Source organism: Populus trichocarpa, chromosome 7, assembly GCF_000002775.5.
Source record: "Populus trichocarpa isolate Nisqually-1 chromosome 7, P.trichocarpa_v4.1, whole genome shotgun sequence".
NCBI classification, from domain to species: Eukaryota; Viridiplantae; Streptophyta; class Magnoliopsida; order Malpighiales; family Salicaceae; genus Populus; species Populus trichocarpa.
The window spans coordinates 15,071,772-15,214,642 of record NC_037291.2 but is presented as its reverse complement, the minus strand read 5'-3'; the positions used below and the strand labels follow the sequence as shown (position 1 = coordinate 15,214,642).

At 33.4% G+C, this 142,871-nt stretch overlaps 12 protein-coding genes, 1 long non-coding RNA gene and 3 pseudogenes across 23 annotated transcripts; 9 read left to right on the top strand and 7 right to left on the bottom strand.

The window, feature by feature from the left end:
• Positions 1-21,300: 21,300 nt before the first annotated feature.
• LOC7469544 (disease resistance protein RPV1) lies at positions 21,301-29,867 on the bottom strand. The gene is made up of 7 exons (XM_052454404.1): positions 29,360-29,867; positions 28,724-29,205; positions 23,902-24,527; positions 23,520-23,795; positions 22,603-23,433; positions 21,930-22,517; positions 21,301-21,766 (listed from the first exon to the last, which is right to left on the bottom strand). Exons 1-6 carry the CDS (start codon positions 29,842-29,844, stop codon positions 22,413-22,415), a joined length of 2,805 nt encoding a protein of 934 aa, XP_052310364.1. The 5' UTR covers positions 29,845-29,867; the 3' UTR covers positions 21,301-21,766; positions 21,930-22,412.
• Positions 29,868-37,235: 7,368 nt separating this feature from the next.
• Positions 37,236-39,606, top strand: LOC7469546 (2-alkenal reductase (NADP(+)-dependent)). The gene is made up of 5 exons (XM_002309689.4): positions 37,236-37,590; positions 37,936-38,113; positions 38,400-38,566; positions 38,826-38,908; positions 39,103-39,606. Exons 1-5 carry the CDS (start codon positions 37,360-37,362, stop codon positions 39,479-39,481), a joined length of 1,038 nt encoding a protein of 345 aa, XP_002309725.1. The 5' UTR covers positions 37,236-37,359; the 3' UTR covers positions 39,482-39,606.
• A 416-nt stretch (positions 39,607-40,022) lies between these two features.
• LOC7459934 (acetolactate synthase small subunit 2, chloroplastic) lies at positions 40,023-45,110 on the bottom strand. Its single transcript, XM_024605604.2, has 12 exons — positions 44,780-45,110; positions 44,402-44,615; positions 43,927-44,010; positions 43,734-43,802; positions 42,963-43,046; positions 42,714-42,866; positions 41,975-42,061; positions 41,561-41,665; positions 41,347-41,469; positions 40,850-41,002; positions 40,605-40,670; positions 40,023-40,390 (listed from the first exon to the last, which is right to left on the bottom strand). The coding sequence occupies exons 1-12, from the start codon at positions 45,019-45,021 to the stop codon at positions 40,307-40,309; spliced, it is 1,464 nt and encodes a 487-aa protein (XP_024461372.1). The 5' UTR covers positions 45,022-45,110; the 3' UTR covers positions 40,023-40,306.
• A 3,100-nt stretch (positions 45,111-48,210) lies between these two features.
• LOC18100829 (60S ribosomal protein L2, mitochondrial) lies at positions 48,211-50,202 on the top strand. The gene is made up of 2 exons (XM_006380203.3): positions 48,211-48,414; positions 49,392-50,202. Exons 1-2 carry the CDS (start codon positions 48,282-48,284, stop codon positions 49,904-49,906), a joined length of 648 nt encoding a protein of 215 aa, XP_006380265.1. The 5' UTR covers positions 48,211-48,281; the 3' UTR covers positions 49,907-50,202.
• Positions 50,203-52,448: 2,246 nt separating this feature from the next.
• LOC18100830 (integrin-linked protein kinase 1) lies at positions 52,449-56,368 on the top strand. The gene is made up of 12 exons (XM_006380204.3): positions 52,449-53,042; positions 53,237-53,311; positions 53,399-53,506; positions 53,820-53,905; positions 54,327-54,447; positions 54,555-54,634; positions 54,846-54,908; positions 55,015-55,133; positions 55,354-55,439; positions 55,590-55,714; positions 55,847-55,978; positions 56,098-56,368. The coding sequence occupies exons 1-12, from the start codon at positions 52,620-52,622 to the stop codon at positions 56,102-56,104; spliced, it is 1,425 nt and encodes a 474-aa protein (XP_006380266.1). The 5' UTR covers positions 52,449-52,619; the 3' UTR covers positions 56,105-56,368.
• A 132-nt stretch (positions 56,369-56,500) lies between these two features.
• On the top strand, positions 56,501-70,636 carry LOC7459936 (uncharacterized). 4 transcript variants are annotated; one of them, XR_008059673.1, is made up of 15 exons: positions 56,501-57,431; positions 57,527-57,839; positions 58,635-58,781; positions 58,908-58,996; positions 59,116-59,208; positions 59,555-59,681; positions 60,022-60,086; positions 60,216-60,390; positions 60,517-60,711; positions 60,831-60,878; positions 61,088-61,234; positions 61,330-61,412; positions 61,918-62,033; positions 62,519-62,876; positions 70,543-70,636. XR_008059673.1 is itself a non-coding variant. In XM_052454401.1 (14 exons), exons 1-14 carry the CDS (start codon positions 56,860-56,862, stop codon positions 70,264-70,266), a joined length of 2,253 nt encoding a protein of 750 aa, XP_052310361.1. In that variant the 5' UTR covers positions 56,501-56,859; the 3' UTR covers positions 70,267-70,636. The 4 variants fall into 4 exon arrangements, 3 of the variants coding, with proteins under 3 accessions (XP_052310361.1, XP_002309727.1, XP_024461560.1); XM_052454401.1 differs by lacking the exon at positions 62,519-62,876 and having other exon boundaries at positions 70,184-70,636; XM_002309691.4 differs by lacking the exon at positions 70,543-70,636 and having other exon boundaries at positions 62,519-62,898.
• On the bottom strand, positions 62,958-71,312 carry LOC18100832 (UDP-glycosyltransferase 74E2). Its single transcript, XM_006380207.3, has 2 exons — positions 70,963-71,312; positions 62,958-63,267 (listed from the first exon to the last, which is right to left on the bottom strand). The coding sequence occupies exons 1-2, from the start codon at positions 71,308-71,310 to the stop codon at positions 63,082-63,084; spliced, it is 534 nt and encodes a 177-aa protein (XP_006380269.2). The 5' UTR covers positions 71,311-71,312; the 3' UTR covers positions 62,958-63,081.
• On the bottom strand, positions 63,172-64,782 carry LOC18100831 (UDP-glycosyltransferase 74E1-like; annotated as a pseudogene).
• Positions 71,313-86,344: 15,032 nt separating the features above from the next.
• Positions 86,345-107,464, top strand: LOC112328250 (LEAF RUST 10 DISEASE-RESISTANCE LOCUS RECEPTOR-LIKE PROTEIN KINASE-like 2.8). 4 transcript variants are annotated; one of them, XM_052454402.1, is made up of 9 exons: positions 86,345-87,198; positions 87,395-87,433; positions 87,965-87,994; positions 89,674-89,703; positions 89,866-89,895; positions 90,068-90,106; positions 90,667-90,756; positions 92,030-92,551; positions 106,681-107,464. In XM_052454402.1, exons 1-9 carry the CDS (start codon positions 86,382-86,384, stop codon positions 107,301-107,303), a joined length of 2,220 nt encoding a protein of 739 aa, XP_052310362.1. In that variant the 5' UTR covers positions 86,345-86,381; the 3' UTR covers positions 107,304-107,464. The 4 variants fall into 4 exon arrangements, with proteins under 4 accessions (XP_052310362.1, XP_024461561.2, XP_024461562.1 ...); XM_024605793.2 differs by having other exon boundaries at positions 92,030-92,874; positions 107,004-107,464; XM_002309697.4 differs by lacking the exons at positions 86,345-87,198; positions 87,395-87,433; positions 87,965-87,994; ... (3 more) ...; positions 90,667-90,756; positions 92,030-92,551 and adding exons at positions 100,713-101,567; positions 101,772-101,807; positions 102,311-102,343; ... (2 more) ...; positions 104,175-104,210; positions 104,804-104,896 and having other exon boundaries at positions 106,159-107,464.
• Positions 94,454-109,390, bottom strand: LOC127905530 (uncharacterized). The gene is made up of 2 exons (XR_008059674.1): positions 108,588-109,390; positions 94,454-94,653 (listed from the first exon to the last, which is right to left on the bottom strand). It is a non-coding gene; the product is annotated as an uncharacterized LOC127905530 (long non-coding RNA).
• A 2,518-nt stretch (positions 109,391-111,908) lies between these two features.
• Positions 111,909-112,703, top strand: LOC127905529 (LEAF RUST 10 DISEASE-RESISTANCE LOCUS RECEPTOR-LIKE PROTEIN KINASE-like 1.2). Its single transcript, XM_052454403.1, has one exon. The coding sequence runs from the start codon at positions 111,909-111,911 to the stop codon at positions 112,671-112,673; it is 765 nt and encodes a 254-aa protein (XP_052310363.1). The 3' UTR covers positions 112,674-112,703.
• Positions 112,592-115,892, top strand: LOC7459945 (rust resistance kinase Lr10). 2 transcript variants are annotated; one of them, XM_024605795.2, is made up of 7 exons: positions 112,592-112,707; positions 113,386-113,487; positions 113,576-113,608; positions 113,743-113,805; positions 114,002-114,034; positions 114,152-114,241; positions 114,737-115,892. In XM_024605795.2, exons 2-7 carry the CDS (start codon positions 113,445-113,447, stop codon positions 115,864-115,866), a joined length of 1,392 nt encoding a protein of 463 aa, XP_024461563.1. In that variant the 5' UTR covers positions 112,592-112,707; positions 113,386-113,444; the 3' UTR covers positions 115,867-115,892. The 2 variants fall into 2 exon arrangements, with proteins under 2 accessions (XP_024461563.1, XP_024461566.1); XM_024605798.2 differs by lacking the exon at positions 112,592-112,707 and having other exon boundaries at positions 113,412-113,487; positions 114,893-115,892.
• A 3,909-nt stretch (positions 115,893-119,801) lies between these two features.
• LOC7486059 (UDP-glycosyltransferase 74E2-like) lies at positions 119,802-122,142 on the bottom strand (annotated as a pseudogene).
• On the bottom strand, positions 121,916-129,031 carry LOC7469549 (flavonol 7-O-beta-glucosyltransferase UGT74F1-like; annotated as a pseudogene).
• Positions 129,032-129,683: 652 nt separating this feature from the next.
• Positions 129,684-132,154, top strand: LOC7469550 (UDP-glycosyltransferase 74F2). The gene is made up of 2 exons (XM_002309701.4): positions 129,684-130,514; positions 131,134-132,154. The coding sequence occupies exons 1-2, from the start codon at positions 129,870-129,872 to the stop codon at positions 131,860-131,862; spliced, it is 1,374 nt and encodes a 457-aa protein (XP_002309737.1). The 5' UTR covers positions 129,684-129,869; the 3' UTR covers positions 131,863-132,154.
• A 5,237-nt stretch (positions 132,155-137,391) lies between these two features.
• LOC7459947 (BTB/POZ and TAZ domain-containing protein 3) lies at positions 137,392-141,955 on the top strand. 4 transcript variants are annotated; one of them, XM_024604908.2, is made up of 8 exons: positions 137,393-137,670; positions 137,799-137,885; positions 138,365-138,492; positions 138,628-139,018; positions 139,379-139,509; positions 139,712-140,018; positions 140,789-141,102; positions 141,665-141,955. In XM_024604908.2, exons 4-8 carry the CDS (start codon positions 138,677-138,679, stop codon positions 141,792-141,794), a joined length of 1,224 nt encoding a protein of 407 aa, XP_024460676.1. In that variant the 5' UTR covers positions 137,393-137,670; positions 137,799-137,885; positions 138,365-138,492; positions 138,628-138,676; the 3' UTR covers positions 141,795-141,955. The 4 variants fall into 4 exon arrangements, with proteins under 4 accessions (XP_024460677.1, XP_024460676.1, XP_006380271.1 ...); XM_024604909.2 differs by lacking the exon at positions 138,365-138,492 and having other exon boundaries at positions 137,392-137,670; positions 137,799-138,185; XM_006380209.3 differs by lacking the exon at positions 138,365-138,492 and having other exon boundaries at positions 137,396-137,670.
• Positions 141,956-142,871: the final 916 nt, after the last annotated feature.

Sequence of the window (142,871 nt, the reverse complement as noted above, 5' to 3'; positions counted from 1 at the left end):
AAACTTATTATCGGTAATTAAAACAAAAACAATAATCCATAATATTTACTACATTGTTAAAATCCAAACTTAATTAAAATAGAATAATAGTGAAGCGTCTAAAACATCGAATCAAAACTTAAGGAAAGCCTCGTAAAACAAGTAAGGTATACCGACTAAAACTGACGAAGTAGAAATACTCAACAAAGTCCACCTGCTAACAAAAATTAAGAACCTAAAATAATATTAACAATGAGGGGTGAGTTCAACTAACTCCGTGAGGGAATAACACTTAATATATATTTTAGATATTAATAGTTTGTAAGTTGATTTATCTTGATATATATATATACACATACTAAGCATGTTATCATAAAGTGATGGAATACATGTCAGAGACTAGATGACACCCGAAGGTGGCCACTTTGGAAGGATCAATCGCCGCAGGCTGATGCCTCTCTCACAAGTTAGGTATACAGAATATTATATGCACATATGCTAACTACTCTTCGTTAACATGGAGTGACTGACAAGTCCTGTATCAAGGCATAATAGATATTCACATAATCACCAAATAAATATATATCATATCCAATAGAATTTAGTTCGACAGAATACGAGTGCAAATTCAAGAATAAATGAATACTTGAAACATAAAGCAACATATATAAATATTCAAGAAATTAACTAGTCGTATTCATTATATAATCAACATACATATTTATTTATATTATATGCATTAGGGGTGAGCAAATTCGGTTCGGTTCGGTTTTTACCCAAAAAACTAACCAAAATCAAATTTTGAAAAACTTAAAAATTCAAACCGGACCCGAACCGGAACCGGTTCAAACCGACCGGTTTCGGTTCGGTTCGGTTTGGTTTTTTATCAGAAAAACCGGAAAACCTGTATTATTGTTTTTTTAGGCCTTTTTGGGCTTTTTTGGGCTTTTCGGGCTTTTTAATGGGTTTTCTGATGGGCTTGTAATTAATGTAAATATCATCTAATTTTGTTACAAAATTCTATAATATATTTAATATTTTTTTTCACTAAATATTCATTTATATTAAATTATTAGTGCTAATATTATGTTTAATATGTTGCACATCTTTCTAATATTTATATTTTGGAGTTTGGACTCCTCATGCATCAAAATTTAAATAACACACACACCAAATTAAAATTAAAATTACAAAGCATTGCCTTCAAAATGGGCTTAAAAAAACAACAAATAACATTGCCATAAAAAATAAAATACTTCATGCAAAAAATATAAATCTTCATTGTGCACATCATCTTAATCAAAAAGCACAACAAGATAACAAGAACATTGCACTTTGATTCCGTAATACCATTGACATCAAAACCTGAAAATCAAGATCTAAAATTATAACATGATAAAATAAATTAGAATATGTAAAAATAAATAGTAGTATTTTACCATCAAAGTAACTTTTGAACTAATTATCATCCGTTACTAAATGTAACTTTCCACCAAATTCTACAAAATAAAAAATTAGACATGTTAGATGATTGCAAACAATTTAATTAATAAATAACAAAATAAAAGGTGCAAATTTCTAAAAAAAATTACCTGACTCAAGGTTTTCGTAGGTTTCAAGATCATTTATCAAGCTTCTAATATCAGTTGGAATTGATCCATGATGCAACCAATTTTGACAACAAATGAGTGCTTGAACAGTTGCTGGAGAGAGAGAACTTCGAAATTGATCAAGCACACGACCACCTGTGCTAAATGCTGATTCAGAAGCCACTGTGGATATAGGAATAGCCAGAACATGTTGTGCAACCTTTGAAAGTGTCTTATATTTCAAAGCATTACTTTTCCACCAACCCAAAATATCTAACTTATCATCATCAGGATCCTCACAACCTTCAATCAAATACCTCTCAACCTCATTTTTATTTTCCACACTATCCACCTCTAGCAAATGTCTTTTGAATCGAGCCAAAGTGTTAACATCTACCTCCACATTATCAATAGCATTAACATCCTGTTTATGCCTATTATTATCCACCACTTCATCAATTTTCAAATAAAACTCATACAAGTTCACCAAAGTATCTTTCACCTTAGTTGTTAGCAATTGTGCTTTGTCATAATCATACAAATCACTAAAACAAAATTTCACATATTTCAACTTCAAACGTGGATCTAAGACAGTAGCCACATATAACAAAAAATTCTGATTTACTTCACAACCCCAATACTTCTCAAACTTTAACATCATATTCATCGCCATTCCACTTAAAATACTATCTTTATTTTTACACAATTGCAACAAGTTTGTATGCATGTAAATCAATTCATTGAAGAAAGAATTTGATGTGACATGCAATGAGCCAGAAAATCTCAATGTAACCATATAAAAGATCTTTAAGAACTTAACCAAAGTTCTTGCATTTTCCCAATCCTCCAAACCAGGTGGCCCTATGTTTTTTTTTTTCCCCTTTGAATCAACCTCCAAAAAGTAACTTATATACCTAAGTTCTTTTTCACCTAACCTCACAAACACCTTTTCAAACTTTTCAGCAGCTTCTAGCATAAGATAAGTTGAATTCCATCGAGTTGCAACATCTAAACACAATGATTTCTTACACTCTATATGCAACTTTTCAGCACACTTCTTAAATGCAAGATGCCTCGATGGTGAAGATCTCACAAATCTAATGGCATTTCGAATCTTAACAACTGAATCATTAATCTCTTTCAAGCCATCACATACAATGAGGTTTACAATGTGTGCACAACATCTAACATGCAAGTGCTCATTTGACAATATATTAGTTGGCAAATCTTTCATCACATTCTTTAAATATGAAATGGTCACATTATTAGAGCTTGCATTGTCTAATGTAATAGTCAACAGTTTATCAATCCCCCACTCCAACAAACAATTCTCAATAACTTGGCCAATTGTCTCACCCATATGATTGGAAACTTGACAAAAATTAAGAATTCTTTTATGCAAATTCCAGTCATTATCAATCCAATGAGCTGTTAAACACATATAGTTAATATTTTGGATTGATGTCCATGTATCTGTTGTCAAGCACAATCGTTGACCCCTAAGAGCTGTCCTCAATCTATCCTTCTCTTCAACATAAAGTTTCAAACAATCTCTCATAATTGTAAAACGAGAAGGAATGTCAAATCTAGGTTGCATAGTCCTAGCAAACAATTTAAATCCCCGACCCTCCACAAAATTAAAAGGCAACTCATCAATTATAACCATCTTTGCTAGTGCTTGTCTACATTCATCATAATTATAACCTATTGCCTTGAGACTTCCCACATTTTGTTCTCCCAATTCACCCTTCTCTATCTTAGGTTCTAATACCAAAACCTTTTGTTTCTTATCAACCACAAAAGGGAACTTCTTGCACACTTTTAAATGACTCCACATATTACTTGTGCCATTAACAATAGTATGACATGCATAATGTTTTCCACAATAATTACATTCAGCTCTAGGGGCTTTAGGATCAACATCAAGTTTTGTAAAGTGATCCTAAATTTGTGACTTCTTTTTATCATCAGCATTTCTTTTCCTAGATGTAAGGACTTGAGGTTGTTTACCTTTTGTATCTGTGGTGGACCCTGCATTGGTTGATTCTGCGTTAGGTTTTGAAGTTGGAGAAGTAGTTGATGTTGGAGTAGTGCCCATGGATGAAGCATTTTGAATTTGAGTAGTTTCCATCTGTTATTACATAATGAAAACATGTTAAAAACCAATAATTTATAATAGATTAACAATAGTATGACATGCATAAGTTCAACTGTACTTTTAAAGATTATTTTCACAAGTTAAGTTCTTTTATTTTGGTTGATATGTTGAAAAAAAATTATGCTACTGGGTGCTGAGATTGCATTTTGTAATTTCAATAGACAATAATACAATACAAAATATATATATATATACAGCAGCATATATATATATATATATATATATATATATATATATATATATATATATATATATGCTGCTGGGTTGAAATACAATCTCAGCACCCAGCAGCATATATATATATGGGACAACCAGTTCTATTTTCTCTTATCCTGACACATTCGAATGGTAAATCTAGTAGTTCAGAAACATGGGTGAGAAGGGAGTATGAAGCAAAAGGTGTTATTTAATTAAGCTACTCTTTTTTAAATTCGTGAGTGTTGCCAACCAAAGGAAAACTCAAGCATATATCATGAACTTTTCATTATTTTTGGAATTGATCAACAATCCAAAGTAAGGGTGCTGAGTACAATCAATGGCAAATTAATACAAAAACTTCTCCCTTCAATCCAAGCTACTCTTTTTTCATATATATATATATATATATATATATATATATATATATATATATATGCTGCTGGGTTGAAATACAATCTCAGCACCCAGTAGCATATATATATATATATATAGAACACAGCAGCATATATTGTATTTTGTAATTTCAACCCAGCAGCATATATATATATACACATTATTCTCTTTTCATAAAATAAAAAAAACTTAGTTTTCAGAATTGATAAATTACAATCCACCGAACCCCCCCTCTTTTTTTAACACAGATAATAAACATAATTCTTTGTTTTTTTAGCACACAGCAACAGCATACCATAATAATGGATTAGCAATGATATTTAAAACAAATGCCTCTCGGGGAAACTGTTTTTTCCTATTTTTCTCCCTGATGTAATAACATCAAGCTCATAATAAACAGAATCACAGAGCATATGTTAAAAAAAAAACAGAGATTGACAGAAAAAAGAAACCATACCTGTTGTGACATGATTCAAGGTCGGATGTGAGAGAGGGAGGTGACTGCCTGACTGGATCAAAAGTTGGACTCAACGAGTTTAAAAATAAAACTGCCCAATAAGACAGCCGCGAAGATCTTCATCTGTCTATAAGCAAATTCCTTCCCAAGACATATCCGTGGCCCTGCCTGTTAACCAGCAGAAAGCCTGATTTTAGTCATTTGGTCAACGAGATGGGAGTCCATAAAGTTAAGCTGAGCAAGCACTGAAAATAGATCTTAATGATTTGCACAGCAAAGGCAGCAGAAAATTTATTTGAATGTTAATCAAGTGAATTAGACAGATCTTTATTTTCACTAACCTGGAAAGCTGTAAACTTGAAAGGGCTTTCTTGCTGAAGCACGCCATCCTCATTGAGCCATCTTTCAGGCTTGTAGCCGGTGTGGTGTGTGTCCTGCGATTCAAGATCGGGTGTGACCGTGTGAGAGAGGGATGTGACTTACTGGGGTTTGAAGATGAAGATGGTGGCCGGTGGGAGAGGGATGTGGCTGACTGGCGTTTGAACTTTGAAGATGAATATGCTGGGAAAGAGATGTGGTTGGCTGTGGTCCAGTAGATGAAGATCAGAAGATGGATTGATTTTGTCACAGATGTGAAATTGTGAATTGTGAGTTGAGGGAGCGGCTCAGGAGTCAGGAGCAAGGAGAAGGACGGCTGGAGCAGGAGTATGGATGCTAGGGTTAAGAAAAATAACGCGATTTTTTTTTGTATTTATAGTACCCCTTAAACCGAACCGGTTCGGTTCGGTTGGGGTTTTTTCGGTTTCAGGTTTCTGGAACCGGAACCGAACCGAACCGAAACTTTTTGCAAAAAAATTAATCGGTTTTTTTTTTCGGTTCGGTTTTTTCGGTTATTTTTTTCTCGGTTTTCTCCGTTTATTCGGTTTCTTGGTTTTTTTGCTCACCCCTAATATGCATATTAAAGATTATCATACTCACCCGAAAAAAAATAGATTAAAAGGAAAATAATATGAAAGATCCGAAAATCTTATTGAGAATAGTTAGGAGAACCTACAACAAATATACAAAATAAACTAAAAAACCAACACAAATAAAAGATCCCAATGCATAAAATAAAACCAGATTTAGTCGCTTAAGTTTAGGGACTAAAACGACAATTTTCCAAAATAGGGACCAAAATGTGATTTTACAAAAATTGGAGGACCAAACTGTAAATACATAACCATACTGAAATTCCATCCATAAACCATCCTCAATTCTGCCCAGAACGAAACATGGACCAAATTGTAATTCTTTTAAAGTTCAGGGACTAAAATGTAAATTCCCAAAATTGAGGGACGAAACTGAAAATATTCCAAATCAATTATCAAACTGAGATTCATCATCCTTGACCTCATAATAATACTGCCCAGAATTCCAAAAGACATATCAGGGGTTAAATTATAATTTTCCAAAGTTCAAGGACTAACTATAATTTTCATAAATCAAAGACAAAAATAAAATTTTATCATTTTCAACCTCAAGACCATTCTGTCCAGATTTTCCAAAATAAACTTCTTAACCCATAAAAATCTATTTAAACAAATTAATTCACAAATCTTTATTTCTAACAACATACTCAAAATCAATCACTTAATATTAAATTCCTAATAATTATAAATCAATCTTAATAACATAAATTTCAAATTCTTATAAACCCTAATATCTTTTTTAATCCTTCCATAAACAAACCATAATTGAAAATAACATGAGAGAGAACCATTTACTTGTTATTTCCATCTTTTTTGAACTTAAAAACTCAAGATCAAAAATTAAAATCTTTAGTTTGATGGGAGATCACGACAGCCACAAGAAATAAAAGTGAGAAACAATTCTCTTACAATTATTTTTTTATGTATCTAGATTAATTTAGGTTAGATTTAGACTAACTTGGACTTAGATTTTAGCTAAAAATTTAGGGCTCGCAATACCTCTGTATAACATGCATGCATGCAATCAGTAGCAACCATCGCAAAGCTTACCTCAATATGGTGTTTGAGTTGATCGGATTCCACCAACCTGGCGACTTTAAAGATCAAATTTCAGCACTCAGAAACGTTAGCTGAAGAGTAAAGTAATGATCAGGACTGAAGGATAGTAGAGGCAATATTAATGTTCCGGAGAAAGAATGCAAATGCTTTCTTGCAAATTATTAGAGCAATATATGCAATAATTATCAAAGATGAAGCGTAACATATATAGGAAATTAATTTCTTTAGCAGCGTGTGATCAAAGGTAATTTCCTGGTTGTTGCTGATTGATTATAGTTGTTGCAATAATTTTGTGATTTAGAGTTGGTGGATGATGATGGTACATACAAAGACTAGCATGCAAGTGTTTTGTGTCAACATCACAGTCAAAGTCCAAACAAAAACCGAATAATCGAGTAATTTGTGATTTATAATAATATAACTTTGAAAAATTTATCAAATCTTTAAAAAAATCTAATTTTCACTACAAGATTTAACAGTTTTACCGACGGAATTTTTCCGTCGGCGTAAGACACATATTCTGTCGGTAATTAATTTACCGACGGAATCACAGACGGAAATGCTCCGTCGGTGAATCTTTCGTCGGTAATTTTTTTTCCGTCGGTAAATTCATTGGTAATAAAAAAATATTCATTTCGTCGGTATATCCCTCGGTAATAATATTTTTTTATTACCAACGGATTTACCGACGGAATTACCGATGGAATTTCCGTCGTTAATTCCGTCAGTAATTATTTAAAAACATTTAAAAAAAATCATTTTATAAAATTATAAAATAATTAAATTAACATAAATTAAGACCGTATAATATATACTCAAAATGCTTGGAAAAAAAAATAAGAAAATCAACTCAAACAAATTTGCAACAAATAAATAAAACAAAAAAATAAATTCAACTAAAAAAATTCATATGAAAAAAATGAAGTTGAAATTGCTAAAAATTTAAAAATCCTATAAATAAATCAACTAAAAATTGATCTCATATGAAAAAAAAATCTCACAACAACATTTATACAATTATTAAGAACAAAAAAAAATAAAAATAAAATAAAAAACAAATATAGTGAAAAAAATCATGAAAAAAGAAGAAAAAAGAAAAATCTTATCTTAATGTAGTTGCAAGTGAAGCTAAGGAGAGAAAAAAAATTTCGTTAAGCATATTAATTAAAAAAAAACTGAGAGGATAAAAGAAGAAAGAAGAAAGAAGAAGAAGACATACCTAAGCATGGAGGAAAAGAGAAGGAGATGAGGAGAGAAAAGAAGAGAAAGAAATAGATATTGATGTTTTTTTACGTATAGTAAAGAAGAAGAAGAAGTAGAAGAACAAGAAGAAGAAGAAGAAGAATAAGAAATGAGTATGTCTCTTGTGAAATAAGGGGATTCAGGCTTTTTATTGCGGCGCTTTACCGACGGATAATTGAATATTAATATTTTTTAATTATTCCGTCGGTAATTCCATTAGTAATATTTAATTTAAATTTTCAATTTCGTAAAAAGTTTTCAGAAACCGCCAACAATTACCGATGATTTTTCAATCCGTCGGTGATTCCGTCTGTAATATTTAAATGAAAATTTTAAATTAATTGAATTTTTTCAGAAAACCGCCAAATAACACCGACGACTTTTCAATCCGTCGGTGATTTTGTCCGTAAAAAACAACAATTAACAGTGCAATTGGAAAGTGAACAGTTTTGGAGCTCTCTGGAAAATACTGATGGAAAATTTCGTCGGTGATTCCCTTTGTAATTGACGTGATGAACAGTGTTCACAGTTTACCAATGGAATGACCGACGGATTTTACCGACTTTCTACTCACTTTAATAAATACATTTTCAATCAATAAAGACTTTCTACTCACTTTAAAAATTAAAAATTAAATCAAATAAAATTGTTTTTGCAAACCTCAATTTATTTTTTCAAGTATGAGGAAAAAAACCTCCATTAAACACTTTTTCAAGAAGAGTTTATTGATGCTAGGATCAATTATTTTTGTAGTCAGCTGAAACTTTTCTCTCTTTTCTCCTTTGCTGGCTACTATTCTCTCTCAACTCCTAACGACTAAAATGCAAGAGAAAAGAATTTTATGACAAAAACGTACCGTTTAGGGTATAGGTAATTATTATGATAATGATTTTCCTGGTCTAGACCATGGGAATCATTTTTAAATTTTCGTTTAACCCTTTCCAAGTTTGAGCTAGAGGACGAATAATGAGTGGTAAAAGCCTCTTTTGTGAGTTATTAAAGACTTCTTCCTGTCAATCAATGCGGGTATGAACACTAACTCTTCTCTTTTTTCCACACACAATTGTTTTGTTTGGAATTTATGGGTTTTTGTTCTTGTAAAATAAGAGTGTTTCTCACACTGCGCTTGTATTCAAGTTCTTGATTGGTGTTCGTGTTTTAAAAAAAAAAAATTGTTAAAAATAAAATTTTTATATTTTTAAATTATTTTGATTTATAATATTAAAATAAATTTTTTAAAAATAAAAAATATTATTTTAATATATTTCTAAACTAAAAATATTTTAAATCATAATCACTAATATAATTCCAAGCAGATATTAAGCGCAACCGCTGGTCATGATTGGCAGTTTACTTGGGAACAGACGAAAGGGCTAAAGACTTCGAGACGATGGCTGTATTTATCATTGAACCTTCGCTCAAGAAGCTCAACCACTTTGCTTCCCATATCTACTAATCATGAGCCTCCTTGACTCTTCAGTATAAATCTTTTTCCCAGGTCGGCAGCATTGATTACAAAACCGCGTTGTTGGGTATGTAGCATCAACAATCAAATGGCATAATTTTCCACACGGGAAACTCAGAAGGCCCTCGCCCTCACACTCCCGTCTTCATGTATTTGGCTGCTGACTTCCACCTCTCAGCCCTGCTTTTTGGTTCGTAGGTGTCATCTGATATTTATTATTAATTTTATTCATATAAAATATTTTTATTATTTAAAAAAATATTTTTTTATCTTTAACATTATTTAAAACTTGTTATTAATTTTATTCGTATAAAATATATTTATTATTTAAAAAATTAAGATTATTCGTTCTACCGTGTTTGTAAGAAACCCAACAATAACATCATAATAAAAAATGTATAAATTTCCACGGACAACTTGCATATATGGGACAGCTCTAACCATGTATTGGCGTGACCTTCATGGAAATTCTAGAGCGTGCCAGTGATATTGAAGCCGGGTCTTTTTATCCAAAGAAGACTTTGACCAGGCGTTAGTCTATTAAATCTTCGCTTAAAGAATGTTTTTTTTAAAAAAAAAAAAAAAAAAATTATAGAAATAACTAAAAATTATATATATTTGAATTGATTTCTAATGCATATCTATATAATATAGTATTTATTAATAATTTATTCTTTTATTAAAAAAATTCTGACTCCGTCTATTGCAAATATCTAGTGTCCTGCACTTGTAAACTCTCTTCGGTTCCTGAAATTGTGGTGACAGATAGCATTGAAGGATAATTCCGTGTGTAATCATAAGACAAAGACCTGACAGATATATCCTGCCGCTGATAGGATATCTATCCTAGAAGGATTGTAACAATAACTGGCTAAAGATTTCTCTATATATACATGTGTGTAACTTTGCTTTGTAAATAATAAGAACAGTGAAACCTTTTTTCACTCATAATTTCTTCAACTGATTTTAGCCCAGTTTAATTCAATATTGTGCCAGACACATTACACTATGTATTATACTGTTCACAGCCATGGTGTTTTTTTTTTAATTTAATTATTAAACATTTATTCTTTTTAATTTCATATTTTTTTGTTGTATTAGCATGGTTTTTTTTTTCCTTACAATCCTTTCAATTTGCATTATGAATATTTCAGCATGAATTAAAAGTCTATTTGGTGGATTCGATCTCAAATTATAATTAAAAATAGAAATTAAAATAAGAGGTGCCAACTTTAACAAAGAAAACAAAATAAACACGGTTTAGATTTTGACATGGAAAACTTCAACTTGATCCCTTAAGTTCTAGTTTTTCTATCATTTGATACCTTTGTTTTCCAATGATGTATAACTTAATTTTTAGTTCCTATTGAAAATAAAAATATTTTAATATAAGTAGAGTTCCCATCCCAAGCAAATACAACACCCAATGGATATTTAGGCGAGTATTGTTTGAAAAGTCCCATATTTGATGGTGCGGGGCTTTTCTTAAAATTAATTTTTATTTAATTTTATAGAGATTAAAAAATATCTTAAAGAATTTCAATGATTTAAATTCTAGAGTAAAATATATATTTATTCAGTCAAAAATCTCCCTTCTTGTTTATGCATTTATTTTCTTATTTGACAAAGCCATGAAAGTTTTCTTTTTTAATCAACACCACATGTTTTTTGAATAAAAATTAAAACAACTAAAATAAAAATTCATAAGAATTCAAATAATTTAAATTTAAGAGGAAAAATATATTTCTTTTGCCAATATTCCCTTTTTGTTATTCATATATTTATTTTTATTTTGATGAAAATGTATTTTCTATTAAAAGGTTGATTTTTTTATATAAGAACTTATCATGATTTCGAGCTAATTTTCAAAAACAAAATAAAAAAATAATAACATCCCCATTATTTTTATGAGACTTTATGAAAATAATAAAGAATAATTAATTTGATAAAAAATATAAAATTTGGCAATACAAAGATAAAAAAATATATATGTTTTATTCTCATTAAATATTAATGTTCATTTTATAAAATATTTTGCATGCGAGTTTTGTACATAATTATAAAAATAATGCAAATATAACCATAAAAATTTATAATTTTATTTAAAAATAATAATATAATTGAATGATTTATGAAACATCGTTGCAATTATTTATTTAAAGAGGTTTTCAATTTAAGATATAAAAATTATAAGAAAAGAAAAAAAAATAGGATGGACAAGAAACATCAAGTGCAGATAGACCTAAGCTACGAGGCTTGCACGCTTAGCCCATAAGAAAACTAGGCACAAATAAGACTTTTGATAATTGATATTACTAACCCAATCAATGTCAAAATTTTTAATTTTTTTAATTTTTATAAAATAAAAAGAAAATAAAATGAAAAAAATTAAATAAATGAAGAAAAATTGAGATTTGAATCAAGACAATACAAATGAAAAGTTTTTGAGGATTAACCAGGAAGGAATTATAAATTGAGGTTTAATTTTGCTATAAATTGAAAGAATTGATAAGTTTGGGGACTTCATTAAACTTTGAATTTATTTAATTAATGATATCAAGGGTTTAATTAATGAATTGATAAATTTGAAGACTTAATTGAGTTTAAAATTAGTTTAATTAATGATTAGAGGCTTAATTAAAGAAACACCAAAGTGTGGAACCAATTAAAGACTAAATTCATTAAACTGGAAGACAATGACTGTTTTGTAAAAGGTGCAAAAATCTAGGGGTCTGATTATAATGTTCCCAGGGGCCTGATTAGAAGATGTCAAAACGTAAAATGACTAAATTGCAAAAGGGCCGCCCCAGTCAGAAACGGCGCCGTTTGTTCTATTCTTCGTCTTCTTCCTCTGGAAACAGAGGACAACCTGCGAAGGAAATACAGAATGCCACCCAGACAGACAACTCACACCACCAGACACATTGCAATGCCCACGAATTCCATCACCAGCTTCTCAGTTCGTTTTCGTGTCCTTCGCCGCCATAACAAGCCATTGAGGCGTGGAGGAAACCACCACCAACAGTCCAGCGATGGCAGCACTCTTGGTGTCCCAATCCGGCCAAAACACAAAAACCCAGGCCTTATCACTATCATGGAAGATAGGAAGCAGGACAGAATGCCTATAAAAGGCAGAGGCATAGATGACGGAAAAAAAAAAGAGGGAGGAGAAAGAAGAAAAAGAAAAAAGGGGGAGGAGAAAACAGGGGAACGAATAACAGGGGAGAGAAAATGAGAGCAAATCAACTTGACCAAAAATAAACACAAACCAAAAGAGCAGAAAAGAAAAGAGGAGGAGGAGAAGGCAGAAGAAGAGTAGTGGAAATTCCAGAATCCCAGCCAAAAGCCAGCAACATCTCTCGCCAGCACGCACACTTGCAGAACCAACCAGTTATTGGTCTGAACCAGTAGCCGGGCGGGTTGGGTCTAGCCCAACCCATATAGAATGGGTCAGATCTGAGCTTCAAGCCCAGCCAGCCAGACTGTGTTTGCTAAGAGTGTTACTAAACACATACTTATGTTTTGATCATATTTTTTTTATGCCCTTTTTATTTTGATATTTGACCAAACAAGTTCTTTTTTATATCAAAAAATTCTCAGAATATTTGGGGACCTCCGTGGATTTATTTTTGGACCCCTCGCGCATTGTTTTATTTTATTTTTTACTTTTTTATTTTTTCATTGCATTTTTTTTCCTACTATATGCTCAATCTGTGGACCGTGATTGTTAAATGCAAATCTGTCATGCAATATAGATTTTTTAGGCTTGTCTAAAAAGAGTAAATAATAAAAAGGGATAAACAAAAAAGGGCATAGAAAATTTATTTCTCCTTCATACAAAAATTCAAAATTTTACAAACTTATTCATTGATGGAAGAGTCAGGAATATCGTATTTTTTTGGGTTTGATTAATATTTACTAACGCCAGAGTTGAAAATATTCGCATGTATTGTTTACTGACATTAGAGTCAAGAGCATGATAGGAAGAATAAAAAAAAAAGAGGAAGAACAAACTCTTAATGATTTTAGACAAAACCAGCAATGCAGTCTGCTTTAAGCAGGACGCGTAAATGGTGATAGCATCTTCCTTTTCATGTAATCAGTCTCGTACCATAAGAATCTCTGTTGATCAGTTAAGATTCTAGTGATTATAATATTAAATGGCAATTAATTGAATTAGGCATTTTTCTCTAAACAACAAGATGTTAGATATTTGTTTTTTTTTTTCATAAAAACTTTGAATTAATCGTTGTGATATCCGGGTGTGACAACATGCATGAACTTAAAAACCTTATTAATAATAAAAGAAATATCTAGCCATATAAAAAAAACTCCAACCACAATTAATGGTATAAAGTAAGGTAAGAATAAGTAGAGCCACTTAGTAGAGGTGGTAAAAAGACGAGAATCAACAGTTTTCGGTGTAGAAATTGGTTGATATTGAGACATACCATCAATTCTTATGAGATTGAGACATACCATCAATTCTTATGAGATGTTATATCTCAATACCAAGAAAATAAATCAGACGAGTAATTGTTTGAGTCTTAAAAAAAAAAGATCATTATTTGTGATAAGAATATCATCAATAAAAGCTAAAATATAGATGCAAATAGTTGATTATTAGTATATTAAAAGGGAAGTGTCAATTTGACACGCGCAAAAAGCAAGACCTAAAAAAAATAGCAAAGCTTATCAAACTCAGCAAGTGGTGCCTATTTAAGTCCATAGAGAGACTTGTGAAGTTTACATGCATGAGAAGGAAGGTGAGGATCAACAAAACTCAGAGGGTAGTAAACTTCCAACTGACAAATAAACCAGTCTTGGAAAATAGTAATAGATAAAACTATCTAAATTGTAACCGATTTGATAATTAGACTAACGGTCATGTCAAATTCAATATTCTCTTTTATGATATTTCATAGCTACCAACCAGGTTTTATAATATTAAATGGACGGATTAGTTTTCTATTTAATCTAGTACACCCACTTGCAGCTAGCAACATTCATAAAGATATAAAAAAGAACTATAGGCTAAGTGTCCTTGTGGACTAATGCATTGATTTTCGCAGCCATCATTGAATTTGACTTAGGATGTTGTTTAGCCTCGGTGTAACAAATAGGTTTAGATAAAGAGTGTGTTTGGTATTGCGGTAGCTGTTGTGGTTGTGGTTTAAAAAAAGTTGTTTTATAAAAAGTACTTTTAGTTGTGGTTGGTTTGAAAAAAATAGGTGTTTGGTTAAAACTGTGGTTAAAATTGAGGTTGAAGAAAAAGTAGTTTAATGTGTTTGGTTAAGAATGTTTTTGAAATTGAGGTTATAAAATAATTTAAAAAAATATAAATTAATATTGATGGTTTTTAATTTAAATATTGTAGATTTAACTATTGCGGTAACATTATGAAATAAATCATACTTTATATATAAAAAAAATTATTGTTCTATTAAACTATCTACAATTCCATTACGTATAAAATTTATCTGACAAGAACTACAGTTTCCATAATTTTTTAGCGTGTAATAAAATTAAATAAAATATTATCATGTATAAAATTCACTCTAAATTAGTTTTTTTTAAAAAAATTAACAAAAAAAAAATTAACACACTAAAAAAAAAATCCACGCAGTGCAAGAAAAGTGCACTGTTCACTATTTTTAACATGAACAGTGCACTTTTCGTGCACTGTTCATGAACAGTGCATCATTTTGCACTGTTCAATGAACAGTGCAATTACGTGAACAGTGCAAAAAAAGCATGTAATTCTTGCTTTGCAAATACTGCGTTTCCAACGCAGAAAACAGGTGGGACCCAATGAACAGTAAACTGTTTTTTTTTGTAACCAAACGGCTGCAACTGCGTTTTAAAAAAAACACAACCGCAGCCGCAGAGCCAAACAGGCTCAAAGATGGTGAAGCAACCTTGGATAAACAAAAGATGCTGGACAAGATAATGTTTGGGTTGATATGGACAAAGTGTCATAGAGTACTCACAAATAAAAGGATATGGTTAGAGATTCAAAGGAAAAGATGAATAGTAAGAGATATTATCCTTGACAATATTGAGACTAGAAGTAGGTAGAGTCTTAGAATGGAAATTAGATTCACATTACCAACAAATTGACAAATACAAGTGGAAACATTAACAAAATGTTTTTGTCGGGTAATTATAGTGAATTTTACCGACAGAAATATATTTCCTCTATATATATCCACAGAATTACAGTGGAAAAAGAATGAATTAAAACAAAGCCAAAAAATACGATGACATGTCATTTATACCAACAGAATTACCGACGGTATTAATACCTTCAGTAAAATCCATTCGTAAACTCATTGGTAAACTGTTCATTTCTCCTTAGCATTGTTCATCTTACCAATTACAAAGATATCATCGATGGATTAATTTTATTGGTATTTTCAGAGAGCTCTAGAACTATTCACTTCTTTAACAGCAAGGACCAGTCCTCTTCCATGTTTGAAGGTCCTGATATTTTTCTAGTTTTGTTCATATATCCAGTGGAACAACAGCCAGGCTTTTATCACCTTCTTTATAGAACTAACATTGAAATTAGAAAATCTGATGTGCAAAGTAATGAATCGTTTATTTAGCTGTGATGATTTATACGAATTTTGACTCACAATACATCACTGAAAAATAAAGGAAATAAATTTGGCACAAGGCATAGCAGAGAAACAAGATATGTAGTTTAATCCAAAATGAACCTGCATTTCTAAAATTAGAAATGCAAAATTCAAACGAAAAGACTTGCCAACTAACATCCAACTACAGCAACTATTATCATATTCTAAACAATTTTGGCTCTGATCTATTATCATATTCTTTAGCATAAATTAAATGCAACTATTCAAAAGAAACCATCAACTTAAATTCCAGCAGCGGCAGCAGCAACAATCATAGACCCAAACTCTGATTTGATAAATTTTAAATTTGATAATAACAATTAATCTACTCTGAAAATAAGCTACAAACGGTTTAAACAGTACTTTAAACCGACCTCAGGTTTAAAGGAAAAGGAACAAAATAAAAAAAGAAATCCAAAAATACTAGATAAATACAAAAATTTCCAAAACGAGACCAAATTTGGGCATGTTCCCATCCTTGTAGGTAAGGAAGCATCCAACAATCAAATTAAAAGTTCTGCCATGCGCACTTGAGGGTCTAGCTGCTGTGGTCAACAGTATGACTTGTTCCGCCCCCGTCCCGGGTTCGACCCTCTATGTGCACGCCTGTCACCCCCGCGGTGCCTTACCTGCTCCTGGGCTTGCAGGATGTCCAGTGGGCCGTGGGGAATAGTCGTGGTGCGCGTAAGCTGGCCCGGACACCCCACGTAAATCAAAAAAAAAAAAAAAAAAATTTCTGCCATGCTATACCCTGTATTCAGACTTCTTCTTAGACTTCGACTTGTCACTCGTTGATGCATGAGGATTGCTGCGGAATGCAGTACTACGGAGGTAGAATGTTTATTTGTCATGCATTCAGCCATGAGAGGTAGAATGTTAATACTTGAAGGATCTTATGCTGAGTCCTTCAAGCCTGGTTCGTCAGTCACTCTGCTTATCTTGCATTTCATTGAATACTTTTCAAGAAAACAATCAATACAATTTAGAATAGGGCTGTTGATATATGTAATTCTAGTCAAGAATTTTTTTTGTTTTCTTTTTATCCTTTTTGTTCAATTTTATCTTTTTTAAGTTAGGTAGCTTTGGTGCTACTAAAATACATGGCTGGTAATTGTGAGCTCCACTTAGTTTTCGGCATCCTTAGCAGATATGATATTTCATGCTAGGAAGCTTTCAAGATATAATCTTCATTTTCTGACGTATGAAGCATGCAGCAATAACAATTAAGATGAAGAGTGACAAAAGAAAGAGATTCTTTCCTTGTCCATCTAATTCAAACGTCCATTGTAAATGAAATTGAAAATTATATCTAATAATTCCTCACCCGTATAATTATCATTCTTTCCTAGATGGTCAAAAGTTTATCTAATTGTAGTACATTTATACGTTGCAGGAATGCCAGGTATGACTGCATATTGTGGTTTTTATGAGCTTTGCTCTCCAAAGAAAGGGGAGTATGTCTTTGTTTCAGCAGCTTCTGGTGCAGTAGGTCAGCTTGTTGGCCAATTTGCCAAGTTATTGGGTTGCTATGTTGTTGGAAGTGCTGGAAGCCAAGAAAAGGTTGGTCAGCCGATCATGAGTATTAACCGTGTGAAACAACTGTCTTGTCCTGTTATTGCTGTTCAGCAAGTAAACCTGCAAGCTTTCAATTTATTGCTACATATTTAAGTAGATGACATGAAAGCAAAGAAACATCTGTAACCAGATTCTGTATGGTGTTTGCTTTTAATTTCTCTTATCAATCTTAAGGTTGACTTGTTGAAGAACAAGTTTGGATTTGATGAGGCTTTCAACTATACAGAGGAGCAAATGACTCCTTCCAGTGCATTGATAGAAATGTGAGGAATTACCTATTTATTCAAAGCTAGGCTCATCACCATCAACTAGTACAACTTTTTAATTTTGCATTTATGGCTTGACACAAACCTTTCATCGCACCAAAAACACAATTCCTTAGCTCTCCTTCCATCCAACTTCTTATTCTTTACAAATTTGGTGGGCTTCAAATTAGGTTTGTACGGAGGGTATGGGTTAGGGTTTGGTAGTAAGCTATTTTGTGGCTATTTAAGGTTAATGGCAGCTAATGGTTGTGGAATTTTATAAGATCTTTGGTTTTGGATGGGTTTGGATTAAGCAACACAGCTGGTGTTTGTTGGTACAAGTTTGCTGGAATTATGGTAGGATCTCCTGTAGGCTATGATGTTATCTTGCAAACGTGCTAGGTTATAGTCTTGATTTAAAGTTTTTGGTTCCAACATCTTAACTAAATTCTTAATCTCCACCTAAAAACCCTCATAAAAAGAATATTAAAGCTTATTTCTCATTGATTTCAGCCATGTTCCAAAGTATATCAAAGTCCTTATTGTAACCCTCTAATTCTTTATTCTGTCTGAGGTCATTAAACTCTTCTAATAGATCCTTTTGACCTCCAAACCTAGAGCATATTGCCTCTACATATTCATTCTAAGACATGCATTGATCATTCTTGCCCTTCACGAAATTATAGTGTCAATACAAAGTTATGTCATCTAAGTAATAGGAGACTATCTTAAGTTTTCCAACCTCAACAATCTCCTTGATATCAAAATATTAATTTTATTTATATAACCATTTATGCATATTATCACTATCAAAATTAGAAAAAAAAAATCTCTTTTAGGTTTGTGTACCTTGTAAGGATAGTAGCCACCATTATATACCCCGAATGATTGTGTAGCAGAATCTTCTATGTTGAATGTCAGGTAATCATTTTTGGTACTAGTCTCACTAGGAGTGTGTTGCCGCTTCTATAGGAGGTATTAAAATCATGAGTGAACTTGTATAATTTTACGAGTAAATATATATTTATTGTTTAAAATTGAGTTAAAATCAAAAAATAATAAAACTAGTCTAAAATCAGGTAAAATCATGATTTTACTATTAATTTTACAATATTGATTTTACAATATTGTAAAGTTGTATAATTTTACAATGTTTACTTACTCAGTCCACTAGCAAATTTGGATTATTTAATAACAACTCATAATTTCTTAGAGTTGTTTTGTATAATATGTGTTTAGTTATATAACTTAATTTTAAGTTGGACCTATAATAATGATGTTTTTTAAGATGATTTCTTAACTGCTTGTGTGGAATCAATTTTCCACCGTAATTAAATTAAATTATAATATTAAATTTGAATTCAATTTATAAATAAATTAAATTTACATATTTGAAATAAATAGAATTCAATTCATTTTATATTTTATATTACCCTCATCACCTTCATCTAATTTCTTTAAAGTTCCATAAAAAACAAGATAGGTATTTTAAAATAAAATAGTTTTAACATTAAATTTTTTCTATTTGGAATTATAAATCGGAAGGGTTAATATCTAATTTATTTTGATATAAATTAGATATTAACCCCTCCGATGTTAACATTAATTTCAAAAACATGCATGAGTTTTTGAAATTGGTACTTTTCAACCGGTTGGATTGGCAGAGGGAAAAAAGAAACTTCTGCCGTGAAGAAAGCCCAATTTCATTCCAATCATTTTTGCGTGCAATGATCCTTCCTTCAGGTTTTACGGGCTCTTCGTTTCTTTCTTTTACAACATGAAAGTGATTTCTCTTTTTGGTGTAGTTTTTAGCACTTAAAGAACATGTTAGTTGGACCAAAAAGTTCACCTTTTTTTAAAAAAAAAAAATTGTTCTTGTTCGTTGATATGCTAATTTGTGTAAGGGGATGCTTTAAAATATGATTGTGATTGTTTTTTAAAGTGTTTTTGTTCAGAAATGCATTAAAATAATATATTTTTTATTTTTTAAAAACTTATTTTTGACATCAACACATCAAAATAATTTAAAAACACCAAAAAATATTAATTTCAAGTAAATAAATAAATATTTTCAATCAATGTTTATTCATTCATAGGTTATAAGGGATTTTGGGCTAGTGACTAGTATATTCTGTTTGATAATGTAACAGGAGGCTTTCTTTTTTTTTCTTTTTGTTAAAAAAATCTTTTGACTTTTTTGAATCTTGACAAGGCAGTGCAAGGGCTCTGAAAAGTGTAGGAAAATGCATGAATATTAAAATCATGAGTTAACTTATCATTCAAAATTGAGTTAAAATAATAAAATAATAAAACCAAACTAAAATCAAGTAAAATCTATCCATTTTACAATAATTCCAAAATTTTAATTATTATCTTCCTCAATGCATATCCTTGTGTTTACTCACTAATGCATGAGCCTACAAGTGCTTATATCTATGGATTCTTTCTTTAATCAATATTACATATATGAAGAAAACATAGTCATGCTTGAACACTTCCTAACAAATAAAAAATTATCTATTACGAAACAAAACTTTGAAAATTTTTATTTCATAAAGATATTTTTACGGACAAGAGTGACAAACAATATTCTAAAGTCTGATCCACCATGTGTCTATACCAAAATATCATAGTCTTTTAAACAAGTTTACAACATTATGATTTATCTATAGAAAATCTTATAACTTGTCTAAGATATGATCTAACAACAAACAAGACTTTAAAATTAAAAAGAAGGTTCAACTTTGAATTGTTTGATTTATTATTTGTTTTAGTTGATACAAAGTCTACAATTCTTTAATGATTCTCTTGTTGAGGTTAATGGTGTATAACAAACAATATCTAAAACTTATGAAAGTATAACAATATTTAAAAAAAAAAACATAAAAATATCTAAAATTAAGTGATGAATTATTCAATTTAGTTTGTTTCCACCAAATCTGGTACTAGTTTGATTTTGTTGAAATGGAAGGATAACCAATGCTCAGGAGGGTCGTTGAGGTATAATCCTTTGACACCCTTTTCATTTTAAAGTTCCTATTTCTTTTGGATTTCTTAGTTAGAGTACTCTATGCAATTTAGACTTTTTATGTAAGTTGATAAAAAGATCCGTGTATGGTCTTTTATGAGGAAACCAAGTTGATATAAATATTCATTTTTTCGCAGCTCGATCTTTTCCTGTAGTCTCTTAAAATATATATAGATAATTACTCAATTGCTTAAAATAGTCAAGAAAAAAATATATTAGAAACAATTGGCATTTAACACCCATGAAGATTTTGTTGGATAAGATTTTTTAAACAACCACAGCCCATTAGTCCAATAATTTTGCTAGCTTAAAAAAATACTACATTTATTTAATTAGTGATTTAACACAACAAGATGATAATATCATTGCTAAGTGGGCATAAAGTGGGGAGTTTTCTTAAACCAATCCCTCGACTAATTGAGATCATCAGGTAAGAATTTTTGCATGACTATGGTTTTCCATAGGCTGAACGCCCGAATCAAAAAAGCTTTCCACTGCTGCCTTGTAGAAAATCTCATTGAACCATGACGGGGATGGTGAAGCAGATGATATGGTGGCGAAGGTATCGTTCTATCGCTTTCAACTTCGGACTGTTGCTTTTATTTTTTATAATAGCCTTGAATTCTTGATGCCCACCACCTGAACAGACAGCCCAAATGACCAAGCCTTCGAAATCTGGAGGTATATCAAATGATAATGAACATCCTTCTGCACCGTAGCTGAACCATTTTGGAATGATAGAATAATCGTAGGGAACGAAATAAGCCTTGAAGGGAATAAAATACTCGAGAAAATGATAATTGAAGATTCTCTGCATAAATATTGAATTCAAGAAATGCTGAGATTTTAGACACCGAATAATATATATATCTGTGTGCGCGCGCGCCAATTGTGTGTTTATTTGTGTGCAAGAGAGACAGAACTAGTACCTCAAGAAGCCGATCCTTGGTATTTTTTGATAAATTACTGAGACCTTGCTTGCCGTAAATCTCAAAGAAATTGTAACGCGCATATTGAGACAGATATGGTGGTGCAGGTATTACTCTATCTCTTCCACCTTCAGACTCATGATCCCACTCTGACCCTTCAAATGAATCTGTCTTTTCAACTATCACATGGATCCCACATTCAAACACTTCAGCGTCTTCTCCCGTATAAAGTCCCACGCACAGTTCCAATTCCTCATCTTCACAATATTCTTTCATTGCCATCTCGCTTAGACTTATGTATCTCAACCAATTTCTACCGACACATTGAATTACAGTTGCTTCAAACAATTGAATACCGTTGCTTTTATTTTTTATACACAATTTGGGGGTTCCAATAAGACCTATCAAGCGTTTACAGACAACCCCAACGACCAAGCCTTGGAAAACTGGAGGTATATGAAATGATAATGAACTTCCTTTTCCTCAGTAGCTGAACCAATTTGGAATCATAGTGAACTTATCTCTGTGGCTGAATGTATGCCAACGATTGAAGAACATATGATACGCGTAACCACCGTAGCACAGTGCCTGTATATATTAGACATTAATTAATGTATATATTGTACGTGCCAATTGTGTGCTTATTTGTGTGCAAGAAAGACAGAAATAGTACCTCAGCAAGACTTTTCTTATAATTATTTGATAACTTGTTCTTGGTAATATAGGAAATAAACCAGCCATGATTACTTAGACCTTCCATGCCTTCAATCTCCATTAAATCCGGACAACCAATCAGAAACAGACTTAGATATTTTTTTGCTTGGATTGGTAGTCTTACCCATTGCATTGATTTGCAACCAAATGTATCCAAATTTTCTAAATTTGAGGGAAGCTCTGGGATTGATACAAGATTTCCGCATTCCTGAACGGTCAAAAGCCGCAGCTTAGAAAGGATGCCGATGCCAGAAGGCAGACTGAAGAACTCGTTTCTAGATAGATCCAACTCTTCAAGAGCGGACAAACCTCCAAAATCAACACAATTAGTTGCGCGTTCAGACAAACCATAACCATCAAGTTTTAGCTTTCCCAAAACTCTCCAAATAATGGAAGTTGGAGTTATCCGAAAAGCTGAAATCCAAGAAGAATTTGGTGAAGGCCGATATGGTAAGTTCCAGTCCCCCTTCCAGTGTCCGCGCAATGACAACTTCCTCACACACTTTAAATGTCCAACTGAAGAGAGAAATTGCTCGTTGTTAATTCCATCTGCTAGAAGCTCAGTGAAGGACTCAATATCACCCATGCACTCCGGCAGCTCCTTAAGTTGTGAACACCCCCAAATGTTCAAACATACAAGAGACTTTGAATGTCCAATAGATTGATGTACCTCAACTAAACTTGAGCAACCTTCAAGCAGTAATTTCTCTAGACTTGAACTGTACAAGTTTGGTGTTTTAACAAGGTTCTTTGAATAACTGAGATCAAGAATTTTTAGATTGTTGAACATCTGTCAGAGCAGAGAGAAAAATCATTGAAAAGTAATCATCAAAAGTTCTCTAGACAAATTTTTGGGCATTTTGATATGTTTCGCACCTTTTTTTTCTTCCATAATTCTCTGATGTTACTGTACTGCATATCAATAACAACTACGTAGTCCAGTGAAAAGTCGGATGGTAAAAATTCCAAAGGACATTCAAGCCAACAAATCCACGTCAACACTTTAGAAAGCCGTTCGAAAGATCCGGTGAGTTCTGCTCCATCGATTTGGAGTAATTTTAAATTTTTCATTTTTGTAAATGATCCAGTGCTTAGTGATTTGTCTTCTGATCTTCTCACATCCAGTGTAAGGCCCTTTACAACTTCTGTTCCCTAAAAAAGAAAACAAAATCCATAGAACTTTCATATGATTGTTTGTAATAAGTTCGACAATAAAGATACAAATGAATGTGCTTTTCTGTATGCATTGAGTGCTTACCATCTGCATCTTGAGTACTATCCACGCATCCTCTTGACTCCAAATTCTGCTCCTTTGCGCAGGATTTTCAGGTGACTCTTCCTTAACGATCTCCCTTCCCATCCCTCGTAATAGATCATGCATGTCTATCGTTCCAGAATCATCAACTTTAATCAGAGACCGTTCAATGAGAGTTCCGAAATCATCTTCTGGATTGTAACCATAACGTCCTTCTAGCACTTTTGCTACGTATTCTTTCTTTCTACCAATAAAGAAGCATGCAATATCAAGAAATGTATTCTTTAGTGTAGATTCATCCAGTGTGTCAAAACTTATTCTAAGTTTTTTCTGAATTTCACTGTTTGGAAATTTTCTCAATCTGTCAATTACAGATTCCCATCTAGCTTGGTTTTTCCCATACAAACAAGAACCTAAAACCTTAAGAGCTAAAGGAAGTCCTCCACAGTATTCAACTACATCATTCGAAAGCTCAACATAATCTTTTGCTGGCTTGGTGTCCCTAAACGCATGCCTACAGAAAAGCTGAAGGGAGTCACCCCGGTTCAATTCTTGAACCTGGTATCTTTGATCAGCTTCAAGAAGTAAGCTTTCATCTGTAGTTGTAATTATCACCCTACTTTCAGGGCCTTGTTGTATTAAACTCAATCAATCTAGAAGGTCAAGGAAGGCAACCACCGGCCAGCCAGCCACCAGCTGTGACCGACCAGCCACCAGCCGCAGCCGCCAGCCGCCTTCACACCATTGGCCGCCAGCCGCCTTCACACTTGAAGGTTGAATTATCTTGTTTTGAATTCGTGTATAAATAGCAAGCTAAGTTTATGTTATTCTGTGTGGAGAGAATAGAGAGAAACACTAGAGAGAAAGAGAGAGGGCGTGTATTGTATTAAGCTTTTGTGTTTGTAAGCTTTTGTTCTTGTAATAAAACAGTGTGTTTTATCCCCTCCGAGTGTTTCAAAGCCACCACCAGTGGTTTCTACCACCAACAATTGGTATCAGAGCCCCGTTCGTCAGAAAACAAAAGTGTTTTGGGAGATATCCGAATTTTCAAAGTTGTCAAAAACAAGTTTTGATCATTCCACAGCGTAGAGCTCATCCATACAAACTCACTGCCGCAAAAATCAGCTCCATCGGACTCCGGGGTGAGCAACACGCGCCACCTGAAGATTCTGAACTGTTGGACCACGCGCACCCACGCGCTACAGAGGTAGACGACGAGTGACGTCCACGCGCGCCATATTTGAGCCGTTAACCGCGCCGCGCTGAGCCGCAATCCAAGCGTCCAACCGAGCCGCATAATATTCCCGAGAATATTCCCTTTTCAAGCCTAGCCGCTAAGCCGAGCCGCTATTAGCCTAAGCCGAGCCGATAGAATATTCCACAGAATATTCCCGGTTCAACCCAGCGAACCGCCCGTCGCCCAGAATTGGTGTTTTGACCGGTTCACCCATTGTCTGACCTGATTTCAACAAAGTCAGACCGGTTCCCGACTATTTCGACCATTCCGGATCGATCTACAGTGTCTGTTTTTCCAAATTCAACTCCCAGAAGGAGATATAATCATTAAAAGAGCAAAATGACTACAGAAGGTACACAAACACTCATCCCGAAGCTGACCAAAGACAACTATGATAGTTGGTGCATCAAATTAAAGGCATTCCTTGGTTCACAAGAGTGTTTGGAGATTGTACACTATGGTTATGATGAACCAGAGTCCAAAGAAGAAGAAGATGCTTTACAAGAGGCACATAAGCAAGCCCTGAAAGTCAACAGAAAGAAGGACAACAAAGCAAAGACGATCATCTATCAAGGTCTTGATGAAGATACGTTCGAGATCATTGCTTCCGCTGAAACATCAAAAGACATATGGGAGGCTCTCCAACAAAAATACAAAGGTGCTGACAGAATCAAGAAGATTCGTCTTCAATCTTTGCGAGGTGAATTTGAGTTATTGCAAATGAAGTCCTCGGAATCTATTTCTGATTATCACACAAGGATTATGGTGATAGTCAATCAGATGAGGAGAAATGGAGAAGCCATCATAGATTCTCGAATTACTGAGAAAATTTTGCGATCCCTAGATCCAAAATTTGATTTTGTTGTTGTCGCTATTGAAGAGTCCAAAGAAGTGGACAAGTTGACAGTGGATGAACTTATGAGTTCTTTGCAAGCTCATGAGCAGAAGATTGTAAAGCGAAATGAAGATAAGGCAATTGAGCATGCCTTACAAGCAAAGTTGTCGCTCAAAGAGAGATATGAGCAAGGGGAGACTTCAACAAGTGGATATACCACTCAAGCAGGAAGTCAACAATCCAGAGGAGGATTCCAGAGATTCCAAGGAAGAGGTTCTTGGAATACAAGCTTTAGAGGAAGAGGTGGTAGAAACACCACCAGAGGAGGTCGAGGACAACAAGCATTCACTCCTAGAGGAAGAGGAGGCGGTTACAATAACCGTGACAAGAGGAATATCCAATGTTATAGTTGCAATCAATTTGGGCACTATAGCACTGAATGCAGAAGGAAAGCTCCGTTGGAGATACGTGAGCAAGCCAACTATGCAGAGAAGGATGACAGAGAAGAAGCTGCATTTCTTGTCCAACAAGAACTTGGCGAGAAACAGGAAAATATATGGTATCTAGATACTGGAGCCAGCAATCACATGTGCGGCTACCGAGAGTTATTTAGTGATCTAGATGAGACCAAGCAAGGTCTAGTTACTTTTGGAGATACCACAAAGGTTCCATTCAAAGGTAAAGGCAGCATCCCAATCAAGTTGAAGAACGGCGATTCCAGCTACATCGCCAATGTTTATTATGTCCCAGCCATAAAGCAGAACCTGATCAGCTTAGGTCAACTTTTGGAGAGAGGATATACTTTTTACTCGAAGAATTGTCATCTGACAATTAGAGACAACAATTGGAGATTAATGGCCTATGTGAAAATGTCCAAGAATAGGATGTTTCCTTTGAACATCCAGTATGATGCAGCAAGGTGTTTGAGTGCCATCACCAACAGTGAAGAATGGCTTTGGCACCTGAGGCTTGGACATCTGAATTTCACAAGTCTGAAGATGCTAGCAAGCAAGAAGATGGTCAGAGGTTTGCCTCACATTGATCATCCAGATGAAGTCTGTGAAAGTTGTGTCCTCAGCAAACATCACAGATCCAGTTTTGCCAAAGAAGTCAACTGGAAAGCAAAGAGGCCACTGGAGTTAGTACACACAGATGTGTGTGGCCCAATTACGCCTATGTCGACTGGACAGAATAGGTACTTCCTCACTTTTATTGATGATTTTAGTAGAAAGACGTGGATATACTTTCTGAAGAGGAAGTCAGAAGTATTCAATTGTTTTAAAGATTTTAAAGCAATTGTGGAGAAGCAAAGTGGCTACATGATCAGAACCGTGAGATCTGATCAAGGTGGAGAATATACAGCAAATGACTTTGAAGCCTATTGTACACAACAAGGCATCAGACATCAGACAACACCAGCTTATACACCACAGCTGAATGGTGTAGCTGAAAGGAAGAATCGCACGATTCTTGACATGGCAAGAAGTCTGCTCAAAGCAAAGAAGTTGCCCAAGCAATACTGGGCTGAAGCTGTATCATGTGCAGTGTATCTACTGAATCGCTGCCCAACCAGAAGTTTGCAAGGAGTCATTCCAGAAGAAGCATGGAGTGGTCACAAACCAAGTGTTACTCATCTACGAGTCTTTGGTTGTGTGGCATATGCAAAGATCCCAGATGCAAGAAGGAGAAAACTCGATGATAAAAGCGAGAGATGCATCTTTGTCGGATATGGTGAAAGAAGGATGGGATACAAGCTGTATAATCCCATCACGAAGAAGGTAATCATGAGTAGAGATGTTATCTTTGAAGAAGATAAATCTTGGGAATGGACTGATAATAAAGAAGCAGTCAGATGGATCAACATTGATTTGATCCTTGAAGGTGAAGAAGTACCAACAGTACTTGTCGAAGAACCGATTGTGCCAGCAGCTGAACCACAAAGTCCGATACACAGATTCCCTGTATTCAACAGGAGGAACACACCAGGAGCATCATCATCAACACCAGCAGCAACATCCTCATCGTCAGAAGGACCAAGAAGGATGAGAAATCTTGACGAGTTGTACGATGCCACGCAAGTCATCGAAGATACAACTCTATTTTGTTTCTTTGCAGATAATGACCCACTTAGCTTCAACAAAGCTATCACAGAAGAGAAGATAGAAGCAATGGATGAAGAAATGCATGCCATTGAGAAGAATGATACCTGGAAGCTGACTTATCCACCAGAAAGCAAGAAAGCAATAGGTGTCAAATGGGTCTATAAGACAAAGAAGAATGCAAAAGAAAAAGTGCAAAAATACAAAGCCATTGAAGAGGGAAACATTTATCAGAATGAAGTTCATGTTTGGCATGACATCCCTCGATTGAGTTTAAAGGGGAGATTTGTTGTATTAAACTCAATCAATCTAGAAGGTCAAGGAAGGCAACCACCGGCCAGCCAGCCACCAGCTGTGACCGACCAGCCGCCAGCCACCAGCCGCAGCCGCCAGCCGCCTTCACACCATTGGCCGCCAGCCGCCTTCACACTTGAAGGTTGAATTATCTTGTTTTGAATTCGTGTATAAATAGCAAGCTAAGCTTATGTTATTCTGTGTGGAGAGAATAGAGAGAAACACTAGAGAGAAAGAGAGAGGGCGTGTATTGTATTAAGCTTTTGTGTTTGTAAGCTTTTGTTCTTGTAATAAAACAGTGTGTTTTATCCCCTCCGAGTGTTTCAAAGCCACCACCAGTGGTTTCTCCCACCAACAGGCCTAACCACCTTGGCTCTCCCATCAAATCAAGTAGTCGGTCTGGACGATCCACATCATCAAAAACAACAAGAACTCTTTTGTGCCGCAGTCGTTCTTTAATCAGAACCTTTCCTCTATCAACATTATTGATCTTCTCAGTATTTTGTCTTAAAATATCATGAAGTAGTTGTTGTTGTAGAAGAACCAAATCATTAGGTTCTGATTTTTCTTTGACATTCAAAAGAAAAGAGATTCCCTCGAATCCATATCCACAGTCATAGCAGAGTTGATTAAATACAACTTTTGCTATAGTCGTCTTTCCTATTCCTGGCATCCCATGTAAGCCCACAATGCGTACATCATCTGTTGCAGTACTTAGGAAGTGAAAAATATTGTGAGCAAGCGGATCAATACCTACTAGGTGCTTAGGAACATGCAAGTACTTGGGGTCCAATTTAGTCAGCACATCCTTGATAATCTCTTGGATAAATTTTGCTTCATGCCTGTTCATGGACAAAAGCAAGTCATTAGTCACTAATAGCGAGACAATATAGTATGTTCCAAAAGTATTTTATTGTTTCACATTGTAAAATATATAATGTATAATGACTCCATATATAAATGTGTGGAAGTGAATCTTATAGAGAAAAGGCATACCCATTTGCCATATCTTTGAGATTCCAACCAGATAGATTTCCTGCCTCTTCAAGAGCTTCTCTCCACTCCTTCACCTTCTCTTTAGAACGTTCTTCATGCTTAACAAATGCTTCTGCAAAACTGCCAGTCTGTTTTCTCACATCTGAAGGATCAATGTCATAGAATATAGGAAGAGCAATGTGACCAGTTTTCCTATATTTACACTTTATAATCTCCACAAGTTCATCAAGACACCATCTAGAAGCATATCCTTTTGAGAAGACCACTATAGATATCTTTGATTCTTGAATTGCCTCGAGGAGATGTTGGGAGATTTCTTTTCCTCTAGGAAGTTCATCATCATCTCGAAAAGTTTGGATTCCTGCTTGGACTAAGGCAGTATATAGATGATCTGTAAATGTCTTGCGAGTATCTTCTCCTCTAAAACTCAAAAAGACATCATAGGCCCCTTGTGGTCTAGATCGAGAAGAATCTGGCTCTGTCATGGCAGCTGCAGAAATTAAGGGACGATTAATTAATTAGCAATGAAGCGATTGCAGGAGGTATCTGCTATCTTGCAATTATAACTAGTAAGGGATACATGTGAAGTGATCATCAAAGGCAATACATATGAAAGTGCTGAGTAGGAATTTCAACGCAATTACTATTAGAGAGTAAGGTAAGAAAATCATTCATTCAATGAGTTTCAAATAATTCTTTAAGCTTAATAAACAGAGAAAGCTTAAAACAATAGCATTTAAAAACAATAATTTAAGTTTACTTCTCTTTCGCGAGGACGAGTAATTTTCTTAACTGCATGGATCTAAAAAAACAAATTGTTGCTGAACACAATGATATTTTTTGAGCTAAATAGAAACTCATCAATGATGTCTATCGGAACATAGAGCTTTCAAATTATTGTTACGAGTAAAGACATGAAATTAAAACAAGAAAGAAGCAAAGAAGAGGTAGCTATACCTCTATATAACAAAGGGTTGGTTGGATTCCACACAAGCTATGAAATTGCAGCAATCGATCGGGGAGAGAGGTTAGCTGATTAGTACTGCTTCCAGCTAGCTGCCTTTGTTTGACGTCTCAGAACTGAAAGGCTATTCCTGGGACGATACTTTATTTCAACCACCCAAACACGGTTATTAATTTTTTTTATTAACTCCCAAGTCAGTCTCTCGATTTACATATAGTTTCCAAGAAGCAAAGAAGAGTTACCAGCAAGAACATGACGACATAAAATCCAATGCAACAATTATTAATTTCTAAATTGTTTTGTTTGGGATTTATGGGTTTTTTTGTGTGTAAAATAACACTGTTTCTCTCACTGCGCTTGTATTCAAGTTCTTGATTGGTGTTTTCTATTGTTAGTCATGGTGGGTACGCAGTTTACTTGGGAACAGACGAAGGGCTAAAGACTTAAGACTTCGGTGGATGTAGGGTACATACAAAGACTAGCATGCAATTATAGGAGATGCTTGACGCGTTACTGCTGGGAAAAGGCTTCTTCTTAGAAATTTAAGATGGACGATGGCTGTATTATCATTGAACCTTCGCTCAAGAAGCTCAACCACTTTGCTTCCCATCTCTAATCACGAGCCTCCTTGAAACTTCAGTATGAATTTTTTTTCCAGGTCTAGCCTCGGGATGATATTCTCAAACCCCCCAAACTCATAAATCATAAGGTGCAATAATTGTTAAAGATATTTGTTAAAAGATAGAAGGAAACATGTACAGGAAAGAGAGGAAGGAGATTTCTCTAGCATTTTTTCCAAAGAAGACTTTACTTTTTAAAAGGAGATGGCATAATCACATTGTGTCTAGCACCACTGATTAGAAAACCGCGTTGTTGGGTATTCTAGTCTGACTGAAATTATAATATAATGGTGGTTTAAAATATTTTTTATTTAAAAATATGTTAATATAAAATATTTTTATTATTTAAAAATTGTTTTTTATATTAGACTATATCAAAATGATCTGAAAATATTTAAAAAATTATTTTAAATAAAAAAATTAAAAATTTTAAAAATATAATTTATCACATTTCCAAATAATTTGGCTGCTTCCATCTCTCAGCCCTGCTTTTTGGTTTGTGGGTCTAATCTCATGCTTGTCATTAATTATTCGTATAAAATATATTTATTATTTAAAAAATTATGATTATTCGTTCTACCGTGTTTTTAAGAAACCCAACAAAAACATCATAATAAAAAAGAAAAAATTTCCACGGACACCTTGCATATTTCAAGGCATTTGTGAAAGATACTTTGGCATATCAAACTTGAACTTGAACATGTAAATTTTGATAGTTTAAAAATAATAATACAAAAAAAGATACTGAAGAATTTATCGTTCATTATATATTCAAATCAATTATGTAAAAGATGCTCAGTGGAGAAACAATTCCACATAAACTTTCCAAGAAAATCTATAGCAAGTCAACCTCTACAAGAAACAGAAGTATGTGATCCTATTCAACTGCGAAGCAAGGGTGGAGCTAGGAATTTTTTTTGTCCTGGGCTATTAAATAAATATATAAATATTTTTTAAGATTGATTATTAACTCATGTACATGAATTTTTGAAGTTAATAGTAAAGTTTTAATTCAAATACACTACCCAAAATATTAAAAAATAAATTTAAAAGTACATAAAATTAAAGCGAAAGTAAAAATAAACTCACTATTAAAGTTACATTCTTTGATATTTTGTGGAATATAATTCATCTATAATCGAATCTGAATCGATATTGTAACAACCCCTCAACCGGGATAAAATAACAATTTCATGTCAACTAGAAAACAAAGTAATTAAATTTTTTTCCTTTCATTTCCTCCTTTCTTCACTTGATTCTTCCCTAGATTAGTGTTTTATAAGTTGGACTTTGTAAGTTTACAAGGTTATTCTTTCACTTTTCTTATTATTTTCCTTGGATTTTTTTTTATGTTTTTCCCTTACTTTTTTCTATTTCTCTCTCGCCTTTTCTTTTCTTTCTTTTTCTATTCTGCTTCTGCCCAGTCGGCAACATATAAAAGGAAGGAGGAGCTGATTTGTTTTATTTTTTAATGGCAAATAACCATTTTACTCTTAATGAGTCATTTTGCTTTTATTTGACGGTCCTTTTTTTTTTGTTAGCACTACCAAGTTCCGTTCATCCTAAAATTTTAACCAGATTTTATTCAATATATTTTAAGATCCCTCGTAAAATTTTAGCTCAATCTGATGGTCGGATTGAAAATTACGTCCAATAACTTAAAACTGGTCAAATTGTGATTTTTCATCAAATTTTTAAATTTCTCCAAAAATTCTGAAATTTTAACCCAAGTTAAAAAATCATATTAGAAGGCTCCACGTAAATTTTCAGAATTTTTTGATAATTTAATTGAAAATTACAAATTTATTTTATATAAAACTAATCAAAAAATATTGATAAAATCTTGACCTAGGCTAAAGCCCACCCCAGCCTTTGCCATACCTCCGCCTATGCTGCGAAGGAAATACAGAATGCCACCCAGACAGGCAACTCACTCCACCAGTCACATTGCAATGCCCACGACTTCCATCACCAGCTTCTCAGTTCGTTCTCGTGTCCTTCGCCGCCATAACAAGCCATTGAGGCGTCGAGGAAACCACCACCAACAGTCCAGCGATTGCAGGACTGTTGGTGTTCCAATCCGGCCAAAACACAAAATCCCAGGCCTTATCACTATCATGGAAGATAGGCAGCAGGACAGAATGCCTATAAAAGGCAGAGGCATAGATGACGAAAAAATAAAAGAGGGAGGAGAAAGAAAAAAAGGAAAAAAGGGGGAGGAGAAAACAGGGGAACGAATAACAGGGGAGAGAAAAAGAGAGCAAATCAACTTGACTAAAAAAAACACAAACCAAAAGAGCAGAAAAGAAAAGAAGAGGAGAAGGCAGAGGAAGAGTAATGGAAATTCCAGAATCCCAGCCAAAAGTCAGCAACATCTCTTGCCAGCACCGAACGCAGGCAAGTCTCCAGTTTTTCCCACATTTGGTAATTTAATTACGCAGACACTGTAGCAAGCGAACCCACGCACGATTGCAGAACCAACCGGTTACTGGTCTGAACCAGTAACCGGGCCGGGCCGGGTCTAGCCCAGCCCATATGGCTGGGCTGGAACCAGCCCAGTGTAAAAAATAAGAATGGGCCGGGTCTGGGCTCCAGACCCATCCGTCCCAGACTTTGTTTGCTAAGGGTGTGTTTGGCAAAACACACCCTTATGCCATTATCATATTTTTTTATGTCCCTTTTATTTTGATATTTGACTAAATAAGTCTCTTTTGATATCAGAAAATTTCTAAAATATTTGGAGACCTTCATGGATTTATTTTTGGACCCTTATATTGTTTTTCATTGTGTTTTGTTTTTTCCTGTTATATGCTCAATCTATGGACCGTGACTGTTAAATGCAAATATATCATACAATGTATTTTTTTAGGCTTTTCTAAAAAAAAAGTAAATAATAAAAAGGGATAAACAAAAAGAAAGCATAGAAAGTTTATTTCTCCTTCGTAAAAAAAATTAAAATTTTGCGAACTTATTTATTGACACAAGAGTTAGGAATATCGCATTTTTTTTTGTTTGAGCAATATTTACCAACATCAGAGTTGAAAATATTAATGGGTACTGTTTACTGATGCTAGAGTCAGAAGCATAATAGGAAGAATAAAAAAAAAAGAGGAAGAACAAACTCTTAGTGATTTTAGACAAAACCAACAATACAGATGTTTTAGGCAGGATGCGTAAAGGGTGATAACATTTTCTCTTTCATGTAATTAGTCCCGTACCATGAGAATCTCTGTTGACCGGTTAGAGTTCTAATGATTCTAGTGACTATAATATTAGGTGGCGATTCCTTAAACTAGACATTTTTTTTTAAAGAACAAGATGTTATATATATATATATATATATATATAAACTTTTAATTGATAATCGTGATGTCCTTGTGGCAACCTGTATAAACTTAAAAACCTTATTAATAATAAAAGAAATATATAGCCATGTAAAAAAAACTCCAACCACTTAATTTGATTTAAGCATATTTTTCTACTTTTGTTCATATATCCAGTGGAACAACAGCCAGGCTTAAATAGTAATAATCCAAACTCCAAACTCTGATTTGATAAATTTTAAATTTGATAATAATAATCTACTCTGAAAATAAGCTACAAACGGTTTAAACAGTACTTTAAACCGACCTCAGGTTTAAAGGAAAAGGAACAAAATAAAAAAAGAAATCCAAAAATACTAGGTAAGCATATATACGGCAGCCATTCATACTGAACCTCTTGAATGTAGCTACATCCCTTCTCATCTTCAATGGTGACTGAATTAGGGATCTCTAACGCACGATCAAAGGGTATTTCAACACAAATTCTTGCATAGTCTACTCTTTCTTCTCTTGATGCTGTTATCTTATCAGTAAACAAAGGTGTGCCCATCACACTCGCAATCTTACTTAGCACTTGAACAGACCACAGATGCAGCTTCAGATTGGGAAACTTAATCCAAATAGGAAACGATTTCAACCCTTTCTCTCCCCAATCGAAATAGGTATATCGTACTCTGTGGATGGAATAGGACCCCAAACATAACCAACCAAAGCGTTTTCCCAAGTTTTAACCCCAGAAGCAATATCCTCATCACTCACCTGAACCACCTTCTCTCCAATCTTCACTGCTGGAGCCACGAAATTTAATTCCATCCCTAAAAAAAAGTTAAAATTCCTCTCAAGAATTTCTATCAAAGAGTCCCTAGGCCAGAAATGAAAAAAAAAAAAAGCTCCCAAATAGACTGTAACATATACTATACATATAGGCTTTTAGGTTGGTTATTAGCTGTAGACTTCTAGCCGGACACAACTTGACCGAGAGTTGGCAGATAATACGAAACCCAGGTCCAGCGCAGTTAAGTCTATACCAATATTATACTGTCAGTAGGCGAGCTATATTGCCACATAATTCTCTAATTCAAGCCACTGCAACAACATGAATAATTTTGTTCACATGATCAAAATCTAGGATCTGTCAATGTCATCTAAATGCTTAAGCAAGCACATTAACTGGGGGTCTGATATCAAATCAGTAGTCTGATATACAAGTTTGGGACGCTCAGTAAGGTGTTCGACTTATTCGACAGATCGATGGTGCCATGCCTTGGAGATTTCTTCTAGGATTTATGCAACTGCAAAGGTGATTCAAGTGTAGGGTGTTTCCATTAATTGATTTTATATTCCCATTGTTTTGTTCAACTACTCGACCAACCTCTATTAGGTTCATCTTATAAGAGACTGGACTCTGAAAAGGGGTAGAAATTTTATAGGAAAAAGAAGAGTGTTGCGGAAATAACTTTAAAATTTCAAAGTAATTATTAAGTTGAGAAATATATATAATAAAATAATTATAATTAATCATACAAGAGCATGTATGAAATTTGCATGGTTCACTAACTTATAAAGACGTACATCACAGGCAAAACAATTAGGGAAATTTACTATGAAAAAATAAGTGATTGAAAGGTATCACACAAAATTATTTTCTCATATAAATTTTCAAAATAATCTAAAACTCACATTTTTTTTTTCTCATTAGCCACCAAAGTATAGAGAAATAAGACACTAACAAATATGTTTTCTAACTCTAAAATATGATAACTTTAAGCTTTTATACGTGGATTAAGTACGTGAAAATTGTTTTTTCACTTAGCCTATAATTTAAGACAAATTCAACAAATCCCTACCTCGGCATAAAATGATTTAATTTACAAAACTTGAACTCTTATTTGTCCGCCTCTATCAAACATCTCTCAAGTACTACACAAATTAATCAAGTCTAATGAATGCTTGAACTTGACTACTAAAATAATGCTTGAGCATGTTTGAGAGTGTGGTAGTGGTTGCTTTTCAAAGTGTTTTTTATTCCCAAACACATTAAAATAATATTTTTTTATTTTTTAAAAATTATTTTTGATATCAGCACATCAAAATGATCTGAAAACATCAAAAACATATTAATTTGAAGCAAAAAAATAAAATAAAATTCAAATTTTTTCAAAGCGCTTTCGAAATGCAATACCAAACATATTCTAAGACAAACTTCATCAATATATCCGTGAGATTCTTGGTTCTAGCAATCTTATTTACTGATACAACTACTTATAACAAGATAACTAGAATGAAGTGATGTATAACATCAGTATGTTATGTTATTTCATGGTGCATCTAATTCTTAGATAGATGAAATATCATTTTAATTATCACAATATATAACAGTCAACTCAAATGACAAACCAAGCATAAAGTTTTTTTCATTACCTCTGTTACTGTCATATACCCATTTTCACTAATTGTTCAGGAAATTATTTAAAAAGATGTCATTTTATTGCATAAAATAGGCACATTAGAGGCAAAATATTAACAAACTTTAGCAATAAGGACCCAACTGAGAAATGTTTGAAACATTTTGAAACTAATTGATAGAATGTATAGTCTAGGGACTCAATTGAAGCTAGGCATACAGGTTATGAGCTACTGAACAAGTCACCTTTCCATATTCGTTAAAGAGAACCATAGCACACCTAAGAACTCAAAGAGGAGAAACGCCGACAAAAAGGGAAGCAAATATACACATGAATTGCTTAATATTTTCTTAGATTTAATTTTCATTGACTCTATTGATAAATTTTGTAGAAAAATTATAAAAAAGAAATAATAATCCACTAGAAATTTGCCATTAAATCGCCGTGATGGCAACTGTTGAATATTATGCTCCAATGTGACTAGGCATAGATCAAGGAGATATTTCTGTACAATTTGACTAGCAAGTGGTTCTGGTCCAGACACATCACCTTCCAAACGTAACATGCAGTACTCTCCCCTGCAATATGCCCTGTGGGGCTGTGCTCATTTACTTTTAAGACAATAGAGAAACAAGAACAAAAAATTAAGTGGGATTTCATATCTTATAACAACATAGAATAATCAAGGATGTCTGATCAGGAAGTGAGCAACAAGCAAGTGGCTTTGAAAAACTATGTCACAGGGTTTCCAAAGGAGTCTGACATGCAAATTATTACAACTAATACTATAAAACTTAGAGTACCAGAAGGGACTAAAGATGCAGTTCTTGTCAAGAATCTTTACCTGTCTTGTGATCCATATATGCGTGAACGCATGTCTGCTGGTGATGGCGGTTTTTCCTCCTTCGAACTTGGAAAGGTTAGCCCTGTCTCATTTCATTTCTTGGTCTTTGAATAATGAAATAGAGTTTTTTAAATTAATTTTGAGATTTCTTGTTGAAATTGTCATTGCCCATTTGAGGTTTTGTACCAAAGGAGAACGTAGATGTTGAACAGTCTAAAATTGGGTTTGAGATAGGAATTGAAGGACAATTTTGAATTTTTTGAGAACTTTCTTTTTTCTTTTTTTGTCACAAACATGATGATGATACAGTATTCTTCTAGTGATCATGAAGGAGCTTTGTTTTGGATATGTAAAAATGTGTTTCTGTGTATTCCAATTCTATGATTGATATGGTGATGTGATGTTCAAATATATATACAGCCTCTAACTGGATATGGAGTGGCTAAAATCTTGGATTCTACTCATCCTAACTACAAGAAAGGAGACTTAGCTTGGGGTTTTACTGGCTGGGAAGAGTACAGTCTCATTGTATCACCACGAATTTTGATCAAAATCGAGCACGCTGACGTGCCCCTATCATACTATACAGGAATTCTAGGTCTGTTTGTTTTGAATTTTTCAAACTCAGTTTCACCTTTGTTTCTCAAAAAGCTAAAGATGCTAAAGAGATGAAATCGTGACTTGTGTTTGTGTTAAACAAAAACTTGGTCTAAAAGCTTGAGGTAGGCTGCAGCGAAAGAATCAGTTCTGAACAGAATGTGCAGTGTTGATAGATTACAGAACAATAACAGCATGTTTATTGAAACTAGGCATAGAGAGATTAGTATGTTTTGATTCATATGGTTAAAGCTCACATAAAATTGTTGTTGATTTGTTCTTATTAGGTATGCCTGGTATGACTGCTTATGCTGGTTTTTATGAAATTTGCACTCCAAAGAAAGGAGAGTATGTTTACATATCTGCAGCATCTGGAGCTGTTGGCCAGATTGTTGGCCAATTTGCAAAATTGTCAGGTTGCTATGTTGTGGGTAGTGCCGGATCTAAAGAGAAGGTGAGCCTAACTGGAAACCTTTGCCCTACTATAAATGAAAACAAAACAAAATGAATTGGATTGAATTTTTAATTTACGAAAACAATGGATTCGAAGGCGACGTATATCTGTCGTGTCTGCATCTCCTAGCACAGCAGAGATTCCTAAGAGCTATTCAGTCTTATAAAATGTTAGGTGGCTTGTGCTTATGGCCAGAGTCACTACTGATGTGCTTGCTGATGTTTTTCTTCTTTTACATGGTCTTTTTTTTTTACACAAGGTTGATCTGCTTAAGAACAAGTTTGGATTTGATGAGGCTTTCAACTACAAGGAAGAGCCAGACTTGACCGCAGCTCTTAAAAGGTCAGTAGTAATAAATATCAAGCACCATAATGAAGCTTGGGAATCGTACTTTATGCAAGATTACTACAAAGTATGCAGTTAAGGTCTCTAATTCTACCTACAGTGCTGGCTCGAGGATATCCCTTAGCTGTTGAGTCCAGACTACTTTGGTATGATAGGGTAGAGGAGTACTTATTTTGCTTTGATTTTGGCAGGTATTTCCCTGAAGGCATTGATATTTACTTTGAGAATGTTGGGGGTAAAATGCTCGATGCGGTGTTAGCAAACATGAGGACCCTTGGTCGCATTGCTGCGTGTGGAATGATTTCTCAGTACAATCTCGAAAAGCATGAAGGTGTCCATAACTTGACGCTTATCGTGTGGAAACAAATTCGCATGCAGGGATTCCTAGCTGCTAGCTATTATCACCTCTATCCCAAGTTTCTGGAAATGGCTTTACCTTACATCAAGCAAGGGAAGATAGTATATGTGGAAGATAAAGCAGAAGGCCTTGAAAGTGGTCCAACATCTCTACTAAGCTTATTCACCGGCCAAAATGTAGGAAAGAAGTTGCTAGTTGTTGCTCGTGAGTGATGTCATTAAGCACTGTTTTTAAGCTTCCTAGGTCCTTAATGCATATATATCCTTTGAGCTTTCCAGGCTTCCCATGGACAAGAACTTAAATAATGATGAAGGCTTTTCTGGCTTTCCATGGACAAGCTTTGGCTATTATATAATGCACGGTAATATGATACATTTGTTTTTTTTTTTTTAATATAATAGAATAATGTTTTTTATATTTTGATTTCAAACGTCAAAATTATTAAAAAAAAAACACCTAAAAACATTAATTTGATTTCTTAGACATACTTTGAGAATTAATTCACCCAAAAGATGCACTTTTTTGACACATATAAGATATCGAAATCAGATTTCAGTTGGTGGAGATTTTGACTTGAAAAAAATTGCTCCATATTCAACATTTTAAACCAATCTTCTCCTTCCTCTTAAGAAATCAAAATCTCGAATTCGAGTTTCTTAGTAAAAAAAAGAAAAGAAAGAAAAGCATATCAAATGGGCTAGCATTGTATCAAACATTAACAGGCTTGCAGGTCATTCCCTGCTATAACTGGGAGAACTAGAACCAGGATAAGTTTCATTGCCATGCCAAACCTTTGGCAGCTTTGTTCATTGTAACATGTAATAAAGAACTTGCATTCTAATGGAACTCAAAAAACTAACAAGATTGACAAGCTGCATACTGGTACTTTATGGCTAGTCTTCCTAGAAAAACCTTTTATTCAATTTGCCTTTACTTTCACTATAAATATCTCCAAAATTTATATGCCAGCACTGCACGAATATGAAACTAACTGGAATATCTTTATCACTGCAAGAAGCATCCCCCAAGTTGTCAATTTACACAGGAAAAGAATATCCACGGAGGTATTTAGAATCAACGCCTGATTCACGTGTCAATGCTATTCGCCCAGTTCTTGCTACCTACAGAAGAGCAAGAAACATCATGGAAAGTATTTCGAAGTCATTTCAACACATGAAGATATAAATTAAAGTCGAGAGAAAATGAAAAGGTTGTTTTGGTGGTCACGATGGCAGCTTGTTTTGGGATACTATAATGTTGAACTCAGATTAAATAAATCACATCATGCAACCAAAATCCAAATCCATTGTAAGACTTAAAGTTTGTCAAACAAACCTCGCAAATGCCATAGGGTTCCAACAACCTTTGCAGTGCAACCATTTTGTCCAAATCACCTGTGAGCTGGAGCAAGTATTAAAAGTAAATCCATCAGCATCAATAGTTCAAGAATTGAGCCAAACTGAAAAAAGCAGTATGATGAGTACTTAAACAACAGCCAGACCCATAGAATCATGGCAGTTAAAGGTGAGACTCAGACATGTGGTCTATCATTATCATTCAACTGCAGGAAGGTTACTCACCTCAAGAGTTACTGTATGGTCAGATACATCAACAGCGTTGGCCCTAAAAATACTGGCAATGTCGAGAACATCTCGTCGAGCAGCAGCATTCACAGCAATCTTTATTAACATCAATTCCCTTTCAGCAAATGGCACATGGGTAAGATCCCTTACCTGAAAGAGTCACCAACTATCAATTTCCTATGGAACTAAACATGCAAGTTACCAAACCCAGAAACTTTAATCTGAACTCCTGAAGTAGAGTGTTCCTAAAATACAGAGGAAATGGCTTACAAATGATTTGATTGACCATAATGCAATTCAGGAACAAAATATATGAGCACAAAGTTCAAAGAAGTGCTTCTTTCAGGTTTTTCTGAAGTCTAGGCTATTAATTCATGAGTCATATATAATTGCATTCTTTCAAACATAAGAATGTCAAGCAAAAGAAATGGAACTCTGTAACCATCATGTACTTGTCTAACAAGATTCATCACTCTTAATCATGGAGTTCTCACCTCATGAATCTCTACTAGCTTATAAAGCTGCTGCACCAACTTGGTAATTGATTCATCTGTACCAGGCACAACGGTTGTAATACGAGAGAGACCCTCAGTTTCTGCATGCCCAACAGCCAAACTCTAACAAGAACAAATTAAAATGATTAGAGCATATGATGAGACTTTTTGAAACAATTAAGACAAGATACAGCAATAACAGTACCATATATACCTGAATGTTATAGCCCCTTCGAGCAAAGACCCCTGTAACAATGTTAAGAACTCCAGGATGATCATTTACAAGCAAGGACAAAGTGTGAGATTGAAGTCCAGCTGTCTGAAAATTATCAACCACGTATTAAATGTGTATCCTTTGTTAAATGGATGGGAGTGGTAAGAGCCAATTCAAGAAAGACAATCAGCCAGATGTTAGAGAGTTGCATTTCACAGAAAGGGAAAATTGTGAATTTCAACCCTTTGGCACTGGCACCAATAACAACAAATAGATTAGCCTACTCCAGTTAAATTTGGCATTGAACCCATGGTTATCTGCTATCCACTGACCCTTTCATTTATCAAAAAAAAAAAATGCTACCTAAAATGGAGAAAGTAGAAATAAGTTGCAAGCAGGAACAAGATTTCTTACATCTTCATCAGTGAGAACACCCCAATGAGCATCAAGAATTTGATTAAGAGTAAAATCATCAGAAGCCTCCACTGGATAAACGTCTCCCTTAATTAGCAAAAGAAAAAAAGAGAGAAAAAAAATTATATTAAATTCACAATCCATGGTAAAAATTATGAACAATATTTAAACTATGATTGGAAGTGAGGAATCCACAAAATTATAAAATGGGATCAGAGATTACTTCGGAAAGTTGATATTGCTATCCAATTGATAGTTCTTAAACAGACAAGTTTGGGAACATAAAAGGCGGATGAATTAATAACATCTTTGGGATGAGCAATAGCAATGGAACAAAATATCTAGTGTAAAAAGGCACATCAGAGACAAGCCAAGTATTGGAAAATTAAATTCATAACAACAGTATCCGTTGTGCATAAGTGAACAAATGCCCATCAGAATTCTAAATCATATAGAATATTCATCTTAAATAGCTCACACGAGGGAGAAAACAAGTGTTTGTAATGGTTGAGAGGGGGTAAAAAGCAAGAGAGGAGGGAAAGAGGGTTCCTTGCTCAACATCTTGTTTATGAAGTCAATTTACAAAGCCTTTATTACAGTACTTTCATTCCTGACTCATACTTCGCATTCACCATTGCTTGTATAGAACAGCTGAGCACCAACTTAACACAAATTTATTGAAATACAAGAAATTAACATAGAAAGGAGAAAATTATGATGAAAAGCTTGAAGTGTGTACCCCAGCAGACATATCATCTTCTCTGGCAACTGCTCCTTTTTTAGCCCTCAAACCAGTATCAGCAAGCCTTTTCTCTCCAAGATCAGGATAAGAAGCAGCTGAAAATCTCCAAAATGGAGCAGATGCGCCCATTTTTTCTCTTCTCAATGCAATCTTTTAGGAGCAACAGGTTTAGTTATTAGCACTCAGCACACATGTAGACAGAGACCAATATAAAGCACAAATAATCACAAGAAAAACCAAGACAACCTTTCCTGTTCTTGCAATTTCCCTGATTCCAAACTTGCTTAGGTTTCTTTGGACAGCAGCAATCTTCCCCGGATCTCCAGTTACCTAAATCCACAAAATAAATGAGTGGTTTCACTATGAATTTTAAAAGGTACACGTAATTGAATGCAAATATGCAATTTTAAAAGTTTCCAGGATGATAATATATATGGTTTTAAATGTAATCTATATATCATGAATAGCCATTTGATTATGTTCTACATGTTATGATGCCATAAACGGTGTCAATACCAAGTTTATTTAAACCAAGGACAACACCATTCTGGTATTGAGAATCTTCATATTAACTATGCTTTTTAAATAACTTGAAAGAATGTCTTTTAATCAAGCAGAACAAGTCCAGATAATCAACATGTGGATCACTTCATCCTGGAAACTTAAAAAATAATCTAACAGACTCAAAATTCTGAATTGTTAATGAAAGCAAATTGAGTCATCCATAGCTTGCAAGTAAGAAAAACCCAGTAAGTTCAAAAGTACCATCACCCCAAATCACCAGCAATTATGCTAATCTACTTGGTTTGCATAATAAATACATGTCTTCATTCATGTATAATATGCACATTGTTTACCAATCCTTATAAAATATGCATGCAGTTTCTTCCCAAAAAAAAATATGTATTTTCAATCAAGTTACTTGTGTCAATAACATAAAGAATAAGTTCCCTGATAATTTAAGCTCCTCTGCTTAATGTCCTAATATGAGCAGGATTAGAGTTTGTGAATCATTACCTCAATTGTCACTGTATGTTCTGAGATATCCACGATTTTTGCTCTGAAGATGCCCACCAACCACATGATCTGAAGATCAAATCAAAAGATTAAATGTGAATAAGCAGATGCAATAACAAAAATTCATGTACTTATTTTTCCAAACTCAATAGTATCCTTGATATTCAGCATATATAGAATTATTAAGCATCACCTCAGCCCGGTCCTTTGGATCTGTATTCACTTTTACAAGCATTAGTTCACGCTCAACCTGCGGCTCATTAGAGAGATCTTCAACCTGAGATAAAATTAAATTTTTGAATGTAAGAATTCCAGGAATTAGTCTCTTATTAAGAGACAGAAAATGAGGTAAGGTAAATGAAAAGAGCAATTAAGAAATCTAAGTACAAAATATCAAATATCCTGAAACAGGATATGATTCTCGAAAAAAGCAGACACTTGAGAATTGGAAAAAAGAGCTCCAATTCCATTATCAATCCACCAGCAAACCAGACATGACCTATAGAGCCAAAAAACAATAAAAAAACTGCGTATTCATAACTATGCACCCCACTATACTATTTGGTGATTACATGAGAATCTTTAGTAGCTGAAACATGGTAAATTAGTTAAGAAAAAAAATCATCAATCAATGTAAAATAGATGAGAGTCTAGGATTGTATCATGACCTTCAAAACATTGACAAGCTTTTGAAGCTGCTCAACAACTTGTTGCAACACCCTTTCAGTACCAGATACAACAATAGTAAACATTGCCTTGTCCTTGTTTAAACCAACAGCAAGTGACTCTATGTTATACCCTCTCCTTGCAAATACCCCAGCAATCCTATTAATCATCCCACTTTCATCTCCAACAAACACTGAAATTGTATGCCTCCTCGCCCTGAATCATCAATTCACAACACAAAAAAACAAGCAATAATTATCAAAAACCAGCCTTGACCAAGCTAAAGAATAATCCTTTTAATGTAATTAATGAACAAAAAATCAAAAATTGGCATTGGCCCAGATGAAGAATTATAATAAAGGTTTGATCTTTATACATACTTTGATCTGGCTGTTGAAGGAGCAGAACCATTAGTGGATAAAGTAGTGTCAGCAATGTCATTATCATTTGTTGCAGAGACTCTGAGTTTGTTTTGATAGGATTTTGAGATTGTCAGAGGTGTAGTAGCTAAGGCTTTTGAGAAACCTAGACTAACAGTAGTAGAATTTGAAGGGAAAGAAGAAGAAGACGAGGGTTTTAGGGAGTGGAATGGTGTGGAGGTTATCGATGAGATGGCCGCCATTACAGAAAGCTTAGGTTTCAGAATCTGACAAAAACACAGAACTGCCTACTTGCTTCTGTTGAAGAGTCCACTTGTGTTTCCAATCATAATCATGTCAAGTAACTGTAATCGTGTTGTGTAATTTTTTGAAATTATTTTTTATTTTGAAATTGTTTTGAAATACTGATTTTAAAAATAAATTTTTTAAAAAATATATTATTTTTATATATTTATTTAACTCAAATATATTAAAATAAATATTTTTTATATTTTTTATTTTTAACATTAACATATCTAAATCATTTTAAAATATTAATTTTATATTTTTTTAAATAAAAAATACTTTAAAAAATAGGTTGAATTGTAAAGACAAACCCATCTGGGGTATTTGGAGTGTGGTAGTGATTACTTTTTAAAATATTTTTTATTTAAAAATATATTAAAATAATATTTTTTATTTTTAAAAAATTATTTCTAATATCAATACATTAAAATAATATGAAAACATCAAAAAAAAATAATTTAAAGTTAAAAAAAATAAACAAAATATATATTTGCAAGTATATGAAAGGAAAAACAAGAAAACAAATATTAAAAATAGATTAAGATTATTAACAACAGTGAGCTTGTTGTTAGTCATTTGATAGCAAAGGATAAAAAGTTAAAAAAAATTAAAAAAATTAAAAGGATAAAATTGAGAAATTAAAAGGATAAACTTTTTTAAAAAAAATTAAAAGGATAAAGCTTTGGCCTAGCTTTACATTGAACATGTCCTCAGGACATGATCCTGCTTTATAGGTGAGACATTCATATTCATATAGAGAGTGAAAGGAGAAATGATCAGCGCAGGACTAAGTTTCAGAAATGGACAAGAAGAAGCCTTGCAAGAAAACCAGGGGAGACACAACAGGAGACAGACACCATAGGAATACCATGTACTCGATTAGCAACTTGTTCTGATTTGTGCCCTGATTTTCTAAAATTAAAATTACTAAATCTGACAACATTTTTATTCCAAACCAGTAAAACTAAAATTACTAAGTCTGATTTGTGCCCTAATTTTCTAGATAATAATGAATAAAAAAGATTAATAATTTACTAAAGCCAAAATGAGATTTTTCACTGCAATCAAAACACATCTGACAACAAACATACCAAATCATAAATTCTAGATGCAATAATATAGTATAAATTTCAGATCTTAATAATTGGATCTGTAACGAAATTAAAATAAAACACAAAACATTAATCGAGAGGAGTTTTGTAAGCTTGTTGAGATTTTGAGGCAAGTACCTTTCAAAACCATAAGGAGTAAAGAGTGGGATGTGGAGAGTAGAGAGAAGTTTCATAACATTTTTATACTTGGTTTAGTTGAGTAATTTGGTCCATTTTTATTCTTAAAACAGATCTAAATATTTTTGGGGTTTTATAATTGGTTTTTTTAGATTTTTTTATTTCTTTAGTTTTTTTGTTATGCGGTTCTTTCATTTGCTCACCCTAAAATTATTTTCTTAAAAAAATAATTTCTCTAGAGTTAATTCTACAAAAATCAACGAATGGATCATTTAGATTTAGCTAGTCAACACCCAAAATGATTTGGAATGAAATAATGCCTAAGATAGGCTTGGAGTCACCAGTACTTGACTCACTAATTAGATTAATAATTACTAGTTTATTAGTCTGTACTATGCTGCTGGCTAGATAAATTTTTTAAAATATAAAAATATAAAGAAATTTTTAAGAAATCTCGCAACCTGACTATTTATTTAACTTGAGTTTTAAAATAAATCGCGTGGAAGTTTGTCTAAATTAAATTGATCGATTTCATAAATCTAAATGCAATCTTGATGGCTGATAAAAATATAACTTAACTTTTGATAAAATTTCAAGATGATAACTTTTTTAACAAAAACTATTGAGACAATAAAATATTAGATCGATCTCAATCCCCTAGCAAACCATGTCACGGACTCCATTGAGTTTACTAATTTGTTTTTTATAAAATATTTTTTTAATTATATAATAAAAATATATAGTAACAAAATTGAGAATGAACCTAAGAATAAAAACTTATTTGAGACGGTGATAACCTTATAAAAAACAAAAAACAAATAAAATCAATTCATGCAGTTTATTCCTTAACCAATCTAATATTAAAAACACTAACCTAATACCATAGTTATCAAACCTAACCCGTTGACCATATAAACCTAGGAAAATTTAAAAAAAAATGAGGTTTTAATTTTCCACATTAAAAACATAAGAAACAATTTATGTGGATATAGATTATACATGTTATAAATAACAAACTTTAAAAAGATTATTTCAAAAGATTTTTTATTTTACATTGAAAAGATATTATATTTTCCTTTTAAATTGAGGTGTTTAAACTAAAATGAATTTTTATTCTATATTGAAAAAATATAACTTTTTTCTTGTGAACATAAAATACATATATTAATAAGCTTTCAATCTCTTATTGAAAAATTTAAAACTTCTTCTAGTTTTTATATAATGAACTTTAATAAGGATTAATAACCAATAAAAAAAGATAATAGGCTCGGGCATATAAATTTAAGCCGAGCTAGTGAAAAACCATTAATTCTTTCTCCATGCACACGAGGCAACGACTATGCTATATATACATTACCTTTTTATCTTCTCACATGCATGCCATATAAAAAATATATCCTCTAGCAATTTAGGGATTTTTTCACCTATTAATTGATTTATTCAATCTTTAAAAAAAAGTTATAACCTTAAAAAAATCATCACAAATTAAAAATATAAACCCATAATTTATTTTTAAAAAAAATAACAGGTCAAACAATGCATTATTATTAAAAAAATAAAATAAGAGCTAAAAAAAAAAAAAGAATAAGGCTAGCTAGTCACCTTTATTGCCTAAAAAAAATCAAAATATACTTCACAAATAAATTTAAACGAGCCATCCAAATTACTTTTATTTTGCATTTCAGTCCCCTGTCTTTCAATTCAACCCTCACCCATAAAAAAATATTCAATTGGGCTCTAATTTGAGTTCAATTGCACTAAAATAACATTCAAGGACCAAATGAAATTTTTTTCAAAAATCTTACTATTACAATAAAACAGCCACGCCTTTTATATTATATGCAATATTACAAACTAGCCCTAATAATTCTATAAAAAACCCGAGACCTGACATAAGAAACAACGGTGTCGTTTCATTAACTTCCTAAAACACTCTAAAACCTCTGTGGACCGCTAGACTCTGAGATCTCTCCAAAGAACAGGAAAAAATGGCTCTATGGAGCAGAGCTCGCACAGCTTCTTCTTCACTCTTCAACAGGGTCCTTCAACATCCCAACAACATCAACAACAGCAGCAGCAACATCACCAATACCACTGCTTTTCTCCGCCTTTTCTCCGCCAGTACTACTTTTTTTCTTTCTTTCACTCTCAGTTATTAAATCCCAGGTTTTCTTATATCAGATTCATCTTCTTTCTTTACTTTTTTTTTGTTTAAAATTCCATTTTTTTTGGCTTGATTGATGAGAATGAAAAGTGGGTTTTGTTATTTGTGGAGGGGGATGGGAAAAGGAGTAAACTTTGTGGTGTGAAAATGGTTGACATGTTGAGTTAAGGGCATAGAGAAAGATGAGGTTTTTGAGGTTTTGTATGCTGAGAAATTAATGAATCAAAATGGGAGCTGAATTGATTTGCATCTAATTGGTGCTTTGGTAAATGCCAAAGGGGAAAATAGACAACACCCGTTCTGGTTAAGTCTTTATTAAGCTTATTGAAGAGAGGAGTTTGTTTTCTTTTCGTTTTTAGTAGGTAGTTTTCGGAGAAGGGAAATGGATGAGGGGTTGAAAAAGAAGCAAACTTCGTGGTGTTATTATGGTGACTTAGCGAATTGAGGCATGGAAAAAGATGGGATTTTTTTAGGATATTTGCTGTCTGGTTTATGAGAAATGGAAGAAGGGAAATGGGAATTGAAAGAGTGTATAATTTTATTAAGCTTATTGAAGAGAGGGCTTTCTTTTTAATAGGTAGCTTTTGGATTTACAAGTATCTTAACATTAGTGCCAATTATACGCCTTCTTGCTAATGTGCCGTTCAAGTTGAACTCAAAATATGTAACTAACATTATTTCAGTCAAAAGAGCAGATGGATGGAAAATTGTAAAAATTGAGATGACGTTGTTAATTAAAAAAAGGTCTTTTTAAGAACGTATCAAGGAATAAAGGGAACTGGAAAGTTTGTTGTTATTGATTTTGCAGTCTTGCTTCTTTTCAAAAAGAGGAAAAATATAATAAGGCTGTCATGATGGATCGATATCTTTGTTTCTTATGATGTGTTATTATTAGCATAAATGAGATCATTTTTTTTTTTTCTTCTTACGATAGATGTAGCTGGAAATGCTAATTCACTGCGTGGGGACATGATGAAACAACTTCTGCATCTCGATATCAATTCGCAAATTGGAAGTTGCATGCCTCTTGGTGCTATGCGTATTGGAACGATAATACATAACATTGAGTTGAACCCCGGTCAAGGTGGCAAGATGGTTCGAGCTGCAGGTACTAGTGCAAAGATTCTGAAAGAGCCATCACCAACCATCACTGTGGTGCAGCTGCCTTCAGGTGTTGTGAAAAAGATCGATTCAAGGTGTCGGGCTACAATTGGCATTGTTTCGAACCCCAGCCACAAGGATCGAAAGCTTAGGAAGGCTGGACAGAGCCGGTGGTTGGGTCGAAGACCAACAGTTAGAGGAGTGGCAATGAATCCAGTAGATCATCCTCATGGTGGCGGTGAGGGTCGGAGCAAAAGTAGTGGGTCCTTGGGAAGGGTGTCCCAAACACCATGGGGCAAGCCAACTAAAGGTGGGTACAAGACTGGTCCACTCAAGCGCAGAAAGTAGTTTTGCAGCCATCTTCTTTGTTTGGTTCGTTTATTTGGCATGCAGCTTTGAACATTCAAATGCTGGTAGTTCTTGTGATTTATCATCAAGAAAGTGTTTTAAGGCAAGAATTTCTATGTCCATCAAATTATTTACTGCCATAAATCTAGATTATTTTGTTCAGTATAGAACACGGATGATAGAGAGTGCTTCATGCATGCAGCTGCAAATTTGTCCCTATTGTTTGCTGTTTGAACCTATCAATCTTGTGAACTGTTTTCTATGGATACTAGATTCACTGTTCAAATTATGTCTCAGTCTTTGGGCAGTCCTTTAATTTGAGAAGTTTGAATTGTTCAGTAAGCGACGATAAGCATTGTTTGTTCCGTGTAAATAAAATGATTGCAGAAGATCTTTTGTCAGCTATGATAATTCAATCCTTTTTTTTTTAAGTTTGAAACTTTTCCTGTTTTGAGACATTTGACAAACTTCCTTGTTTTGATTTAATTTTGTTTTGAGATTTTTTTGATGCATGATTTGGATTATACATCAAATGATATTTTGGAAGTTGATCTTTTGTTAGAGACACTTGACTGTAAGATGGTAGTCTAAAAATTGTATGGAAGTTGGATTGTCATGGTGCGTGATGCCCAAGAGACTCCGTCCGGTCTCCATATCGGTTCATGATCCTGATCTTCAACCATTAAGATTGAAATGCGAAAATAAAATTGAGGTAAGTGCCTAGATTCGAAACTCTGAGATGCAGCTAACAGCATGGGAGCTTTAGAAAACAGGAAAGCATTGCTCTCTGTTCCACTATCCATCCACTACCATACCATGCTGGCCATCGTGTGCTTGTCTGAAACAAAAGTCTCTCAAGAGTTGAGCTCTAATGCCATTAGTCGATGAGTCATTAATCTCTTCAAATGTTTTAACAGGTCTTCATTATTGAGACTGATTGAAATCTCTTTCTTCAGCTGAACTGACATAATGTTTGTCGTATATTTCTGTCAATATAAACAAAACCAAACATGCACTTGGATATGATTCTGCTTTTCTCACTGGTATCTTCATAAAAATCAAATGGAGAGGTTTGCATGGCGTGAATCATTCTTTACCATTCATTGTATACAACCAGGCTTCATTCCTGTACGGATTCTTCAGCAATGGATTCCTACATTCATGTCTTACTCCTTCCATGAATAATGCCAAGTAAGATGGCATTAAAGCCTCCTATCTTTCAACTATAGTTATAAAATTCAACCGACAAATTAATCTAGTGACTGGTTGACCTGGAGCTTTGCTTGAGTTGGATTTTACTTCAAATTATTATTTTTTATTATCTTTTTTGAAAAATCCATGAGTGAAGAACCACTTGGCTTTGTGACTTGAGGATTCCAAATCAGCCATGAGCGACTCGATAACTCTAACTCAGTGAACAACATGCGTGTTATTTGGTTTTGCAATATATTATATATGAGGCTAGTAGTATTATTTTACATGCTTTAAGATTTTAGTTTAATTGGGGATTTAAAGTATCGTTTTTTAAATCGAAAAAAAATCAAAATATCAGATATTTCATGTAATTTTTTTTATCAAAATGTTTTTTTAAAGTTTATTTTAAAGAGACCAGATCCAAAATAACGTGTCATCTCGAATGTTAACTTGCACAAATCCCAAACTTAAATAGACCAGATCCAAATTAGGTTTTCAGCTGAACACGGGAGTTGTACAACTAGCATGTCGGCAAGCATCAACCAATGCTCAAATTGCAAATTTATTAAATCTCTAATTGATTTGATGGAAGAACACTCAGGAAAAGGATTTCCAATTATATTATAAATCACAAATCATGAGACGTAAGGCACTATAATGTTTTACCGAGTCCTGGCATTATAGAGAGATGGATAATCTTGTCTCGCGGACGAAAGGGACAAGCATTGAATATAATGTTTGAGGAGGTGCGTGCATGTTGCCTCCTCCACATACGAGGCTTCTCCATGGTGTCGTGGCATGTCCATGAAGACTTTGCTAGTCTCTGAGCTTTCACCACTGCCTTGTCAAGCGGTCTGTCTCACTGTATCTGTCTTATCAGCCACTTGCTAGCTCGAATCTTCTCCCGCTTTAGCATCCATGGAGTTGTGAAACAAGACAACGTGAGAATTGGCCTTTACCCAAGATTCAAGGTGCCACTTATCATTAGTTTTCTGCTACTTTCTTACCGCTTATCACATTTTATTCTTATTTAATTATATTAAATCTTATATCACACCACCTATAATAGATTTTCTTGGAATTATTGTCTTGGTTTCAAAGATGTTAGACTCGGTCCAAGAACCGATTAAAAAAACATTTAACAACTATGATTTTTTTTTTTATAAAAAAATAAACTAATGATGACCAAGTCATTTTAGTAACTCATGATGATAAATTGAAAGATATCACTTCACTCTTTTGCCGCGTCCAACACGCCCAACTCATATACAGCCCACAGACAGGCGGTACCCCTAACCACAATTCAGAAACATATATATATATATATATATATATATATATAGACACACACACACAGAGTATAAGTAACAGGTTTATCGTCCACAAAATCCTCTCCCCCTCTCTTTCCCCTTCCATCTATCTCGGATCTCATTCTCTTTTCATCTTCCTCCAACCCATCCTCCTTTCTCAGCAAGGTATCGAGAGTGTTTCCTCATCGCTCTCGATCCCTCAAGCAAGCATGGAAGGACTTGCGAACCAACTAAAGCGAGGAATCTCACGTCAGTTTTCGACAGGATCATTGAAGTCACTTAGCAGGCAATTCTCACGACAATCTTCCCTCGATCCTAGGAGGAATAACTTGAGGTTTAGCTTTGGAAGACAGTCTTCTTTGGATCCAATACGGAGAAGTCCACTTCATGATCATGCACAGTTGAGTGTACCGGAGAATCTGGATTCCACAATGCATTTGTTATTCATGGCGAGTAGAGGAGACGTTAAAGGAGTTGAAGATTTGTTGGATGAAGGTGTTGATGTTAATAGTATCGATTTGGATGGAAGAACTGCTCTGCATATTGCAGCTTGTGAAGGTCATGTTGAAGTTGTTAAGCTTCTTTTGAGTCGCAGGGCTAATATCGATGCTCGTGATCGATGGGGCAGCACGGTAATATATTAGTATTCTCTAATCAGTTTGCGCAAAAAATAGCAGGCCACCGTGCCGAATTGGCTTGGTATCCAAGCTAAAACAAACGGAATAATGAGAAGTTACATTTTCATAGCCTCGCTCCAAGTGTTATATTACTTGATTTTGTTATGTTTTAGTTTGTGAAATTTGGGTTTTTTTGTGTGTGCTGATAGGTGTGTGCCGATGCCAAGTATTATGGGAATGTTGAAGTTTATAACATTTTGAAGGCAAGAGGAGCTAAAGCCCCGGTAAAAATGTCCAGATATTTCTTTGATTTTCCTAAATCTTCTGTTTATGTTTGAGATTTGGTGTTTACGTATATGGGATTATTTCAGAAAACCACCAGGAAGACACCTATGGCTGTGGCAAATCCTCGAGAAATTCCAGAGTATGAGCTTAACCCATTGGAACTTCAAGTCCGAAAAGCTGATGGCATTGCAAAGGCATGGTCCTACTCCCCTTCAATTTCAGTAATTTGTGCTTGTAATGACAACTTTTTTTCGTCATCTGTTAGCTCTTAATGATGCTTGAAAAGAAATCTTGTTTGGTTTATTGTAGTTTAGTTGGTAGTTGGTAGATGATCTTGTGGAATCAAAGCTAGGTAAACCAACATAGAGTTTGATTGGCAGATCCTCTGTTCCTTAACAAAAGCAAATAAAGAGGTGTAACCTCAATAACATCAAGTTCTTAACTTATGTTGTTTACTATTTCCTGTGATGTTCTGCCATGATTACAAGTCTGTAACTTCTATAACAGGGAATGTATCAAGTTGCTAAATGGAATGGTACTAAGGTTGCCGTGAAGATACTTGAAAAGGAACGATGTGCAGACCCTGAGAGCATGTAGGTGATCCCTTTCCTCTTTTTTTTTTTTTTTTTTCTGGTTTCGGAATCAAGTCTTGAATTTTGATTCATCTTGAATAACCATTCTTCCATGCTCACTCGTGCTCTTAGTATGATATCAACCATGGCGGCTGGTATTTCGAGTTGGTTTTTAAAGAAATAGAGGTTCATGCATGTTTACTTGTGACTGTTCTGATTAAACTGCCTGGTTAGATTGCCTTTGACTGACAAATGAATGCATATGCTTGAGATAGAGCACGGGCAGTTCAGAATTTCATGTCATTTCACATAATTAAACTTGTTTTACGCTGCTTGAATTGCTTTGCACTCTGCTGATTGTGGCTAAGTAATTTGGGTTCTAAGACATGGAGGGTTTTTTACCCCTAATGTTTCTTTATCCCTTTTTGGCATTGAATGACAGAAATTCTTTCAAACATGAGCTAACCTTATTAGAAAAAGTTCGACATCCGAATTTGATTCAGTTTGTTGGAGCTGTGACCCAAAATTTTCCCTTGATGATTGTAGCAGAATATCATTCAAAAGTAAGCATACTTCTCCTCCTCCTCCCTCCTGTGTTCACAGATATATGTACAACTAAGACTCAGTGCTTTCTTTCTGTAGTTTTAACTGTATTGATTCTATATTTCAGGGTGACCTAGCAAGTTATCTTCAGAAGAAAGGGCGGTTTCCCCCATCTAAAGCTTTGAGACTTGCTCTTGATATTGCTAGGCAAGTTTGAATTCTTGAATAAAAAAACTTTGCTTGTTCAATTACCGAATTCTGTATTTGTCCCTGAAATACACAGCACAGATCATGTCCACAAGTGCAGAGAGATTAGTTAAGAATGCTTCCAATAGATGATAGTCCTATTTTACATTCCTCTAAAGAAGTCTCTATCTTTTCCATTTTTAAGATGTGTTGGTTGGTGTTCTGTTATCAGGGGCATAAACTACCTACACGAATGCAAGCCATATCCGATCATCCATTGCGATTTAAAGCCAAGGTAAGACAACAAATGCAGAAGTTAAAGTGATGTGTAAATTGCAAGCTGGTTTGTGGTTCCTAAGATGTACTGTTCTGTAATATTGGAAATTTTGGTAAGGTGCCAGAAATATTTTGCTGGATGATGGTGGTCTATTGAAGGTAGCTGGATTTGGTTTGATACGGTTGTCAAACATTTCACCTGACAAAGCCAAAGTAGCTCCAGGGACTATTATTGACCATTCAAGTAAGTCTTTTTTACAATATTCAATGTTGTCTAGGGTGTTCTTGTAAGGATGAAACATAAAACATACAGAATATGCTCACAGCAGTAGTGATTCCTTGCTGTTTTTTCAGCATTCTTTCAAGAGTAGAACTCTCTTCCATCTCATTATGCGTTGCGAACAGCGAGCAACTTTGAAGTTATTACTCTTGACTTGAATTTAAGTTATGGTGTTGCTTTGCAGATGTATACATGGCACCTGAGATTTATAAAGATGAAATATTTGATAGAAGCGTCGATGCATACTCTTTTGGAGTCGTTTTGTATGAGGTACTTTGCCGTCTAATTTGGCAAGCTGGCTTAGTTTCCTGTTTCCTTCACATGTATTACTGCTATTCCTTGCACAGTGGATGGTTTTAACTTGAGGATTTGAGCGCTGAGCAGGTCTTCTCCTGTATTTGTTTTTTTGTTTGAGCTTAGATGCTTGAGGGAGTGCAGCCTTTCTATCCCAAGTCTCCTGGAGAGGCTGTGAAATTGATGTGCTTAGAAAACCAGAGACCACCATTTAAGATCAAATCAAGAAGCTACCCTCCAGATTTAAGAGAGTAAGTTTGAATCCTGTCCTCAATTTTATTTTTGCAGATTGAATAGAAAGTTGTCCCACAACTAAGAATGAGTGGAAGAACCTCAAGGGAGTAGCCTAAAATTTTGTGGGAACCATCTTGATCTTCATGTAGGTTGATTGATGAATGTTGGCTTTCAGAACCTGGTGGTAGACCAACCTTTTCTGAGATCATCACAAGACTGGACAGAATCTGTTCCAACTGTTCAAAACAAGGATGGTTGAAAGATACCTTTAAGCTTCCATGGTATGCATCTCTTGCCCTGCATCTCCGAAGCAGCAATTTATAGTCTCTCCATAGACCACTGTGTCTTACCTCATCGTTCCCATTCAATGTTTAATATGATTATTGCTTACTGTGTGCAGGAAATGACACAAGGCCTTCAGATGCGTTCTGAAGAAGGAAAAACATGGAAGAAGACCGGAGATTTTCGTCGAAGAAATCAAGAGTTTCGGAGCTTCATATCACACATTGATAATCTAGGAGACAAAGGCTTGGGGATTGAAATGAAAATGAGTTGCTGCCCCTTGTTCTCATGCTTCTTTGGATGTATAATATGCGCTCCTTGCATGGATTGACATAGAAATTTTACTTCATATTTTTGGTCCACATAATTCAATGCTGTAATTTCTTTCAGCTGCTGCCAACAAATAATATGGATAGGATTAGAGAAAATAGAAAAAAAAAATCTTAAATATATCCAGTAAGGTTCGACAGTTCATGCTAGGTCCCTGATCAATAAATTATAGAATTAATCCACCAGCAATAACAATTTAGAAAGAAAAAGAAAAAAGAAACTGCCCGTCTTGTTGCTCAAGAATACACTTCTACTGAAAAATAAAAACCGGAAAAAACAAAGAATACAAAAAAGAAATATAATAAAAAATAAAAAATCCTGTCTTTTTGTTCAAGATTACGTCTTTGACTGACAACTGTCACATCTTGACACCGAACAACCAATCCTCGTACAAAATCCAACGGCATAACCTGCCACCTCACTACACAACCATGCACCCTTACCTCACACTATAACTACACCCTCCCCTGTATCCCCCTCTAAAACCCTCCTCCTCCTTGCTCCTCTCTTATTATTATTTTCTCAAAAAATTCTCTCTAGAAATGAGAAAATGGCTGCCAGAGCAATTTTCATAAGGAATAAATTGGCTTCTTACTACTTCAATCCTTCGTCAACTCGTTCTCTTCAGAGTTTCCAGTCCATCGCCGATGCACTCCACTCTTCCGATTCCCGATGTTTTAGCTGTCCGGCGAGTTACCATTTTAATTCCGACGATCGGTTGAGAGAAACAGTGAAAAAAGCCGAATGTTTTGGATTTTCTGGTGTAAGAAATGTTGGGTATTGCTTTAATGGGAGTTTGGTCGGTCCGCGTTTTGTGGATGGGAGGTTTAGGTTGGGAGATGGAATTTTAGTTCGGTATGCGTCAACGGTGGCGGTCAAGAGGTTGCCGCCGGAGTATGACAGTGATGATGAGGAGGGTAAGGAAATGGTTGGTAAGAAGAGGAAAGAGGCGTCAGCGGATGAGTGTGATCAAGCGGTGGAGGGATTGAGTTCGGCGAAGGCGAAGGCGAAGGCGAAGAGGTTGAATGAATCTATGAAAGCTGAGAAGTCGGTTTTGCAGAGAACTTGGGCTGCTCTTCTTGGTCTTGGCCCGGCTTTACGAGCTGTAGCGTCGATGAGCAGGTTGAAAACTTGATGAAAAAGGTTTCCTTTTTGTGTTGTGTTAAGTGGTGTGTTTTGTTATGTGGACTGACATCTGTGTTTTTGTGGGTTTTTAGGGAGGATTGGGCGAAGAAACTTGTGCACTGGAAGCATGAAATTGTGTCGACATTGCAGCATTATTGGTTAGGGTTTAAGCTATTGTGGGCTGATGTGAGGATTTGTTCGAGATTGTTGTTAAAACTTGCTGGTGGGAAGAGTTTGTCGAGGAGGGAGAGGCAACAGTTGACGAGAACTACTGCAGATATTTTCAGATTAGTTCCATTTGCTGTTTTTATCATTGTTCCGTTCATGGAGTTTCTGTTACCGGTGTTTTTGAAGTTGTTCCCTAACATGTTGCCATCTACATTTCAAGACAAGATGAAAGAGCAGGTATGGATTTTGGTGGGCATTGCAATTCTCTATAATTTATTTGTTGGTCAATGTTATGCTTGAGATCTTTACTGTGTCTCTAGTTTTATTGAAATGAGTACAGTGATGAAATTAGTTTATGTTAGAACAGACATGTTATGCTAATATGTATCCACAAATATTCACTTATAATAGGGATGCAAATAAATTTTGTTCACTATGAGCAATGCTGAATTTAGCTTGTTATAGATATATAAAAACATATCGAAGCTTGATTTGAGACTTGTTTAGCGAATATCCAAGTTCAAACCAGCTTTGGTCAGTTGTTTTGGCCCTCAAACATTTTTGAGGATGGGCTTGGATTAAACTTGGTACCTGGCTTGTTTATAGTTGTTAACTACTGATTGATATTGGTTGCATTCATTTGAAATTTCAAATGAAAAATAAAATAAGGATGCATGTTACTTTACCAAAGGATGCATGTTTTCTTTGCATTTTGTAAGCTTTCATGTATCCTAGTCGGATATTGAAAAAGTTTACTATAGTTCTTTCTTCATATAATTACTTAGTTTAATAACAAGGGCAACCTCAAGCTCCTTCCCTTAACAAGCTGAAGCTAGGTTTGAGAGCTAGATTTTAGGTCTGTTTGAGTTTGAAATCAACAAGCTTTAACCAACCAGGATGAACACATCAATGCTTGGCTTGGTTGGACTGGTTTTCACCCCAATTCCATATGCATATGCAACTTTGCTTGTGTTCAGGGTTTTTCTTCTTTTGCCCCCTTTAACCACACATGTTGCTCTCTTGTCAACTTAGGAAGCATTGAAAAGGAGGCTAAATGCAAGAATAGAATATGCCAAGTTTCTTCAGGATACAGTGAAAGAAATGGCTAAGGAAGTTCAGAACTCACGAAGTGGAGAAATTAAGAAAACTGCTGAAGATCTTGATGATTTTTTGAACAACGTAAGAAAATTAGCTTTAGCTTCCACTCCACAGGATAATTTGTTTACTTTTCAATTCTTTTTTTTTTTTGTTTTTAATTTATGTTCATGTTAATATTCACCACTACACGCCGCAATAATTTTGCAGGTTAGGAGAGGCTCCATTGTTTCTAATGATGAAATTTTGGGCTTTGCTAAGCTTTTCAATGATGAATTAACTTTGGACAATATCAGCAGGTTGGTGTTTTTCTTAATGTCCCTTTTATTTTAATGCATCTTATTGATTTGCTTAATACATATATTATCTGCTTGCTGAGGAACGTGCTTCTCCCTTTCCTGTATTTTCCTTCTTCCAGGCCTCGATTGGTCAATATGTGCAAATACATGGGAATCAGTCCTTTCGGAACAGATGCGTATTTGCGTTACATGCTCCGCAAAAGACTCCAGAGGTTAGCTGTTTGTTTTTTGCTCTGAACGAATGGGATGAGTGCCTGTTACCTCACTTAGGACCAAATAGATTGGGTTGACCTGAGGGGAGACAGAATGAGGGTACTCTGGCTGTGCTAAAGTGGATTCTTATTTTAGCATGGATCATGGCATAGTAAAGTTTCTAGATACTGGTGGTTAACTCAATAGTTTATTGAGCGTTCTGTATCTGGAATTTGATATTAAGAAAAATATTTGGTTGTTTTAAGTGATATGAAGAACTTAGTTGTGTTTGATTAACCTCTCTGCTTCTGTTGATTTTCACTAAAGAGATTATCCTGTTGGTTCATCAAACTATTCTGTTTCCAGGATTAAGAATGATGACAGGTTAATTCAAGCAGAGGGTGTGGAGTCTCTTTCAGAGGCTGAACTCCGTGAAGATTGTAGGGAGCGAGGCATGCTTGGATTGCTCTCAGTTGAAGAAATGCGGCAACAGGTTTTTGTGTTTAACACCTTGTTTTTTCCATTTCATTATACAGTTTTTCAGGTTTTAAACGGATGTTGATGATTTCAAGAATATGTTTGTTTGCATATCTAAAATGGCATATATAAACTTTGGGTTGGTGTATGCTTATGTTGAATTATTAACAAACCTTTTCAGTTCTATAACTCCATTGTTTCAACAATTTTTTTCCTAAAAGGGGGCGGGGGTTTGAGTTCAAGGAAACTGTTTGCTCTTAGTTTTCATTGTAAATCATCCTTACTGGTATGTGATTGAATATTACAAATTGAATATCCATGTACTGGTATGTTAACTTCTTGACTTTTCCTTTCAGCTTCATGATTGGTTGGATCTGTCTCTCAATCACTCTGTGCCATCTTCCCTTTTGATCCTTTCAAGGTGAATCCTCTCCTCTTACATTAATCCTGTTGTTTCCTCATCATTTTGTTCCACAGGAAACCTTTTCTTGTCATGTATATTTTAGCCTGTTACTCCCTCTGAGTTTTATGGCCTGTGTAACACGTGCAGGGCCTTCACTGTATCTGGAAAATTGAAACCTGAGGAAGCTGTTCGGGCAACACTATCTTCCTTACCTGATGAGGTTGTGGATACTGTTGGTGTTACTGCTTTACCATCTGAAGATTCTGTTTCAGAAAGAAGAAGGAAACTGGAATACCTTGAGATGCAGGAAGAAATGATCAAGGTTGAAAATTGGCTGCAGTTTACTTCATATAGTTAGCAGCATAAGAGCTTTTATTTCTTCATAAATTTGTGGCCATTGATATTTCTTTTGAAGTGCCTAAGCTTTTTCTCAATTGATAACTTATAGGAGGAAGAAGAGGACGAGGAAGAAGAGCGTGCCAGAATGAAAGAGTCTAAAGTTAGTGAAGAGGATGTAGCTTTGAAAGAGATGACCCTGTCAACAGCAAGAGAAGCGCAAGAAATGGCTAGAGCAAGTACATTGGAGAAACAAGAGCATCTCTGTGAACTTAGTCGTGCGTTGGCTGTTTTAGCTTCAGCATCTGTAAGTATTGTCATGCTACTAAGTTTTAGTGGTCAAGGTTTTGCTATTTGTTTCTTTCCATCATAGTTTTGGTGATCTTCAATGTAGTTTTTCAATTCTATATTCTACTATTCTTGCAGTCAGTAAGCAGAGAGCGTGAGGAGTTCCTGGGCCTTGTCAACAAGGAGGTACTATAAACCTTGAGTATCTAATGTCTTATGGTTTTATTGATTTGCAATTTCTGGTATGTGTGTCTATTATTTTTCATCTATTTGCTTGAGAAATCAAGTGAACTGTGTGGTCCATAGTCTTTCTTACCTATAGGTCATGGAAATGTGAGCTGGATTTGTAACAGCATGATCACTCAGCTCTTCTTTTGATCATTTTATGTTTTCAGATAGAACTTTATAATAGCATGGTAGAAAAAGAGGGAAATGATGGTGAAAAGGAGGCTGTTAAGGCATATAGAGCTGCCCGAGAGGAAACTGATCGAGCTTCTGAAGCGGATGAACGAGATGAGGTTTCTTCTGCACTAATAGAAAGGGTAATGCTCTCAGATTACTTTACTAGTTGAGCTCAAATCTACATTTTGTAAAATCTTTCTAGCTATTAACTGTTATGCTGCCTTTTGTTTTTAAGGTTGATGGCATGCTCCAAAATCTTGAGAAAGAAATTGATGACGTGGATGCCAAAATTGGTGATCATTGGCGAATACTCGACAGGTGCAGCAATGTTTTGTTTTTAGTTATAATGCTCTCTTTTTTTCCCTGTAGGTGCTTTGAATGCTTGCATTTTATTTTATGATAAAGTCTAAAAAACTTAATTATGTGTAATGGGCACAGTCTATAGAGGCCCCATCAATTCAAGGTCATTGAATGTAGTTCTAAATGAACTTAGCATTCACCATTCATGACTTAGTGAACCTGAAGTAGCCAAGAGGTAGTCTGTTGAACTAGTATTAGGTGATAGACTGGGGTGGGCAGGTCATTGAATGTAGTTCAAAATGAACTTAGCATTCACAATTCATGACTTCTTGCACCTGAAGTAGCCAAGAGGTAGTCTGTTGAACTAGCATTAGGTGATAGACTGGAGTGGGCCTAAGGAATGTCTCAGAAATGAGTGTTGTTGACTAGTATGCAGCAGAGGGATGCAAATACAGGGAATAAGATGGTTTATGAACTCCATCCGGTGATTGCACTCACATCCAGTAATCTTACTTGTATGCAGGGATTATGATGGGAAAGTTACTCCTGAGGAGGTGGCAGCTGCTGCGATGTACTTGAAGGATACATTAGGCAAGGAAGGCATCCAAGAACTCATCAGCAATCTTTCCAAAGATAGAGGTCGGCTAGTCATTCTATTTTTTGTTTATGCTTTTATCATTTTGAATGTGGCTGCATGTTTCAACATTCATCTCTTTCTTCTTATGAGAGGATTAATGCATTCGTTCTCTTGTGCTCAGCTCCTACATGCAAACTGGTTTTGGTTCTAAGAAGCCACATCTTATTTTGTGTAATTATAAAAGACATCTTATCATTTTTCCTCTTTTTACCACGCCACAAGAAAAAATATTTCTTCGCCGCTAAAGCAAACAAGTTATACCTCTTATTTACCAAGAACCTAGTCAACAGATAATTTTCTCAATCCAATTGGGTGTTTTGAGTTGCTTGTGGAAATCTATCAAGGGTCAGAAAATTAACATGATGCTTTTCTTCTACCTTGTAGTTTTTCTCTGCTTCTTGTCATTTTGTTGCGCATTTGCTAAATTTAGTATTGTTTTCTTTTTTACCTCGTATAACTGATACCGAGATCATTTTCAATCGAACAGATGGAAAGATTCTTGTGGAAGACATTGTCAAATTAGGCAGTTGGACGGAAGATGCCAAAGCAACTGAAGAGAGGGAGATGTAAAAAAAATTTCCTTCAAATTCTTTCCTGCTGTTGTCTGGATAGTACCCTACCTGACGAATAGTTTATTTAACGATAAAATGGCATGCCATCTAATGTGATTAGGACCCGTAGAAGAGTTTTTGAGCAATTTTTTTGACGTGGGGCTATTTTCCTGACCCATATCTGTTAGGGTCATATATATACAAGTAACCTTGGTTTTCCCAGCTCATTGATAAAGCTGGACATGCTTGCTAGTGCTGTAAAAGTGAATTCTGATGAATATATAAAAGATATAGGTACACAGTACAGAACAAGAAATCGATATATTGGGTGTGACAGTTATATCTCGTGCCTTTGGAAATAAAATGCTCTGTGCAATTCAGATTGAGAAATCATGCTTTTGCATATGGTGGATGTGTAATCAAGTTTATGATTGAGGCAAACTACATCAGCTAAATAAGATGCATTTTCAAAGTTTTAAGGCCATGCATATGTATGCTTTCACACTTTTGAATCTTTGGTTTCATGCAACTTCCTTGCAAGTTCTGCTGCAAATTCTGTAATATTCTTATCAGAGCTTCCGCCTTCATCTACTGCTGTTTTAGCTAGTTTCATCCATTTCTCAGAGTTCCTTCTTATCTTATTCCCTCTTTCACCTTCCATGACTTCCCTTATACACCCTTCTACCTCTTCTTTAGTGACAATCCCCTATTCATTTGCCTTCACTCTAACGCCTACATGCCAAACATCGGCAATGCACTTTGCATTTGTTGGTTGATCAGTCCAGTGTGGCATTGCCACCATTGGCACTCCTAAGCTCAACGCCTCGAGTGTTAAGTTCCACCCACAATGAGTCATGAAGCAACCAACAGACTTGTGAGCCAGAACCTCTAGCTGCGGGCTCCAGGTCACAAGCAGAGATTTCTTTGATGACTTCTCCACAAAGTTGCTTGGAAGTTTTTTCCTTTCCGATTCTCTGACTACCCACAAGAAGCAGCAGTCACTCCTCTTTAGCCCCCAAGCAATTTCTGCCATTTGCTCGTCTCCCAGTGCAGCCATGCTTCCAAATGACACATAAACCACTGAGCCAGTTTCCTTTGAATCTAGCCACTCATTGCAACCGTCCGGATTGGGTTTGAAGAGGCTGGGACCGTACTCTTTATCGTCCTCCAGCTGCTTGTCCAAGTAAAATGATGGGATCAATGGTCCTATTGGCTTTATTGACCTTTGGCTTGCCAGCCAGTTTACCGCCTGATGGAAATCAACAAAATTTTGAGTGCCACAGAAGTAAAAGGAGCATACTTTGAAAATATGGTATCATCTTATGAACAAAGAATTTAAATAGGAATTTGAAGCATTGCTGCTCTCGTATATGTTGCTTTGCTTGTCAATCAATTGTTGACTAGTTGCTTGTTTGATTGCACATTTGTTTGCTTTGTTAAATTTATATATGTACTAAGATCAAGACATGCATTTCATATATAGAGGAGATCTTTAGTGGTACCTCTTCCTCCAGGGTGCTGGAAGTGTTGACAAAGATCCAATCAGCTTCCCTGAAATTCGAAAACTGACCGACCACATGGTTCAGTAGAAATGAATATTCTGATTCTGAATCCATACCTTGCACGAATGATGGTAGATCGGTAATCTCTAGTGGTGAAAGTGCTGGCAAACGTGAAACTGTTACCAGCAACTTCTCTGGTGGAATCTTTAGCTGCATCTCATGAACGTTGTAGTAGACATTGTCAACAGCACATGACTGTGAAGAGCGAAGCCCCAGTGAGGCCAAGCTGTCTAGCTGTGTCTAGAAGCCAAGGCAAGTGGGAGTCATACAGAAGGCAACTTATTGGATGCCCAGAAGAATTGTTTAGTTCTGCAACGAGTTCTGGCAATTTTCGTGTCACCGTAGCTCGGAATTGTTTTGAGTAGTCATCTGAGGAAAGCTTGCCTTCATAACTAACAAAATCTACGGTCACAACTTCGACGGAGCAAAGTCGGCGGGTATGCTTGGTCACCATGCTCGAGAAGATCACTATTGTGACGTGGAGTCCTTTGGAGGCAAGGCGCTTGGAGAATTGCATCATAGGGTTAATGTGACCTTGAGCAGGAATGGGTAGGGCCAGTACATGACTCTTACTCTTTCTTTCTTGCTTCTCCATTAATTTCTCTAACCAAACCCTGTCTATTTGCCCTTCACTCTCCTGAGTAGAACTACTACTTCATATATATATATATATATATATATATATATATATATATATATATATATATATATATATATATATGTGAAACAGTTGTGTGTGGTTTGAAGAAACAATCAAATGGAACTGTGATTAGATAAGGCAGGCTACGTATTGGCATACGAATGCATATGGTGACTTTTGACTTGTCTCCATATGTAGGCCGCCTCGAAAAGTGGTTTGTTTATCATTAAAAATGGTTAGAAAATTTAGCTTTTTTTGAAAAGTGTTTTTTATTTTTATTTTAGGTGAATATATTTTTTAGAAGGTGTAAAAATTCAAAAATATTTTATTATTTGTTGATTATATTAAATTTAGTTTTTTATATATATTTTTTTTATTTTTTTTTAATTTCAATACCTAGAATTTGATTTTATTAAATTGTTTTTATGTCTCATTCTTTTGATTATTATTTATTTATTTATTATTATTATTTTTAATTATTATTTATCTATTAGATTTAGTTGCTATTCTTTTTATTATTATTTATTTTATTTGAAATATTTTATAAAATTAATTTTTTTTCTAACTCATCTCCTTTAAATTTTTTATTTTTATTTGTTAGTTTTGATCTTTATTCTTTTAAAAAGTTATTTTCCAGTTTTTTTTGTAAGGTATAAAAATACTAAAAAATATTTTTTAATTTATTTTTTATAATAATATCAAACATGAAAAAATAATTTAAAAACCCAATCTCTAGGGTTAAATATCTAAGATTATTTATCATACTAAAATATTAAAGCATCCCAATCCTTCTCTGAATCTTATCACAATAAAACATCACAGCTTTGCTCTGACATGCAACTGGATCGGTATTGATAGACTTTAATTAATTGATGTTATTAGACCTTTGATTTTGCTGGCTGGCTACTCTTTGGAGTTTTTGGTGTTACTTGGAACTGTGTTTTAAATAGTTTTGAATAATATTTGATGAAAATAATTTTTTTTGTTTAATGTTTTTAAATGATTTTAATATAATAATATCAAAAATAATTTTTTAAAAATAAAAAAAATATTATTTTAATTTATTTTTTAGAAAAACATATTTTAAAAAATAACCATTATCATTTCTAAACACCGTCTAAGAATGCTCATTTCTCCTGGCATTGTTCAATAATGCGGTTTAACAAGTATTTCAAACTACTTTTTATTTTAATAATATTTTTCAATTTACACTACATTATCAAACAAATAAATTAAATTATCTTCTACTTACTGTCGGGACCCTGAAGTTTGCATGCTAGAGACTTTACAGGGAAGAATTATAGCTTGAATTGTACCTGTTCGACCCCCATTTTTCTCTCTTATTGGCCCGCTTCTTTCTTTCTTTTTTAATCGTCTTGGAAAGTTCAAAATGAAGATTCCCTTTCTTTCTCTTTTCGTTGGGCTTATCTGCAAGCATTTAGAAAATGGCTTTAATTAATTATATCTTAATGAATAAAATCTTCGCTATCGATATAAGAAAGTAAAAGGAGCATACTTTGAAAGAATGGTATCATCTTATGAACACCGAAAACGGAATTTAAATAGGAATTTGAAGCATTTTTGCTCTCGTATATGTTTCTTTGCTTGTCAATCAGCTGTTGACTGCTTGCTTGCTTGCTTGATCGCACACTCGTTTGCTTTGTTGTCTCCGGCTTCCTTGGACGAAGAACTTATCGGATGCTGTCGGGGAAACTGAGTAGGAAGCGGTGAATCAATGCATGAGACTTGCTTAAGATAAAAGTTAGAGAGGCTAATTAATAACCAAATTCATGCAAGAGGTGAAACCTGTTGGAAGTCAAACACGAGTGGTATATATCAACACAGCAATGTAAAGAATAAAAATAAATTACGAGGAAAGTATATTTTTATTAAATGTTTTTTTAAAAGCCTTTTTGTACTTATTTTTTTTTATTTTTACCTTCTATATATTACTTATGGACTTTTATTATTCCACGCAAAATTTTAATGAGTGTTTACTTGAACACTTTCTGTACAATTCTTTTTTAAATTTTATTTTTCATTTTCATTTTAATTTCTCGGAATTATTTTCTCATTCTAGAGATATTTATTTTAAATTCTTCTTATTCTTTTATCCATATAAATCCGTTATCAATTTTATTGTCGTTATAAATTTTAAATTAAAATTCACAATTAATCTCATTTTAACTTCAATAATATCTTTAAATTCTTTTGTGGAGGTAATCTCTTCTATTACATGCCTTATATTTTATTATTTTTATTATTTTTATCCCAAACTTTCATTACTCTTCAAAACTTTACTACTTTTGGTTCTATTTTTTACACGCGGGGGTTCACAATTTGTTTTTAATTAACAAGTTATTAGGGAAGTCAGTTTAAGTTTGCTTTGTTCATATTCAGATTATAAGTTATCTGACGTTATCTTCGTTTCTTTTCTTTTCAATGTTTAGCCGTGTTCTTAATTACTAAATCAATTGCTTAATAAAATTCTAGTTGTGCATATTCTCCGATCATTTGTGTGCTCTCCTAGGCAATCACGCACGTTTGTACAGCAAACCCGGACCTTTGCTGAAGCTCTCTCTGTTACAAAGCATCCAAAGAAGACGGTGGTGTATGAGTCTTTCCCCCATGACAAGGAATGGCTTCTGAGAAGTTTAGTGGGATATATAGCCACATACGTGGAATATGCTCACCTGAGCATATGGTTCTAAAAAATGTCAAGCAGGCAGCTGGCTTTCGTTTTCAGGGAGCAAGTCAAGCAATCATCACCTTTACAAATAGAGAATCTATGGAGAAAGAGCAGACAAATGGATCTTTTGTATGGGAAACATCATTCTCTCATCTGAAACCATGGAAAAAGGGAGCAAAAGCTATAGACAGATTTGTGTGGGTGTCTATACTAGGACTACCTCTAATAGGTTGAAACCGCAGATGTATTGAATCCATTGTTGAGTACGCAGGGAAGATGGTTGGATACAATATTACCAGCATGAGCCAAGGCTCTCTCACGGGAGTAAAAGTGTTGATGTGCACAACATCTTTTGTGACTTTAAATGAACGTGTTTTGCTGGTTCTAGATGGCGATAAATTTGAAATCTCAATCATGGAAATGAAGCCAGATTTTAGACCCCTGCTTACCACAATCAAACATTCAATAGATGCAACATGCACTCAAACATTAGATGAAGAGTCATGCAGCGAATTTGCAGTTTCAGACGAGGCTACGGCAGCGGGCACAAAGTTTCCTGACCCTGGCGGTGACTGTTGTGCAACGGATATTACTTTAACAGAGCAACAAAAGGCGAATACGAAGAGCGATTTCTTTCTCATACTCTGTCAAGGGCACACTGGATCAACAAACAGCCTGGACAACACTGACACAATTTTCAAAACCGCCAGACTTTTTCCTGAAACTGAGGTAACACATAACCTCCAGACGAAAGATCAGCAATTGCATGTTGCTACATATCAGCCGCCTTCTGCAGTGCCACACTATGACAAGTAAGGAAAAACACGCAAGAGGTAGCTGATAGTGATAGTAACACAGATGCCTCAGCAGATTCAATTACAGGAGTGGGCCTCGACAAAAAAGGCATCACAGGCCATTCAAATTCTCAGGTGAAAGGAACAAGGCTATTGATCCAAGTGTATTAGGGCTTAACACTTCTTCAGCCCAGGTTTCAAGCCCCTCCTCCAAAATAGCGAGAACCTTGAATTTAGACCAAAACCAATTGCAGAACTTCTTTTCTGCTTTCATACGTGACCTGGCAGAACCCCAAGAAGTGGTAGAAATGGAACTAAAGGAAAGAAAAAAGAAGAAGCTCAGACGAATCAGAAGACTTGGCCCAAAATCTTCATACAGAAAAGGGAAGAAAGTGATGAAAGATAAACCTGCTTTGGCGCACGATGACATATCAGAGGTTGTACCTGAGTTAATTGCCACTTTTGTAACTGACTCTTACAGAAACACATCTCTGAAAGACACCGGCTCATCCCCTGTTACTAAATCAACTGCTGATAAAAATGAAGATATAACCTCTAACCATGCATCCATTGATGAAGAGGCCAGTGATCCACAGGTCTGTTTACCAGCCCCTTTGAGCTTTCAATGCAGTCAGCAGGCCTCCTCAGAAGCGGTCAAGGAAAACACCAGGGATGTTAGAAGCAAAACAAGGAAAAAGAAATTGTTGCAAGCTAGTGGTAGTGTAGCTAACACTACTAAGAAAGGTGGTTCTTCTGATTCCCTCAATTCAGGAATTAAACAAGGAAATGTTCGGTTCCAGACAGCCTGCAAGAATAATCAAGCTAATGGTTTTGACAGAGAAAAAGAGACTCGGGAAATGTTATATGATGCAGCGACTCTAGGCTTGGGAAACATCCCTGGTGTTTTAATGCAAGCTTCCTCATTATTTTAATGCAAGCTTTTTACACAGAGAATTTTGATTTTAGTGAAGCTGGTTTCATCAGGATCAATCAAATTGGAACTTTTTCTAAACATCTTTTCAAAAAGAAATCAATTCCATTCTGTCGTCATTCTTCTTTTTATACAAACAAAAACACCCATACATTGAATGAATTCATGGAAGCAAGCTGACGTGTTAATAACAAAAAAAAAAAAAGGAACATACCTGGAAAGATGATGGTACTGCTCTTGAAGAAAAGGAAAAATATTTGTTTCACCAATAAAATCCACAAGAGACCAGCAATAGCTGTTAATTTCAGCTTGGCATTTTTTTTTTGTTCAACTCCAACCCCTCTATACTCCTCCCTCTTTTCAAATTTTCTCTCTTTTTTTTTCCCCTTCCTTCTCCCCCCTTACAATTTTGGGGACGAAGAACTAGCTGCCTACTGATTACTCATTTCAATGTTGACAACTATCTATCATCCAACGATAGATATTTAATATACAGGTGGCTTATTTTATAGCATATTGCATGTGGCAAAGGCCAAAAAAGCAACGACTTCTGCTCGTAGAAATGGATATATATGAAACACCCGATGCAATGGGCTGCGTTCAATTTTATTTTCTCCCATTTAGGATTTTTGTCTAATAAACACACTCAAAATGCAAACATTTACTGTTTGTTTGGTAATATAGTAATTTTTATAGTTATAATTTAAAAAGAATTTATAAATTATAATTTAAAAACTATCCAATTGAACACAGTTATACCTCTTATTTACCAAGCACCTAGTCAACAGATAATTTTCTCAATCCAATTGGGTGTTTTGAGTTTCTTATGGAAATCTATCAAGGGTCAGAAATTTAACATGATTCTTTTCTTCTACCTTTTATTTTTTCTCTGCTTCTTGTCATTTTGTTGAGCATTTGATAAATTTAGTATTGTTTTCTTTTTTACCATGTATAACTGATACTTAGATCATTTTCCATCGAACAGATGGAAAGAATCTTGTGGAAGACATTGTCAAATTAGGCAGGTGGACGGAAGATGCCAAAGCAACTGAAGAGAGGGAGATGTAAAAAAATCTTCCTTCAAATTCTTTCCTGCTGTTGTCTGGATAGTACTCTACCTGACGAATAGTTTATTTAACGATAAAATGGCATGCCATCTAATGTGATTAGGATCCGTAGATGAGTTTTTGAGCAATTTTGTTTGACGTGGGGCTATATACCTGACCCCTATCTGTTAGGGTCATATATATAAGAGTAACCTTGGTTTTCCCAGCTCGTTGATAAAGCTGGACATGCTTGCTAGTGCTGTAAAAGTGAATTCTGATAAATATATAAATGATATAGGTACACAGTACAGAACAAGAAATCGATATATTGGGTGTGACAGTTATATCTCGTGCCTCTGGAAATAAAATACTCTGTGCAAGTTTATTCTTCAGATTGAGAAATCATGCCTTTCATATGGTGTTGATCTAGTTGAATTAGGTGGGGATGTGTAATCAAGTTTATGATTGAGGCAAACTACATCAGCTAAATAACATGCATTTTCAAGTTTTAAGGCCGTGCATATGTAGGCTTTCACACTTTTGAATCTTTGGTTTCATGGAACTTCCTTGCAAGTTCTGCTGCAAATTCCGTAATATTCTTATCAGAGCTTCCGCCTTCATCTACTGCTGTTTTGGCTAGTTTCATCCATTTCTCAGAGTTCCTTCTCATCTCATTCCCTCTTTCACCTTCCATCACTTCCCTTATACACCCTTCTACCTCTTCTTTTGTGACAATCCCCTTTTCATTTTCCTTCACTCTAACCCCTACATGCCAAACATCGGCAATGCACTTTGCATTTGTTGGTTGATCAGTCCAGTGTGGCATTGCCACCATTGGCACTCCTAAGCTCAATGCCTCGAGTGTTGAGTTCCACCCACAATGAGTCATGAAGCAACCGACAGACTTGTGAGCCAGAACCTCTAGCTGCGGGCTCCAGGTCACAATCAGACCCTTCTCTGATGACTCCTCCACAAAGTTGGTTGGAAGTTTTTTCCTTTCCGATTCTCTGACTACCCACAAGAAGCAGCAGTCACTCCTCTTTAGGCCCCAAGCAATTTCTGCCATTTGCTCCTTTGGAGGAGTGGACCGTAGTCATGGTCAAACCACTTTGCAGACAAGGAAGGAACAAACGTGGTAACCAAGTTTACAAAGCTTGGAGGCTACTCAATTTATTTTTCTTTATTTTTTAACGCTACACTACATTTTTTTTATATAAGTCTAGGCGTCATCGTTGATAATTGGATGGGATTATTAGAAGGCATTAGATTTAATGAGTCAAGGAACTCCTGTAGTAATCAAGAACGGAACAAAGATTACAAACATGTATATTAAGCATTTATTAATATAAAATTAAAGTCCTAGTATATATATTAACAATAAAAATAAATAAGTTTAAATTAAAACAAAAAATTACTTGTTGAAACACTTTAAAGCAATGAAATTTTTGATGTTATTAAGGATGAATCTTTTGTCATCAAAATTTTATTGCTATGCACTTGTACTGTCATAACCCAATTTTTGACCATTTTTATTTTTATTATTATTATTTTATTTACTGAAAAGGATAAAAATGATGATAAAAAAAATAATAATAATGATGAAAAACAAGTAAAAATGAAATAAATGAAGAATGAATTAAAATTTGGGTTAAGGGCAACATGATTGGAAGTTTTAGGGTTTAATTAAACTTTGGAATTAATCTAATTAAGCTTGGAATTAATTTAATTAATTAAGTCAAGGGTTTAATTGAAGAATGGATAAGTTTTGAGACTTAATTAAGCTTGGAATTAATTTGATTAATCCAATTAAGGTTTTAATTGGAGAATTGATAAGTTTTGAGACTTAATTAAGCTTGGAATTAATTTAATTAATCCAATCAGGGGCTTAATTGAAGAAATAGCAAAGTTTGGGGTTAATTGGGGGCACGATTGCAACAGATTAAAGTCCAAGGATTAGTTTGTAAAAAACGCCGAAATACAGAGGTCCAATTACAATTTATCCAGGGGCTTGATTACACGATTTCAGAACTTCAGTGACTGGATTGCAAATGGCCATTCCCATCACACAAACGGCGCCGTTTCTAGAAATCAGCCGTCGCCTTCTTCGTCTCCTTCCACAGGAACGGTTTCTGCAGTAATGGCGTTGAAGCCGTTTCAATTGTAGAGGTGCTTGGCATTCTCTGGCTATAAAGCCAGAGAAGATGAGAGAGCGCGGGAGGAGCAAAAAAGGGAAAAACTGTGAGCGACCGAAGAGGAGAAAAAAAGGGCAGAACCGAGGGGCCAATGGGGAGCATGAACGAAAACAGAGAGGGGACCTAAAAACAGAGAAATAGGGAGATAGCAAAAGGACAGCAGGCCTGCTTTGCCTTTGTTCTCAAAACGCAAGTGAAGTGCAGGGAAACTGCAAGCGTTGGTCAGCCTAATTATTCGTCTCCAGCTGCACACTCCAAACCATCGGAAGAGAGAACTGAGAAAAACAAGAGAAAAGGCGGAAAAAAACCTAGGGGAGAAGAAAAAGCCACGAAGGGCAGGGGAGACTAAAAAACGGGGAAAACAGAAACAGAGGAAGAACTGAAAAAATGGAGGAACAGACCAAGAACCACAGAAAAATGGAGGACGAACAGTGACCAGAAAAAGAAGAACCACCCGAGAGAACCGGCTTCGTCTTCATCTTCAGGAGCAGCAGACCAGGTAAGTAAACTTCTCTTTCCCCGCTTTTCATTTTAATTCACCGGCTACTGTTTACTTTGAATTTTAATTCACACATTCTAACTCATTTCCTCTATTCTGCTCATGCACGCGTGCTTTCTTTGATTTTTGCCCAGCCGGGTCACTGGCTTGGGCCAGTGACCGGGCCGGGCTGGCTGGGTCTAGCCCAGCCCATGTGGGCTGAGTTGGACCCAGCCCAAAAAATAAAAAAAATAAAAAAATAAAAAACAGAAAAGTAAAAAAAAAGTAGAAAAATAAAAAATGTGTATGCATAAATAAAAATAATATAAATTTATTGGTTTATTCACTGACGCCAGAGTCAGGAATAAAAATACCGGTTTAAATTTATATTATTTTTATTCATTGTATTTTATTTTATTTAGCTAGAAAATAAAAAAAATATGTGCATGTGTAAAAAAATAATTTTTTCTTTTATATGAATATTCACTGACGCCAGAGTCAGGAATGTTATAAGCAAATTATCATAGCATAAACTAATAAACATTTAGCAATTTAAGACAAAACCAGCAATGCAGTCTGTCTCAGGCAGAACGTTTAAGGGGTGATAATATCTTCCCTTTTACGTAACCAATCCCGAGCCATAGAATCTCTGTTGACCAGTTAGGGTTCCTAGTGACCATAATAGTAGGTGGCGACTCCTTAAACAAGACATTTTCCCCTAAAAGAACAAGATGTCAGATATCTGTTCTTTCCATGTACATATTTGTGGGCCGCCGTGATGTCGGCTGCGACATGTACAATTAGGATTTTTGTAATATACCTCCTTAGATTCTATCACTGCTACTTTGATTTAGATGCATTTTTAAACAAAGTCTTTGAACCAAAAATTATGTAACTTAAATATCTCTCAACAAGATGAATCTAAACTCTAGATTTGAAAGGAAAATCAAAGCATACAAAAAAAAAACAGTAAAATATGAGATGAAAAAAAGTGCATTAAAATATGAAAAACATTGTTGAAAACTCTTCATTCACCTTCTTTTTATAGTTGATTTTGAAAGCTCAAAAATATTAAAGAATTAATCTTGATAATAATCAAAATTAATTCCTATATTATCAACATTTGATTAACTACATACTACAAATCAAGAATTAAATCTGAACATAGTGACCATAGATCTATGTTTTTTAGAATGAAAAAATTGTTTAGATTTGGAACAAAAGTTTATGGAAGAGATTAAAACATTTATAAGTTGAACTAGACAAATAATGGGTTGGAATAAATAGTTCTTTAGGGACTGGACCCAAGTCCAAGTCCTAGTTTACAAAAAAAAATAATGTTTTCTTGACCCAAAATATTATTTTATAATAAACTTAAACCTATGCCCGAATACGAGTTGGGCCAGGATAGCACATGTATTTAACCCTAAAACTCATTTTCCTAAGACCTCTCCCTTCTAAAACTTTGGAATTTCTTTGAGCTCAATTTTAATTTTTCAATTAATCATTTTATAAACATTGTGAAAACTTTGTTTCTTTCCTATGTAAAATAAAACTCTTTAAAGAATTTTGGATTTCATCAAAACATGTAAATTAATAAATTATAGATTATGTTGATGTTCTATGTTAAGAAACATATATTGAAGATATTAATGATGTAATTATCCTATTAAATTGTTATAAAAAATACTTAATTGATGTTATCCTATTATAAAGTGACATTAAATTGTTTTTCTAGCTAATATGCTTTAATTAATGTTATTAGGACTTTGAACTTGTTGGTTAATATTCTTTGGAGTTTTATAAGTTCATTCTTTTATATATTGAAGTCGTTTGGGAACGTGATATAAATTATATTTTCAAAAAATTTAATTTTTTTAATAAAAATAAATATTTTTTGAATGTTTTGGATTGTTTTGATAAGATAATTTTAAAAATAATTTTTTAAAATTAAAAAAAATCAATTTAATATATTTTAATATAAAAAATATTTTAAAAAATAACCACGAGTATATTTCAAATAAATATATTATCTTTTAGTGTTTGCCGGGGCTGTGAAGTTTGTGTGATGGGACCTTGACAATGAAGGATTGTAAGTGTCCACCTTTTCTACCCCCATGTTTTCTCCTATTGGCCATGTGGTCTTCTATTGACTTGGAAAATTCAAAATAAAGAGTCCCTATCTACCGTCTTCTATTGACTTGAGGTTTTTTGATTTGACAGCTTTTGGATTTCCCTTTTTTTCTTTATATTGGCTATAATATTCTTTGGAGTTTTAGGCCGCTCATTCCTTTAGATATTGTCTTCTACTAGTTGCCGGGGCTGTGAAGTTCGTGTGATGGGACCTTGACAATGAAGAATTGTAGCTTCAAGAGTCCAACTTTTCTTCCCCATGTTTTCCCCTATTGGCCATGTAGTCTTCTGTTGACTTGGAGAATTCAGAATGAAGACTCCCTAGCTACCGTCTTCTATTGACTTGGTAATGAAGTTGACAGTGGTCCTCGCATCTTTAATTATTTTTGGAAGTGATTTGATGGTAATTAAGTACCGTCTTCTAGGCATCTTTAATTCTTCGTATACAAAAATATCAAGTGAATCGAAGAGTACGGAATGCAAAATTCTTCTTAATTAGCAGGAAGCACTAATTTCTTCTTAAATAACCATGCAATAATCCCTACATGTTTAGGCAACAATTACCTTAGCTTCACAATCCGACTTTTTTTTCGTGGATACCGAATCCAATACCGAGTCCTCTATTTTCTTTCGTGGATACTTCGCTAAAATGGCAGTATTTCTTCTCCCAGCTCCCTGGATATGGAAGGTTATTCGTATCTTATGCCTGAAAAATATTTATTTTGTTTTATTATATATAAATATCAGTTTTTTTTATTTATAACTATATTTTTCACTTGTTGTGAAAAAAAAATTAATACAACCTACATATTTAATTTTTTGTGTTAGAAAAAAAATTAATTCATAACAAGGCGAGTTGAATAAACGAATTAATAATTTTTTTATATGTATTTATTGACACAAATTAATGATTTTCAATTTATATAATTAAATACATACTTAGATGAGCTGATTTGAGAGATTATAAGTGTTTATAAGGATATATATGTGAGTTCTCAAGTTATTTTTTAACATGGTAGAAAAAATAATAATATTGTAATTACTGCAATAAAATATTATTTCTTTTTAATTTTTGTATAATATTTTTTTTTAAAAAAAGTGTTTACAAAAAATCAGAAAAATTAAGAATATGTGTTGGGATCTTTTAGTATTAATAAAAATAAATAGCCAGGACGGTTAAAAAAATTTATTTATAATTTAATCTCAAATACATCTATTAATCATGTTTTTAAAACAAAGTTAAAATATTATTATCCCCGCTTTTCACTTCCTATTTTCTTTTTTATTATTTTTAATGAAGTGCTCACATAATATACGTAGTTTTTTACCAGGTACTAACATCTAGGCTCAATCTTGACACCCAGCCTCTTACATATCTTGCGTCTGGCTCTCGAGCTCGCTTTATCAAATCACCAACTTCACCCAATCTATCTTATTCAACAAGATTGATAATTTAAGCAGCTCATCTCATATGGAAATATTCTTCTTTGCTGGATTTCCAAGCAACACATTTATCTTTCACATGATCAACATGAATATGTTGGAATTTTTTTAGTTTGTCTAGGAGTAAGCATGCAAGATATTAGTGATGTAATTATCCTATTAAAATGTGATAAAAATACTTAATTGATGCTATCCTATTATAAAGGACATTAAATTGTTTTTCTAGCTAATATGCTTTAATTGATGTTATTAGGACTTTTATTTTGTTGGTTAATATTCTTTGGAGTTTTAGGCCGCTCATTCCTCTAAATTGTCTTCTACTTATTGCCGGGGCTGTGAAGTTAGCGTTATGGGGCCTTGACAATGAAGAATTGTAGCTTGAAGCGTCCAACTTTTCTACCTCCATGTTTTGTCCTATGTATTGACTTGGAAAATTCAAAATAAAGACTCTCTAGCTACCGTCTTCTATTGACTTGAGGGTTTCTGATTTCGCGGCTTTTGGATTTCCCTTTTCTTCTTTATATATATATATATATATATATATATATATATATATATATATATATATATATATATATTCTTCTTTTCTTTTCTACCCGATTAATTAAGTTTATTACATGGGGGCTTTCTGTAATTTTTCAAACTTTCCTCCCTTTTCCCACGTCGCCGATTTATTCTTTCAGTTAGTTATATCTAATATTAATTTTTTTCATATAAATATATTTATTTTTAATATTCATTAAATATTTAATTAATGAATCTAGAGTAGAGATAAAGTTTTTGGAATAAAAATATTTTGCAAAGAAAATTATAAAGTTATTATAATTATGAGATTCATATTATATCAAATCATTGTTCCTAAATGTTCATAATCAATGCTATATTAAAATCGGACATTAATTAGACTTATTGAGACTAATACATATTATGTTATTTCTTTTATGAAATGAAACAGTTGTTCTTATAAACTGGGGTATGAGGGTAACAGATGGGTAGATATTGAGTATAACATGAATTATATGAATATATTTTAGTAATCAAGAAATGATTCATCAACATAGGTGACTTAGAGAAAATGTTTCACATGTTCACAAATAAAATTGATTGTAAATTCTTGCAAAATGTATAATGAGATTTGAAAAAAGTTTTAAATCTTATTTTGTGATATAGTATAAAAATAAGACAACATTGCAATTACTACAGTGAAATATCATTTTTTTTTATTAATATTTTTTAAAAAAAATGTAAAGGAAAAACTAAAAGAAATTACAAAATAATAAAGATAAAAACAAAAAAAAATGTTTATAAATTAAATAGGCCAAGTTTAATGCCAAGTATAAAGAGCGAAAAAATCTAAGAAAAATATATGTCTAAAAAACCCAAAAAAATATATATTTGTTATCAGTACAATACCTACTGCAACTAAAAAAAAAAAAAAAGGAACAAGGAACAAAAATTATAGTTGTATCATTTCTACTAGAATTTACCATTTTCTTTTACATTTTAGTACATGTATACTTTTTCTTGGATAATAAAAAGATTAAAATAATAAAAAATATTAATTTATTTTCCACTTAAAAACACTACAAATTAACACTTCCCCAGATCATATAATAATCTAAAAAAATCTTAAAATCATCTGAATAACTAAAAATTAACAAAATTAAAATTCTTTAAACAAAGCCGGCAAATCGGAGTGAATAGGTTTGAATACATTTCTAGAAAAAATTAAAAATCAAGGCAAACGAATAGATATAGAAAGCAAAAGAGTAGAGAAGACCTCATTATGATTCTAAGAAATATTGTTTGATTCTCAAATCCATCCCTATGAAATCAATTTTATTCATTTCATCCCAGACCTATTAGAAATTAGACGACGTATATTTGCCTCCTCCAGTAGCCAAAAGACACAGAAGAAAAGAGCACATTACAGTTCTTGAATGGAGGGACAAATTGTCTAAGATAGCTTTGGAACGGGGTGTTCCTCCAACTTGTAGTTTAAGCTACTATGTTTTTTTCTGCATAGACTTGGGAAGTCATTTGTTCGAACAATTGATTTTCCGACAAGTCTCTTAATCTCATCATCCACTAGCACTTGTTTTCTTCTTCGTAGATTCCCAATTATCCACTTCATCAATCTCTATCCCGTCAAAATGAATTTGGGGCAAGAAAACCCAATTATCATTCAATAAATTAGAAAGTGTAAATTGTAAAACCCAACCAATAAGATATGTCTTCGTAGTAGTTTTTTTGTTTTTGTTTTTTTTCTAATCATATTTACTATGGCAATAATACATCATTGCAACATTTATTTTTAGATTTATTTAAATCCAAGATAATAATATAGGAAAGGGAAAATCATTTACTACCGATGATCGTCTTCAATTCAAGAAATATAATCTCTTCTCATTTGTTTTTTGATTAGGCCCTAATAACACATTAAGATATAACATTAAGAATCAGCTTTGCAATGGATCAATAATAATTTTTTCATGTAAAAATACTTAAGTTGAGTTAAAAATACAGAATATATAACACATAGCATAGCAACACCCAATACACTGGTAATTAATTTCTTTCCTTTTAGTTTTTTTTAAAATATTTTTAATTTTAATTTTTTTCTCTTTAGATTTTTTTTCTTTTCTCATATTGAATTTTTTTTCATATAAATTGATGTGATTTTTTTATATTGTATAAAAGTTGAGTGATGATAAATATTTTTCATTTGAGGTTGGGTTGAATTTTCTTATTAAAATATGTTTTTACATCTTAAAAAATTTAAATTTTATTTATTTTAAATTAATATGTTTTGATATTTGTTTTTTATAAATATTATATCTAACTCCACAGCAAGACCCAAAAAAATTGAGTACGGCTCTTCAGCCAGAACGAATTCAAGTATATTGGCCATCTGGTCTTCTGTTGACTTGGAAAATTCAGAATGAAGACTCCCTAGCTACCGTTTTCTATTGACTTGGTAATGAAGTAGACAGTGGTCCTAGCATCTTTAATTATTTACGCTAATTGAAAACAAAAAATTAGTGTGGATACTGGAAAATTGATCTAAATATATCATGACCGTCAACGTTTAGAAAAACAATAAAATTCAAAGCAAGGATGCAATTCTGCCAGACGTATATATGGAGCCAAAAATCTTTTCAGTCAAATATTTCTCAAGTTAACATTGTTATAAACCATGCATGCATGCATAATTCTTAATTACATTATTAAAATAGAAAAAGGTTAAAAAAAAACTAGAACAATAGGACATTTAAAAATAAATAAATAAATAAATTAGCTTAATTAGCAAGAAGCACTAATTTCTTCCCTATGTTTGAGGCCGCAAGTCTCACCATGTTAATTTTTTCTTAATTAGCATGACTTTTCAACTAAGAGCCATATAGCTGGCTTCCCCTTTGTTTGGTGGGAACTCTCCATGTAATTTCCTAATGCAATAATTCCTAATTTCCTAATGTAATTCCCTAATGCAATAATTCGACCTGTGGATGTTATGTTCAAAAGGATGACTGCTTCTCCATCACTCGTCATTCTTTTAGCGTACATGCTTATTAATGTTTGTATATATTCCATGTAGTTAATTATATGTGATATTAATTTTTTTATGTAAATATATTTTATATTAATAAAAGCTTATTTATTTTTAATATTCATCAAATATTTGATTAATAAATCTAGAGTAAAGATAAAGTTCTTGAGATAAAAATGCTTTGCAAAAAAAAATTACAAATTGTTACAATTATGAGATTCATATTACATCAAATCATTGTTCCTAAATGTTTCTAGTCAATGTTTTATTAAGACCGAACATTAATTATAGTTGGTGAGACTAATACATATTATGTTATTTTCTTTATGAAAGGAAGTAGTTATCCTAAAAAACTTAGGTATGAGGGATATTTAGAATTAATATATAGGTACTTGTTATAGACATATACACTGAACTGACCCGCATGAAAATTTTATATGGTGATATCACTTGTGTCTATGAAAAGGCTCACATGATGGTTGTGTAAGTTATTCTTAGACTTCAGATCATTAAGTTATCTTATATATAGAGTGTTATATTTTGATCATGCTACATGTTGTCCTAATCAAGGGTAACAAATAGGTATATATTGGGTATAACATGAATTATATGAAGGTATTTGAGTAATCAAGAGAGAATTTATTACCCTAGGTTAATTAGAGAAGATGTTCCATATATTCTCAAATAATATTGATTTTAAATTCTTGCGCAAGGTCAAATGAGATTTGGAAAGAGTTTCAAATCTTATTTTTTTAACATAGTATAAAAATGAGACAACATTGCAATTACTACAGTGAAACATCATTTATTTTTATTATTTGTATAATATTTTTTCTAAAAAAGGTGTAAAGAAAAAAGAGGAAAAGTTACAAAAGAATAAAGATAAGAACAAAATAAATAGTATAAATAACTCAAGTATAGAGTGATAAATATTCCAAATGTAAAGAATAAAAAATAATAATTTTTTCAAAAAAATATAAAGAAAAAAAAGGAAAAACTAAAACAAATTACAAAACAATGAAGATATATATATATAAAAAAAAGACAATTCAATCCCCCTAATAGCTTTGGGTCATGCTGTTGAGCAGGACTCAACCTAACAGCGTTGGGTCTGGCTGCCTAGCAGGACCCAACAGTGGTGGGTCCGGTTACCTAACCAGACTCAGCAGCTTTTGAAAGAAAACTTGGGCTTAGCTTTCCAGTAGGACCCAATAGCGTTAGGTCCGGTTGTCCAGCCAGACCTAACAGCTTTTGGATGAAAACTTGAATCCGGCTGTCCAGCCAAACCCAATAGCTTCTTGGCTGTCAAAATCAATACTACTGGGTCTGGCTTGACAATCAAATCTAATGTTATTGAGTCTGAGATGGCTATCAAACCCAAGTTTTTCATGAAACAACACTACACTACTAGTGGATCCACTACACTACTAGTGGATCCATCATGTGGTCTTAGAAGAAGGAAAACAGAGAAATGAGAGAAGAATGATTCTGTTATTTCTTGCGTAAGAGACTCTTACGTAATCCTCCTACCATTATATACTTCCCCGCCTGCATCCTTAACACGATTTATTCTATTATTAACTAACTCTAACCGTCTCTTAACAACTTCTAACACGTGTCCATGCATCTGCCAGCTACCCTAATTAATCGACACTAACAGTGACCATATTGCTGTTCGTTATGGGCAATTGGGAAACCCACATTTGGTCCTATTTATATACCTTTTTTCTCAACCAAACCCTTCAACTCCATATTATTTGAGAAAAATAAAAATAAAACTAAAAACCCATTAATTCTCTGTGAATTATAAAGAAGTATAATTTCTGTAAGCAAACAATCATAATTTATCTTTGACATTTCAAGCAACCTGCAGAACTTGTTTAAGTTGTTATCAATCATGGGCCCTACAATTATTTTCATCAGTCTATTATTTGTTGTTGTTTTTCTTCAAGCTTGTGGAACGGGTTGTTCCTCCAACTTGTTGTTTAAGCTACTTTGCTTTTTTTCTGCATAGACTTGGGAAGTCATTTGTTCGAACAATTGATTTTCCGACAAGTCCCTTAATCTCATCATCCACTAGCACTTGTTTTTCTTCTTCGTAGATTCCCAATTATCCACTTCATCAATCTCTATCCCATCAAAATGAATTTGGGGCAAGAAAACAATATCATTGCATAAATTAGAAAGTGTAAATTGTAAAACCAACCAATAAGATATGTCTTGATAGTAGTTTTTTTTTGTTTTTTTCTAATCATATTTACTATGGCAATAATACATCATTGCAAAATTTATTTTTAGATTTATTTAAATCCAAGATAATAATATAAGAAAGAGGAAATCATTTACTACTGATGATCCTCATCAATTCAAGGATTATAATCTCTTCTCATTTTTTTTTTGATTAGACCCTAATAACATTAATCAGATATATTCCAGTTTTCATTTCTAGGGTAATAGGTTAAAAAAAATACCCTAAAATTTGGATCAATATGGAATTAGAAATTTAGATAAAACATGGATGTGTTTGAATGAAGAAATTTTGGGCAGAGATGACGTATACAGACAGGGTATGCCAAGAACCAGTAAGTTATTATTTGTTCCTGTAGGTTGTTTCTACTGGATATATTTTTCACCAGTAAGTTATCCTAGAGTTTGCTTGGACTTGCTCAACAAACAGATTAAAAAAATGAAGTTTCACCAATCTGTCATCAGAGTCTGTAAATGTTACAGATGATTTAAGTTCGTTTACCAAATTTTTCAAGAACATGTTTGTCTTTGGTAGCTTATTGTCATAGCTGTGAACTCTGAAGAAAAATGATCTTAGAAACCAAAGTCCTGCAATGTAATTCCATTTTGTTCTCTTTTTTAGCTAATCTTTCTGGGTAGGTTCTCTGGTTTGAGGCTGGTGCTGAAGAAAGGGGAAGCCGACGCTGCTACTTTTTAGTTTCCTCTGCTTTTTGGATATTCCTGGGCTGGGTTCCTTTGGCTCAGTCTCCTTCTTGCGTCTGTCTGTCTCTCTCTCCGCTGCTGGAGATGGCTAAGACAATGGTCACACTTTCCTCTGGTTTTTTCACCAGTTTTTCCTCCCCGTTTGCGTCTTCGTCCTCCTGTGCTTCCTTCGTGTTCTAGGTTCTCTCCCCGTTTTTTCCCCCTGTTTAAGCTTTCTTGTACTGCTCGCTCTGCCTCTCTGTTTTCTCCTTCCCGCGGTTCTGCTTTTTTTCTCCTCTCGGTTCTGCTTTCTTTTTCTGGCTTTATAGCCAGAGAATGCCACCGTTACCCAGGTAATAAAGTGACTGTTATTGCAGGATTAATGGCGATGCATCGTTGGGCATCCGTTTTTTTCCGGTCGGGCGAGGAAGATGAACAGTGTTGATGGCCATTTGCGTTTTGGTCCTTGACGTTTTAAACGTTTTGTAGTCAAGCTCCCTGGATAAACTTTAATTGGACCCCTGGATGTTATCACCATTTACATAATGGTCCTTATACTTTAATTTCTTTCAGTTTTAACCCGAATCAGCCCCAAACTTTAGTATTTTTCAATTAAGCCCCTGATTTCATAAATTAAACTAATTTCAAGTTCAATTAAATCCAAAACTTTTCAATTCTTCAATTAAACTTTTAATTTGGTTAATAAAACTAATTAAAGTTTAATTAAATTCCAAAATTTTTAATCATGTCTTTAATCCAAATTTTAATTCATTTTTTATTTATTTAATCATTTTTTTTATTTGTTTTTTTTTTCATCATCATTTTTTTTTTTCAGGAAATAAAATAATAATAATAATAATTAAAATAAAAAGATCAAAATTGAGTTATGAAAATACTAAAATATTAAAGCATCCCCATCATTCTCTGAATCTTCCTTCAAATATTACAATGAAACATCACAGCTCTGCTCTGACATGCAATTGAATCAGTATTGATAGGCTTTAATTAATGTTATTACGCCTTTGATTTTGCTGGTTGGCTACTCTTTGGAGTTTTTGCCTTTATTTGGAACTATGTTTTAAATAATTTTGAATAATGTTTTATGAAATTTATTTTTTTATGTTTTTAGATAATTTTAATATATTAATATTAAAAATAATTTTTTTTATGTTATTATGTCTTTATGTAATTTTCCAAACTTTCCTCCTTTTTCCCACGTCGCCGATTTTTTTTTATGCCCTTCCATTTCTGACAGAAATTTGGAAGATTCAATTCCCTCTTAAAGTTTTTTGTTTTTTGTTTTTGTTTTTAAAGAAAAAAACATCATTTGTATCAATTCAGAATTACATCCCAAATCTATATATTTTATCAATTAAGTCCTAATTATTTCTCAAATATGCTATTTTGTCAATCTCCTTCAGTAGTTCAAGTTTGATTTGCATATTTTATACCCTAAAATAGTGTTGACTTGAAAACAATTTAATGTAAAGGTCAGTGTAATAAGCATATTCTTCTTAATTTGCAGGAAGCACTAATTTCTTCTCTATGTTTTAGGTCGCATGTCTCCCATGTTATTTTTTTTCTTAATTAGCAACTGAGAGACGTATAGTTGGCTTCCTCTTTCTTAAATAGTTAATCAGTTAGTTATATCTAATATTGATTTTTTTCATATAAATATATTTATTTTTAATATTTATTAAATATTTAATTGATGAATCTAGAGTAAAGATAAAGTTTCTGGAATAAAAATGTTTTGCAAAGGAAATTACAAAGTTGTTATAATTATGAGATTCATATTACATCAAATCATTGTTTCTAAATGTTCATAATCAATGTTATATTAAGATCAGATATTAATTAGAGTTGTTGAGACTAATACATATTATGTTATTTTTTTTATGAAATGAAGCAGTTGTTCTCATAAACTAAAGTATGAGAGTAACAGATGGGTAGATATTAGGTATAACATGAATTATATGAAGATGTTTGAGTAATCAAAAGAGTATTCATCACCATAGGTGACTTAGAGATAATGTTTCATATGTTTACAAATAATATTGATTGTAAATTCTTGCGAAAAGTAGAATGAAATTTGAAAAGAGTTTTAAATCTTATTTTGTAACATAGTATAAAAATGGGACAACATTGCAATTACTACAGTAAAACATCATTTCTTTTTATTATTTGTATAATAGTTTTTTAAAAATAAAAGTGTAAAGAAAAAACTAAAAAAAATTACAAAATAATGAAGATAAAAACAAAAAACAATGGTTATAAATTAAATAGCCCAAGTTTAAAGTGATAAATATACCAAGTATAAAGAGGGAAAAAATCTAAGAAAAATGTCTAAAAAACCCAAAAAAATATATATTTGTCATCACTACAATACCTACTGAAAACAAAAAAAAAAAAAGAACAAAAATTATAGTACATGTATAATTTTTCTTGGATAATAAAAGGATTAAAATAATAAAAAAGATGAATTTATTTTTCAATTAAAAACTCCACAAATTAACACCTCTCCAAATCATATATTAAACCAAAAAAATTTCAAAATCATCTAAATAACTGAAAATTAATGAAATTAAAATTCTCTAAACGAAGCCTGATCTCCTTTCTCAAAGATGTTTAAAGAAAACAACCACCACTATCAAACTTTTATCGCTAAATGAAATATCAATAACGACAAGTGTCATTTCTAAAAAGTGGCTCCAACAACGAAATTCTCTTTAATAACTAAAAAATAAACAAAATAAATTTTTAAATTAAAATAAAAATTATCATGAATTTGGTGTGAGGCAAGTAATTATTTTTCTAGTTTTACTATACTTTGCAGTACTCTTTCTTTTAATTTGTTTTTATTTTTATGATAATTTAAATCTAATTTAATTTAATTTGGCGTGAAATTAAAAGGAAAAAAGAGTTCAAATAAAACAACAAACAAAATTAAATGGTTGAATTTTCATATGAACAGTAAAACTGATTCATGTCTTTGCTAATATTAAAGTACGTACTATGCTCTTCACTGTGTTTAATTTATAAGTTTATATAGGTCAAAGTCTGTTCATATATTAATTGACTGAACGGGCCAAGACGACCACTACCTTGATTTTGTAATTGCCTTCACTTTCTTCGGTAGGAACCTTCATGTTACCATTATGTACTGTTCATTTTTATAAAATTCAAAGTTGGCTTCCCCTTTTCTTTGGTGCGAACTCCTCATGTAATTTCCTAATGCTTCAGCAGGAACCATGCCATAATTAATTCGTAGACTTGACCCATGATCGATCACTTTCGTATTGAATGAGGATGGACCCAGCTTATATAAAAGAGTATTGTTCTCAAGACCACCATATATATATATATATATGCAGGCAGAGTAACAAAACAAAACCATTATTGCAAGTTTTCTCTCGATGTTGAGTGGAATATCAAAGCACCTTTTCGGTGCATATCCAGCCCTTCTTCTTCTAGTCGTCCTAGCCGGCCACCAGAGTTGCAGTGCTAGAAAGAACAGTACTGTTTACTGTGCTCCTTCTTCCTGTGGCAACATCCATAATATTAGCTACCCTTTTCGACTAAGTACCGATCTCAATAGCTGCGGCAACCAAAAATATGAACTTACTTGTGAAAACAACCGCCCAGCTTTATACTTGAAAGCTTTATACTTGAATGAGACGGTAAAATATTACGTCCAGGCAATCGATTACAGCAACTTCACGATTCGACTTGTGGATGCTGATGTTCAGAAGGATGATTGCTTCTCTATCCCTCGTCATTCTTTAACCAACGATTATTTATCCTACAACTGGGATTATTATCTTTCATATTATACATCAACTTTTGTTTTTATGAGTTGCCCAAATCCAATACTGATCAGTCCTTCATACAATATTGTGGATGCTTCTTCATGCAAAAATGGTAGTACTCTTTTTAATTCTACATCTAATATTTCTTCTCCGAGTTCCCAGAATTATTCCTATGTCTTTATTGCCTATGCCCATTCCTATGATGATTACTGGAGGGACATACAAGACTTGTGCCATGTAAATTTGATGTATCCCGCGTCTTTCACTTTTGATCAGCCGACAAATGAGACCACTATTATTTCCTATATAGATGTCCACGATAGTATTCTATATGGGTTTGATCTTTCATGGTCTTGGGCCTGTTGTGATTTTCTGAAAGAGAACCGCTGCAAACTTGATAAAGCCGACCTAAGCATGTATTGCGGTACGTTACTCTCTCTCTCTCTCTCACACACACACATAAATATCTTAACAGCTCACAGTTTGCTGATAAAAAGAGAAAAATAATGCGTTGCCGTTTGTCTTAAGCTCTTATTAGCTCTTTCATTCATATCAGCTGCATATAATTATCCTCTTAAAAGGATTTTATTAATTTAACTCTTTCTTTTTTATATATATAGATGTAGGATTAAGCGCTTCTCCGATCCAATTTGCAACAGGTAAGTAACTCTTTCACATCACAGTTATTTTTTTCAGATCAATTTGTGAATATAAACATGATCATACGAACAATTTTCATAGAAAAAAAATTGTCATATTTTATAATTTATTTATTTTATTTGAAATAATAATAATAATTAATATTAATTATTATTATTATTAATTGTTGTTATTATTACTATTACATTACATGGAACATTAACATATATTATCCAAAGGGCTTGATTTTTAAACTCCACAATTGTATATGAATTTATCTTTCCCTCTCTCTCTCTCAAATTTTAAAATCTTATATCTCTTTCTTACAGCCTTATTAATTATTTTTTTAAAAAATATATTTTCTCTATCATAATTTAAATTTTACACCCCATATATTATCTAAAACTGACTTTCACACCTAATAATGATAATTTAAAATATTATATACCTTTTTACATCAAATGCACCATGCATAATTATTCTATATTCCCTAATAAAGAGTAATATCGATTTCACTTAGTCTCTTTATCATTTGTTTGTTTTCCTTGCAGGTTATTTGACTATTTGTCTCAATTTTCTTGGTAAGAACTTATTAAAATAGTGGATCGGGGAGAGAGAGATCTTTAAAAACTTTGCTATTACGTAAACTCTCTAACTTTTCTACCTGAGATCTTGAGAAATTGCATGTAAGATGGTGAAAGGTCGAGTATGGATATCCACTCTACCCATCTCAATAGATACCCATTACTATGAATTTAACCCAATTGAAAATATGACCGATTGAAAATATTCATTTAAGAACACATCGAATTTAACCCATCTCTAACTTAGTCCTTGAACTATAAAAGCCTTACAATTTAACCCAATTACTCATGGCTGTATTTGAAAATATTTATTTTGAACGTCAATAGTAATATAAAAAATCACATCATAACAAAAACACAAGGCAAGATTAGAAACACAAGGGGTAATTGATCAAGTTAGCTCTCAAAATGATAATCCACTCAGTCAATAATAGGGGTTTGCAAAAAAACCGGAAAACCGAATAAACCGAGAAAACCGAGAAAAAATTAACCGAAAAAACCGAACCGAAAAAAAAACCGAATTAACCGATTAAAAAATCACAAAAAAATTCCGGTTCGGTTCGGTTTCGGTTTCTAAAGTCTGAAACCGATTGAACCGAACCGAACCGAACCGGTTCAACCAGCCAACACTTAAAAAAAAAGTAAGTATAAATACAACATTTTCTAACCCTAAAATCACTTTAGCCATCAGCCGCCCCTTCCCTCCCTTTGGCCCTCCCTTCCCCTTCTCTGCATATCCCCCTTCTGTGCATATCCCTCCCTCTCTTTAGCCCCCCCTTCTCTGCATATCCCTCCCTCCATTTATCCTCCCCCTTCCCTTTCTCTGCATATCCCTCCCTCTCATTTCTCTGCATATCCCTTTTAGCCCCCCCTTCTCTGCATAATATCCCTCCCCCTTCTCTGCATATCCCTCTCCCTTTCCTTTACTCTCCTTTGCTTTGATTTTTCTCCCCTCCCTTTACTCTTTGTAAACCTAAAGTTACAGGCTTTATGGGGTGCATGCATGATATGGGTAAGTGCCAAGTTGTGGATTTTTTTTCCTTTCATTCCCCCCCTTTTTTTTCCTTGTTATCTTTTGCTGGCTTGTGTGGCTGCTGGTTTGGATAATTTGTTCATACAATTTTCAGCAAACAAACATGACATCTTTTCTTTATTATGCGTAGCAGAAGCTTTGGATTTGGAAGCTCTTGTGTTTAATTGTGGGCGGTCGGGGCACAGAGCATTAAAATGCCCAAACAAGGAAGATTTTTAGTTGCCTTCTTCGACGCAGGGATTAGGGATTTTTTTGGGACTGTGAACAAGTTGGAATAATTTCGGTTTGAACTGGTTTGGAAGAGAAAAAAACCGAACCGAACCGAACCGAAATTAATCGGTTTGAACCGGTTTTCGGTTCGGTTCGGTTCAAAAAATTAAAAAAAAATAAAATCGGTTTGGTTGTTTATTTTGGTTCAAAACCGGACCGAACCGGAAATGCTCAGCCCTAGTCAATAATGAATTCAATTCGATAATTTTTTAGTACATTTCTTCTTAATTTTGCTTTAAACTCTCCAAGTCTATTTCTAGCTATCAGGTTATTTGAATACCAAAACACACTTACATGCTCTTTCCTTCAGTTAAATTTATGAATTATAAGATTCCGAACATTGACGCAATATTTTCTTTTCCTTGAAATGTAGTTGTATGGCCGCTAAACAAGTTTTCACGAGGTGAGGAGTCTTTAATTATTATGGCTCAATTTTGCAAAAAGAATATATGGATTGGATTTGATACATTTATCTCAGAGGCATTTTCTTTAGTTTTTTGTATGCCAAAATCTTAGACACTGACATTACCTTTTCTTTTCTTGTTTTTCTTTTTGGTGAATATAGCTGACTATTGGATAGCATATGAAAGATCGAGTGAGTTACTTTATTTTATCTTATTATAACACTTTCTAAGAAAACAAAACATATATATACCCTACAGGATTTAAATACTGGCCTTTATGTTCATGCTAGCCTTTTCACTTGTTCTATATATATATCCTACAATATTTCACATATTTACTTTGCTCTTTTTTTATTATTGTAGGGCAATCGTCATATTTGGAATTCAACTATCATAAAAACGGTGAGAATTAGTTCATGCATGTCTTATTTAGGCTAAATTACAATCTTCCTCTTACAAAAGTGGATGTGAAAGTTTTCTTTCATTTGGTTCAAAGAGTTAATCTAAATATTTGGTGTTAATTTAGATAATTAAAATTAATTATATATTAGTTTAATTAGAAGTATCATAAAATTATTACAAAAACCATACAAAAGTTTAAAATTATTACAATCCGAAATTCCTTTTTTTCTTTTCTTGAAGGGATGGTTTTAATTAAAAAGTTCAAGGCATAAATATGATGTATAAACTGCATTTTCATATGATTATACATGCATTGTTTAGCGCATGAGAGTATTGAAATAGAAGTTGTTTTCAATTTAACAGAGATTATTAGCAAAAGTTAGCAAGTTTATCCATATAATCTTATTTTAGTCCTTATCTATTCTTGGCTTATGGAGGAGGGGAGTGTCCAAGGCAACTATCCAAATTAAGCGACAGTCAAGAGCATTGCCTTTATGTAATATTGTTTGTGTTTCTTAGTTTCTATTTGTTTTCATTCCCTTCATATATTTATTTGGCAGGAAATTATACCACGAAGACCAAGACCATCTCTAATTCGGATGCACTAAGCATTCTCATAGTTTTGCTCATTACACTACTTGTGCTCATCGGTAAGTATTTTCTTTTGCTCATTAATTAAATATATGTATTAAGATGCAAAACCATTAAGGGCGATATTATCTCTAGAAGACAATAGCATTACCTTTTGCTTATTTTCATCATTTAAATTGTTAAAAATAAGTCTTTCAAATTTAAATTCCTAAATTCAATTCTAATTACTTATTTTCTTGCAACTGATGTCAATTTTTCCATTAAATATGGAGAAGTGTCAAAAATATAGAAATTCAAACTTGAATTTTACAAAAAAAATAAAAGAAAGATAAAAACGAATTATAAAAAATCACAAATGGGAAACATTAAGAAAAAAAATCAAACTTAAAATCTCTAAAATTATTAGAAACAAATTAAATATTAGATTAAAATGGAAAAAATAAATTGTAACCCTTCATTGAAATTTTAAAATGGACAATGAATGTATATTAAGATGTGAAACCATTAAGTGCGATATTATCTCTAAGTATTGATACTTCAATGGTTTTATCCATTATCTTTTGCTTATCTAAAAAATTATCAATTAAAAATATAAAAAATAAATTGAAAAGCATCTAGTAAAAAAAAAGAAATGGAGTATTTAAAAAGTTATTAAATATTAAAAAATAAAAAATGTAAATAAATAAGAATGACTTAACATATTTTATTTTTCTCTTTTTCTCTATTATGACAAAATAATATTTATAATACTCCATGATGTTTATTTTCTAATGGTTTGTCAATTTCATTTTTCAATCTAATTTTTGTATTCAAATTTATTTTAATTTTCAAAATTTGAATTTTTATTTTTTCCTAATATTTCTCAATTGTTGATTTTATACAATTTTTTAATTATTCTTTTTTTAAAAAAATTATAGGTGTGAAATTATATATTCTTGGCATGCGTTGACATTTAGTGGAAGTATTGATCAAATCACAATAGAGGGATCATATTATAAAATATCTAGAATAAAGGGACTGGACAAATAAAAATATAATATTCAAAATATCAAAAATAGAGGTGTGAAATATACAATTATTTCATTGTTTATTAGAGCTATGAGTTTAAAATTAGAGGATTAGGATGGAATTAAAAAAATGAATTAAAGTTTGAGGACTATTTTAATGACTGTTCTAACAAACAAAGAGAGATATTTTATAAGGTAATGAATAACATTACAAAATTTGAAAACAACATATATAGTCAAGAAAAACTTGATATATATATTTTTCCATAATAACAAATAATATGTTTCCATAATTGATTAATGTTCTTATAATGTCTATATGCAGGGATATATCATATATTATTATTCATTTGTGGGTTTCCATGTCTCATAACCTTATTGGTCTATACATGGCGAAGAAGGCATTTATCAATGTTTGGTAACATAGAAGAATTCTTGCAAAGTCATGATCATAATCTCACGCTTATAAGGTACTCTTACTCGGAGATTAAGAAGATAACTCATGGATTCAATGACAAGTTAGGTGAAGGAGGTTATGGCTCGGTGTACAAAGGAAAGCTTCGTAGTGGTCGTTTTGCGGCTGTAAAAATTTTGCGCAAAGAAAAAGCTAATGGGCAAGAATTTATCAATGAAGTTGCCACCATTGGAAGAATTCACCATTGCAATGTGGTGCAGCTCATAGGCTTTACTGTTGAGGGCTCAAAGCGTGCCCTTATATATGAGTTCATGCCTAATGGATCTCTTGAAAAGTATATTTTTTCTAGGCAAGGTTGCATACCGCTGAGCAACCAAAAAATATATGAAATTTCTCTTGGGGTGGCTCGTGGCATTGAATATCTACATGAAGGTTGTGACATGCAAATTTTACATTTTGACATCAAGCCTCACAACATTCTTCTCGATGAAAATTTCACTCCAAAAGTCTCAGATTTTGGACTTGCAAAATTATATCCAACTAATAATAGTGTTGTATCCCTCACTATGGCTAGAGGAACGATGGGATACATGGCTCCTGAGTTATTTTACAAAAGTATCGGAGGCGTCTCTTACAAAGCCGATGTCTATAGTTTTGGGATGTTGTTGATGGAAATGGTTGGGAGAAGGAAAAATCTGAATGCATTGGCAGATCATTCAAGCCAGATGTACTTCCCTTCATGGATTTATGATCAGGTTAATGAAGGAAGGGATATACTTGAAGATCAAGCGACAGAGCAGGAAAAGAATACAATAAAAAAGATGACTATAGTGGCATTATGGTGCATACAATTGAAGCCTATTGATCGTCCCTCGATGCACAGAGTTGTACAGATGCTTGAAGCAGATATTGAATCTCTACAAATACCTCCTAAGCCTTTTCTCGTTCCACAACAGACATCAAATGATGATAGGATCAATGTGGTTAATCCAACAAGTTTAAGAGATCCGTCAAATGTTTGTAGCATCGATTCTTCATATCAGTTTGGTCGTTGATACAAATACTCTTGTATGTTTGTTTATTTAAGTAATATGTTAATTTTGCGTGCCTGAACTATCTAAACTTTGATGATAGTCGAAATCATATAGATGTTTGTTAAAAACTTGCAATTTACAAAGCCCTCAATATACACTAGTCATGCATCGTTCTCACATTAAAATATGAATTTCTAAAATTGCTTAATGTTTGTTCTATTATGACATTGTTTCCTTTCCTTTTATTTTATTTTTATTAAAAATTTGGAAAGGTATGTAAGTTATTTGGCGCGTATGCAACCCTTCTTTTTCTAGGCATCCTATCTACCCATCATAGTTGCAGTGCTAGAAAGAACAACAACCACTGTATCTATAATATTTGATACTCTTTTCGATTAAACACCGATCGATCCCAGAAGTTGTAGCTATAAAAAAATATGAACTTGCTTGTGAAGACAACCCTCCAACTTTATACTTGAAGAAGGTAAGATATTATGTTGAGGTAATTGATTATAGTAACTTCATGTTTGAAGTTGTTGATGCTCATACTTAGAAGGATGGTTGCTTCTCCATTTCTCAGCGTTCTTTAATCGAATACAAGTTCAACAACAAGGATTACTCTCCATTTCATTTTGGCCGGTTCAATAACTCTAGCGAATAGACATTTTTGTATTAATTTTCATAACTTGTGTAAATTCAATATTGAATCCTCCAATTTTATTGTGGATACTTCTACTTGCAAAAATAGCTCTGTGTATTATAATTCTACATCTAATATTCCTTTGTCATGGTTAGAGCTGACTTATGCCATATAAATTTGATTTATTATGCACATGGATCTTTTTTTAATTTGCTAGAAAATATAACCAATATGTTCTATGTCCATGATATTTTGTCCTATGGGTTTTTAGCTTTCATGGTTTCAAGAGTGATGTGATTTTGTTAGTGAGAGCCGCTACGACTAGAGGTGAGTAAAAAAACCGAATAACCGATTAATTCAAGAAACAAAAAAAAAATAACCGAAAAAGAGAAGTACATTTGACTTGAATGATATGCCAACTTGCTTGGTCTTCCATAGATTTGACAAAAAAAAGGGTGATGATGAGTGAGACCTTGGAGCCTTTCGAGGCTAGAGTTTTGTAAAAATTGGAGGATTGAGTTTATATGATCCGGTATAAGCAAAGGCAGCACTAGCACAAGACTACAGTAATTTGATGATTTCTTCTTATATATGAACGTGAGTACGCTAGACCCTAACCCATCAAACCCATGAATGCAGCCCAAAACCAACCGGCCCAAATAATCAAAACCATTGCCAGAAACTCATCAACATTTACCAAGGAAAGCCTAAGCCCAGCCTAGTGTACATTGAAACCCGAAAACACTAACCCACAGACCAGTTCCCTGGCCCATAGCCCATCACACACGGCCCAAGGTCCAAGCTGAACGGTCCAAAAGAAGTCCCACATTAGCCCATTATCATACAAAACCCAGATCCACCTAAAGCTCAAACATCTTTTACTGACCCTAATCCATAAACACAAATTCATGCAGCAAGCAGAGGCGTGGAAGGAAAGAAAGAAGAGCAAAGAAACTACTGCAACTTGAAGCAAACAGGATGAAAGCTTAGATCATCAACCAGATTTTATGAACCCGAGATTATCCATGTGTTGGTTGGTTTACTGAGGAAAAGTCCTCATAATTTTAATGCAAGCTTTTTACACAGAGAATTTTGATTTTAGTGAAGCTGGTTTCATCAGGATCAATCAAATTGGAACTTTTTCTAAACATCTCTTCAAAAAGAAATCAATTTCATTCTCTCGTTATTCTTCTTTTTATACAAACAAAAACACCCATAAGTGGAATGAATTCATGGGAGCAAGCTTCGGTGTTAAGAACAAAAAAAAAGGAACATACCTGGAAAGATGATATGGTACTACTCTTGAAGAAAAGGAAAAATATTTGTTTCGCCAATAAAATCCACAAGAGACCAGCAATAGTTGTTAATGTCAGCTTTCAGCTTGGCTTTTTCTTCTTGTTTTTTTCAACTCCGATCCCTCTATACTCCTAACCACTCTTTTCAATTTTTCTCTTCTTTTTCCCCCTTCCTTCTCCCCCCTTTTTTTGGTGTCTGGAAGTGGCCTTTTATAGGAGAATATCAATCCTTTTATGAAAGAAAACAATCACCGACTCCATAAAAACCGAATCCTTGAAAATTGCCCTGAATAATCTGTCATGGAAACAACCCTTTTGCTTGATTCGTCTGAGAGAGAATTAGGTGATGTGTTAAAATAGATTTGATACAATAAAAACTCCTCTTAAAACGCCATTACTGTGGGAATAAAGCTTAGATAACTTAGATTTAGTTTGTTTAAAAATAAAAAAATATAGGAATTTTTCTTACACATTAAAACTGAAAAAGTTAAAAATATTATTTATTAATGGTTATCAAAATTAAGTCTTATATATTTAAATAGTTTTGAGAAATTAACTCTAAAGAATTTATTATTATAGGCTAAATTGATCCACTTAGAAAAATTGACTCAAAATCTTTACTAATAAGCTCAAATTCTAATTCAAACAAGTCTTAGATTCTAACTAAAAATAAAATATTAACTAAGCGCAAATAAAACTTAGACGGTTGTTAATAAAAATAAAAATGAAACTTATAAATCGTAAGTTTTTTTTTCCTTATGTAACTAGGATAAATAAAAAATTATTGTAAAAAAATGATTTTGGAACATTAATAAAACTTTACAAATTATACCACAACTCATTAAAGATTCTTGTAAAATTACAAAATTTTCAAAACAAGTTGTCATATCTTCGTATAAATTTTTTTTTGTCAAATAAAAAGTTTATAAGTCAAAAGAAAATAAAGAATAAAATTTATTCAGCTTATTCTAACCTATATTGCAAACTCTCATCGAATATTGATTCATCTAAAAGTTGACCTTAATATAAAAAAATATTTTTAAAATTTATTTTAGTTTGATCCAATAATTTAATTTAAAATTATGTTTAATAAAGTAAATTATACATTACTTTTATGATACTATTCGAATCTGACCTTCCATATATATATATATATATATTAAAGGAAGAGAGACTTTGAGACGCATCACGGGTGACCACAGGAGAGTTGGATGCATTGGAATTTTGAATGCCAAGTCTGTCAGAAAAAAAAAAAAAAAAACTATATATGCACGTCGTTTAAGGACCACCCACAAGTTGGCCGGCTGGTATTTCCATTTACAATTTTGGGGACGAAGATCTAGCTACCTCCAGATTACTCATTTCAATGTTGAGAGACGATAGATATTTAATCTACAAAGTGGCTTATTTTATACCATATTGCATGTGGCAAAGGCCATAAAAGCAACGACTTTTGCTCGAAGAAATGGATATATATGAAACACCCGATGCAATGGGCTGCGTTCAATTTTATTTTCTCCCATTTAGGATTTTTGTCTAATAAACAAACTCAAAATGCAATCATTTAGTGCTTGTTCGGTAATATAGTAATTTTTGCGGTTATAATTGAAAAAACAATTATAAATTATAATTTACTAAAACATATGCTATAAAACTCATGTCCAAAGTGTAACAAAACGATTGGTGTCCTCATGTTCAGTGGAACATTAAGGCACCTCTTTGGTGCATATGCAGCCCTTCTTTTTCTACAGATCATAGCCATCCACCATAGCTGCAGTGCTTAGCTGCAGTGCTAGAAAGAACAGCAATTACTGCTCTCCTTCTTCCTGTGGCAACATCCATGATATCAGCTACCCTTTTCGATTAAACACCGGTCCCAAAAGCTGTGGCCACAGAAGTTATGAACTTGTTTGTGAAAACAATCGTCCAACTTTGTACTTGAAGACGGTAAAATATTATATTCAGGCGATCGAATACAGTAACTTCACGGTTCGACTTGTGGAAGCTGCTATTCAGAAGGATGATTGCTTCTCCATCCGTCATCGCTCTTTTAGCGTCCATGTTTTTAATTCTTAGTGTATAAACCTTATAATCAATTAGTTGGTTAAAAGTATTATTGATTTTTTTATGTAAAGATATTTAATATTAATAAAGGTTTATTTATCTTTAATATTGATTAAATATTTGATTAATGAATCTAATATTTGATTAATGAATTTAGAATTAAGATAAAATTCTTAAGATAAAAATATTTTGTAAAGAAAATTACAAAGTTGTTATAATTATAAGATTCATATTGTCTCAAAACATTAGTCTTAAGTATTCCTAGTCAATGCTCTATTAAGACCGAACATCAATTAGAGTTGTTGAGACTGATACATATAATGTTATTTATTTTATGAAAAGAAGCAGTTTTTCTCATAAACTGAGGTAAGAAAGATACCTAGAACTAATATGTAGGTACTTATTAGATGACATGTACACTGAACTAACCCGCATGAGAATTTCATATAGTGATATCACCTGTGTCTATGGAAAAGCTCAAATGATGGTTATGTAAGTGATCCTTAGACTTGAGATCACTAAGTTATCTTCTATAGAAAGTGTTGTATTTTGATCCTGCTACATGTTGTCATAATCAAGGGTAACAGATAGGTAGATATTGTGTATAACATGAACTATATGAAGTTATTTGAGTAATCAAGAGATGATTCATCACTCTATGTGAATTAAAAAAAAATATTTCATATGTTCTCAAATAATATTGATTGTAAACCCTTGCACAAGGTGGAATGAGATTTGAAAAGAATTTCAAATCTTATTTGAAGAATCAATGACTATGATGTTGAGAACAAACATGATTTGACATAGTAGACACACTCCATGTTATAATATTTAAATTTATTAATAAATGGATAATAATTACAATGAAAAATTAGTCACTGAAAGGTTAAGTCAAATCACTTATAATTTTTCTAATATTTTAGGGGCCATGATATATATGTTACTAGATATTGTACCTGATCTTCAAATATATATATCAATCAATTATTGAATTAATAATAAATTAATTTATTTAATCTTATTTTATTTAAGATTTTGATTTATATCTGGGTTAATTTATTAGGAAACCTAATGGGTCATACACATAAAAACCATTGGTTAGAAATTAAAATTGAATGATTAATCAAATATGACTTGATTGTAAATAAGTTTTAAAAATTAAGGACTAGAGTGTAATTTATACATGGAATTACAATTCTAGACCTAGAAAGATCAAGTAAGGACTTGATTGAATAAATTTCTAAAATTAGCCTAAACTAATATATGTGATATTATTTAAGAGAAAAATTGATATTTTATTATTTATAGGGTTTATAGGTTTCCCTATAAATAGAATGTTATGCCTCTTATTTTCTATGAGGGATGTGATGAAAAGGTGAGAAAAGTACAATATAAAAACACCTAAACACAAAAGAAACGAGCTAGCACTCTAAAATATAGAAATATCTCTCTTCTGAAAGAATTTAAGAGATTTATTGTCGGTGATTTGTGTGAATTATTATTAGATGCTAGATATTTGGACAAATTGTGATTTGTGACAATCCAACCTAATTGAAGCAAATATTCAAAGCCAAAAAAGAACATATGATCTTCAGGTGATCTTTGCATAAATCCTAAAACAATTTTCAATTTGTCTAACGAGATCCTTGGAATTCTCAAAAAATTTTAAATTTACTGCTTTCATTATATATATATATATATATATTTTTCAGGAAACATAACAACTACAACAACGACAATCTATATAAACCATGTCGTGTTTTCCTTTATTATCCTTTTTTTACATTAACTTTTGTAAGTTGCCCGAATCCAACATCGAGTCCTTTTTTTTCTTTCATGGATACTTCTTCTTGCTAAATTGGTATTATTTCTTCTCCCAACTCCCTGGACATGGAAGGTTATTCCTATTTCATGCTTGGACAATATTCATTTTATTTTATTATATGTAAGTATTAACTTTTTGATTCATAGTTTTATTTTGTACTTGATGTGAAACAACAAGTTAATAAAATCTACATATTTATTTTCTTGCAATAGAAAAAAAATTATTCAATCCGTAGCGAGGCAAGTCGAATAAACATATTAACAATTTTATTTTATTTTGCATTTATTGACACAAATGATTCTCGGTTTTTTAAATTAAATGCATGCTTAAATGAGGTGATTTGAGACATCATAAGTGTTAATAAAGACGTGTGAGACTTTAGGTTATTTTTTAACATAGTAGAAAAATGAGACAACATTGCAATTACTACAGTGAAACATCATTTTTTTTTATTATTTGTATAATATTTTTTCAAAAAAAGTGTGTAAAGAAAAAAGAAGAAAAGTTACAAAAGAATAAAGATAAGAACAAAATAAATTGTATAAATAGGTCAAGTATAGAGTGATAAATATTCCAAGCGTAAAGAATAAAAAATATTCTTTTTTCCAAAAAAAAGTGTTAAGAAAAAAAAAACAAAACAATGAAGATAAAATTTTTTTTATAAATAAATCAAGTTTAAAGTGATAAATATGCCAAGTATAAAGAGAGAAAAATCTAAGAAAAATTGTTTTTCTAAAAAAACCCCAAAAAATATATATTTATCATCACTATGATACTTGCTGGAACAAAAAAATAATTATAGTTATATAATTTCTACTAGAATTTACCATTTCCTTTTATTTTTTAGTACATGTATAATTTTTCTTGGATACTAAAAAGATTAAAATAATGAAAAAGATTGATGTATTTTTCACTTTAAAACACCACAAACACTCCCCCAAATCACATAATAACCAAAATAAACTTCAAAATCATCTAAAAAACTAAAAATTAATGAAATTAAAATTCTCTAAATAGAGCTCAATCTCCTTTCTCCAAGATGTTTAAAGAAAACAATCACCACTATCAAACTTTCATCGTCAAATGAAATACCAAGAACAACAAGTGTCATCTCTAAAAAGTAGCTCCTTCAATGAATTTTTCTCTCTTCATCTTTTTCAAGCGATTTTCTCTCCTCTTTCAAAGATAATAACTAAAAAATAAACAAAATAAATCTTTAGATTAAAATAAAAATTGTCATGAGTTTGATGTGAGACAAGTATTTTTTCTAGTCTTACTTTTCAATCCTTTTTTTTTTAATTTTTTTTATTTTTATGATAATTTAAACCTAATTCAATTTAATTTGGCGTGAAATTAAAAGGAAAAAAAAGTTCAAATAAAACAACAAACAAAATTAAATGGTTGAATGTTCACATGAACAATAAAAGTGACCCCTGTCTTTGCTAATATTAAACGACTACGCTCTTCACTGTGTTTCATTTATAATTTTATATAGGTCAAAGTCTTTTCATATATTAATTGACAGAACGGGCCAAGACGACCGCTACCTTGATTTTGTAATTGCGGCAAAGTCATAAAAGCTTGGGAACCCTTCATGTAATTTCCTAATGCTTCAGTAACCATGCAATAATTCGAAGACTTCACCCTTTCGCATTCGAAGACCACATAATATATATATATATATATATATATATATATATATATATATATATATATATATATGCAGACAGAGTAACAAAACAAAACCATTATTTTTTTTTCCCTGCAAGTTTTCTCTCGATGTTGAGTGGAATATTAAAGCACCTTTTCGGTGCATATCCAGCCCTTCTTCTTCTAGTCATCCTAGCCGGCCACCAGGGTTGCAGTGCTAGAAAGAACAGTGTTTACTGCGCTCCATCTTCTTGCGGCAACATCCATAATATTAGCTTCCCTTTTCGACTAAGTACCGATCCCAATAGCTGCGGCAACAAAAAATATGAACTTAGTTGTGAAAACAACCGCCCAGCTTTATACTTGAAGAATAAGGGGGCAAAATATTACGTCCAGGCAATCGATTACAGCAACTTCACGATTCGAGTTGTAGATGCTGATGTTCAGAAGGATGATTGCTTCTCTATCCCTCGTCATTCTTTAATCGTAGATCCTTCCTCCGACACCAGTCAATATCATATGGATTATCTTCCATATGAAATTTTCTGGCTCGATAACTTTTATCTTTACAACTTTACAACTTTTATTTTTATAAGTTGCCCAAATCCAATACTGAAGGGTTATTCAGACTATATTGTGGATACTTCTTCATGCAAAAATGGTAGTAGTCTTTTTAATTCCCTCAATATGGAGGGTTATTCCAGCTATGTCTTAATTGGTTATTTTTCCTTCGGGGAGATACCGGACTCGTGCCATGTAAATTTGATATATCCCCTGCATCTCACTTTTGATCAGCTGAAAAATGGGACCAATATTTCCTATATAGATGTCCAAGATAGTATTCTATATGGGTTTTATCTTTCATGGTCTCGGGCCTGTTGTGATTTTCTGAAAGAGAACCGCTGCAAACTTGATGAAGCCAACATAAACAAGTATTGCAGTACGTTACTCTCTCTCTTTCTCTCTCTCTCTCTCTCTCTCTCTCTCACACACACACACACACACACAAAGAGAAAAATTATGCGTTACCGTTTGTCTTAAGCTCATATTAGTTCTTTCATTGATATGAGCTGCATATAGTTATTCTCTTAAAAGGTTTTTAATTAATTTTATTAATTTAACTCTTTCTTTTTTATATATATAGACTTAATAAGGGGTGGTCCGATCAGAATTGCAATAGGTAAGTAGCTCTTTCACTTCATGGTTATTTTTTTCAGATCAATTTGTGAATATAAACATGATATGAACAACTTTCATAGAAAAAAGATTATCATATATATTTTATATTGTTTTGTTTGAAATAATAATAACAATTAATTATTATTATTATTATTAATTGTTGTTATTATTACCACTACACGGAACATTAACATATATTATCCAATGAGCAATGAAACCTCTCTCTCACACAAATTTGTCTCTCTCTCAAATTTTAAAATCTTATACCTCTTTATTACAGCCTTATTAATTATTTAAAAAAAAAATATTTTCCCTATCATAATTTAAATTAATTATATATTATATAAAACTGACTTTCACCTTGTAATGATAATTTAAAATATTATATACAATTCCTCAACCTTTTTACATCAAATGCACCATGCATAATTATTTTATATTCCCCAATAAAGAGTAATATCGATGTCACTTAGTCTCTTTACCATTTATTTGTTTTCCTTGCAGATTTTCTGACTAATCGTATACTCAGTTATCTTGGTAAGAACTTTTCTATTTATCTAAATTCTTGAACATAAAACCTAAACAAGGTTCAAGACATTAAAAAAGTGATTGAAGAGAGAAATCTTTAGAAACTTTGCTATTTCGTAAACTCATGTAAGAACTAAGGATATCCACTCTATCCATCTCAATAAATACCCATTATGCTGGTATGAGCTCAGAGAATATATTAGGTAAGTTCTGAGTATGAGCTCAGAGGATGATTTTTTAATGGTTCTAAGGCTGGAATTGTTTTTTTATTAGTAGGGTACAACATCGATTTAAGTTAAAAAAAAATTAAAAAATCCAATTAAAAAAATATTCATTTAAAAAATAACAAAAAACTAATATAGTAAACCTGAATCAACCTACAAAACTTATGACTAGATCATGAAATTGAGATAACCCTATAGAAAAAATAAAAAAAAATTATAAAGTTGAAATCAAGAAAAATAAAAAAAAAATCATAAAACCAGTATATAACCCCAAAACATTAAAAGAAAATTATGAAGTATAATTTCCAAAATAACCTAATATTAAATAATAAAATTTAAAAAATAAAATAAAAAACTCAAAAGACAAAACAATATTATAATAAATATTGTTTTGTAGGTGTGGCTATAGTGATTTAGTCATACCTTTTAGTAATTGTTAATTAATGTGCTAATGAATTAAAAAAATTGATAAAATTTTTAATTTATCCTTGTATTTATGTTAATTATTTATTTCTATCGCTTTGTTTTTTATTTGGTGAATTAAATTATTTTTTAATTGAAACTTATTTTATTAATTATTGTGGTCTCTAAATTTGTTCGATTATTTAAATAGTTGGCTTATATCAACTAAATACTTATGAAATGAATTTTAAATTTATTTAGGGCTTTTATCACCAAATAAACTGTTTTAGATTAATTTTTCTAAGATACTTTATTTTGTCATTGTTACCATTTAAGTTTTGTCTTCCTTCAATATTTAGGAGGATAACAGTAATTATCTAATGATCAAACAGATATATATATATATATATATATATATATATATATATATATATATATATATAGATTAAGTAAAATTTATACAAAATTAAAGAGATAAGAAATTAGAATAGAAAATCAAAGGTTTAAAGAAAAGTAGTTTATGACTTTAAAATAGAAAGACCTGATGAATTATGAAGGTTGTTTTAGAAAAGTTAGAAAACTAATAACTAAACCTAATGAAGTTAGTCCTTGAACTAAAAAAGTCTTACAATTTGACCCAATTACTCATGGCTGATTGAGAATATTTCTTCTTAATTTTGCTTTAAACTCTCCAAGTGTATTTCTAGCTATCATGTTATTTGAATACCAAAACAGACGCAATGTTTTCTTTTACGAATTTATGAATTATAAGATTCTGAACATTGACGCAATGTTTTCTTTTCCTTGAAATGTAGTCGTATGGCCGCTAGACAGGTATTTACCAGGTGAGGAGTCTTTATTTATTATGGCTCAATTTTGCAAAAAGAATATACGGACTGGATTTGATGCATTTCTCTAGTTTTTTGTATATCAAAATCTTAGACACTGACAATACCTTTTGTTTTTTTTTTTTTGGTGAATATAGATGGCGAATGGATACAATATTATCAAAGCTCGAGTGAGTTAATTTATTTTATCTTATTATAACACTTTCTAAAAAGAGTACTAATATATACTAATATTCTACTAATAAAAAAAAACTAAAAGGTGGCTGGATAAATTTATCTGTGAATTGTGATATATGAAAAGGAAATATATTTATCCTACTATATATATTTCACATATTTACATTGCTCCTTTTTCTGTTATTGTAGGGAAACCACGATTGAAATTCAACTTTTATAGAAACGGTGAGGATCAGTTCATGTATGTTTTATTTAAGCTAAGTTACAATCTTCCTCTTAAAAAAATGGATGTGAAAGTTTTCTTTCATTTGGGTCATGTATGTCTTATTAATCTAAATATTTGGTGTTAATTTAGATAATTATACGTAATTATATATTAGTTTAGTTAGAATATCATAAAATTATTACAAAAACCATACAAAAGTTTAAAATTATTACAATTCAAAATACCTTAATAATTTAATTAAGAATCTTACTATTGCTAAAATATGATGTATAAACTATATTTTCATATAATTATACATGCATTGTTTAGCATATGAAAGCATCAAGATAGAAGTTGTTTTGAATTTAATAATCATATTTTAGTCCTTATCTATTTAAAATATAGTTTATACATCATATATATATATATATAGGTTATAATTATTACAATTTTAGTTTCTCTCTTCAAATTAGGATTTTGTTGAAACTTTTGTTGGCTTATAGAGGAGGGTTGTGTCCAAGGCAACTATGTCAAGAGCATTGCCTTTATGTAATATTGTTTGTGTTTCTTAGTTTCTATTTGTTTTCATTCCTTTCATGTATTTATTTGGCAGGACCTAATTCTTTTCCTTATATCACGAAGACGATCTCTTCGGATGCACTAAGCATTTTCATAGTTTTGCTCATTACACTACTTGTGCTCATCGGTAAGTATTTTCTTTTACTCATTATAATTACGTTTTTTCTTGCAACCGATGTCAATTTTTCCATTAAATATGGAGAAGTGTAAAAAATATAGAAATTCAAGCTCGAATTTTACTAAAAATAAAAGAAAGATAAAACAAATTATAAACAAATGACAAATGGGAAACATTAGGAAAAAAATCAAACTTTAAATTTCTAAAACTATTAGAAACAAATTAAATATATATTAGATTAAAATGAAAAAAATAAATTGCAACCCTTCATTGAAACCTAAAAATGGACAGTGGATGTATTAAGATGCGAAACCATTAAGTGTGATATTATCTCTAAGTATTGGTACTTCAATGGTTTCATCCATTATCTTTTGCTTATCTAAACAAAATAGCAATTAAAAATAGAAAAAATAAATTGAAAATCATCTAGTAAAAAAAGAAATGGAGGATTTAAAAAGTGATAAAAAATGTAAATAAAAAAGAATGACTATTAACATATTTTATTTTTCTCTTTTATGACAAAATAATATTTACAATACACCATGGTGTTTTTTTTTCTAATGGTTTGTCAATTTCATTTTTCAATCTAATTTTTTTTCAAACTTATTTGAATTTTCATTTTTTTCTAATATTTCTCAATTGTTGATTTTATATAATTATTTAATTATTATTTTTTAAAGTATAGGTGTAAAATTCTATATTCTTGGCATGCGTTGACATTTAATGGAAGTATTGATCAAATCACAATAAAGGGATCATATTAAAATATATCTAGAATAAAGGGACTATATGAATAAAAAAATAATATTAAAAATATCAAGAATAGAGGTGTGAAATATACAATTATTTCATTGTTTATTAGAGCTCTAAGTTTAAAATTAGAGGATTAGGATGGAATTGAAAAAAATGAATTAAATTTTGAGGACTCATTTTAATGACTACTCTAACAAATAAAGAGAAATATTTTATAAAGTAATGAATAAAATTACAAAATTTGAAAACAACATATATAGGCAAGAAAAACTTCACACACACACACACACACAGATATATATATATATATATGTTTTGAATTTCTCCTAAAATCAATGAAATCTTAGTTTAATTTTATTTGGTGACAAGAATTTCAAATTTAAAAAAAATTGATGCTTTCGTGGATACATGTTTGAATTAAGAATCATAATTTCATTTAGAAAAAAAATTACGTGGGAATCTAATAACAAATAATATGTTTCCATATTGATTAATGTTCTTATAATGTCTATATACAGGGATATATCACACATTATTATTCCTTTGTGGGCTTCCATGTCTTATAACCTTATTGGTCTACAAATGGCGAAGAAGGCATTTATCAATGTTTGGTAACATAGAAGAATTCTTGCAAAGTCATGATCATAATCTCACGCTTATAAGGTACTCTTACTCGGAGATTAAGAAGATAACTCACGGATTCAATGACAAGTTAGGTGAAGGAGGTTATGGCTCGGTGTACAAAGGAAAGCTTCGTAGTGGTCGTTTCGCGGCTGTAAAAATTTTGCGCAAAGAAAAAGCTAATGGGCAAGACTTTATCAATGAAGTTGCCACCATTGGAAGAATTCACCATTGCAATGTGGTGCAACTCATAGGCTTTACTGTTGAGGGCTCGAAGCGTGCTCTTATATATGAGTTCATGCCTAATGGATCTCTTGAAAAATATATTTTTTCTAGGCAAGGAAGCATACCGTTGAGTAACCAGAAAATATATGAAATTTCTCTAGGGGTGGCTCGTGGCATTGAATATCTACATGAAGGTTGTGACATGCAGATTTTGCATTTTGACATCAAGCCTCACAACATTCTTCTCGATGAAAATTTCACTCCAAAAGTCTCAGATTTTGGACTTGCAAAATTGTATCCGACTAATAATAGCGTTGTGTCCCTTACCATGGCTAGAGGAACGATGGGATACATGGCTCCTGAGTTATTTTACAAAAGTATCGGAGGCGTTTCTTACAAAGCTGATGTTTATAGTTTTGGGATGTTATTGATGGAAATGGTTGGGAGAAGGAAAAATCTAAATGCATTGACAGATCATTCAAGTCAGATGTACTTCCCTTCATGGATTTATGACCAGGTTAATGAAGGAAGGAATATACTTGAAGATCAAGCAACAGAGCAGGAAAAGAATACAATAAAAAAGATGACTATAGTGGCATTATGGTGCATACAATTGAAGCCTATTGATCGTCCCTCGATGCACAGAGTTGTACAGATGCTTCAAGCAGATATTGAATCTCTACAAATGCCTCCTAAGCCTTTTCTCGTTCCACAACAGACATCAAATGATGATAGGATCAATATGGCTAATCCAACAAGTTTAAGAGATCCGTCCAATGGTTGTAGCATCGATTCTTCATATCAATTTGGTCGTTGATAGAAATACTCTTATATGTTTGTTTATTTATGTAATATGTTAATTTTGTATGCCTTAACTATCTGAACTTTGATGATAATCGAAATCATATGGATGTTAGTTAAAATTTGTAATTAACTAGCTTACAGAGCACCCAATATAATATATATTTTTCAATTAAACACCGATCCCAAAAGCTATAGCCATAAAAAAATATGAACTTGCTTGTGAAAACAACCATCCAACTTTGTACTTGAAGAAGGTAAGATATTATATTGAGGCAATCAGTTATAGCAACTTTATAATTCAAGTTGTTGATGCTGATATTCAGAAAGGATGGTTGTTTCTCCATTCCTCGTTGTTCTTTAATCGAATATAAGTTCAACAACAAGGATTACTCTCTATCTAATTTTGGTCGGTTTAATGACTCTGATGAATAGGCATTTTTATATTAATTTTCATAACTTGTGCAAATCCAATATTGAATCCTCTATTTTTTGTTGAGGATACTTCTACTCGCAAAAATGGCTCTGCATATTATAATTCTACATCTAATAATATTCCTATGTCATGGTTAGAGCTGACTTATGTCGTATAAATTTGATTTATTCTACGTGTGGATCTTTTTTAATTTGCTAGAAAATATAACCAATATGTTCTATGACCATGATATTTTGTCCTATGAGTTTTCAGCTTTCATGGTTTCAAGCCTAATGTGATTTTGCTAGTGATAGCCGTTGCAACCTTGCCAGTGACACCAAGGACTTCAGCTTTAGCTCAAATATAAGCTCTGATAAGCTCAATATTATATAAATACTTCAATGTGATTTGTCTATTTTTATGAGTAGTTTTTGTTTTTTCCTAATAATTCTATTCGTGTAGCACTACAAATCCACATTTGTTTTTTATAAGTTTTCTATTTCCATCACCAGGGATGGTAATTATAACTATGGTTTCAAGTATCTTAATACTAACTTTAACACCCAAAAAGTTAGTCAATAAAAAATTTAAAAAATTAGAGGATTGTTATTATAATTGATTTAATAACTAAAAAAACCTTATAAGTTAAATGTTACAACTTTATCACCAAATTATATAAAAAAAATCCCCTAATTTTTCTCTTTTTTCCTTAACTCATCTTCATCCTCTATTTTCTTCTATCTTCTCCCCTCTAATTCCTAGCCTCCAACCCATAGTAGAAAAAGAAATTTCAGAAAGTCCAGTCAACCCTATGGAACCAAAAAAATGTTAAAAATATCATGGTAAACACAAATTAGCCCATTATCATACAAAACCCAGATCCACCTAAAGCTCAAACATCTTTTACTGACCCTAATCCATAAACACAAATTCATGCAGCAAGCAGAGGCGTGGAAGGAAAGAAAGAAGAGCAAAGAAACTACTGCAACTTGAAGCAAACAGGATGCAAGCTTAGACCATCAACCAGATTTTATGAACCCGAGATTATCCATGTGTTGGTTGGTTTACTGAGGAAAAGTCCTCATAATTTTAATGCAAGCTTTTTACACAGAGAATTTTGATTTTAGTGAAGCTGGTTTCATCAGGATCAATCAAATTGGAACTTTTTCTAAACATCTCTTCAAAAAGAAATCAATTCCATTCTCTCGTTATTCTTCTTTTGATACAAACAAAAACACCCATAAGTGGAATGAATTCATGGGAGCAAGCTTAGGTGTTAAGAACAAAAAAAAGAAACATACTTGGAAAGATGATGGTACTACTCTTGAAGAAAAGGAAAAATATTTGTTTCACCAACAAAATCCACAAGAGACCAGCAATAGTTGTTAATGCCAGCTTTCACCTTGGCCTTTTCTTCTTGTTTTTTTCAACTCCGACCTCTCTATACTCCAACCACTCTTTTCAATTTTTCTCTTCTTTTTTCCCCTTCCTTCTCCCCCCTTTTTTTGGTGTCTGGAAGTGGCCTTTTATAGGAGAATATCAATCCTTTTATGAAAGAAAACAATCACCGACTCCATAAAAACCGAATCCTTGAAAATTGCCCTGAATAATCTGTCATGGAAACAACCCTTTTGCTTGATTCGTCTGAGAGAGAATTAGGTGATGTGTTAAAATAGATTTGATACAATAAAAACTCGTCTTAAAATGCCATTACCATGAGAATAAAGCTTTGGTAAGTTAGATTTAATTTGTTTAAAAATAAAAAAATATTGAATTTTTTTTTACACTTTAAAATTCAAAAGTATTATTCATTAATGATTACCAAAATTAAATTGACTGATTTGATCAAAATCATGTTTGATTTTTAAAAAGTAAAACAATGCATTTTTTAATTTTTTTAATCTTAAAAACGACTTCCATAACCTATGTAGGGTTTAATAAATATGGTGAATTATGTTACCACTGGACTCGGAGAGGGAGAACTCTACACGTATGAAGGAGAGTAGTGTTGGGTAGGGTGAAGGATTAGTTGTCTCATGGTATATTTCTTTCATTGACCCAACAGGCCCATTTGGAAGGTGAAAATGATGGAGAGGGACCATTACAGAAACGGAACAGAACCATCTAATCAATACTTTTCCAACCCCCACTTGAAGAGATTAGCATTAGCTTTGTGTGGTTTTGTAATCGTTTTTTATTTTTAAAATTTATTTTTAATATTAATTTATTAAAACAATATAAAAAAAATTATTTAAAAAAAAAACGATGGATTGAATAGAGTTTAAATAGTTTTGAAAAATTAACCCTAATGAATTTATTATTATAGGTTAAATTGATCCGCTTATAAAAATTGACTCAAAACCTTTACTAATAAGCTCAAGCTCTAATTTAAATAAATTTTGAATTCTATCTAAAAAAAAATATTAATTAAGTTCAAACAAAACTTGAGCTGCAGTTAACAAAAATAAAAATGAAATTCATAAATTATAAGTTTTTTTTTCTTGTGTAATTATGATAAATAAAAAATCCTTGTAAAAAAATAATTTTAAAACATTAATAAATCTTTACCATACTTGAAAATTATACTACAACTCATTAAAGATCTTTATAAAACTATGAAATTTTCAAAACAAGTCGTCACATTTTCATATGAAAAAGATTTTTGTAAAATAGAAAATCCATAAAAAAAACGATAAAATTTATTAAACATATTCTGACCTATATTGCAAGCACTTACCGAACACCTATTCATTTAAAAATTTACATTAACATACAAAATATTTTTAAAATTTTCTGATAAAATTTCAGTTTAATACAATAATTTAATTTAAAATTATGTTTAATAAAGTAAACTATACGTTACTTTTATGATACAAATCGAATCTGACCTATATATATATATATATATATATATATATATATATATATATCTATCTATTAAAGGAAGAGAGACTTTGAGACGCATCACGGGTGACCACAGGAGAGTTGGATGCATTGGAATTTTGAATGCCAAGTCTGTCAGAAAAAAAACAACTATTATATGCACGTCGTTTAAGAACCACCCACAAGTTGGCCTACTGGTATTTCCATTTACAATTTTGGGGACGAAGAACTAGCTACCTACTGATTACTCATTTCAATGTTGACAACTATCCCAACTATAGATATTTAATCTACAAGTTGGCTTATTTTATAGCATATTGCATGTGGCAAAGGCCAAAAAAGCAACGACGACTTTTGCTCGTAGAAATGGATATATTATATATATATATATATATATATATATATATATATATATATATATATATGAAACACCCGATGCAATGGGCAGCGTTCAATTTTATTTTCTCCCATTTAGGATTTTTGTCTAATAAACAAACTCAAAATGCAATCATTTAGTGTTTGTTCGTTCGGTAATATAGTAATTTTTTCGGTTATAATTAATATATATATATAAATTAAAATTTAAAAACAATCCTGTGTTTTGATTAACCAAATGATTTTAGTAGAAAAACATGTTTAGTAAATAAGCATGCAATTGGGTAGTGTGAAACCATTAAACTACAAACAAGCATACGATCGCTAGCTAGTCAACAATCGCTAGCTAGTCAATATTGAGACAACCTTGAAACTTCAAGATTACGTCGACTTGATGTTTGTCAAGCTAGAGATAAGTTCATTGATGTTTGAATTTGAACTTCGAAGTCTCCTCCATTGATCACCTCCTTGAAATGACAATCACTTCTTCTTTCGAAAAAGCAATCTCTTCTGTTTTCACACTTTAAATTAGAGATAAGTTCATTATCTTTTTAGCTGTAGATTGCCACCTTCCACATGGGCGGCAGGTTACTAATTCTGAACAACAGATCGTGTGTCTCTTGGCTTTCCGCGAGCAGTGATTTTCTATATCCAAAAGCCAAGCCCTGTGGACTGCAATTCAATGTTCAAATTTGATGGCAAAAAGTAATTTAAATGAACCGGCAATAATTCAGATCTAGATGCCATCTTCATTACTTTAGATTCGTGTAAAGTCAAATCATGCCAAAACAAGAAGCTCAATCATGTCGACTAGCTTGACTTTCCTAACTGGAAGCCATAAAGCAGCTGCCCACCCCTTCTTAATTTGGTAGGAGCTCTTCATGTAATTTACTAAAACATATGCTATAAAACTCATGTCCAAAGTGTAACAAAACGATTGGTGTCCTCATGTTCAGTGGAACATTAAGGCACCTCTTTGGTGCATATGCAGCCCTTCTTTTTCTACAGATCATAGCCATCCACCATAGCTGCAGCGCTAGAAAGAACAGCAATTACTGCTCTCCTTCTTCCTGTGGCAACATCCATAATATCAGCTACCCTTTTCGATTAAACACCGATCCCAAAAGCTGCGGCCACCAAAGTTATGAACTTGTTTGTGAAAACAATCGTCCAACTTTATACTTGAAGACGGTGAAATATTATGTTCAGGCGATCGAATACAGTAACTTCACGGTTCGACTTGTGGAAGCTGCTGTTCAGAAGGATGATTGCTTCTCCATACCTCATCGATCTCTTATCGCATATGATAATTACATCAGCTACAGGAACTATCTTCCATATAACTTTGGGTTCGATAACCTTCGCACCGACTTTATGACCTTTAGATTAACTTTTATTACTTGCGAAAATCCAGTACTGAGTCCTCCAGACTATATAGTGGATGCTTCTTCTTGCAAAAATGAAAATTCTACTGCATATAATTCTACGTTCAGCTCCCGCAATGCGGAAGGTTACTCCTATGTCTTGGTTGCTGCCGACTTGCTGAAGGTACCGGACTTATGCCGTATAAATTTGATCTATTCTGCCCCTGGATCTGTTATGCCAGAAAACATGACCAATATTTCCTACAGAGATGTCCATGATATTTTGTTATATGGATTTGAGCTTTCATGGTACTCAGCTTGTTGTGATTCTGTCAATGAGATCCAGTAATGCAACTATGATAGTACATATTGTGATTCATACGGTGCGTTTTCTTCTCTCTATCTCTCTCTCAGCTTACCTTAATTTGAATATAGATTTCATAACAGCACAAATCTCTCTATTTTATACTTGATAAAAGAAGGTGTTTTATACAAATCCATGACCATTGTCTTGTTGTTGTGACATTGCTTAAAGCTTTATCTTGTTCTGGGTTTATTATAAGTTAATTGGCCTAGATATCTTCCCATTGATCATACATATTTTCTTCTTCTTGTTAGCTCTTGGTGGCTTTGAACTATTTTTGTATTTTTTTTTTCAAACTACTAGAGGTAGTATAATCAATCTTAACAGTATATTGTAATGACAAAAAAAGGGGAAAAAAACGAAAAGAAAGAAAATTGATTCTACTTAAAGTGTTAATGTTTGTGTCTTCAAGCTCTTGCTATATACATATTTCCTTCATATCTCAATTAAACACAACTTCGAATCTTCATTTCCTTCCTGGCTACTGGAGTGTGGTACTGTTTTGGTTATCAAGCTAGTTTTTTTATTTCAGCTGGGCCAGAGATTTGTTCTTGTCCCGTGGTTTTGCCTTTTCCATTCTTTGTTTCAGCTTTTTTTTCATTTGCTTGACTGTTGCTTTCCTTGGCAGTCCTTTATATTTGTTACTTTCTCCATGTTGGCCTATCTGATCTTACGGTTCTTTACTTCAATCAATTAGGCATGCAATGACAACGCAAACCTTCAAAACTCAAGTAATTTGATGATTTCTTCTTTTATATGAACGCAGGCCTCAATGGTGCTCCTATCAGAGTGGCAATAGGTGACACAGCTTGTCTTTGTCTGCCAATAAATATTACCAATTATTGAGATCACTAGATTCTTTAACAATTATTTGTTTTTTCTTGCAGACTTGCTGACTAATCGCATACTCAGTTATCTCAGTAAGAACTGCATGCCTTTTTCTTTACTCAAACATGAAGTCTAAACTGCATGCATGGAACACAATTTTAATTACATGAATTGGTTCTGCAAAGGCTGAACACTGACATGACCTTCTCTTTTCTTCGCAATGAAGTCTTTGGGCCGATAACCAAGTATTTTCCAAGCGGGACATGGATATACTATTCAAGAAGAGGGGGTGAGTTAATTTAGAGTTCTTTTTTTTGTAATCTGGAATTGTTTCGTTAATGATAGGCAATATGCGCAGAAAAACCATTTAAAAGCATTATAAGATTGTGATTGAATAAGTTATGATTAATTACTTTATTTCTTTCTTGTTTAATATCTATAAGATTTCCCATATTGATTTTTCTCCTTTTCTATAAATCTTGTAGGACAACCGCATTTGGGATTCCGAATTTACAAAGGTAAATTACAATAACTCTCGAGTTATTATGTAAATATTGAGATTATCGAGTTCATCTAAAAAACCTTTTTAATATTATTTATTTATTTTCCAATGTCTTCATGTTTTCATTTGGCAGAATACTATACGTATGTTGGGACCAAGACCATATCTTCAGATTTTCTCAGCATAATCATAGTTTTGCTCATAGCACTACTTATTTTCGCTGGTAAGTACTTTCCTATGCTTCTTTGGATTCGTTGTAGAACATGAAATGTGTGCATTGTAAGATCAAAACATAAGATTAAAAGAAAAATGGAAAAGCGCAAGAAAGTATCTTCAGTGACTTTGGTTTCATGGAAATAAGCCCTTCAACTTTTTAGTTTTTCTAATTGAATCTAATTCTTTAATTTTATTAGCAACTTTAATGACTTAAAAAAATCCGAAGCTAAGATGGATAAAATCAAAATTCACAAAGATTCTCCATGCACAATCTTTTTTTTCTTGAATTTTCGTAAGAAGTTTTTACCTTTTGGTGCAATGGATTTGAGATTTGAAAAAAAATTGATGCTTCCATCGATACATAGTAAACTTGTAAGGATTTATCAGGAGGCTAACACAACAGAAATCACACTTCATTTATAAAATAATTTTGATGTCGCAATCTATCAAATTAACAATATTTCATTCTGCCATTGATTGTTCTTGTTGTTTCTCGACACAGTGATATTTCGTGCAATATTATTCCTTTTTGGGCTTTCATGCCTCGTGACTTATTTAATCTACACATGGCGAAGAAGGCACTTATCAATGTATGACACAATTGAAGAGTTCTTGCAGAGTAATGACAATCTCATGCCTGTAAGGTATTCTTACTCAGAGATTAAGAAGATAACAAATGACTTCAAGGAGAAGTTGGGTGAGGGGGGCTTTGGCTCAGTTTATAAAGGAAAGCTTCGTAGTGGTCGTTTTGCAGCAGTAAAAATCTTGAGCAATTCGAAAGCTAATGGACAAGATTTTACCAATGAAGTTGACACCATCGGAAGAATTTACCATGTCAATGTGGTGCAGCTTATAGGCTTTATCGCCGAGGGATCAAAGCGTGGTCTTATATATGAGTTCATGCCTAATGGTTCTCTTGATAAGTATATTTTTTCTAAACGAGGTAGCGTCACATTAAGTAAAGAGAAAATGTTTGACATTTCTCTTGGGATTGCTCGTGGCATTGATTATCTACATCAAGGTTGTGATATGCAAATCTTGCATTTTGATATCAAGCCTCACAATATTCTTCTCGACGAGAAGTTTGTTCCAAAAATTTCAGATTTTGGATTAGCAAAATTGTACCCAACAAATAATGGCATTGTGGCCCTTACTGCGGCTAGAGGAACAATGGGATACATAGCTCCTGAATTGTTCTACAAAAATATCGGAGGCGTGTCTTACAAAGCAGATGTTTACAGTTTTGGGATGTTGTTAATGGACATGATAGGAAGAAAGAAGAACTTGAGTGAATTGGTAGTCGATGCAAGCCAAATCTACTTTCCTTCGTGGGTTTATGAGCAGGTTTGTGAAGGAAATGACCTAGAAGTACTAGGAGACACCACAGAGCAAGAAAAGAAGATAACAAAGAAGATGATTATAGTGGCATCATGGTGTATACAATTAAAACCCGAGGATTGTCCCTCAATGCATGAAGTTGTAAAGATGCTCGAAACCGATGTTGAATCCCTACAAATGTCTCCTAAACCTTTTCTCACCACCTCGCAACAAATGCCAAAACATGATGACGTGGCCAATCAATCAGATCCGTCAAGTTATTGTATAAATTCTTCATATCAGTTTGGTCGTTAATAAATATATAATTGTTTGTTCATAAATTTTGATAATGGATTAATTAAGCGTTTGAGATGTATTTATTATATCAATCAAGCTCTTCATGCTTTTATTGAATCTAAGTAAGAGCTATAGCATCACACGCCAACATTAAAATATAAATTTTCTAAAATTATATCATTAATCTTAGTACCTATATATTCATGAATGATTTAGTTTGATTTTGTCATGACCCGAATCCCGGTCCATGATCTGCAACGCAGGAGCGGTGTCGGAAAGACATCCAACCTACCATAAGCCTCAAAACGGACATATCAAAAAAATAAGTTGTTTAAAAATACACAGCATTCCATAATCTTTAGAAATATTATATTATTCAAAATTAATGAAACCAAATGATAGTTCAAAACTTCTCATCAGTAATTAAAATAAAAATAATAATCCATAATACTCATTACATTGTCAAAAATGCAAACTTAATTAAAACAAGGAAATAGTGGAGCGTCTAAGACATCGAATCAAAACTAAAAGGAAAGTCTTGCAAAACAAGCAAAGCATACCGACCAAAACTGAAGAAGCAGAAACACTCAACAAAGTTCAACTGCTATCAGAAACTAAGAACCTGAAATAATATTAAGAATGAGGGGTGAGTTCAACCAAATTAGTGAGGGAATAACATTTAATATACATTTTAGATATTAATAGTTTGTAAGTCGATTTATCTTGATATACATATACATATACATACTAAACATACTATCATAAAGTAGTGGAATACATGTCAGGGATCAGATGACATTCGAAGGTGACCAGATGACACCCGAAGGTGACCACTGTGGGATGATCAGTCGCCATAGGCTGATGTCTCTCTCACCAGCTAGGCAGTGTTATTAAACCCGACCCGGGACCCCGTCGACCTGGTGACTGGACCGGTCCGGGTTTACTAAAAGACCAGCTGGGGCAACAGCTCGATCAAACCCGGGCGACTTGGCGAATCAACCCATGACCCGGGCGAACCCGGGCGAGACCCGGTTTTTTTTTTCAAATGTGGGATTTGAAACCCATTAGTATATAACTATATATACTCTATGTTCACAAGAAAAAAGTCATGTTTTTTCAATGTGGGATACAAAAACCTTTTGGTTTAAATACTTCAACTTAAAAGGATAACATAGTATCTTTTCAATATGGGATTTGAAGCCCTTTAGTATATATATTCTATGTTCCCAAGAAAAAAATCATGTTTTTTCAATGTGGGATAAAAAACCTTTTGGTTTAAATATTTCAACTTAAAAGGATAACATATTATCTTTTCAATATGGGATTTAAAGCCCTTTCGTATATATACTCTATATTTCCATGAAAAAAATTATGTTTTTTCAATGTGGGATTTGAAACTTATTAGTATATATACTCTATGTTCCCTTGAAAAAAATCATGTTTTTTCAATGTTGGATAAAAAACCTTTTGGTTTAAATACTTCAACTTAAAAGGATAACAAGTATTTTTTCAATGTGAGATTTGAAACCTATTAGTATATATACTCTATGTTCCCAAGAAAAAAATCATGTTTTTTCAATGTGGGATGAAAAATCTTTTGGTTTAAATACTTCAACTTAAAAGGATAACATATTATCTTCTCAATGTGGGATTTGAAGCTCTTTCGTATATATACTCTATGTTTCCATGAAAGAAGTTATGTTTTTTTATGTGGGATTTGAAACATATTAGTAGATATACTCTATGTTCCCAAGAAAAAAAGTTATGTTTTTTCGATGTGGGATAAAAAACTTTTTTTGTTTAAATACTTCAACTTAAAAGCTTAACATAATATCTTTTTAATATGGGATAAAAAACTTTTTAAAATATTCTTTTAAACTTCATTGTTTACAATATGTATAACCTATATTTAGTTATTTACATGGATTTTTTCATATGAAATATTAAAACTTTAAAAAAAATTTAATTTTTCCGGGTTGACCTGGGTTGACCCGAGTTGACCCATGAAACCCGGGACCCGACCCCTTGGCCGAGTCAACCCCCAGGCCGGGTTTAATAACTATGCAGCTAGGTATACAGAATACTATGTGCACATAGGTTAACTACTCTCCGTTAGTATGGAGTTACTGACAAGTTCTATATCAAGACATAATAGATATTCGCAGAATCATCAAAGAAATGTGTATCATATCAAATAAAATTTAGTTCGACAGATTGTGAGTGCAAATTCTAGAATAAATGAGTACTCGGAAAATAAAGCAATATATATCAATATTCAAGAAATTAACTTGTTGTACTCATTGTATAATGAACATACATATTTATATATATTATATGTATATTAAAGATTATCCCACTCACCCGGAAAAATATAGATTAAAAGGAATATCATATGAAAGACCCGAAAAATCTATTGAGGATCGTTAGGAGAACCTACAACAAATATATGAAATATACTCAAAAGCAACTCAAAACAACACAAATAAAATATTCCAATGCATAAAAGAAAACCAGGTTTAGGGACTAAAACGACAATTATCCAAAATAGGGGCCAAAACGTAATTTTACCAAAATTGGACCAAACTGTAAATACATAACCATACTGAAATTTCACTCATAAACCATCTTCAATTCTGTCTAGAACGAACCAGGGGCCGAACTGTAATTTTTATAAAGTTTAGGGACTAAAATGCAAATTCCCAAATTTTAAGGACCAAACTGAAAATATTCCAAATCAAATATCAAACTGAGATTAATCATCCTTAATCTCATAATAACACTGTCCAAAATCTCAAAATACATTTAGGGGTCAAATTGTAATTTTTTCAAAGTTTAAGGACTAAACTGAAATTTTTTATAAATCAAGGATCAAAATAAAATTTGGTCATCTTCAACCTCAAGATCATTCTGTCCAGATTTTCCATCAAGGTTTAAATGAATTTCTTAACCCATAAAAATTAATTTAAACAAATTAACTCACAAATTCTTATTTCTAACAACATACTAATTAATCACCTAACATTAAACCCTTAATAATCATAAATCAATCTTAACAACATGAACTTCTAATCCTTATAAACCCTAATCTCTCTCTCTCTATTTTTTTTTAATCCTTCCATAAACAAATCATAATTAAAAGTAACATGAGAGAGAATCACTTACTTGCTACTTTCATTTTTCTTAAACCTAAAAACTCAAGATCAAAAATTGAAATCCTTAGTTTGATGAGGGAAGGGTCACGGCGGCCACAGAATTAGAAGAGAGAAAAGTAACTCTCTTGCAACTTTTCTTTATATACCTAGATTAACTTAGGTTGGGTTTGGACTGATTTAGGCTTGGGTTTGGACTGATTTAGGCTTAGGTTTGAATCAAAAGTTTGGGTCTTACAGATTTCCTCTCAAGTAAAACTAAACATCTTCTTCTTTTTTATATACTTTGATTGATGCAATACCTGAAATCAACTTTCATGACCAAGAAATATCTAACATTATCAAGATTTAATGTTAGAGATAACTTGTCGAGGCATCACTGTAGTGAAAACCATAGCAACCAATTAACAACATTATAAATAAAGGTAGAGTAATGTCTTAATTTCATGATTATCTATTAGAGTACGTCAACACAAAAAACCTCAGTTTAAAAAATGAAAAAGAAGTCCATTCTTCATAAATCAAGTGGTCTCGGGCATGAGAGGGCCCTTGTTCCATAAAATCATTTCCTATCGCTATAATGGTGATTACTTATGGGTCGCAACCAGTAAGTATATTTTGTGGCTGAAGAAGCAGCATGTTTTATCCTCTTCATGTTCATCTTGTGTCCAAATGACTTCAATACAGATGTCTCAACAGCTACATGAACACTAGACTAATGATATTCAAGGTTTTGTTTGCAGGGAAAAGTGCTACATTCAAGCACTAATAAGTAGTAATGTTGATTCATGAGGTATTCTGATCAAATGTAAGGATGTCAATAACATCTTTTACTGGCCCATCTGTGGATTCACAATCACCCCATGAAGATGCATTGATGTCTATAAAATATTTTACAAGAATAGAATGAAAAGCTCATAAAATGTAGAAATGAATGTATTGATATGCCTATAACATCTTATAGTAGCAGATCAAGACAGCAAGTGCCTCACTTTACGATACCTTTGGGACGTGCAAGCAACCTCAGTTACAAACTCCTCAATATTCTTATCAGAGCTCCCACCTATATCTACTGCCGTTTGGGCTAATTTCTTCCATTTATCAAAATTCCCTCTTATCGCATTGCTTCTTTCACTTTCCATGACTTCCCTTATGTACCTTTCTACCTCTTCTTTGGTGACAATCCCCTTTTCATTTACATTTACTCTAACTCTTACATGCCCAACATCAGTGATATACTTAGCATTGGTTGGTTGATCAGTCCACTGTGGCATTGCCACCATTGGCACTCCTAAGCTCAATGCCTCGAGTGTTGAGTTCCACCCACAATGAGTCATGAAGCATCCAACTAATTTGTGAGCCAAAACTTATAGTTGAGGACACCATTTTATGATTAGGCCTATGTCTGATGTCTCCTTTACGAAGTCCCTTAGAAGCTTACTCTCTTCTGACTCTCTTACTATCCATAGGAAGCACCTATTGCTTCATTTAAGACCCCAGGCCAGCTCTGCCATTTGCTCTTCTCCGACGGCAGCCAGGCTTCCAAATGAGACATACACAACTGACCCTGGTTCCTTCAAGTCCATCCACTTCATGCAAGCATCTGAATTGGGCTTGAAAAGGTTTAAGCCATAATCTTTGTCATATCCCAACCGCTTGTCCAAGAACATTGATGGAATCATTGGTCCTATTGGTTTGATTGGCCATTTATTGATTCTCATCCAGTTCACTACCTGGTACAGAAATAGCAAAATGTCAAGCAGTATTCAACAAGCCATGAATGAACAAAAGAAATGACTATATTATGAAGGAATAGGAGTTCACACTTCAACTTCAAGCTCATTAAAGTTATTCCATATCAGTCATCTTGCTTCAAGAAAATTTGAGAACTGACCAAGGAGGAGTTCTCGTATAGCTGGATATGAACCTGCATCACTAACAAATGATGGTAGATCATTGAACTCCAAATTTTCCAACGAAGGCAAGGACACGGCTGCCTGATCATACTCTTCTACTGGAACTTGAAATGCCCCCTGAGCGGCATGATAAAGAACAGCAGTAACTGCACAAGATTGAGTGAAAAATGGACCACCTTCTATGCCTTTATTTCGAGCCATATCTAATGCCCATGGTAGGACAGAATCATATATGAGAAACTTAACGGGATATTCACTACCATTATATCTATCAATGAGGTTGGATAAGCTGTGAGGCATTGTGAGCTTGTAACGCTCGAAATACTTATCAATGTTTATTGTCATTTCACCTTCCTTGGATCCATCAAAGATTGGTTCCAAATTGATGGAACTATCTTGGCCTTGCATAGACTTGGCAATAGAAGGGGTGATGATGAGCGTGACCTTGAGGCCTTTTGAGGCTAGACGTTTGGAAAATTGCAGCATTGGGTTTATATGACCCTGCAGAGGCAAAGGGAGTACTAGGACATGACTCTCCCTAACTCTTTTTTCCTTGACCATTTTTTTTTTCAATTCTTGTCTCTCAAACACAATAGAGAGTCATTATAGAGATGAAGTCAGGGCAGGTGCAACCTATAATCAACAAAAACAAATCACTAATAGTTTAATAAAATATCACTCTACAATGATGGACACCTGCTATTTCTGTCCTTCTCCTTAAATTGTTTTTTTCTGAACATATGGAGGTCCATGTGGGTCTTTTCTCATTTATATTCACATAAACCATAGCCTTTCGAAGATTACTAGACCCTACTATAATCAATGTGACAGGACTTGATATTAGTGAAACATGTGATTTCAAATTACAACTATGTGCACAACAAGGAAATCACATGATCATTCCAGGACGTGGATTGAACTAGATAAATGTCTTCAAAATCTATGCCCAAACAAATCATAAGGCAATACAGGTGCATTATTGTGAAGAGATTAGAATCAAAAGTATCTTCCATCTTGGGTGATAAATCACCTCATCAGTTATGTAATTTGCTTTATTTGGATTAACAAGTTTCAATTATTAATATTTTTTAACTGTAATTTCTTAGAAAAAAATAAAATACAAATGCATTGTGCATAAGGTGACATAATTTAAATCATTTGGTGCTTCTCAACATAGCTACCAGTTCATTAATGTTAGTATCAGAAGTTCCACCTTCGCTCGTAGCCTCGATAGCCAGCTCTTTTGATGCGGGACAACGAACAAAAGAATTAAAGCCGGGAAAAGAAAGGAGCTTTTAGAGAAGAAGCTGATAAGAGAAAGCAAAGAAAAGAAGAAAGGGGATTGGAGATATGCAAAATCTGTAATATTTTCATTAATCATTAAAACTCTCTAACATTTAGAAAAGTAGGATATAAATACTAAAACCCTAACTAGAATAAGCGTTTGGGCTTATGGCCTACTAAATAAAATACCCAACAATAATTAAATCAAACCCAACAAATAAAACCAAATTAATAAATCTTGACTAAAAGTTCATATAAATTAAACCCAAAAACATAAGTTAAAGCCTAATTTCTCAATGGTTTGGGCTATCCTCCATCGTCTATGATCATACGCGTGCGTAACCAATGTTTCCGGTTCGGTGTCCCCATCAATTCTCCCGGGGTTGGAAGAAATCGACCCCGTCGAGTATAGGTCATGGCATCTCCGATAATGCTCTCAAAGATAAGGATCAAACTGTTATGATGTCTCTCTGATAATCCAAGTATAGTCTGAATCTGGTCGTCGAGCCCATATACTGAGATTTGCTGAAGTTCACCATCCCTGGTAAAGACAACTTGTGCATTCAAAGTATCATTAATATGTTCCTTTTGTGCCAAAGATATGGATAACGAGGTAGGGGTATCGAAAGGAGCATCAGGGGTAGGCTGTATTTTATAAATACTGAGGTCTTTCATGTTAAAAGTAGAGCTAATATCAAAGTTTAAAGGCAATTTAATGACATAATTATTTGATTTAATCATTTGCAACACTTTGAATGGTCTAGCACTACTTACTTGTAATTTATGATCGGTTTTCAAATGATACCGTTCAGGTCTAATCTGTATCATGAAGTAATCTCCAACATTAAGTGCATCATGATATTTAAGTAAATCAGCTCGAAATTTGTATTGTTCATTACTTGCTTGAATTTGTTTCATGATCTCAATATGCAAATTATGAACCCTACATGGTAACGGCTCAGCTGACTTAGACATCCTATCGTGGGGAGATATGGGAAGTTGTTCTATCGGCTCCTCAGGTTTGTAACTATGAACACTAAATGATTGAGGGTGTGGAATGAGACAAACATTGTCTGAAACCTGTGTAGATATGGTATGGACACAATCAAGTAACCTAGGATTATCTTTATCTTCCTTATCACGTGCATGTGGTAAGGGGTCAAGAAGCTCAACATGTTGCTCTAAACTTATGATGTGTGGGACACCGAGCATGTGGGATGAGGAATCAGGTAGTTTAGGAGGATTAATATCATGAAACTTTTTTAAGACCATACTCATCTCTATAGGCGATTCCACTGAAGAGTTCCCTAAAATTTCCTCTACCATTAAAGCAAACATATCAGACTCTTTCTTAACCTCAGTCTCAAGCTCATGTGGACTCATTGTGTTAAGTCCCTTTTCTTGCACATCCTCGTCATCTAGGTCTCTAAAATCCTCAAGATTAGGCTCATACACTTCAACACTACAATATTCCTCTTTACCTAGATCCTTATATTTTTGGATGACTAAAGGTTTAGAGGTACAATCTAAAGAGATATGACCAAAACCTAGACAATTAGTACACTTAACCATAGAACTCACTTTAGACACTTCATTAACAACTCGTTTACCTTTATCTTTCTTGTAAAGTTGTGAGTTACTAGGATTAGGTCTGTGGGGTGGAGCACCTAACAAAGGATCACTACTTCTGAATTGGGACCTAATAGGGATACTATAAGAGTCCTGACGATTCTTCCACTGATTCTTTGCGACCAACTTGTAGTTTTTAACTAAGGTATAAGCTTGGTTAAGGGTAGATACACCTTGAAATACAACTTCTCTTCTAAGATCATCATTTAAGCCTCTACAAAATCTATGCAAAGTCATGGCTTCATTCTCTCTTATGGCACATCTAATCATGTAATCATTAAACTGCGTTATATACTCATTGATAGACTTATTCCCTTGTCTTAGATTGTTCCATTGGCCTAAGAGTTTATTTCTATAAGACTGGGGTAGGTACTTCTCCTAAAGTTTTTGTTTCATTTTGATCCAATCAGTTATAGGAGGTTTACCTCTCATCTCTAAACAATCTTCAACATCTCTCCAATAAATTTTGGCTTCATCAATGAGTTTCATCTTAGCAAATCTAACTTTCTTATTATCAGACAAGTTATGCCACTCAAAGAATCGATCCATATCACGAATCCATATATCAAATATCCAAGGGTCATGACGACCGTCAAAAGTGGGGGCTTCTATTTTGTTAGGACTTAAGACTCGCTCATCAAAGTCATCATGTTTAGAGTAACCTAAATGATAGTCATACTGGTGGCATTCAAAGTGAACTTGTCCATAATGATTATTCTTGTGATATTTATTGGTCTTTTAGTGTCTTATTCGAAAATTCTCTTGGGGCTCAATTCTTTTAAACATGTTGATCACCTAAGTTTGCAGTTCCATTTAAATTGTCATAAGAGTATCACTAAGGGTTGAGTCTACGGTAAGTGTAAACTTAAGCGTGGACACTAGATGATCATGACACAAATGCATGCAACATTGAGATCACAAATGGTTCTTGCAAGTAAAATCACAATACAAAAATAAAACTAACTTTTTTTTTTATGTGAAGATTAATCAAGAACATATTATGCCAGGAAAATTATAAGCACGCAATGCTAGACCTTTTAAATGTAAATGATTAATCAAATAATGCTCACAACTTTTACTAGCTTCAGCAAACTCAACAGATAAAATGCAAGGTGAGATTTTTTTTTTCTAGGCACAAAAGTAATATTAATGATAATTTTGAATACCAAGTGCAATACCAAAATAGTAAAATCAACAAATTAAAAAGTAGAGTAATTTACCGATCAAGATTTAAATCATTGAATTTGATCATGGATGCACCTCTTTGGATCATGCAAGCTGTTGTTGATGTCGTCGTGATTTCCTGAATGACTTACTTTTGATGCTTTCACTTTTTTTCTCTCTTTTTTTTTTTGGCCTACCGTCTCTTTTCACTCTTTTTTTTTTATTATTGTCACCTTCTTTTTTTAACCTTTTTGGCTTACTGTCTCTTTTCACTCTTTTTTTTTTTCTACTGTCACTTTTTTTTTTTACTTCTCTTTTTTTTTTTATAAATCAATATAAAACAAAGTTACAGATTGAATCAACGAAAGGGAATAATAATAAATTAACTAATAAACAAATGAATTCTTAAACCCGTGATTTGGGTTTCTGTGACAACTCCATGACAGAAGACTTAATCCTGTGGTGATGGAGCTGTTGTGAAGGAACTGGTGGCCGCAGAGAGAGTGGCGTGGCATGGCTGTCTGGATTAATGGTTGCTGCTGATGTTGAGTTTGGCTGCTGCAGAAGACGATCTGATATGGCTGCTGGTTTGATCTGTTGAACTACTGTGATGGCATGGCATGGCATGGCATGGCTGAGGCGTTGGAGGGGAAGTGCTGGACTGGATCTGTGGTGGCTGCAGCGTGGCTGATTACGTGATAGTATTTGCTGACTTGGCGCTGACTAGGCTGATGACGTGTCAAGGTTAATTATTTTTCCTTGGGAGCTTCTGTTTCCTTGCTTCCTTGCCTTCCGTAATTCGTTGTTGCTATTGACAGTGATGGCGCAAGAGAACGTGTATCTGTGATTTTGCCTGGGATCGGCTGTGCGAGGAAAGGAGTTGTGGTGTCGCTGATGGGTGGCGGGTTTGTTGCTGTGTGGGTCTGTTGCTACTGCTGAGGGCGACGACACCATGGACCAGGGCAGATGAAGATCTATTGCGCTGCCTGCCTTTGCTGTGGTGAACCACAAATCAGGGATGGCTGTGATGGGTTTTGTGGGTGGCTGGTGGATGAGTTGTTATAGATTCTGATCTGTTGCAGTGGAGGCGTTGCGGGGGCTGTTGTGGGGGCCAATCTTGTTCAGGAAGATGAAGAGTTTTTTATGATTAACGGTGTAAAATGTTGATTGCGGGGCTGTTTGCTGGTGGAGACGATGAACAGTGTTTTCTTTTTCTTTTTCTTTTTTATCAAACTGGATCTAGGGTTTAGCATAGACATGTAGATCGTTTAATTGTAAGAACAATTAAAAGCCATGCTCTGATACCAAATTTGATGCGGGACAACGAACAAAAGAATTAAAGCCGGGAAAAGAAAGAAGCTTTTAGAGAAGAAGCTGATAGGAGAAAGCAAAGAAAAGAAGAAAGGGGATTGGAGATATGCAAAATCTGCAATATTTTCATTAATCATCAAAACTCTCTAACATTTAGAAAAGTAAGATATAAATACTAAAACCCTAACTAGAATAAGCGTTTGGGCTTATGGCCCACTAAATAAAATACCCAACAATAATTAAATCAAACCCAACAAATAAAACCAAATTAATAAATCTTCACTAAAAGTTCATATAAATTAAACCCAAAAACATAAGTTAAAGCCTAATTTCTCAATGGTTTGGGCTATCCTCCATCGTCTATGATCATACGCGTGCGTAACCAATGTTTCCGGTTCGATGTCCCCATCATCTTTCCATTTCTTGGAATTCATTTTCATTTCTTTGCCTCTATCTCCCTCCATCACTTCTTTTATGCAAATGGCAATCTCTTCTCTTTTCACAATTCCATGCTCATCAACCTTAGCTCTGACTCCCACCTTCCAAGCATCTTCAACGATTTTAGAATTTGTTTGTTGATCACTCCATCCTGGCATTGTCACCATTGGCACACCCAAGCTCAATACCTCGATTGTTGAGTTCCAACTGCAATGTGTGAAAAAACATCCCACAGCCTCATTTGCTAGCACTTTCACTTGGGGACTCCAATTCACTGCCAATCCCTTATTCTCCACTTCTTCAACAAACCCTTCTGGGATCTTCCCATTCTCAGAATCCATCACCACCCACAAAAGTGAAAATTGCTCCTCTTTAAGCCCCACGCAATTTCCTCCATTTGCTTGCTGCTTAGAGTAGCACAGCTACCAAAGGACATATATACAACTGATGTAGTGGGCTTAGTCCTGAGCCAATTTATAGAAAGAGATGCGTCTATTTCACAGAGACTAATACCGTAGTCATCCTCATCTTCAATACTCTTGTCCAAGTATATTGATGGGATTGTTGGTCCAATTGTCAATAATGGACAAACTTTTGACATTGTATCCACTACCTGAACGAACAACAAAATATTTGTGGAGATTTGGACCCTTAATTTACATAACATAAAAACACAACAAGTTCAAATTATTTATCTCTAAATATTCATGATTCTGTTACCTTTACTGCTAAGAGTTTTAAATTTTAATCATTTACAATTCACAATTATTTGATCTTGATAGGATTGGCCACCAACATGTAAAGAAGCCAACATTATAATTTCTCCTTTTGACATGTGCTTAGAGATGCGACTTTATGGCATATAATGACCTATGTACCACCGTGTCTCACTAGATTCAAATGCCGAGTAGAAATTACCCTAAGCGTAAGCATCTAAAAAACTTTGATATTTTTAATCTACCTTCACTGTTCATACGACCTATGAAGTTCCATAATTAAAAAGCTTCTCACTCTGTTTTTTTCAATACAATTTTTTTTTCATTGTTTTGCCTTTTTTTTCCATTCAATTTCATCTTTTTTAATCAAGTATAAAACTCAACAATACCCATGCAGACCGATGTGGATAGGTTTGAATACATTTCTAGAAAAAATTAAAAATCAAGGCAAACGAATAGATATAGAAAGCAAAAGAGTAGAGAAGACCTCATTATGATTCTAAGATAATATTGTTTGATTCTCAAATCCATCCCTATGAAATTAATTTTAATCATTTCATCCCAGACCTATTAGAAATTAGACGATGTATATTTGCCTCCTCCAGTAGCCGAAAGACACAAAAGAAAAAAGCACATTACAGTTCTTGAATGGAGGGACAAATTGTCTAAGATAGCTTTGGGATGGAATTGATGAAATTAATTGGTTTGGGATGGAAATTGAAAAAGAATGAGATTTTCCCAGAAACTGAAAAGGAAGTACAAATAGTTGTAAAGTCCAATTATGCGGTACAAAATTGCCTACCTCACACTCCAGCTTGTAGAAAGTGTTGATGAGGATCCAATCAGCCTTGTCCAGATTAGCAAACTGACTCATGGTCATCTTAACATTAGCAGGATATGAATCTGGCAGAACAACAAATGTTGGCAAGTCTTGAAGCTCAAGCAGTAGTGGTAATCCCTCGATCAACACGGGTTGAAGTAACTGGCATCTTTAACACTTCATGGTAGACATTGTAAAAGATGTAATCAACAGCACAAGCATGTAAAAAAAGCAGCTGCAAATAACCCAAAATCCTTTGCCACATCCAGAGCCCAAGCCAAGAAAGGCTCGTATATTACAGCATGGATAGGGCTTGAAGAGGTTTGGTATCTCTTGATGAGTTCTGATAGGGTTTTTGGACCAACATCATGTAGGCTTGAAAGATAGGGTTCCCTGCTACCAGCTTGATTAAATCCATCGTCATAGCCATCTGATATGGTATCGAGTTGAATGGAACCAATTGATGAGCCAAGTTGCCTGGACTTGGATATGAATTTGGTGATTATGAAGGTGACTTTGAGCCCTTTGGAGACCAAACGCCTAGAGAACTGCAGCATGGGATTTACGTGGCCTGCGCCTGGCAGTGGAACTACTAGTACATGGCTCGTATTCACCATGTTTTCCATCTCTCACACCCTCTCCGTAGGGCTCATAAGGGTCTCTTGGAAGTGAGTGGATGGTAAGGAATATTCTCCTCGTTGTCAACGACGACATTTACTGTAGATTACAGTACATTCTTTGAACTTGCACCTTTTAATTATTAGATTGATGGCTTACTTATAAAACCTGACGTGGTCATCCGTCTTAGGTAATCCTGCTTAATAAAAAATAATAATTCAAGCATCAAAATGATTTTATTTTAATTAAAAAACATATTTTTTATAGAAAAAATCAACAGCCAAGTCTATCCGGATTTTTGTGTTGGGTCATGTCAGCTCAAATATTTTTTTATTTTTCTTCAATCAAGTTAGTCCAGGTTTAAAGGTGACCAGATTGACTTGTTATACCGATCTGAATTTTATAAGTAGAATTGAAGGGTTGAAAAGGATATAAATACTAGCATTATCTTCACAATCTTTAATTAGCATGATCTCCAGGATTATGGCATGATTTTTAAAATTGTGAGAAATCCTAGCAGTACCGACTTGTCTATAGATAGTTGTTTTTCGCAGACATGAAAATTCCGAATGCATCCAAATCTCACATGGTCATTCGAAATGCTTGTCGCATGAAAATTCCGAATGCATCCAAATCTGAGGAACTTTCAACGCTAAGATGCTATGTTTGAAAAAAAAAAGCAAAACACTATTTGCATCAAATTAAGGACCACCAAACAGCTGGCATCGTTTTTTGTTTGGTATAATACCTATATAAAAAAAAAATGATTCTGATAAATCAACTGAATTGGATTATCGTATAAAGACAATTATGAAGTCCAAAACACGTGCCGTGAGAAAAATCCTCAAAAGTTTTCCCTTATCTCTTGTTTTTTCATGTCATCTTCTTATTATTGTAAACTCTAGATCCACAAACGAGGGGTAGTAGTAGTGCTAGCCGTCACCAAGAGAGCTCAAGTTGAGGGAGAGATTTAGGGATGGAGGAGTCATGGAAAGGGCATGTACTACTAGTTCCATATCCAGGCCAAGGCCATATAAATCCCATGATGCAATTCTCAAGGCGTTTGATCTCCAAAGGGCTCAAAGCCACTCTTGTAACATCCATTTTCATTGCCAAGTCTATGAAGCTCGGCTCCTCAATCGGCCCTGTCCATCTTGATGTAATTTCTGACGGTTTTGATGAAGAAGGCTTTCCAACAGGTGGTTCTAGTGAACTCTATCTCCAAAAGCTAGAGGCAGCAGGTTCAAAAACCCTAGCTGAACTTATTGTCAAGTATCGAGGCACACCATACCCTATTGTTTGTGTCATCTATGAGCCTTTCTTGCATTGGGCCTTGGATGTTGCTAAGGATTTCGGGGTCATGGGAGCTGCCTTTTTCACTCAACCTTGTGTTGTTGATTATATTTATTACAACATTCAGCATGGATTGCTGAGTTTGCCAATTACTTCAGCACCTGTTTCCATTCCTGGATTGCCTCTGCTTGAGTCTCGAGACATGCCATCCTTCATTAACGTCCCTGGCTCGTATCCTGCTTACTTCAAGATGTTGCTGGATCAGTTTTCCAATACAGACAAAGTTGATTACATTCTTATCAACACTTTCTACAAGCTAGAGGCTGAGGTAAATTATATATGTTCTTCATGGTTCAATTGTAGCAAACTCTCTTTAATGCTTCCATTATTTTCTTTTCTACCGATGGGGGACTTCCCAAAGTTTATGGAGTGAAAAAGTAAACCCTCTTTATATTTTTATTTTAATTGAAGTATTAAGATATTCTAAACATCATAAATCAATTATGGTTGATTTATAAAAGGCACCAACCATTTCAGAAATAAAACCAAAGCTAAGCCTGTTATGGATAGAAAAGCTCCTGACCCACCCCTAATTCTTCAGCTAGAGGCCCAGGCCTACAAGTCTATTAAAAAAATATATATTTATGTGCCGCTGCTATAGAATTTAAGTTTGTTTGAAAGTGTTTTTTTTAAGTATTTTTTATTTGGAAATATATTAAAATAATATTTTTTATTTTTTAAAATTATTTTTTATATTAGGATATTAAAAAATTTTGAAAGTTAAAAAAAATTAAGTTAAAAAAATTAAATTTTACTCCGTTTAAAACATAGTATAATTCTGGTGCAATAAACCGTTTCATATGTATAAAACTATCGAGTGTTGGAGATTAGTCTGTAACTGACATGGTTCAAAAAACAAAATCATATTCTGTGTTTTCTCTGGACAGGCAGTGGATACAATATCAAAAGTCTGCCCAACATTGACAATTGGACCAACAGTTCCATCAAGATACTTGGACAAGCGTATTGAAGATGATGATTACTATAATCTTGATCTCTTTACATTACACGCATCTATTTCCACCAATTGGATCAGCAATAAACCACCAAGGTCAGTTGTATATGTGGCCTTTGGTAGCATTTCTAACCTATGTGAGAAGCAAATTGAAGAACTTTCTTGGGGCTTAAAGAATAGTAATTACTATTTCTTGTGGGTAATAAGGGAATCTGGGCAAATCAATCTCCCCAAAACATTTTTGGAGGACTTAGGTGAAAAGGGTTGTGTGGTGGGGTGGAGTCCTCAAGTTAGGATGCTAGCAAACGAAGCTGTGGGATGTTTTCTTACACATTGCGGTTGGAACTCGACAATTGAGGCATTGAGTCTTGGCATGCCAATGGTGGCAATGCCACAGTGGACTGACCAGCCACCAAACGCCAAGCTGGTAGAGGATGTTTGGAAGGTGGGAATTAGAGTTAAGGTTAATGAGGAAGGAATTGTGCCAAGAGATGAGATTGAGTGTTGTATTAAGGAAGTGATGGAGGGAGAGAAGGGCGAAGAGATGAAAAAGAATGCAAAGAAATGGAGAGAGTTGGCTATTGAGGCTGTTAGTGAAGGTGGTTCTTCGGACAAGAACATTGATGAATTGGTATCTAAGATTCTAAAATTCAAGAATTGAATTGCAGCTTATACTGTATCAAACATGAAACTGGGACAAAGCCACAGACACAATCCACATCTGTTGAGAGAGGACCCTGTTTTTCTTCAGCTTCTGTGTATCCTTCCTTCTCTGGACTGTGATGTGCATGCTGATTTTCTTGGGATTTCCCGTCTTCTTGTCTCAACATTTTTCATGTTTACTTGAATTTTCATATTTAATTATTTTTTATTATGAAAATTTGTTAGATAAATAAAAAAAATGAATATTATATATTATTCAATAAATAGTGTTTGTCATTTGCTTGTTCTAATCTCTTGGTTCAGATTATGGATGTTATATATAATTGTAATTTAGATTTTAAATTGTGTTTAGTTAGAAGTTGTGTTTGGTTAAAGATATATAAATAAATATAAAATATAAAATAAATTTACCTCTAAAACAGTTTTAAAATGAATTTTTATCCTCTCAAAATATAAGTTCAATATTGTCTTTTTTTTTCAATCTCTAAAAATAAAAATAAAAGTTTTTCAAGAGAATCGATAGCAGGCCAACGAGCCAACCTTCAGACTATGGAGTAAAAATGGCTGCCATAAGAAATGGCTCTGGGCCATTTTCAGACAAAAATACCAAGCAAACAATTCAAGGTTTGATCATGTTCGTTAATTAAGTTATCTAAGTCATCATCGTTGCCCCAAATAATGGAGCTTTCTCTGCATTTGAAATTTTACAGGACACTAATTAGAGGGATAAACTACAATCAACTCGTAAGGGCAAATGTATGTGCGTGGTGCTATCTAGGGGATGGTGTTCTTCTGAAATAACAATTTTTTTTGTTTTCTTTTCCACTAATCCATGGCATATACGAAGATTCCTTTGGATTGCTTCCATCCCATGACCTTTGCAATGATGCAACTTCACATTAGAAGCAAAGGGCAGCCACACATTTCTTCGCCTTAGTCAAACAAAAATGATAACTACGTAAGAAGTTCATTCCTTAATCTCTCCTGATGTTGATAGCCATCGCTTTCTTTGTCTAAGTTTCTTCTGTTTTTTATTTTTTAGTTGAAAAGCATGGATCAAGACAATGTTTTTTCAATCTTTTTTTTTTCAATTCAAAAAGCAAAAGCAATGGCTTAGATAAACTGGCTCTTAAAAGCTTTGAATAACCCCTCGTTTACTTCCTTAAAGCTTCTACCTTCATATTTTATTTATTTAACATATGATCCCGGTTTTTATCCTTTGTCTAATTAACACTTACTAAACAATATAACAGCGGGAAAAAAATAAATTGTTTATTACCAACCAAGATATCCAGACTAATCCTCCAGATGGTGCTTGCTTCAACCCCACAATTCAATCAAGCCCTTCATTGCTTGCCAATTGAAGAGGTTTTTGTTTTCCGGTTTGTACGAATTTTATATATCATATAATTATCCGGCTAAAAATACATGATTAAGCTGTTATGTGAGATTTCAAGATATGATTTATATTATTCTCTAACACATCTCCTCAAGTGAAAGCTCTTTGAGCTTGAAACTTGCACAGGTCTATTTTACAACCTACCAAACTTTTAAACTGAGGCAACTTGGATTACCTTGGTAAACTCGTAAATCACGTTAACCTCATATAAAGGCAAAATAAAAGGAAACAAATTATGAAACTAAATTCTCAACAATCTCAATTTTAAAAAATAAAATTGATAAAAATAGATTTCAACAAAATGTCAAAAAAAAAATTCAAAAACACAAAAAAAAAAAACAAAACATTGTTGATTACTATTGTAATCCACAGTGTAATAGGTGTTGGGTGAATAATAATTTCCCTTGCATATTTTAATTTTTATTACTTCATAAAGTTTAATAACATGGTTTTTCTCTAAAAAAAAATTTTTAATAATATGATAAAAAAATAAACTATAAAAAAAATCAAGTTCAATTAAAAAAACAACCAAATCTATAAATTAGAGCAACCTGAGTTACCATAACAAACCTGTTAATCTCATAGAAAGACAAAATACAAAAAATACAAAACGAAATTCTCAATTAAAAAAAATAAAATTGTCAAAAATAATTTTGAAAAAAATCATAAAAAAAAACCATATGTTTAATAAAAAAAAAAAACAACGTGCAAAAACACTATAGCAATCTACATAATCTTACAAGAAAAGCTATATTAATTTCCCCATATTTCTTAACTTTTCTTATAATTAATTCACGGTTGATGTATAACATATATTATCCCGTGAACCAAATTATTAAAAGATTGTTAAGTTAATTAGTATGCTTGCTTAGCCTAGATACTTTAGTTGTTAAAAGATAGTAGCCTTTTCAACCACTCGAATTTTTCTATCAAGCCTAAAATTGGTTTATCTTAAAGGAAAATGTTCCAACACTCGGTAATCCCATCATTAATGGAGACCCCAAACAACTAGTTATCATTATGGATTGAGGTTCCCTGTTCTTTTTTCCATTGAAATGAAAATTTTCTTTGAATATTCATTAGCTTATAGAAAGGGAGTTTTTTTAGCATGGTAAAAAATTTGATAAAATAATACGATACAAAAAATATTTAGAAAAATAATATAGCATAGAGAGTCACATATAACATATGCAACTTGCGAATCATAAGTAGTATTTGTCTCTTTCAAATTACAAAATTGTTAGACAGAAGATTCAATAAAAAGATAGGCAAAAGAAGTGAGAGAGAAAGAAAGAAAACTTTGAAGACACACCAAAACTCTGATGATATACGACACCACTAATACTGTTGAAAATATATCGAAAAGACAAAGTCAACGATGCTAAGGAAGGTCACCAACGATGCTAAGTGGGTCACACGAGCGGTTCAAAGTTAAATAAGCCCTAACACCTTCGGTGTCGTTGGATTCGTCTTGTCGAGATTTTTTTATGGTACCAATGGTGTCATCAATGGAGCTTTGGTGTGCCTTCTAGATTTTTTTATTCTTTATTTATTTTTTCTCTCTCCTCTTTCCTCCTTGTAATTTATGAAGGAGGAGGGAGAAAAAGGTTAAAAAAAAATTTGGAGACACATAAAAACTCTGATAACAACACCACCAATATTATGGAAAATAACTTGAAAAGATGAACCCAACGACACCAAAGAATATTACAAACGGTGAACGGAGTGTGTCATACGAGTCATCCAAAAGTGTCAGGGATCACTAATCCTTAGGTCACTCATGTGATCCATTCCGATCAATGTTGGTGATCTTTCTTAGTATTATTAAATTTATTTCATCGAAATCTTTCCAACGATACTAGTGTTGTCGTCATTAAAGTTTTTATATGTTTCTAGAATCTTTTTTTTTTGTTCTTTTATTTCTTTTTCTCTCTCCTTTACTTTTTTTTTATTAAATCTCATGTTGTTGCTCACAAGTAACGAATATTATTTACAATTCTATAAACTAGAGTTTTAAAACCTGGACCGGCCCGACGGGTCAACCTGGGACCCGGTCCACTCGGTCAAACTCGGGTGAGACCCAGTCTATTTTTTTTTTAATATTAACAGTCATTAAATGACGTCGTTTTGGCCTTTCAAAAGGCCAAAACGCTTAAGAAGAATGAAGCAATATTGGGGACAGTTGCAAACCTAATTAACGAAAGAGGAAATCAGCTCTTTGAAACCCAGCTAAATGATTTTTTGTTTTCTTGAAGTCCTAAGAGGTCAAGGAGAGATGGAAAACCAGAGACAGAGAGAGTAACAATTGACTCTAATTTAGATCAAAAGAACCGGCGCCGGTTGCAAGATGCATTGCCTCTTGAGACCCCGTCTGGTTCGGATTTTGCCAAGGTGGAGTCTGGTAGTCTGAGCAAAGAAACAAACAAGAAACCAAATAAACACGGCGAAGGAAGCAAGCATTCTTCTAAGCCAATTGAAGTGCCTTGGTCATGGTCCTTTTTTCAGGTTTTTTCTTTTTGAAGTAATTGTTGATATGTGGTTTTGTGGAATTTGTTCTGGTGTCTCATTGTCATTATCTAATGGATGTAAAATCTAGCGTGGTTGAGACAGTAAGTTCAGAAGCTAAGGTATGCTTGGGTGCCTATGGAAATAGAAAATTTGAGTTTGTAGCCATTATAGGACTTAGTGGTCTGGGATTATTTCTATACTTTCCTGAAATGTCATTTATACTATATAGTGGTTGTCTTTGTAAATGTTTATTTGCTTGAATTAAAAGAGCAGTTCAACTTTTGCAACAAAAAAAAGGAGAGATTTTTTTTATAGGTGCTTTTTTTGTTGACCCGGGTTAATTCGGGTCAACCCATCTAATCCATGACCAGATCACTTGATCAGGTCAATGACCGGATCGGGTTTCAAAACTATGCTATAAACTGTACTAATTTTTTAAATATTTTTTATATAATATTATTTTATTTTATTACTATGCTAGAGCTAAAAAAAAATCAATAGAAAGGCATCAAAGATGGACCCAAGTGATGGGACTCTGCTACACACGGCTGGTCAGCTTTTGGCCCATGAATCTCATCGACCTCATCTCATCTCTCTCATTGTCAAATCATTTTCATTCAAAGGTCTCACTTTTCAACGACACCATCTCCTTATCTCTCTCCCTGTCCCTCTCATCTCTTGCGGGCTTACCTTCCATTTACGAGCACTAGGTCGTTAATGGCCACCCCACTGTGTCCTTCTCCTTCTCCCTCCTCTCTCTACCGGAGTCCTCTGTCAACTCATCCATGTATAGGGTTTTGATTCCTTGGCCTTTTTTGGTCACCAACTGGTCGTCTGTTTGGACGTACTAAACTGGGCCCCCATTTTGTTTCTGTATAAAGCTTTACCTACCATCACCCCTCGTCAACTTTGTGAAAGAAAGACGAACTCAGTTTATCTTCTCTTTTCTTTTTGTATTCATAATGCGTTTCATAACATAAAAAATATTAATTTTTACTATGAAATTAAATTTCGACCGCAAATTTAAACATATTTTTAAACATCACAAGAATGCAAGAAAACAGTTAAGTTCTGGATATAATTTCACTCTAAAATAAGATTTGGATGTAGCTTATGAGATATGTATAGAAATTAAAGAGATTTTTGGATGTAGCTTATGAGATATGTGTAGAGATTGAAGAGATCCAAATTAGAGAAGCATACAATGTAGGAACCATCAATGAAAGTTCTCAAATAAAGTTGATCCGTCACTTGCTGGCTTGATGGTGATGTAACCTGGAAATTCCAATTATTTGATTGGTGGAATAATATTTATGGGATTTTTTTATTTTATTTTTTTGCTTTGCTTTCAAAATGGATAATAAGCAAATTGCCGACTGATTATCCAAACTGCCTTGATCGATCGGGGATTTAAATCGTATTTTCTTTCTGGCATGGCCGGTCCACAATAAGCTCTATCAAAGCAAATCTAGATAACTCTTGAAATATAATCTTGAATTAAGTTATATTTGATGGAGTTAACTCTAAAAATTAAAAAAAAAAATTCGATCCAAATTAATCCCATGATCATCATATTAACTTAATATTGTGGTAACTCAAGTTCTCAACTGAATCAAACACGTCCAAATTTGTTAAAAAGAAAATACTCAAAAGTCCAAATAAATAATAAGGGAGTCGTGCATCATTTGTGCCTCTTGTTTTAGGCACACGTCTCTTCTATGCTCTCTGCTTCGTTCCTCCCTGTCCACTTATCCCTGTGCCAACACTGTACCCCTTTTAGCTCCTTCTCTGTTCCTTTCTGTCTCTAACAGCGCACTATACTATTAAAAAAAAACCCACTTCTTCTATAAGGAAATTTCATTTCTTTTATGCCCACATGATCAAGAAGGCATCATTCAGGTTCTCTCTGTTTTTTTTTTTTTTTGGAAAAAAATATTGGGTTTGTAAGTTTTAAGTGAATTCTTTGGCTTAAAGATTAACCTTTGAAGAAAAAGTATTTAAGATTGTGGGGTAATTTTTTTTTTCAGGTGCTTTGGTGATACAGTGGTAGTGTATATATAAGTATTATACAGTAAAACTTTGCAGAAGATCAGCGAATCTTCCAGCTTTGAAAGGTATGGTACATTACTTGGTTACTATTTTAGTTCTGCTTGGTTGCCGAGGAAATTCTAGGAAAAGAAAATGAAGAAGCAATTGTAGAAGACTCTGAAGTTCATTTCTTATTGCTTTTATGGTTTCTGTTTTTTTTGTCTATGTATAATGCTTGATTTTTCTGTCCAGATATTTTTTTTATTTCAATTTATTTTTGTTCTGTGCATAAGAAAATGCAATTTTTAGTAAAAAAAATTTTCTTATTATCTTTTTTTTGTGAGAGCTGGAGTGCTTTAAAGCAGGGTTGAATGAACACTGAAAAGGTTTGGACTTTTTATTAAAAGAATTATGTTATTTTAATCATTTTTAATATATGCTGCTTTCTTTATTCTTTTTACCTTTATTTTATAATCATGTTTATTCTTTATTCTATTATTTTCTGCAACTGATTCCTTTTCCTTTCGATAACATTCCTTAAACTTTTGATTTGTATATTGTTTAGTTTGGCGTTCTTTGTGAAGCAATCTTGGGCCAATAGTTCGATGCATGACACCATCTTCAAACAAAAATTAGGCAGTCTATGTATTTGGATTAGTTTCATACATGACTGTTATAGGATTAATATTTACTGTAAATGCCGAATCCCTTCTCTTTTGCTTTTTTTTTATTGATTTTATGGACCCTTTTCTGCATTTTCGTTTAATTTGTTTTTGCTGTCCACCAACAATTATACATTGTTTGATTGTTTAATTTAATTTCTTGCAGATCTTCTAGCAAGACTTTACTTTTACACAGCAGAAACCACAGATAACTTATGGCTTCACCGGATGTCGATTCTCCTTGGCTCTGTGCTGCTAGTGAATCTCTTGGTGGATGTTTCAATACACAGATTGAGGAGGTCAAATCAACCAATGTCTTAAATGTGCTGGAAGCTCCCACATCTTCTGTGTATGATACCCGTAACATCCCCAAGCCGCCACCTTATCCTAATACAACATCTAAAACAACCAGCCATTGTAAGAGGATCTCAGCGAGTTGCTCTGTTCCAAAGGAAACAAAAGATACATGGGACAGGCTATTCAAGGAAGCATACGGTTCGGATGTCTACATTATCACAGAGAGCAACTCGTATATTCCAGCTCATTGCAATGTTTTGGTGAGTTAATTAGACTTCCTTGACATATCTATTTACTTGGAAGTATCATTGTTTTCATCAAAGATGCCTGCTTGAGTAAAGGAATTTTACTTCATATATCGAAATGTAAAAGATAAAATAGGTGTTTGCCATCTTCTTTAAACCTGATGCATTCGTTAAGGCGTTTCAATATTGTTGCCTCTAGAATATAAAAAGATGTGTTTTTGCAAGTTTTCTTTGATAAATGGAGACAGAGGGGCAGTATAAAGACAAAATTCGTAATCTTTATCTTGAATACACCTGGAGTTGATTTATAATCACTAAGAAATTTAGGTTCAATGTGGTGGCTGGGTTTAATATCTGTTACTTTTCCTTTTGCAGAGTACTGCGTCGCCCGTGCTTGGGACTATCCTGCAGCGGTCAAAAGTTAAAAATGGAATTAGATACATCAGCATTCTTGGTGTACTTTGTGAAGCTGTCCATGTGTTCATTCGGTTTTTGTACTCATCCTGGTATCTTCAAATATCCTTTTCCATATATTCTTCATCAATAAATTTCTCTGGGACTGTATCACTGATGTAACAGAGAATGTTATGTAATCTTGTTATTTTTTGTTTGGAACAGATTCAAATAGAAATGCTTCCCTTTCTGGTTTTTCATTGTCTAAGGTACTCTGATTTAAATAAAGATACCATTCTTGATATTCTAATGCAGCTATGAAGAGGATGAGATGAAAAAGTTTGTTCTCCATCTGTTGGTTTTATCACACTCATACTCTGTTCCGTCACTGAAAAGATTTTGTATAGACCTTCTGGAGCAGGATTGTCTGACCAGAGAAAATGTGATAGACGTGCTTCAGTTGGCAAGGAGCTGCGATGCGCCACGACTCTCCTTAATTTGTGTTCGTATGGTTGTGAAGGACTTGAAATCTGTATCATCAACTGAAGGTTGGAAAGTTATGAGGCGAGCTAACCCTGCCCTTGAACAAGAGCTTGTAGAATCTGTTGTCGAAGCAGATTCGGTAAGTCAATTCCTGATTCTTATATTGAACAATAATATAGAATATGCAGCAAGTTATTTTAAGCACTCAGAGAATTACATGCAGTTTAAGTTGTTTTCACTTGTTTAGACCATAGATGACATGCTACAAGCAAGCACATGAAATGTTTTTCATTCTTTTATTTTTATGATCCCAATTCAAGGTGAGGAAGTAGCAACTAGCAGATCTTCACATGCCTAATTTAACCGTTAAAATTGGAATCCTGTAAATTCAGTTTATTTGGGAAACATTGGCACTAGCCACGTTGTATATGGTGGATGTCACCTTGAGAAGAAGTTGTCTAAAAAAAATGCTTCTAAGTGGAATTTCTTCCGGTTTCAATCAGGAAAAGGTATTTCATCTTAGTCTGCAGTAGTGGTTGAGTCTAGCAGCTTGTTTCGCAGTGGAATAACTATGTGGTTATGGATGAGTCGAGGAACATGTTCCCCTCAGTGAAATGTCTACTTGGTAGTCTTGACATCAGTCTCCCACCCTTGTATTTTTTGAAGCCTAAATAAAATTCGATGATGCTTTTGAAATGATATTTACTATCGTGAATTAACTCTAGTAATCAGTTGGTCTTGCTGTTTCTGTACCCCTTCTTTCTTCATTTTCTTTTCCTCAAATCAATGCTCATATACAAAGTCGTGATTCATAATGTATGATCCAAATTTTACATTATCTGGTACAAGCTGTAATATTTTTTGTAGTTCAACTTCACAAAATGGAATCTGAGTTTCACTTATTGTCAGAGAAAACAAGAGAGGCTGAGGAAAATAGAAGAGAGAAAAGTATACTTGCAACTGTATGAAGCAATGGAGGCCCTCCTTCACATATGCAGGGATGGGTGTAGGACAATTGGACCTAGTGATAAAATGCTGAAAGGAAGCCAAGTTGCCTGCAACTTTCCTGCCTGCAAAGCACTTGAGTCCTTAGTTCGTCATTTCTCCAAATGCAAGTCTCGGGTCCCAGGTGGTTGCATTCACTGCAAACGCATGTGGCAGCTTCTCGAGCTACATTCTCGTATGTGCGATGAGCCTGATTCCTGCAAGGTTCCGCTTTGCAGGTGAGAATGAAACTTGCATGTATCATTTGCCTCCATGCCTTTATTTTCAGGGTTTCAAAATCCATTTAAGTGAGTATGAAACTTGAACAAAAGGAAATACTAGAAGCCAAAACAAGACAGTTTTCAAAAGACATTTACACTTGCCGGAATGGTATTTTGCTTATTAAAGAATTTGAATATCCAAATATGTCCTTCAATGTGGAATTATGTTAAGAAATTTTTTAAAGCATGGAAATAGATGAAAAATAGTTTACAAGCTTTTTGTCAGATCTGCGTTGTGTTTGTGTAACAGTACAAATTAGGCTCATTTGTTTTGATTAACTTTTTTTTTTCTGGATTCATTACCATACTGAAGATTGCATTAAAGCTCCTATGTTGACATTGATATTCCCATGAAAACTTTTCACGGATTCTTCTTTCTACTTGTTCGGTTTGGGTGATGGGAGTATATGATAGCCTACTTGCTTGATTTGAGGAGCTGATATGCTCAATCAGAAAAGAAGGAAAACAAACTATATGCATGCTGCAGTATCTTGATAGTGTTCTCTTTCCTTGTTGATAGGCATTTCAAGGAAAAAATGCAGCAGCAAACAAAGAAAGAAGAAGCTAAGTGGAAACTGCTGGTCAGCAAAGTAATAGCAGCCAAGAACGCCTTGGGGCCATTCTCTGCTCGGCGTATAGATTTATTCTGACCCCGTTACTTCTTTTAACCTTGTATCTTCATGCCATCAACACACCCAGGCCATTGTTTTGTATAATGTAATGGCAACTGTAAGATAGAAACAATAATCGGCAAAGTGGTTCGACAATGTTTCTTGTACAAACTTTGTATCTTCATTACACCTTGCTCGAAGTCCTTTCTCTGCGTATGATTAAAATAACGAGGGAAGAGGAAACATTAACGTAAAATCTACCATAGGGACTAAATCGTAATACAGATTTTGAAACGTTAAGGACTAAATTAAATTGAGTTCCAACTATAAGGACTAAATAAATGTAATTTACTCTAGTTCGTATTACCTTGGGGTTCAAAAAAAAAAATTCATCCACTTTAAATTATTTATTATTGATGAATTTTGCTATAGAAGTATAATTATAAAACTGGGATTGGCATATATAATTAAAGATTAAAAAAACGAATAATCAAAACGATTGAATCGAAATATTTCGATTTTACTTGGTTTTGAAGATTTCCATTAGATTTATAAACCCAATACTTCAATTCTCCAAACACTTGGCTTCGAAAGGCCTGAAGGTCACACTAATCACTACCCCTTCCATTGGAAAACCAGCAAGTTCCATCAATTTAGAAACTGTTTTTAGATGGATTCAAGGAATGTGAAACCCTTGAAGACGGAAGTCCATACAATTCAGGGAAAATTCAAAGCTCCCTCTGGAGAGTTTCTGGTTGTGTCCTTTCCTTCACTAGAACCGTTGGAGTTCAACGATCTCCCATTATTTGTTTAGGATGTTTCATACCCAGTTATAGGACCAACAATTCCATCAATGTTCTTGGACAAAATGTTGAAGGATGACGAGGATTATCATGACCAACTCTAATGGCGAAATAAACCATTGTTAAGGAGTGGCGCACCGTCACAATACATGGCCTCGGTGGCGTTATCAAGGTTGCAGCCGCTCTCGTTAACAAAATCACAACAGGCCTGAAACCATGGAAGCCTAAAAACATATATATACCACCTAGAAGAGGAGGGGCTGCATATGCACCGGAGAGATGCCTTAATATTCCACTGAACATTGAGAGAGAG

Bases quoted from the DNA above. Each gene is read 5' to 3' on its own strand.
- LOC7469544 (XM_052454404.1), bottom strand. From the start codon at position 29,844: ATGACAGAGCCAGATTCTTCTCGATCTAGACCACAAGGGGCCTATGAT. The intron at 29,206-29,359 runs GTATGCCTTTTC...GTCCATGAACAG, and splicing joins CTCAAAGATATGGCAAATGG to GCATGAAGCAAAATTTATCC. The intron at 22,518-22,602 runs GTACTATTTCTG...TAATATATACAG, and splicing joins ATAAGAAAAGTCTTGCTGAG to GCACTGTGCTACGGTGGTTA.
- LOC7469546 (XM_002309689.4), top strand. From the start codon at position 37,360: ATGTCTGATCAGGAAGTGAGCAACAAGCAAGTGGCTTTGAAAAACTAT. The intron at 38,567-38,825 runs GTGAGCCTAACT...TTTTTACACAAG, and splicing joins GTGCCGGATCTAAAGAGAAG to GTTGATCTGCTTAAGAACAA. The intron at 38,909-39,102 runs GTCAGTAGTAAT...TGATTTTGGCAG, and splicing joins TTGACCGCAGCTCTTAAAAG to GTATTTCCCTGAAGGCATTG.
- LOC7459934 (XM_024605604.2), bottom strand. From the start codon at position 45,021: ATGGCGGCCATCTCATCGATAACCTCCACACCATTCCACTCCCTAAAA. The intron at 43,803-43,926 runs GTGATGCTTAAT...TTTGATCTTCAG, and splicing joins ATCCAAAGGACCGGGCTGAG to ATCATGTGGTTGGTGGGCAT. The intron at 42,062-42,713 runs GTACACACTTCA...TTGCTAATTAAG, and splicing joins AAGATGATATGTCTGCTGGG to GGAGACGTTTATCCAGTGGA.
- LOC18100829 (XM_006380203.3), top strand. From the start codon at position 48,282: ATGGCTCTATGGAGCAGAGCTCGCACAGCTTCTTCTTCACTCTTCAAC. The intron at 48,415-49,391 runs GTACTACTTTTT...TTCTTACGATAG, and splicing joins TCTCCGCCTTTTCTCCGCCA to ATGTAGCTGGAAATGCTAAT.
- LOC18100830 (XM_006380204.3), top strand. From the start codon at position 52,620: ATGGAAGGACTTGCGAACCAACTAAAGCGAGGAATCTCACGTCAGTTT. The intron at 53,043-53,236 runs GTAATATATTAG...GTGTGCTGATAG, and splicing joins GTGATCGATGGGGCAGCACG to GTGTGTGCCGATGCCAAGTA. The intron at 55,715-55,846 runs GTAAGTTTGAAT...ATCTTCATGTAG, and splicing joins TACCCTCCAGATTTAAGAGA to GTTGATTGATGAATGTTGGC.
- LOC7459936 (XM_052454401.1), top strand. From the start codon at position 56,860: ATGGCTGCCAGAGCAATTTTCATAAGGAATAAATTGGCTTCTTACTAC. The intron at 59,682-60,021 runs GTTTTTGTGTTT...TTTTCCTTTCAG, and splicing joins TTGAAGAAATGCGGCAACAG to CTTCATGATTGGTTGGATCT. The intron at 60,712-60,830 runs GTAAGTATTGTC...CTATTCTTGCAG, and splicing joins CTGTTTTAGCTTCAGCATCT to TCAGTAAGCAGAGAGCGTGA.
- LOC18100832 (XM_006380207.3), bottom strand. From the start codon at position 71,310: ATGGCAGAAATTGCTTGGGGCCTAAAGAGGAGTGACTGCTGCTTCTTG. The intron at 63,268-70,962 runs GTAGAAGGGTGT...ACTAAAGAAGAG, and splicing joins GGATTGTCACAAAAGAAGAG to GTAGAAGGGTGTATAAGGGA.
- LOC112328250 (XM_052454402.1), top strand. From the start codon at position 86,382: ATGTTGAGTGGAATATCAAAGCACCTTTTCGGTGCATATCCAGCCCTT. The intron at 87,199-87,394 runs GTACGTTACTCT...TTATATATATAG, and splicing joins CGACCTAAGCATGTATTGCG to ATGTAGGATTAAGCGCTTCT. The intron at 89,896-90,067 runs GTGAGTTACTTT...TTATTATTGTAG, and splicing joins GATAGCATATGAAAGATCGA to GGCAATCGTCATATTTGGAA.
- LOC127905529 (XM_052454403.1), top strand. From the start codon at position 111,909: ATGTTCAGTGGAACATTAAGGCACCTCTTTGGTGCATATGCAGCCCTT.
- LOC7459945 (XM_024605795.2), top strand. From the start codon at position 113,445: ATGAACGCAGGCCTCAATGGTGCTCCTATCAGAGTGGCAATAG. The intron at 113,488-113,575 runs GTGACACAGCTT...TTTTTCTTGCAG, and splicing joins TCCTATCAGAGTGGCAATAG to ACTTGCTGACTAATCGCATA. The intron at 113,806-114,001 runs GTGAGTTAATTT...TAAATCTTGTAG, and splicing joins ATACTATTCAAGAAGAGGGG to GACAACCGCATTTGGGATTC.
- LOC7469550 (XM_002309701.4), top strand. From the start codon at position 129,870: ATGGAGGAGTCATGGAAAGGGCATGTACTACTAGTTCCATATCCAGGC. The intron at 130,515-131,133 runs GTAAATTATATA...TTCTCTGGACAG, and splicing joins TCTACAAGCTAGAGGCTGAG to GCAGTGGATACAATATCAAA.
- LOC7459947 (XM_024604909.2), top strand. From the start codon at position 138,677: ATGGCTTCACCGGATGTCGATTCTCCTTGGCTCTGTGCTGCTAGTGAA. The intron at 139,019-139,378 runs GTGAGTTAATTA...TTCCTTTTGCAG, and splicing joins CAGCTCATTGCAATGTTTTG to AGTACTGCGTCGCCCGTGCT. The intron at 139,510-139,711 runs GTATCTTCAAAT...ATTCTAATGCAG, and splicing joins CGGTTTTTGTACTCATCCTG to CTATGAAGAGGATGAGATGA.